We start from the raw sequence: 144,179 nt of genomic DNA, 5'->3' as shown, positions 1-144,179 counted from the left end.
AGATAGCTAGCCAGGCAGTTTTAGAGTAATGATTCCAAACATTTTTCAAATGAACTGACAATATGCCAACATTACATTTTAAGCTGCAATATGTAACTTTCTGGATGAAGACAAATTTCACAGAAATGTAAGCATTGAAAGCAAGTCTAAGAAGAGGTAGATCTGTTCTATATGCACTATTTCTATGCTTCCCGTTATTACATTTTGTTTTTGGATCTTTTACTTCCAGTTTTGTACACTAGCTTCAAACAGCTGAAAATACAATATTTCACAGTGATTTAGATGGTATAATGATTTTCTACACTATACTTGCATGTTTTGTCACATAAACTAAAATGAGAATTTAAGCAACTAGGAAATGGCAGGGTGATTTCTGCATAGTGTATCTTTAAATAATGCAGTCAATTCACAGCTGGCTGAAATCTGTTGATGTGATAGGATTTAGACAAGTTGTAAATGCAACAATTACTTATGTTGTATCATATAATAGAACTAACAGATTTCCAAGAAAACAAAAATGTTGACATTTATGGTCTGTTTACATATATTTTAGAGGCTATATGCAGAAAATGTATAAAAAACCCGTATAAACTGTATTTATAATTATATGACAAATTTTAGCTTGACAATAATTCTATTGCAACATTTGTTATGTATCACATGCCTACAGGATTATGCCTCTACTGCCATTCATTCTGATTAGACTGGATTTCTTCCTGACCTTCATGGCTGCCATTTTCACCTCCATTCTGGAACTTTGTGGGTTTATGACATACCGCTATAGTGATTTAATAGGATCTCTATGGTCCCTATACAGAACCTTACCACAATCACATCACATAATTTTCCCATGGGCAATTTCAAACCATTGTGGCAGAAATGTTTTCCTGTCTTTGTTACTGACCTCAAGTTCCCTTGGCTCTGCTAATATTTTTCATCTCAATTTGTTTTAAATGGCACACACTTGACTTGAGGCCAGGAAGATGATCGATTATAGATGCTGTTGAACAAGTACAATAACCAACCATGGATTCAGCCTTTTCTACTCAACCAAGAAAATAAGCTGTCATTATAAAAATGTAACTGGTTTGCCATAAAATTGCCTAGGCCTACATATGTTGAGTGAGTTTTATAATTATAAATGAAATTTGTTGTTTTGGTTTCAATCGAATTGTCAAGAATCAATATACATTTTTCTTTGTAATTTTCCTCGCGATGGGACTATGCGACCCAATCAATATTTCTGCATTGACACCAGGGTGAGAAAAATTCTAAGCTGCATAATGAAATTTACCCAAGCAACAAGAATACAAAGCCAGCATAAATGGTTCACTGTGGTATTTGAATAATTTTTCAGAGTTGTAATGAGGATTCAGGTCTGACCTTGTTCATCATCACCTTCAGTAGCATTATCAGTCTAAATGGTCATCATCATTAGGTCCTGTCCTCCGTTTGCTATTCTGGGTGATATAATTAAGCTGCTTACACATGCCAATGGTAAAAAGTCACTTGTTGCTTTAGTAAAAAAAAACATGAGTATTTGTTTCCATAAAATACAAAAGATTAAGATTCTCTTGGGAAATGTTGAAGAGGTCATGTTCAATTTTGTTTGGGGGGGATTATTTTCCACTAAGTGAATGTACTTTGGAGGAGAGGAATGTATCTGTGTTGCTAGAAACAGAGCAACACAGAGATAATTGCATTATAGAATGAAAAACATTAGAGAGAACGTTGAATTCAATTAATCCCAAAATGTTCCTCTTTGTCCAACAGCTGTGAGTGGGGCTGAAGTAGCATCGGGGAAAAGAGCCATCCTAGCTGGAAAGACCTTGAAGATATAGGTTAGTGGCAAAGCCCCCCAAAATTGTAGATACACCGAGGTATAACAAAACACAACAATGTTTTTTCAAATCTATGATATCTCTAATTTATTAAATGGATGGTTGTGTAAAAATATTTTACTGCAAAAGTGGTTAAAGTGATAGATATTGTGACACACCCTCTAAACTCATGGGCCACATAAACGTATGTTACCCAACATTGAAACTCTGAAATAACTAAAAACAAGTAGTCAGTTGTTTGCCAGACATACACAAACAATTAGTGTAAGAATATCTTAATTAACCTTGGAAATATAGACCTGTAAACATAGAAATCAAATAGGCAGAAATATCAACTATGAATATTTATGATGAATGTAACCTTTACTTTTGGTAGTTGAGGATTAGACAACTTTGTTCGCATTCAGTGCTGTATGGTCCTGCCTGACAAAAATACATAGTTACATGTTTTTTATTGTTATGGTTATTATAATTGTCTCCAAGGAAAAGAAGTGGGCTCAAACATTTAAATAAAAATTGTTAGTAACTGCCAGAAGGGAGGATTGATGGTGAATTAGGCTTATAAATGACAGTTTGGGAGATTCAGGATGGTATTGACATTACATTGGAGATTTGCAATTCCTATGACATGTGAAGGCACATTAAGTTGATGGCATTTCTTGTCTAAGAGTCTTAGGTTGTGTTTGTTCATTGTGGTGAACACCTGCCTTATGCGCTTGTCATTATGTGTGGTTGCATCCTCCCCATACACCATAATGTCACCAAGTCAACATACAGTATATTGCAGCTCCAGGGCTGACAGCCAGGATGGTGGACATGATTTTCTAGAAGAAGCAATGTGCCAGCACAACCCAAACAGATTAAGAGTGCACCGGAACATACCAATATGCATCACGAATGCACTGAGCCAGTGGAAGCTCATGTTAGATTTAGGCTGCCGTTTTGGATTAGCAATGAATCAAAGCTCACTTCTAAACGATAAGGAGGTGACTTAATAACCCAATCCTGGAGGCACAAGTTTTACCACAGTGGGGGCAAGTTGTAATGCTCGGGAGTGGGTGTTCGAGTCCAGGGTTGGATTCTCTTTCCTTTCATTGGAGCCTCAAAGTTGCCTCATTGATCCTCAAAGAGGCTTGTGTCTTAAAATACTTGGTGTTGCCATGCCAAGCACTCTGCTGCCATTTCTATATCCAGACAAAGGTGTTTGAGTGTAATTATGGTGGGCATATTGGATTCCCAACATAATTCAATTATAGGTCATAATTATTGATTATAGGTCATAAGTACAGTACACAAATCTGAATAATTGTCTCTCATTTAAAACATGTAGAGCGGTTATACAGGTGATTAAACCACAATTGAATGGTACTGTGGCAGCCATATTGGTTTGTGGACATCATTATGGACGCCCCCTAACGTAATTGCAAGAGTAGGGGCTGAACATATAAAATCCACAGAGGAACCTTTGACTGGAAAAAAGTTCAGTGTTCCATGTCTGAGTATAGCCACAACATAAAAATAAAATAAAAAACGTGTAACTGTTTGTTTTACTGGCAGGACCATCCAGCACTGAAAGAGAGCAAATTTGACATGGAAAGTTATCTATTAATCAGCTACTAAAAAGGTAGGCTTACATTCATCATAAATATCCTTAGATGATATTTCCGCCTATTGTATCTCTGTGTTTACATGTCTGTATTTCCTAGAATGTTGATGAAAAGACAATGGTTTTGTATAAAATTACACAGTGGACACTGATCCTTTCTTTAGACACTGGGCCGAGATAAGAGCATCACATGATGAACAGAACATATATTTCTAGATCATCATTTTCGCATTAATTAAGAAAGCTAAACATACAGTACCAGTCACAAGTTTGGACACACCATTCAAGGGTTTTCTTTATTTTTACAATTTTCTACAAAGTAGCGACCCTTTGCCTTGATGACAATTTTGCATACTCTCGTCATTCTCTCGGCCAGCTTCACCTGGAATGCTTTTCCAACAGTCTTGAAGGAGTTCCCACATATGCTGGGCACTTGTTGGCTGCTTTTCCTTCACTGCGGTCCAACTCATCACAAACCGTCTCAATTGGGTTGAGGTCAGGTGATTGTGGAGGCCAGATCATCTGATGCAGCACTCCATCACTTTCCTTATTGGTCAAATAGCCCTTATACAATCTGGAGGTGTGTTGGGTCATTGTCCTGTTGAAAACAAATTAAAGTCACCCACACCATTACACCTCCTCCTCCATGCTTCACGGTGGGAACCACACATGTGGAGGTCATCCATTCACCTACTCCGTGTCTCACAAAGAAATGGCGGTTGGAACCAACAAACTCAAATTTGGGCTCATCAGACCAAAGTACAGATTTCCACCGGTATAATGTCCATTGTTCGTGTTTCTTGGCCCAATGAAGTCTTTTCTTATTATTGGTATCCTTTAGTAGTGGTTTCTTTGCAGCAATTCGACCATGAAGGCCTGATTCACAGTCTCATCTGAACAGTTAATGTTGAGATGTGTCTGTTACTTGAACTCTGTGAAGCATTTATTTGGGTTGCAATTTCTGAGGTTGGTAACTCTAATGAACTTATCCTCTGGAGCAGAGGTAACTTTGGGTCTTCCTTTCCTCTGGCTGTCCTCATGAGAGCCAGTTTCATCATAACGCTTGATGGATTTTGCGACTGCACTTGAAGCAACTTTCAAAGTTCTTGAAATTTTCTGGATTGATTGACATTCATGTCTTAAAGTAATGATGGACTGTCATTTCTCTTTGCTTATTTGAGCTGTTCTTGCCATAATATGGACTTGGTCTTTCACCAAATAGGGCTATCTTCTGTATACAACCTCTACCTTGTGTGAGGACAGAAGCTGGGGACGAGAAGCAGCTACAGGGAGTGAACATTTAATGAATTACGGACATGAAACAGAATACGGACAGTGTCTGGACAAGGGCAACGGAAACAACAACAATAGGGAACACATGGGAACACATGGGGAAAGGCAATCAACAAATTAAAGGAGTCCAGGTGAGTTCAATGAAGCACCGCTGCGTGTGATGGTGACCAGTGATGAAGTGCAGGTGCGTATAATGATAGTGACATGTGTATGTAATGAAGGCAGTCTGGTACCTTTGAGTGCTGGAGAGGCAGAGCGGGAACAGGCTTGACACCTTGTCACAACACAACTGATTGTAACTGTTCCCCGCTGCTGCATTGTTTGTTTTCTGTCTTTGTGTTTCGCTGTTCCTGTCCTGTTGCATGTCCGTTCCTAATTAAATGTCAACTCCCCTTACCTGCTTCTATTCTCCAGCGTTATTCCTTACAAGGAAAGAAATTCCATAAATAAACTTTTAACAAGGTACACCTGTGAATTGAAATGCATTCCAGGTTACTACCTCATGAAGCTGGTTGAGAGACTGCCAAGAGTGTGCAAAGCTGTCATCAAGAGAAGGGTGGCTACTTTGAAGAATCTCACATGTAAAATATATTTAGATTTGTTTAACACTTTCTTCATTACCACATGATTCCATATGTACTATTTCATAGTTTTGATGTCTTCACTATTATTCTACAATGTAAAAATAGTAAAAATAAAGAAAAACCCTGCAATGAGTTGCTGTGTCCAAAGTTTTGACTGGTACTGTATATATGTGTTTCTGTTTGTTGAGACTATAAGACCATTCCCATTTCAAGCTTATCTTTATTTAAAATAAAAAGTATTTCAGAATATTTAGGCAAATTAGCTGGCGAACTCCTTTATGCTGCTTTGTTGTATACCCCTCAGCTCTGCCATCTGTCCCTACCATAGCCAGATAATATATGAATCATTGGTTAGTATAACAGAGTCTGTTTGCCCACTCGCTGGTTCCCTCATGCGTCCACAAACTGTTACTGCAAGTATTCAATACTGTGGCCCTAAGAGGCAAACTAACTTTCAAAATAATAGGCTGTGAAGTTTTGTAAAAGGCTTCAAAGCTTGGTAAAAGCCTGCGAAATTTCGTAAAAGGCCACAAAATATTTTGTCCAGAGAAATATTTTGGCCTGCGAAGTTTGTTAAAAAGCTGCAAAATATATCAAGGCTTGTAAACTTTGGTGTAAGGCTGCAAAATATTTCGATTTTCCTGCAAAATATTTCCAAAGACCTGTGAAATTCCGTAATGACATAATAAGCACAACATAAACATGTTACAAAGCATTTACAACCGTATGTCATGCTTTGTAAAGGGTTCATAAATGTGACATAACTGTGTGACATAATCACCATGTAAAATGTGACATAACCCACTAGGTTGAATATGATATAAACATGTGCTTTATAAAGAGTGACATGTTGTGTTGAAGGATGGTATGCGCTCTTAAATTATGTCATGTTAGTCACATTACACCAAATCTCGTTCCCAGACACTTCTGCCCAAATATGTGGAAGGTCTGGTGGATAAATGCATCAAACTTGGCCTTCATTAGCGAGGGTTAGGTTTAAAATCACCTTTTGACTCTTAAGTAGTAACGATGACAAATACTTTACTCAGTAAGGTCACTCCTATACAATTCTATGCTCACTCCCACTAAGGCCAACTTTGAATGGTTGATATCCCAGGCTTATATGTGCTGTGTGTCCAATAGGCTGGAGACGACATTACACCAAGGAACACTCACAGTTGAAGTCAGAAGTTTACATACACCTTAGCCAAATACATTTAATATCAATTTTTCACAATTCCTGACATTTAATCCTAATAAAAATTCCCTGTCTTAGGTCAGTTAGGATCACCACTTTATTTTAAGAATGTGAAATGTCAGAATAATAGCAGAGAGAATGATTTATTTCAGCTTTTATTTCTTTCATCACATTCCCAGTGGGTCAGAAGATAACATGCACTCAATTAGTATTTAACAGCATTGCCTTTAAATTGTTTAACCTGGGTCAATTGTTTCGGATAGCCTTCCTCAAGCTTCCCACAATAAATTGGGTGAATTTTGGCCCATTCCTCCTGACAGAGCTGGTGTAACTGAGTCAGGTTTGTAGGCCTTCTTGCTCGCACACGCTTTTTCAGTTCTGCCCACACATTTTCTATAGGATTGAGGTCAGGGCTTTGTGATGCCATTCTAATACCTTGACTTTGTTGTCCTTAAACCATTTTGCCACAACTTTGGAAGTATGCTTGGGGTCATTGTCCATTTGGAAGAACCATTTGCGACCAAGCTTTAACTGCCTGACTGATGTCTTGAGATGTTGTTTCAATATATCCACATAATTTTCTTTCCTAATGATGTCATCTATTTTGTGATGTGCACCAGTCCCTCCTGCACCAAAGCACCCCCGCAACATGATGCTGCCACCCCGGTTGGGGGTGCTTCAAGGTTGGGATGGTGTTTCATCAGACCAGAGGACATTTCTCCAAAAATCACGATCTTTGTCGCCATGTGCAGTTGCAAACCGTAGTCTGGCTTTTTTATGGCGGTTTTGGAGCAGTGGCTTCTTCCTTGCTGAGCAGCCTTTCAGGTTATGTTGATATACGACTCGTTTTACTGTGGCTATAGATACTTTTGTACCTGTTGTTTCCTCCAGCATCTTCACAAGGTCCTTTGCTGTTGTTCTGGGATTGATTTGCACTTTTCGACACCAAAGTACGTTCATCTCTAGGAGACAGAACGCGTCTCCTTCCTGAGCGGTATGACGGCTGCGTGGTTCCATGGTGTTTATACTTGCGTACTATTGTTTGTACAGATGAATGTGGTACCTTCAGGCGTTTGGATATTGCTCCCAAGGATGAACCAGACTTGTGGAGGTCTACAATTGTTTTTCTGAGGTGTTGGCTGATTTCTTTTGATTTTCCCATTATGTAAAGCAAAGAGGCACTGATTTTGAAGGTAAGCCTTGAAATACATCCACAGGTACACCTCCAATTGACTCCAATTGACTTAAATGATGTCATTTAATCAGAAGCTTCTAAAGCCATGACATCATTTTCTGGAATTGTACAAGCTGTTTAAAGGCACAGTCAACATAGTGTATGTAAACTGCCCACTGGAATTCTGATACAGTGAATTATAAGGGACATAATCTGTCTGTAAACAATTGTTGGAAAAATGACTTTTGTCATGCACAAAGTAGATGTCATGACCGACTTCCCCAAAATATAGTTTGTTAACAAGAAATTTGTGAAGTGGTTGAAAAACCTTTTTTAATGACTCCAACCTAAGCGTATGTAAACTTCCGACTTCAACTGTACCTTGATGAAAACCCCCAACGTAAAGACAAGGAAAGTGTATTTTCTTCTGGAGCCAAGTTACATGTTCTTCAGTACACAAACATGCACACAACAAAAACGAGCCATGCCGCAAGGTTCTGGGCACAATCAGGTTGTTGACACATTCACCAACTCCCCCGGTGGAAGATCAGCCATCAAATGTTGGCACAATTGTAACAGGTTGTAATTAAGTCTTGCTCTCCAGCATGGAAAAAGAAGAGGAATACCTGGTGCGGCAGTCTCAGGTTGGACTATTTCAAAACATCTTGGTTCTGACACACACACACAAGCTTTGCAGGTCAGCAACCAATTTAAATACCTCTCACACCCGACAGTAACCTGTGGATCATGAGAGAACCTTCATAAATCAGCAGAATATTAATAACCTATTTATTGTCACTTGGTGTAGTGTCCTGTAATCCTTAGTTTGAAGTGAGACACCTTTGGTCATTCATTACACATCCATAAAGACTCTATATCGCATGACTCTGTACTTAATTTAAAGTCAGACCCCTTTGGTTCTTTATAACACATACATAAATGCCTTGTATCATATGACATTACACTTAGTATAAAGTCAGACCCATTTAGTCACTTTAACACATAAATGCCTTAAGGTATATATTATGACGCTGTACTTATTATACAGTCAGACACCTTTGGTCATTCGTAACACATACATAAAGGCTTAAAGATGTAAACAAATGAATGAGCACTTAGGCAATTATCAGTCACTGGCCTTTGAAATATTGGTGTTTTGCTTGTGCAAACACCAAAATGTTCACCCAGGTGCAGTAGACAAACAAAAAGCATGTTACTGAATAATGATAGTCCAAAGAGAATGATTCAGTCCTAGTGATTGAGGGCAGAGGGCAAAACCAAATCTAGGTCAGACCCATTTCAGACAAATCCTGTCATATAGCTTCTGTGAGCCAACCATGAGGGAGATCATCGATGAGGATGAAAATGTGACTTCGTATCCTCTGAGCAGCTCATGCTAGAGAGGGTTTATGAAACACTGCCATCTGTCCTGCCTTCAATTTGCAGTGTGTCTAAACAGGGAGGTCTGAGGCTGGCCTGGGCTAAGCTAAATCACTCACAGGATCATCTGTCTTGTTATGTCATGAGAATGAGAACTTGTGCCGATGACCCCCTCTTCTTCAATGACGTATATTCCCCAGGGTCAAACACTCTCTGCAGTCTGGGTTTAAATCAGGTCCCCTCACTCTGTCTCTCTCTCTCTCTGCTGTCCCTTTCCCTCTCTCTGTGATGCTTGTGTTAGGTCTGTATAGCCCAAACGTCCCATTGTTTTCATGTTAGGGACATGGTTTTACAATATATTCTATTTGTCATTTATATATATAGTATATGGGTTTTCCTTGTGATTTCTGTATCAGATCCGTACAGATTAGGGTAAGAACTTGCAGATAGTTCATTTGTTAGGACTTTGTTGAAAGCTGTCTATCAATATGTAGGGCAACTACAGAAAGCTGAATGTATAAAATGTGCTCATGAGTACTACTGGGCATTAAATACGATCACACTCAAGCAGATGCTCACAAGTCCTCAACTGGCAGCTTCATTAAATAGTACCCACAAAACACCAGTCTCAACGTCAACAGTGAAGAGGCGAATCCGGGATGCTGGCCTTCTAGGCAGAGTTCCTATGTCCAGTGCCTGTGTTATTTTGCCCATCTTAATATTTTTTTTTATTGGCCAGTCTTAGATATGGCTTTTTCTTTGCAACTTTGTCTAGAAGGCCTGCATTCCGGAGTCTCCTCTTCACTATTGACGTTGAGACTGGTGTTTTGCGGGTACTATTTAATGAAGCTTCCAGTTTAATGAAGCTGTCACTCTAATGTACTTGTCCTCTTGCTCAGTTGTGCACCAGGGCCTCCCACTCCTCTTTCTATTCTGCTTAGAGACCATTTGTGCTGTTCTGTGAAGGGATTAGTACACAGCATTGTTTGAGATCTTCAGTTTCTTGGCAATTTCTCACATGTGATAGCCTTCATTTCTCAGAACAAGAATAGTGTTTCAGAAGAAAGTTCTTTGTTTCTGGCCATTTTGAGCCTGCAATCAAACCCACAAATGCTGATGCTCCAGATACTCAACTAGTCTAAAGAAGGCCAGGTTTATTGCTTCTTTAATCAGCACGACAGTTCTCAGCTGTGCTAACATAATTGCAATAGGGTTTTCTAATGATCACTTCGCTTTTTAAAATGATAAACTTGGATTAGCTAACACAACGTGCCATTGGAACACAGGAGTGATGTTTGCTGATAATGGGCCTCTGTACGCCTATGTAGACATTCCATAAAAAATCTGCTGTTTCCAGCTACAATAGTCATTTACAACATTAACAATGTCTACACTGTATTTCTGATCAATTTTATGTTATTTAAATTGACAAAAACGTGTGCTTTTCTTTCAAAAACAAGGACATTTCAAGTGATCCCAGACTTTTGAATGGTAGTGTATATTAGGACCTTGACATTAGTCAGATGCACTCGATACTGTAGGTATGGTATACATCGTCCAACGAAATGCTTACTTGCAGGCTCCTTCTTGAAAATGCAACAATAATAACAAATACAGTTTTTTTCGATTGCTAAACGACAGTGGACACAACTGGAGTCACATGTGCAAAACTCTAACTACAGTCTGCACAGCAGCAGTTCATGTGTACCAAACTCTAGTTCATTTTTCATTGCTTGAACACAGTTTTCAAAACTCTACACACTTATCCCATGACTTTAACCACAACCTGCACAACACTGTGGATTTACAGCACTTTGTTCAAATGCTAACACACTGCTGTCAAAACTGTGAACCACACATTCAAAACGGAATAGATTTCAGCCTTGTGCCTTTCAAACACTGCTGATTGCAATTTCAGCTGAAAGGCTAAGCAGGTGTCTTGTTTTAGACTTGTTAGTGAACACACACACATATTACAGTATATATAGGTAGAGCTCAGAAAGACTCATTTTGGAAATGGAACAAGGAAGATGGGTTCGTGGAGGGAGAAGGGTGGCAGGGAGAGGGCGGATGCGTGGAGGAAGACAAAGAAGACAAAGAGCTGTTATTTCAGATGAAATAAGGGCTACACTTATAGACCATGTCGTGAACCATGGTCTCTCATTGAGAGAGGCAGGGTTGAGGGTGCAACCCAATCTGCAAAGATCCACAGTGGCATCTGTAATGCGAATTTTCCATCATACAAACAGGTGAGAGTTACATCCTTACAGTAAATGAAAACTTTACAGGAATCTATTTTGTATTGCAATTATAGAATATTTACACAGATATATATTACAGTAAGTTTGACTGTAAAATATATTTTTACAGCAGGGCCCAAAGGCTGCCCCCAACAGGGGGAAGAGGAAAAATATTTTCAGCTGTGCAGGAAAATGCTATTGTTGACATGGTTGTTGTCAACAATGCAATAAAACTGCGGGAGATTCAAGATAGAGTGCTGGCTGATAATGATATATTTGAAAATGTTAATTCTGTCAGCACAACAACTATTGCTCGAGTCCTAAAGAAACACAATGAAACAGTTATACACTGTACCGTTCGAGAGAAACAGTGAACGGGTAAAAGAGCAAAGATACCAAAATGTCCAGGTAAGACGTCCGAGGTTATGTACACAGCTATACAAAATATTTACAGTAAAAAAAAACACTAGCATTTCTACAGTAAAACTGTGCACTTACTGTTTTTCAGAGAGTAATGGAGGTGGAAGCACTGGAAAGACCACATTCATTTGTATTTATCGATGAAGCTGGATTTAACCTTTCCAAAACACGGCGCAGAGGAAGGAATGTTATAGGTCAAAGGGCCACTGTGGAGGTTCCAGGCCAAAGGGGGGGAAATATCACCAGGGGTGATGCAATGGCCAGTGATGGTTTGCTTCTCAACACACCACTCATTGGCCCATACAACACAGAAAGGCTTATAGCTTTCCTAGAACAGCTCTATACTCAGCTAGTGCCAGCAGAACAGGGGGAGCCAGTAAGAAACGCCCAAGTTTTTGTCATAGTTTGCGATAAAGTTGCTTTTCACCACTCTGCAGCTGTCACAGATTGGTTTGCAGCACATCACAGATTTATGGTTTTGTACCTGCCTGCATATTCACCCTTCCTCAACCCAATAGAGGAGTTTTTCTCTGCCTGGAGGTGGAAAGTGTTTGGTCACCACCCACATGACCAAATGTCTCTTTTGGAAGCCATGCATGCCCGGATGTGAGGACACGAGTCCAGAGGAATGCCAGGGATGGATAAGGCAGTCCAGAAGGTTCTTCCCCAAATGCATGGCAAGAGAAAACATTAGATGTGATGTTGAAGAAAACCTGTGGCCTGATGCTAGAGAGAGGCAGGATTAGCCCCTCAATTATTTGTTCGAATTACAGTATGTACTTTTAGTTTCTACCTTTTTTTCTCATTTCTGTAATTCCGTAAATTACTACAGACTATTGAAGCAAACTGCTAATTTTAATTTACCTTAAAGAATTGTTATGTTCTAAAAATAAAAATAAAAATCATGTGAAAGAATGTCACTCTTTTCTTTGAAGTAAATATTACTTTGCATGAAGTCACTGAAATTGTTCAAACTGTAAAGATGAAAAGTTTGTATTTTCTGTATTGGTGTTTGATGCTAGTGTTTTTACTCTCAGTGTGTTCTGAGTGACAGTGTGTGTTATCTCAGTGAGGGTTGTGCATAGTGTTTGGCTGCACTGAGCGTGTTTTGAGCCATGTGTTAAGAGTTGTGTTGCTTGGAATGAGTTTTGCAGGTGATGTAAACTGTTTAGCTCAGGTGACTGTTGGTAGTGCAGACTGTAGTTAGAGTTTTGCACATGTGACTCCAGTTGTGCCCACTGTCGTTTAGCAATAAAAAAAAACTGTAATAAAAGATAATACGAACATAAAGTAAATGGCTCAGTTGAATAAATATTACAGCATAAGTATAATACAGGAAGAGACAATTTATAGTCCAATATTTACAAGTGTATTAGGGAAGGGGGAATGGGGGGCAGTGTATAAACTGAGCAGTATAATGAGAGTTTGGCTGCAGCAGTGATGTGTGTGTGCGTGTGCGTGTGCGTGTGCGTGTGCGTGTGCGTGTGTGTGTGTGTGTGTGTGTGTGTGTGTGTGTATGAATGAGTGTGTGTGTGTGTGTGTGTGTGTGTGTGTGTGTGTGTGTGTGTGTGTGTGTGTGTGTGTGTGTGTGTGTGTGTGTGTGTGTGTGTGTGTGTGTGTGTGTGTGTGAGTGCTTGTGTGCTAAGGTGCGGAGAATCAGAGCAGCTGGTCAGTCCAGTTCAGCTGTTCAGCAGTCTGATGGCTTGTAGATAGAAACGGTCTCTGAGCCTGTTGGTATCAGACCTCATATTCGATAACAGACAACAGCAGACAATATTTGTCTATGTATAATGTTATCAAGATAAGAATGAGCATTCCAGTATGACCTTGGTTATGGTTGCAATAGCACAAAAGACTGCAATCACCAACCAGATAATTATATTTAGGCCTTAAAGAACTGAGGCTAGGAGGGCATGACTTGTCCGTGTGAGTGATTTGGCCATGTTAACAGACCCCACAGACCCTTGGCTTCAGAGACAGTTGTTGTTTTTTGCTTCAGTGTTTGCCTGTTTGAGAGACACAGTGAAATAAGGACATAGCTTAGTCTGCAGATAGAACCCTCTGCAGTAATTGGAGGCTAATGATCCTTGATAAAGCACAAATCTAATTTCCTCACACCAAAAGCATTTAATAATATCCAGATCATTTTTTTCTTGTTGTACTCTATACAGCAAATGAATAAGAAACACAGGTTCTACACAAATTATCTGCACCTCCCCACAACAGAGAAGGCCCTGAGATGTATCCTAGTGTAGCTCATTGTATAGTGTATAGTCTCCACACTATACATTGTTGGGGATCCTGATACTCGGAATATGGCCATTTATCCATTCATAAAAGAGAACAAGAGAAGCTGCTGATGGGAGACACCAACACACAATGGACAGAGTGAGGGAAAGTGTGCATGTGTACATGCATTTGTGCGTGTATGCATGAGTGCATGTGTGCGAGAGAGAGAAAGACAGACAGAGAGAGAAAGAGAGAGAGAGATAAAGATGTTGACAGCAATATAAAACATTTCAAACTCACTAACGCAATATTAAATGGTTAGAGACATCCTGTTTTTAAATGGTAAAATCCATAGAGGTGGATAGAGGGCCCTTCTTAGCACCTGTGCTTTTATGGATTCTGTAAAAGCATGGGCAGCGCCATTGAGGGCTTTCTCCATTTTAAAGTAGTATATTTTTCTACTTCTGAGACGGTAAACAAACTGAAAAGGTGCATACTACCACCTGGAGTGTGTCTTCAGAACGGGATAAAGGCAATGTTGGTGATTTTCTGCCTTCTGCAGTCATGGAATATTTGCTCAGTATAATAATTGGCTGATCCCTCCTGATGACCTAGATTAAATTATGTGATATTTCCTTAACCTTAAAAGGAAATCCCACCCAGTTGACTTCTTCAAAATCGTGAATGTCCTTAATGGTGCAGTCCATGCTAAAACTGGCTTTGTGGTACTAAAGCTGTCAATCAAAGTCTATGGTATGATCAGGGAGTCTTTCATGTATGGATGACTATGAGGTGTACCAACACAGTGGTCGTGTTCCTGTCCAACTACATTGAAGACATTGCATTGCATCAACCAATGGTTGTGTGCTACATGGTTGACTAGGCAGCACTCGGGCAGATTGCAATATCACATGGTATGGTTAACTGATATGTTAACCACCTTTTCAGGCATTGTGAGTTCTGGCAGGAACGTCACCAGTCTTTACATGCCTCACTATAGTGGAGCATAACCCTGCGTTCATAACCAAGTGAGAAGTTGATATTTACCACATACAACTGGGAAAAATCCACTTGAGCGCCCCTCCAACTGGTAATTACTAGTGCAAAACTCATCTAACATCTCTGAGCTCTGACTTCTCCCACATGCTGACTTTTGATGTCACCTACTAAGTCAATTATCTCTGCAGTTAAATGGAACAAAACATTATTTATAAAAAGCAATCTATTGATATGGTTGTTGAACACTATAATTTGTTTGCGAGCACAATAGCTGTGTCACACCCTGACCTTAGAGATCCTTATTACTCTCGATGTTTGGTTAGGTCAGGGTGTGACTCGGGTGGGAAATTCTATGTCTTCTGTTTCTTTGTTTTTGGCCGAGTGTGGTTCCCGGTCAGAGGCAGCTGTCTATCGTTGTCTCTTATTGGAGATCATACTTAAGCAGCCCTTTTTCCCACCATTAGGTTGTGGGATCTTGTTTTGTGTTTAGTGTCTGAGCTTGACAGAACTGTGCGCTTTCGTTTTTTGACTTTGTTATTTTGTTTGGTGTCACCAATAAAGTTACGATGTACGTCTACCACGCTGCGCCTTGGTCTCCTTCTACCAACGAGAGTTGTAACAAGCTGTAATTTTAGTTTATGGTTGATGCATCTTATTTGTCATTAGCCAATCGGTGCATCCAACCAGTATTTACTTCGTAACAACTGGAAATGACCACCTTCCCAATTGGTTATGAGCACAGGATTAACATGTAATGGGAGGGGCCATTTAGATGTCCCCCACAATAGAGTACCACAGTATGAGTCATAATACCCATAAAACCTAGTGGTCAAAAGGGGAAATGGTTCAATCGTTTTTTCTACCATTAATTTTTCCCAAAGGGGATATTAGAAATGCTTAAAATAAGGGCTGTGTTTCGTGTAGCTTACCCTGGTGTGATGTTTTGAGAACTGTGTAAATCTCTCTAGGACAAGGTGATTTTTATCAATATCATTTGATTTCAAATTTTGTGACTGGTATTTTAAATTCTGATGGTGTTCGAGCATTTAACAAGAGAACTGTGGAGTTTGGTAAATGCACTTCAGTTTAGTGGGCTACATTGACTGAAACCTGTTTTTGAGAAGTGTTCAAGCAATTGAGAAACGTACTTACGTGAAAATAAACTATTACACTTTTTTTGAACTGCATAGTGCTTCTTATCATGAATTGAATTGCCTGTGTCATGTAGCCTTAGCCTTATTTGGGAGCTCCTCTTTGTTCCTGTTTAAACAAAGGGGTAAAGTAGTATCGGCTTGTTGTATTTCTTGTGACCACAGTCCAGTAGGTCAAACCACTATATTGACAATTTCTCTTCTGTGGCACTGAAGGTCTCTATTTCCCAATTACTCATTAACGGATTAATGGATTAATAGAATCAGTCAAAAATAATGGATAATATATGAAACTTTTCTTACATTGGGTGTGGCCCTTTGATATAGCATGGATGTTTACATGACCAGACTAAGTTGTATAGTCCACTGCAGCTTTAATGCAAATACACTTTTTTCTAAAATATTATTGCTAATATTATTTATTTCAAATCAAACTGACATAATTTAAGACCAGCTTCTGAAGTGCTGAGCTTTTGAGCCACACAAACATCCACTAGATGGCAACAAAATACGGTGAACTCAGAAATTGAATAAGTAGACATGCACAATGCCCTGGGCTATGGGAGCTTTTGGGCCAGAGCTAAGACACTCTTGTGCATAAAGTGGGCTAGCACCAACCTTAGCTGGCACTGCTCTGGAGCAGGGTTAGCACCAACTGTTCAGGTCTAGCTGGCACTGCTCTGGAGCAGGGTTAGCACCAACTGTTCAGGTCTAGCTGGCACTACTCTGGAGCAGGGTTAGCACCAACTGTTCAGGTCTACCTGGCACTGCTCTGGAGCAGGGTTAGCACCAACTGTTCAGGTCTAGCTGGCACTGCTCTGGAGCAGGGTTAGCACCAACCTTAGCTGGCACTGCTCTGGAGCAGGGTTAGCACCAACTGTTCAGGTCTAGCTGGCACTGCTCTGGAGCAGGGTTAGCACCAACCTTTCAGGGCTAGCCAATCAGTTGTTACCTAATTTGAATATTTACTCCAGAAAAGTTACTTGCTTATTAGCAAATGTTACGGAGTGGCGAAAAAGCCCACTGAACTAATTGTGTCAGCCCAGTGACAGTTTTTGCAGTAATTAAACAGAGCTCCTAGCATGAAAGGGAGAGCCTACATCAGTATGGTGAGCTCTGTGGCAGCTACGTAGTCTTTACTTTGGTTTCATTAGAGCTTCTTCTTAAGTAGTTTTCTGGGGTATCTGTACTTTACTTTACTATTTATATTTTTGGCAACTTTTACTTTTACGTCACTACATTCTTAAAGGAACTAATACATTTTCCCTGACACCCAAAAGTACTTGTTACATTTTGAATGCTTAGCAGGACAGAAAAGGGTCCAATTCACACAATTATCAACAAAACCTCCCTGGTCATCTCTGATACCTCTGATATGGCAGACTCACTAAACACAAATGCGTAATCCGTAACTTTAAAAAACAAGAAAATTGTGCCGTCTGGTTTCCTCAATATAAGGTATTTTAAATGATTCATACTGTTACTTTTGATACTTAAGTATATTTAAAACCAAATACTTTTGCACTTTTACTCAAATAGTAATTTACTGGGTGACTTTCACTTTTACTTGAGGCATTTTCTATTAAGGTATTTTTACTTTTACTCAAGTATGACAATTGGGTACTTTTTCCACCACTGCCTCTTCATCAGTCTCCTGGGTCTCAGCTGCTCTCATTAGAGGTTATTTGAGTACTTTGGTGGGCGCCTGAGACGCGCCCTATTTAAACACCTACAGTAACTGGCCATCTTAAATCACCAGTACAGTACTGCTATGGAGCCATGTAGGATAGAAGTTGCTATGATTTATAAGAATTGCAGGAAATATAAGGGAGACAATATGATAATCTTTTGATGCTGACAGTCATTTTCTATTGTAAGTCTGGGTAGTGTTGTCAAGGTGACCATGTCCAAAATGTAACACAATGACACACTTTTAACATGAATAATTTCACTCTATTGGCACAGGGTGTCTCAGAAGAACCCAGTTAATGAAGTTAATGAAGTTAATGAAGTATCAGAAGCTATTGTTTCATTTCCTTGATACTCAGAGCTGCACAGTCTATCCGCAGTGGGCTTTAAAGGCATGAGGTGCTTCCCATGGTCCAGTGGACTTTATAGGAGAAGCACAGACAACTCACACAGGCACTGAATCACATTCATTATTCATTGTGCTAAACCCAAAAAGTCATCTTCCAACAATCACGTCAAATCAGTGGAAGAAAACCTAAGTGCATGGAATGACAAAATAAAGTATCTGACACCTCAAAGGGTCATGGGTAAATGTCTGACCATCCCCCAAAATGGGAGCAAACAAAAAGTATATTCACTTAAAATGACATGGAAAGGTCAACCGTAACATCAATCGACTTTATAAACTTTTCCGCTACATTACTCTCCTTATTGTCCACCGAGGACATGAGTCTATGAAGCATTTCTGCAAAGCACAATGTCAATTAACCTTTAATTCAGGGTTAGCATTGGGCTGACCAGATACGGTATTCATACCCCTTGACTTTTCCCACATTCTGTTGTGTTACATTCTGAATTTAAAATGTATTAAATTGAGATGTTGTCACTGGCCTACACACAATACCCCATAATGTCAAAGTGTATGTTTTTTGACATTTTTACAAATGTATTAAAAATGAAAAAATGAAATGTCTCGAGTCTAAGTATTTAACCTCTTTTGTTATGGGAAGCCTAAATAGGATCAGGAGAAAAAATTGCTCAACAAGTCACATAAGTTGCATGGACTCACTGTGTGCAATAATAGTGTTTAACATGATTTTTGAATGACTACCTCATCTATGTACCCCACACATACAGTACAATTACAGTATCTGTGAGGTCCCTCAGTTGAGCAGTGAATTTCAAACAGATTCAACCACAAAGTCCAGGGAGGTTTTCCAATGCCTTGCAAAGAAGGGTACCTATTGGTAGATGGGTAAAACAAAAAAGAAGAAATGGAATATCCCTTTCAGCATGCTGAAGTTATTCATTGCACTTTGTATGGTGTATCAATACACCTAGTCACTACAAAGATACAAGAGTCCTTCCTAACTCAGTCGCCGGTAAGGAAGGAAACAGCTCAGGGATTTAACCATGAGGCCAATGGTGACTTTAAAACACCTCCAGAGTTTAATGGCTGTGATAGGAGAACTACAGATAGATAAACATATTCCAAAACAGGTATCCTGTTTGCAATAAGGCACTAAAGTAAAACTGCAAATCCAACACATCACTGAGTACCACTCTTGGTGATAGATGCATCATGTTATGGGTAAGCTTTTCATCGACAAGGACTAGTGAGTTTTTTAAATTCAAGTAAATGGAATAGAGCGAAGCACAGGCAAAATACTAGAGGAAAACTTGCTTGTCTGCTTTCCAACAGACATTGGGGAGACAAATTTACCTTTCAGCAAGACAATAGCCTAGAACACCTAAAAGGCCAAATATACACTGGAGTTGCTTACCAAGACAACATTAAAAGTTCTTGAGTGGCCTAGTTACAGTTTTGACTTTAAAATGGCTGTCGAGCAATGATCAACCACCAGCTTGACAGAGCTCAAAGAGTTACAAGTGCTTAAAGCTCTTATAGACTTACCCAGAAAGATTCACAATGGTGATTCTAACATGTATATACTTATGTAAATTAAATATTTCTGTATTTCATTTTCAATCATTTTCTAAACATGTTTTCACTTTGCCATTATGGAGTACTGTGTGTAGATGGGTGAGGAAAAATAAATAATTTAATACATTTTGAAATCAGGCTGCAACGCAACAAAATGTGGACTAATCCAAGAGGTATGAATAGTTACTGAAGGTACTGTATGGGACACTTTGGCTGAGTTTACACAGGCAGCCCAATTCTGATATTTTTTGACCAATCAGCTTTGATAAAGATTTGTGAAAAAAATCTGTGATTGGTCAAAAGACCAATAGCGGAGAAAGAAATATCAAAATTGGGGTCTTGTGTGGATCCGTTTTTAGAGCATGGCGCTTGCAATACCAGAGATGTGGGTTTGATTCCCACGGGGGACCAGTACAAACAAGTGTGACAATGTATGCACTCACTACTGTAATTTGCTGTGGGTAAGTGTCTGCTAAATGACTAAAATGTAATTGGTCTGCCAGTGTAAATGCAGGAAATGTTAAATGACTAATTAATCCCAAAACAAAGAGACTGGCATTTGATAAAAAGCTGCATGCAGATAATGTCCTTTTAAACTTCTCAACTAAATCGTTTTTTGAGATAAACCTTGGCTGAGGCATATGCCTAGTAATCATTAGATACAATGCATATGACATTGCTGAGTTAATTCACTGAAAGTTATATGTTTTCTTAGCTCAAACAATATAATGGTATGTGTCAATTAAGGCAGCCCCCCGCACCTCTCTAGTTCAGAGACATATTTCAGTTGAAGGCATTCAGTTGTACAACTGACTAGGTCTCCCCTTTTCCTTTTCCTTTTCCCTTTCTAGGCTGGAATTTTAAGCAGCCGACAGACTCAACGAATTACCAAACTTTATCCTCAATTTCATGCATAGTGAATACTAATTATGAATCTGGTTCATACAGTGATTGTCACAAAGTCAATTACTATTCAGGCCCAATTCCAGGGACAGAGGACAAAATGCCATAAGCTTTAATATTTTCAGGAGGCTGAAAAGATTCAGCATAGGCCAGCAGATCCTCAAAAAGTTCTACAGCTGCACCATTGAGAGCATATTGACTGGCTGCATCACCACTTGGTATGGCAACTGCATGGCATCCAAACACAAGGCGCTACAGAGGGTAGTGTGTACGTTCCAGTACATCACTGGGGCCGAGCTCCCTGCAATCCAGGACGTCTATACCAGGCGGTGTCAGAAGAAGGCCCTAAAAATTGTTAAGGACCAGTCACTCAAGTTATAGACTGTTCTCTCTGCTACCGCATGGCAAGCGGTACCGATGCACCAAGTTTGGAACCAACAGGACCCTGAACAGCTTCTACCCCCAAGCCATAAGACTGCTAAATAGCTCATCAATAGCTACCCAGACTACTTAACTATCTGCATTGATCATTTTTACACTTTTATTTTTGCACATATTTTTGGAACCCATACATGGCTAGATTGGTTTCAGTCCCACTGATGAGATTACTATGTCATTTCATGGCTCATTTAAATGCTTCTGGGTAAGATTGGACAATAAGATTGGGTAATGTCATCCACATACTGTAACTGTTTAAATGACTTATTCCACACATTCTCCTTTATTTGTTCTGGGGGAAAACCGCTTTGGAAACATTTCAGTCATACTGACATTAGTTTTAATAATTAATTACAACATAATAAAATGGCAGTGAACCCAAGTATTTTAAATTCTAGTTTTTAAGTTTGTATAGCATAATACTCTGTCAGATCAACATCAATTATATTTTAGTCTCTGAACGAGAGCCAGAATGTTGGCCTTGAGGTAGAGTTATAGTGTTGGCCAGTGTTCAGTATTCTCTATGCTGGATGGACTCCTGATGAGTCTCTGATAGGATTTCTGATAGAGAATGTGATTGGAATATAATGGGATGGACAGCAACCCACATCTCCTTGCAAACCAAGAACCAGCAGGAGGGTACAACACCCACCTCTCCTTGCAATGATACAGACATGACTCAGCTTCACTTGATGTTTAATGCAGTGCATATATTGATAGAGTAATGTTGACGCTTCAGTCAGAATATACACTGAGTGTACAAAACATTAGGAAAACCTACTCTTCCCATGACATAGACTGAACAGATGAATCCAGATGATAGCTATGATCACTTATTGTTGTTAAATCCACTTCAATCAGTGTAGATGAAGGAGAGGAGACAGGTTAAAGAAGACAATTGAGACATGGATTGTGTATTTGTGGCATTCAGAAGGTGAATGGACATGATATAAAATGTAAGTGCCTTTGAACAGGGTATGGTAGTAGGTGCCAGGCGCACCGGTTTGTGACAAGAACCGCAATGCTCAACAGTTTCCCATGTGTATGGGCCAGCATCCCTGTGGAACGCTTTTGACCATGCCCCGATGAATTGAGGGAAAAAGGGGGTGCAACTCAATATTAGGAATGTTTTGTACACTGTGTAAATGGTTGTCTAAATTGTTAAAGGACAACTCTGCCACTTTTCACATTTGAGTTGTTGTTTTGAAGTATTTAGTGATGTTTTTAGCACAATTGTATGATTTCATGTCTAGTGATGAAGTGATGAGCAAAATCGGAAAATTGCTTCTCTGTGACGTTTTCAAAGCAGGATCCCTGGGATGACGAATACAATCAATTATGGACAGTCATTTCCAGCGATCTATATAAACCGCCTGTAGTTTTCTGATCATATTGGAACTCCCTGCTATATGTTGCTCTGGTTGACTTTGTCAAATAACATCTGTAAATATTTTAAATAGACTCTCAAAAATCTATAGCATTATATACCTATAGAAATTCCCATGATTTCATTCAGCAAAACCATCCCACCATCCCTGACCGAAGTTGCAGTGCAGTCATCACTAGTTACCACAGCCACAAAGTCATTAATCCCATGTACTGGGTAGTGCTGCGGCTGGCCATATTAAATAGCTGTCGCCACACTACTCCCACCTTGTGTCCTTTTCGAGGCGCCGTAGATCACAGACAAGAGGATTGGAGTGATCCAATAGCTCACATAACCGTGGTTACATACGTTACCTTCGTTATGTAGCACTATATTGGATCACTTCAATATGGTATCACAACACCAGATTAATCGGTGAACTAGGCTTGGCCAGACAAGAGCAAAATCCCATAGGACTGAGCTAAGGGCAATCATGGTTGCTGTGTCTCTCCATCCCCCTCCAGGGAAGTGGAGGCAACACCCAACCTGGCCGTTCAGACTGGGTTGGCGGCAGTAACATTGACTCGATAGTACCTAGCAAAAGTGCTAGACGACGCCCGACTGGACGAGGCGCAAATTTAGTCAAGGGGAACTCCTCGGAGCAGGACCCATGATGTAGCTACTCCTCTAGTAAAATGCACCACCACAGCAAAGGCCGGGTGGCCAGCTGATTATGCTTTAGTAATAGTGTCCACAATCCAATGTGAGAATCTCTGTTTTGATAGGCTCTTCCCCAGAACTCTCTGACCATAACACACAAACAGCTGATCTGACTGTCGTAATGTCTTAGTCCGTATAACGTAGGTGTCTAGTTCACAGCACACTCGTAGCCATGGGATGTGCGTATGAGGACAAATGTAAGGGCCGGTTCACATGTCTGTCAGACAGGACCTTTGGCAAGAAAGAGGGGTTAGGCCGGAGGATAACACTCCCCTTGTCTGCACCCATTCGGAAACATTCAGCACTCACTGAAAGAGCATGAAGTTTAATAACCCTCTTAGCGGAAGTTATAGCCAACAGGAATTCCACCTTCATGGATAGGTACTGACAGCACCACATTAAGGTCCCAGTTTGGCACCAAACGGGACGTCGCTGGATGCAGACGTCGAACTCCCTACATAAACTTGGAGAGCAATGGCTGGCCACCCATGGGTCCCTCCGGGGCATCATCATGGCACGCCAAAAATGTGGCCAAATACACTCTCAAAGTAGATGCCTGCATCAAGCAGTGATTGTAAAAAGTTTATTTGATATGACATGTTGGTGGAGAAAGCCATGGAGTTCTGCAACATGTTCACCACATTGTCCTGAATGCCTCGACTTGTCCATTTACACATCTCAGGGGCAAATCCCAAAGCTGGAGGAGGCAGCAGAGAGAGCAGGTCGGGTCTCAGTGGCAGCTCGTGAATCGTCTGAAAGCTGCCGTCCTTTTTCGGAACTATGAAATACGTGGAGTAGAACCCAGTTAGCTGTTCTAGCGGCTTCACCTTCCTGATTGCATCCTTGCTAAGGAGCAAGGCTATCCCCAACTGGAAAGCCTCCTTCCTCACCCCATCTGCCACTGAGGTGACCCAGATGACCCTGTAGGATGGTGGTCGACATCGAAACTGGAGTTTGTATCCCCCCCAGGACAATGGCTAGTACCCAAGGAGACTCCACTTGCCTCTCCCAGTTTGCCCTTTGGACCTGGGAAAGACGGCAGAAGCCGAGCACCAGTAACTCAGGAGGACTGCAGGGGCCCATCGTTCTTGTAAGCGTGTTCACTACACCTGTTCTTGTGCTGTCCTTGTGCTGTCGGGGTGTAAAACGCCAGTTCCCGTTTCCCTGCTCCTGGTGTCTCTTCGGGGGAGGAGGGGGGCCAAAATGTTGCTGGAGAACCCTCAAAACATCCGGCCCTGTCTTTGGCCTCCTCCGAGGGGCGACGGTAGAGCGGGAAGTTGCCAAGAACTCCTGCAAAGTCTCTGTCTTTGCGCAGTTTTGTAGCCTGCTGTATGATGTTGTCAACCCTTGGTCCAAAGGTGGAACCTGGCGTGAAGGGGAGTGCCAAGAATGTTTTCTGAAATGGCAGTGGCAGTTTAGCCAAAGATTGTGGCATGAAGTCACCACTGAAGCCAAAGCATGTCATCCATCACCAGAGAGTGGTCTGCCCCCAAGGACTCTGCATCCATTAGGAGAGTCCACAGCCTGTTCTGGTTGTCGCAATGGAAGCACCCTCCAGTATTCACAGAAAGCCAAAGCAAACTTGGAGCAGATGGGAATAAGGAGCTGTTCAGATTTGTTTTTTTACAGCTTGATATCAATGGCGGCAGCCATTCTCGTTAAAAGCTCCTGTGTTGCTTCCGTCACTACTGGGGTTGCCTCTATAGCGGCGCTCCAAGCTACAGATGGTACTGTGGCCAAACAACTCTCCGTGTATGATCTAACCCAAGAGAGCTCATGCAGGCAGTGTGCATCCCCCGTAGGCAGGGGTACCCCACAATGAAACACCATAATAGTTATGTAGTTTCTCTGTGAAAGTGAAGCCAACAGTGTGGTGTGAACAGTCTGATCGTGGGGGGAGGGGCAGAGCACACAAACTCACACACTTTAGCTCAATTGTAGTTAATACGTGTGGGTCAGCTGTAACTCACGCCACGTTATAGTTGATTCTACTATACGTGGGGGTGTTGGCAGGATGTAAGGAGGGTGCTGAGTCCTGCAGTGGTCTGCTCTGGTTAAGCTAGCTACTGCATAGCTCATTCCCCGAGGAACACTCAAGAGTCTAGGCAAGATGGCTGCACCCTGTGAGAGATAAGCATGGTGTGCCTAGCAACACAACTAACTCTCCAGGGAGAACTGAAAGCCCGCTGGAGCGAAACATACACAGACTCCCGACCTTGCGGGGTTAGGCGTGGTCCCCGAGCCCGAAGGCTAACCATGTATAAAAGTACCATGTACATGAATAATTTATATGTAACAACATGTCTTGAACTTACAGAAGTCTGAGATTTCCCAGTTCTGAATTTCCAGTTATTTTGAACACGGCAGAAGTCATGCTGGATTGACAGCATTGCCATGTATTCAACCTTTTCTGGCCCATGGTGTTGCAAGTGAATGTTTATCATTTTAATCTTGGAAATGAGACCCTTAAACCCAGACTTGGACCACACACCCTCTCCACTGAATAGCAGGCTAGTGATTGCTTTGCAACTCTTGCAGTTAGTCATTGAGTCTTTCCAAATGACTCATTGTCGAATTTGCGATTTCCAACTATTTACAGTTGAAGTCGGAAGTTTACATACACCACAGCCAAATACATTTAAACTCCGTTTAATTTTAAGAATGTGAAATGTCAGAATAATATGAGCGTGATTTATTTCAGCTTGTATTTTTTTCATCACATTCCCTGTTGTTCAGAAGTTAAAATACACTCAATTAGTATTTGGTAGCATTGCCTTTAAATTGTTTAACTTGGGTCAAATGTTTCGGGTAGCCTTCCACAATAAGTTGGGTGAATTTTGGCCCATTCCTCCTGACAGAGCTGGTGTAACTGAGTCATGTTTGTTGTCCTTGCTCGCACACTCTTTTTCAGTTCTGCCCACACATTTTCTATGGGATTGAGGTCAGAGCTTTGTGATGGCCACTCCAATATCTTGACTTTGTTGTCCTTAAGCCATATTGCCACAACTTTAGAAGTAAGCTTGGGGTAATTGTCCATTTGGAAGATCCATTTGCGACCAAGCTTTAACTTCCTGACTGATGTCTTGAGATGTTGCTTCAATATATCCACATAATTTTCTTTCCTCATGTTGCCATCTATTTTGTGATGTGCACAAGTCCCTCCTGCAGCAAAGCACCCCCACAACATGATGCTGCCACCCCGTGCTTCACAGTAGCGATGGTCATTAGTTCTATTTTTGTTTCATCAGACCAGAGGACATTTCTCCAAATAGTATGATATTTGTCCACATGTGCAGTTGCAAACCGTAGTCTGGCTTTTTTTATGGCGGTTTTGGAGCAGTGTCTTCTTCCTTGCTGAGTAGCCTTTCAGGTTATGTCAATATAGGACTCGTTTTACTGTGGATATAGATACTTTTGTACCTGTTTCCACCAGCATCTTCAAAATGTATTTTGTTGTTGTTCTGGGATTGATTTGCACGTTTCACACCAAAGTACGAGTTTGAAGGTAGGCCTTGAAATACATCCACAGGTACACCTTCAAATTATGTCAATTAGCCTATCAGAAGCTGCTAAAGCCATGACACCATTTTCTGTAATTTTCAACTTAGTGTATGTAAACTTCTGACCCACTGGAAATGTGATACAGCGAATTATAAGTGAAATAATCTGCTTGTAAACAATTGTTGGAAAAGTTACTTGTGTCTTGCACACAGTAGATGTCCTAACCGACTTGCCAAAACTATAGTTTTTTCACAAGAAATTTGTGGAGTGTTTGAAAAACAAGTGTTAATGACTCCAACCTAAGTGTATGTAAACTTCGACTTCAACTGTATGTCCAATGGCCAATGAGCACCGATACGTTTTATCTATAATTTCTCTTCAAATGACAAGAATTGAAAATGATTTGGCAGTGATTGTCGACCTGATTCATGACGATGCTAGCTTGCTAGCTAAGATTTTAAAAGTATGACGTTGACATGATCAGTCAAATCAAAGCTATGGTAGATATAACGTGATTTCATGTCATTTTACCTGTAGCCAATGACCTTGAGCCTTCTTGGATGGGCACTTCTAATGTAAATCTATGGCAGCACCCAAGGGGATTGAATTTATCAAGCTCTCCCTATAGATGTTTCAGTGACTTAGTGTCCCCATGAGTGACAGAACAGTGAGACTATCACGGAGCAACTAGAGAACATTTCCAACCACTACACTCTGTATTTTCCTCTGGCTGCCCCACCACCACAGAAAGCACTGAGCTAGGCTAAAACAACTGCATTTTGGAGCTGCCTTACTCAAGAAAGCAAAAAAAAGACCATGTTTATATGCAGCTTTATTAACTAAATTATTTATTTTTTTACATTGTTTGCAAACTGATATGTGACAAGTATTAATGCCCAATTAACATATAAAATATACTGTGTGTATATATTATTTTATTTGCTAAACAAGTGGGGCTCAAAACAGGTGTCGCACTGCCCCACCTGCCCTGAATGACGGGTGGCCACTGCATAGGGTATGGGTGGCCTATTGGGGGCTTGGGTTTTAAGCATATGAAACGGAAAACAAGCAATTGTTACAGGAATATAACTTCTAAATGCAAGGTTCACCGGCATTCACCGAGGTTCTCTTCTCTCATTTCATGATGGGCATGGACACATCTAGCATACATCATGGAGGGGGTTTTACTCATGCCCAAAAAGGGAGCTACCGCATGCCTACAATAGAAAAAAAAGGTAACGTCAGCTTACTGTTATGCTCCCCTCAAATTTTTAATAAAGCTTTGATGGTTAAGATTCATTTCCAAGTGGTCTCAAGAGCCAAACCATTTATCGACGGTATTGACTACTAGATTGCATTGGGCAGGGAAAAAGAAAACAGCCTTTAAAATGCAAAGTATACAGTCACCAAAAGCACATCACTCTTGTTCCATGCACATATGGGCAGGGGCTGGATTGGCTGTGTTTATGCTGTCAAAATTCATGCCATAACCAACCACTTTACTGCTAAAACCAGCTTTTGGACTTAAATATCCATACCAGTGCTGCCTGAAATTAGCACTTAGGATCATGTTTTTAAGGACACCCCTCAAATTTCCACTCCTCCCGCCTGAGCGCAAAAGAGCTGATATAGAACAGGTAAATTACCAATCCTTTCGCAAAAGTTTGAAAATAGAAGAGTGTTAATGGAATAAAACATTTTTATGGAAGAAGCCTTTGACTGGCCTTCTTAGTTAGTACCAAATAGTTTACATCAGCAAGAGCAGGGCAGGCCAGAGCTCATGATTGGGATGGCCTATCAATTTCAGTATGTAATGCAGTGTAACCTAGTTTCATGTACACCATCCCAGAAGTGCAAAAACGAAGGAAAGAAGTACATTTTCTTCAAAATATAACTTTGCTCTGTGCTTTCCGGGCATGTTCTTTATATAGCCTAAGCCTATAGCCTATAGTATAGGCTATGGATCATTTGATTGAGCCCACACTAGGCACACTTGATATTGCGTGCCCAGCAGAGACATCAAGAGATTATTAAAAAATATATATTTAACCTTTTTTTTTAACAGGGAAGCCATTGAGACCTAGGTCTCTTTTACAAATGTGCCCTGTATAATACAACATAAATATAAATCTTTAAGTCCAGCCAACCTTTTGATACAGGATGCAGTGATGAGTATCAAAACTGTCACCTGTAACAAAACGAAGGGCACTATGGTAGATGGCATCCAAAGGTTTTAGAGTAGTAGCAGCTGCACTTTGATAAATAATATCACCATAGTTAAGAACAAATAAAAAAGGTTGACTGAATAATCTGCTTCCAACAAGTTACAGAAAGGCATGATCTGTATCAGTAGAAAAGGCCAACTTTAAATCTTAACTTCTTAACCAGCTTATCTATGTTTTTTAAATGTCAAATTGATATGGATCCCTCCTGAGTGGTGCAGCAATCTAAGGCAATGCATCGCACTACAGTCTGGGGTTCGATCCCAGCTGTGTCACAACTGGCTGTGACTGGGAGTTCTATAGGGCGCGCACAATTGGCCCAGTGTCGTTAGGGGAGGGTTTGCGGTCTAGCGGCTCCTTGTGGCTGGCCAGGTGCCTGCAAGCTGACTCAGTTGAACAGTGTTTCCTCCGACACATTGGTGTGGCTGGCTTCCGGGTTAAGCAAGCGGGTGTTAAGAATCAGCGTAGCTTGCCAGGTCATGTTTTGGAGGAGACATGATTCGTCCTTCACCTCTCCGGAGCCCGTTGGGGAGTTGCAGCGATGAGACAAGATCGCAATTGAAATTGGGGAGAAAAAGGGGGTAAAAAAATCCATATCAATCCAAAAGCCTAAGTATTTATATTCGGGAACACGTTCGATTGGAGAACCATCCAATGAGTGAACATGTAGTCCATTATAAGCAACTAACTCTCAAACACTAAGTAACATGACATTTCATCGATTAGAAATTATATGACCCTCCACTGGACTAAAATACTAAACCCTCCCCGTGGCTGAAATTGAAAAGGCATGACCTTAACCAATTTTCCACCAGATAACAATGATGCACATTTTGACCGCTCCCTTATTTCAGATGCAGCAGGTTTAGCTACTTAGCTAGCATTGCTAACGTTAGCGACAAAGACATTGGTTTAGCAAAAAAATTATAATAATTTGTCTGTAAATTTCATAATAAATGTTGTGTACTTCTAACAAGCTTACTTGTTTGCTGAGGAAGCTCAGCTGTCATTGTTGCAAACATAATTTCAGATGCAAAATTAGCAGTTTGGCTAGCTAGTATGCTAACTAGATACAGTACTTCAAAGAGAGTACAGTATGGTTTAGAAACTCTGTGGTAACTGTGTTATGGTTGAGCGCACAAGATGGCAGTCAGTGCAGAAAATGTGTTTTGGTAGCTGAAGGAATTATTGTATTTCCTTACCCAAATATGACCATTGGGTCATTTCTACGGCCATAAAACCCCATATGAATATGGTTTAGTTAGTTTTCCAAAGTAATTGATTACTTTCTGCAAGTTATTCACCTCTAAAACTAAGTTTGCGACAACACTAGAGAGCCAGATAAGCTTGCTAGCTCAAAAACTTGCTTGTCAAACGTACATGGAAACTTCCATGACCAGAACCAAAAGGAAAGAAATGGAGAGATCGTCAGATGGACAATTATCCACAAAAGATGGTATGGGTATTTTGAGAACTCCTCTTCAGAATGCAACTGTGGGGGTAAATACTGCAATGGGTGATGAAAATGTGGTGAGCACGGACAACAATGCTCACAACTTGCGCCCCTCCAGTCCCCAGCTCAAGCCGTTACCTTACGACCCCAACACTCCAGTCAAGCCCCATGGGAAAAAGATAAGAGGCCAAGAAGGTATGTCAAATCCTGAGATGCAAAACAATATTTTAATGCTTTTGACAGAAAAGATAGATGAAAGGGCAAATGGCTTGGAGGACATGGTTAGGGAGAATACAATGAAAACTGAGGCCATGAAAAAATCTGTTTAGTTTATCTTTGGAGAATTGAAAACCCTCAAACGTGACATGAAGAAAGTGGAAGTTATCTGCCAGGAAAATGAAAAAAACATGGCTGAACTTGAGCAAAAGGGGAATGAGGCGAAGAGATAACAGCGCAGGGGAAACCTGAGGCTCCATGGAATTCCAGAGCAGGCGGGTGAGGACATCAAATGCAGAGTTGTTGACATCTGTGGAGCTGTCGTTCCCGAATCAAAAGCCAAACTTCAGGAAAATGTAGACATCGTTCAATGTTTGGGAAGACTCAAGAATCAAGACAAGAGACCGAGGACAACCATCATCTGGTTCACCAACAGATATCAACGGGATCTTCTCTGGAGGCGAGCGAAAAACTGTGAATTCCTCATCAAGCAACATTTGAGGTTCACGGAGGGTCTGACCTCAGCAGACAAAGTGACGAGAGCGAAACTGTGGCCGATGGTGGCTGCAGCTCGAAAGGCAGGGAAAACTACATTTTTTTATCGGTGCAAGAGTGGTCATCGATAGGAAAGAAATGCGTCCAAATCAGAACATTTGAGAGAGCGCTAGGGTCTAACTCGGACAGAACTGTCAGGCCAAAAAACTGATTGCCAGGTGAAAAGCAGCCTTTTATTATAAAACAATGTACACAAACACTTGAATGAGAAAAGGCTGACCTGAGAACTGGTACGCTAAACACTAACTATAGGTGTCACGCCCTGGTCGTAGTATATTGTGTTTGTCTTTATTTATTTGGTCAGGCCGGGGTGTGACATGGGTTTATTGTGGTGTGTTTTGTCTTGGGGTGTTGTTGGGTGTGTGGCTTAGTGGGGGTATCTAGCATAGTCTATGGCTGTCTGGAGTGGTTCTCAGAGGCAGGTTTTTATCGTTGTCTCTGATTGGGAACCATATTTAGGCAGCCATATTCTTTGAGTATTTCGTGGGTGATAGTTCCTGTCTCTGTGTTTGTTGTTCACCAGATAGGCTGTATAGGTTTCCACGTTCCGTTGGTCGTTTTTGTATTGTTAGTTATTTCATGTTGAGTTCCCTTTCATTAAAGAACATGAATAACCACCACGCTGCATTTTGGTCCGCTTCTCCTTCGACAGACGAGAACCGTTACAATAGGTGAATAACTGCTTATTGTAAAGTCTACACGGTGTCTCCCCCTTGTGGGAGTAAGAATACTTTGGTAACATTATGATCAATATTTCTTAGTTTTTTTGTTGGAGAGGTTAATAATGGGATGGAAATCCTTTTGAATGACATTTTTAGGAAAAGCTTATTTTAGCACAACTAGGTTGTTGGTTAAAGTTTGTCTTTATCTCTTTGTTCAATTAATGTTAGGGGTATTCGTAATTTACTCACACGTAATGCTATTTTCCTGTATTGCAAACTGTTTAATGCAGACTTTTACTTTCTAAAAGAGACTTGCTTGTTCTTCCGATCTTTTTGGAAAAATCAATGGGGTAACGATATCTGGTTATCATATGGCAACAACCACTCTGCAGGTGTAGCAGAGGTGCATTTAAAGGGACTGTCATCAGTAGTAAGACTCACCACTCTGGACGTTGGTTAATTTTAACAGTGAATTTCAACAGTGAAATGTTTTTATTCGGGAATATTTATGCATCCAACTACAAACAAAACAACAGGATTGTAACAGTTTTTCTTTACTTGAAGGAGAGGCGGACCAAAACGCAGCGTGGTGGTTATTCATGTTTTAATTTATAAAGACACTATACATGAATAAACTAACAAAACAAGAAATGTGGGGGGAAAAAAACAGCCCTATCTGGTGCAAACATAGAGACAGGAACAATCACCCACAAACACACAGTGAAACACAGGCTACCTAAGTATGATTCTCAATCAGAGACAACTAATGACACCTGCCTCTGATTGAGAACCATACTAGGCCGAAACATAGAAATACCCATATCATAGAAAAACAAACACACAACTGCCCACCCCAACTCACGCCCTGACCATACTAAATAATGACAAAACAAAGGAAATAAAGGTCAGAATGTGACAAGGATATTATTTCAAGAATTTGAAGAAGAGATTAATAGAGTTATAGGTGTATTTCAGGATATCAAATTATCTTAGGTTGAGATTTTAATTCTGTATCTCATGTGATGATTGACAGATATCCCCCTCCTAACAGATCCAGCATTGTTAATCCTGAGTTTAATAACCTATGTCTTGGTCTTGGATTAGTCGATATTTGGAGATCTAAATATCCTGATAAAAAGGACTTCACTTTGAGTAACATGTCCAGACAGTCAAGAATTGATTTCTAATTCATTAGATAATTCTGTAGTAAAGGTATCAATTGAACAATCAATTCTTACTGATCATAAAGTAATATTTTTATCTTTAAATATTAATGGATCTGAAGTTAAACCAGATCGGAGTTATTGGAAACTCAATAGTAGACTGTTGGAAGATGATAATTTCAAGATGGATGCCAAAGATATTATACAAGACAATTGGAGGAAAGCCCAACTATTTATGTCTTATGGGAAATATTGGGAATTAATGAAGTATGAATTAAGACAAACTGCCATGAAGAGAGGTAAAGAAATAGCTGAACTTAAAATATTGAGGGAGGATAAACTTGTTATGAAAATACTATCTCTAATCTCTATGGAGGACCTTGATGAAGAAGGAAAGGGTCAGTTATTCTCTTTACAACTAGAAATGGACTGATTGTATGAAGAGAGAGTAAAATAGGCATTTGTAAGATCAAGTAGGAGATGGTTGGGGGAAGGTGAAAAAAATACAAAATACTTTTACATTTACATTTACATTTAAGTCATTTGGCAGACGCTCTTACAATTTAGAAAGAAAAAATTCTGAAATGACATCTATTCATAAGCTTAATATAGATGGCAAAGAAAATGAAACCCCCAAAGATATGGTAACCTTTATACCAGTAATGCCTGTCCTACTAGTATCATATATGCCTTTCTAGACTCTGTCAAAGACTTCCAAAAGTCTTGTGATGAAATTATTTCTATCAATGAAATAAAAAAAATGTATCAGCAAGTTAAAAGAGAACAAATCTCCAGGGAATGATGGCATTATCAGTGAATTCTGTAAATATTTTCAGGAGAATATTATTGAATTTATATTTCATGTTTTTAAGGAGGCAGTTGATTTAGGGGTCCTATCTGTTTCTATGACACAAGGCATCATTTATGTAATACCCAAACCAAACAAAGATTCTATGATGTTAGAAAATTGGAGACCAATCACATTAATGAACAATGATGGAAAGCTACTTGCATCCATCGTTACAGAAAGACTTAAAAAAGGTCTTGACCAAATCATTGATGATACCCAGTCTGGTTTTATGAAGGATAGACATACAGTGGGGCAAAAAAAGTATTTAGTCAGCCCCCAATTGTGCAAGTTCTCCCACTTAAAAAGATGAGAGAGGCCTGTAATTTTCATCACAGGTACACTTCAACTATGACAGACAGAATTCGACAAAAAATCCAGAAAATCACATTGTAGGATTTTAGTTTATACCTCTCTTGCCTTGGATGTTCCTCTGTCAATAACTAAAATGGTTGATACTAAATTATTTAACTTCGTATGGAGGAATAAACCTCATTATTTAAGACAAGCGGTAATATATTGCATCCAAGGTGAGGGAGGGTTGAATGCTCTGGATTTTAAAACCTCTAATATAATATTTAAGATTAAATGGATACAAAACTATTTAAGAAATAAGGATTGCCTTTGGAATATCATCCCTAATTTAATATTCCAACAGATTGGTGGTCTAGAATTCTTACTCAAATGCAACTTTGATATGGGTAAAATCCCTATTAAGCTTGCAAACTTTCATTAACAAGTACTTCTAACTTGGAACCTCAAGTACAAACACATTTTTCCCCCACATATGTATACAGTGCCTTGCGAAAGTATTCGGCCCCCTTGAACTTTGCGACCTTTTGCCACATTTCAGGCTTCAAACATAAAGATATAAAATTATATTTTTTGTGAAGAATCATCAACAAGTGGGACACAATCATGAAGTGGAACGACATTTATTGGATATTTCAAACTTTTTTAACAAATCAAAAACTGAAAAATTGGGCGTGCAAAATTATTCAGCCCCCTTACGTTAATACTTTGTAGCGCCACCTTTTGCTGCGATTACAGCTGTAAGTTGCTTGGGGTATGTCTCTATCAGTTTTGCACATCGAAAGACTGAAATTTTTTCCCATTCCTCCTTGCAAAACAGCTCGAGCTCAGTGAGGTTGGATGGAGAGCATTTGTGAACAGCACTTTTCAGTTCTTTCCACAGATTCTCGATTGGATTCAGGTCTGGACTTTGACTTTGCTTTATGTTTTGGATCATTGTCTTGTTGGAAGACAAATCTCCGTCCCAGTCTCAGAGGTCTTTTGCAGACTCCATCTGTCACGCCTTGGTCTTAGTATTGTGTGTTTTAGTTTATTAGTTAGTCAGACCAGGGTGTGACATGGGGTTATTATGTATTGTGTTTTCGTATTGGGGTTTGTAGTGTCTGGGATTGTAGCTGATTAGGGGTGTGTGTGTGTTAAATAGGTTGGCTGCCTGAGGCGGTTCTCAATCAGAGTCAGGTGATTCTCGTTGTCGCTGATTGGGAACCGTATTTAGGTAGCCTGGTTTTCGCTTTGTATTTCGTGGGTGATTGTTCCTGTCTCTGTGTAGTGTGCACCAGTCAGGCTGTAATTGGTTTCACGTTCTGTTTGTTATTTTTGTATTTATTAGTTATTCGTGTATAGTTCGTTCGTTTGTCTTCACTAAATAAACATGAGTAACTTACACGCTGCATTTCGGTCCGACTCTCTTTCAACAAAAGAAGAACGCCGTTACACCATCAGGTTTTCTTCCAGAATGGTCCTGTATTTGGCTCCATCCATCTTCCCATCAATTTTAACCATCTTCCCTGTCCCTGCTGAAGAGAAGCAGGCCAAAACCATGATGCTGCCACCACCATGTTTGACAGTGGGTATGGTGTGGTCAGGGTGATGAGCTGTGTTGCTTTTACGCCAAACATAACGTTTTGCATTGTTGCCAAAATGTTCAATTTTGGTTTCATCTGACCAGAGCACCTTCTTCCACATGTTTGGTGTGTCTCCCAGGTGGCTTGTGGCAAACTTTAAACGACACATTTTATGGATATCTTTAAGAAATGGCATTCTTCTTGCCACTCTTCTATAGAGGCTAGATTTGTGCAATATACGACTGATTGTTGTCCTATGGACAGAGTCTCCCACCTCAGCTGTAGATCTCTGCAGTTCATCCAGAGCGATCATGGGTCTCTTGACTGCATCTCTGATCAGTCTTCTCCTTGTATGAGCTGAAAGTTTAGAGGGACGGCCAGGTCTTGGTAGATTTGCAGTGGTCTGATACTCCTTCCATTTCAATATTACCTCTTGCACAGTGCTCCTTGGGATGTTTAAAGCTTGGGAAATCTTTTTGTATCCAAATCCGGGTTTAAACTTCTTCACAACAGTATCTCGGACCTGCCTGGTGTGTTCCTTGTTCTTCATGATGCTCTCTGCGCTTTTAACGGACCTCTGAGACTATCACAGTGCAGGTGCATTTATATGGAGACTTGATTACACACAGGTGGATTGTATTTATCATCATTAGTCATTTAGGTCAACATTGGATCATTCAGAGATCCTCACTGAACTTCTGGAGAGAGTTTGCTGCACTGAAAGTAAAGGGGCGGAATAATTTTGCACGCCCAATTTTTCAGTTTTTGATTTGTTAAAACAGTTTGAAATATCCAATAAATGTCGTTCCACTTCATTATTGTGTCCCAGTTGTTGTTGATTCTTCACAAAAAATACAGTTTTATATCTTTATGTTTGAAGCCTGAAATGTGGCAAAAGGTCGCAAAGTTCAAGGGGGCCGAATACTTTCGCAAGGCACTGTACAATCTGGAATAATGAAGACATAAAATTCAAAAGCAAGTCTTTATTTTTTCCAGAACTGGTTTGACAACAACATTATTTGGGTTAAACAATTATTGAATAATGATGGACAACTATTGTTATTAGATGAATAATGATGGACAACTATTGTTATTAGAGCTGTCCGTAAAGGTGGTATTCTTCTTTTATGAGAATATAACAATACTCCAAGTGCAACTGTTGAGGATTTTGTAGCCTCAATACAATTAGAAGGAATTTACATTGTAAACTATAAATGTAATAACATGTATATAAGAAAACTATGTCAATATGTTACTATTCCCTCTGCTGAAATGTACTAGAATGCAGCCCTAGGACAAGTGTACTGGAATGCAGCCCTAGGACAAGTGAACTGGAATGCAGCCCTAGGACAAGAGAACTGGAACAAAGTTTCGTTGTTATCTGGTAAATATTGTACATCTAGTAAGGTGTAAGAAGTATCATACAAACTCATTCATAGAATCTACCCTGTAAAGACCTTTATTATACACATATTTAAAAATAGCTATTGATAACAAATGTGTATTTTGTGGTTGTGACCCAGAAACTCTTGAACATTTATTTTGGGACTGTTCTTGTGTCAGAAGATTTTGGAGTGAGTTAGAATATTTTATTTTACAAGAAATTACTATTAATGTTAATCTGAGAGACTCTGATATTATGTTTTATTTTGATCCAGATTATATGGAACCTGATTTAACTTTCATTGTTAATTTGTTTATCTTTGATGGAATATTCTTTATGCATAAAATGACGTGGGAAGAAAACAAACCCTTTTCACATTATTTAAGATAGAATTTAAATACTATTTTGAAATGATCAGTAAATATAAAAACCAAAATGCAATACACACCAAAAAAGTATTTAACAAATTGAAAATGAATCTTGATACGTCTGTTAGGTTTATGTACTCTCGTTTGTATATTTCCGTTATTCTGTATTTGATGTGTTCATAATAAAAAATAATAATAAAACAAATAAATGTTTAAAAAACGGTGTTATGGTTAACATATCGAGTTAGAATCTAAGTCAGAATAATTATTGAGTGTATTGCAGTTAATTGGTTACAATTACATGAACATATATTCTGCATGAATAATTATAATATAGAATTATAATATATTTACAACCCAAACATAAAAATGCACTCATAAGATGAAACATGAAACATGAAACATGAAATGCACTCATCATTTATGAAATAAGACATATTTAGACTACGCTTTGTCTGGGCTTGATAGGCAGCTAGCTAAGCCAGAGAAAGGAGGTAGGAATCCCATTGGGCAATGCATGAGGAACATACCAACCAGTAGACTGTCGACCAACCATGTACACGTTGTCATGCTGCGTCATAAGGTTGCTATGCTAATCGTCACGCAATCTCTTCTCAAAGTCAGAGTATGATGTCATGTCTTTACAACTAGAATTAGAACAGACTTACACGGATCTGGCAAAGGGCGCCTTTGTAAGGTCAAGAGCCAAATGGATTGAAGAGGGGGGGGGGGGGGCTAGTTACTTTTTTGCACTTGAAAAGAGAAACTACAAAAGAAAATCTATTACTGCACTCAAAATTAACAATGTTTTATGCAAAGATCCCATTTCGATATCATCATTTGTAAAGGTTTTCATAAAAGGAATTGACAACTCTCAATTTCAGGAAGATGGTTGTGAAAGTTACATTTGCCACATTCAGAATTGTGTCCCTGTAATTGAGGATGATTTCCACTCAGTTTGAGATTCACCTGTGTCAATTGGAAAAATTAGAGAGCCTCTGAATTCAATGAAAAAAGGGAAATCACCTGGCCCTGATAGGCTGTCAGTTGAATTCTATAGACAGTTTTGGGAGTTACTCAAAGACCCGATTTTCAATATCTTTCAAGATTGCATTACAAAAGGGGAAATGGTCTCCACTATGAAACAGGGCCTTATTTCACTGATTCCGAAGCCTGATAATGACCCTTCTCTCATTGACAATTGGAGACCAATTACTTTATTAAATACTGATTAAAAATTGATTGCTCTGCTTTATGCCAAAAGATTAAAGAAAGGAATAGATACCATTATAAATGAGACTCAAACAGGATTTATGAAGGGCCGTCATATAAGCTCTAACATTCGTTTAGTCTTGGACCTTATAGATTATTCAGATGCAATTGACTCAGATGCGGTTGTCCTATTTCTGGACTTCTGTAAAGCCTTTGACACAATTGAACATGAATTTCTCTTTAGGTCTCTTAAACTTTTTGGATTTGGTGAACATTTAATAGTAATTTGCATGTTTTACAAAGATATAAATAGTTCTGTGCTACTAAACCTTAATACTTCCAAAATATTTAGTATCAACAGAAGTGCACGACAGGGATGCCCAATTACGCCATTTTTATTAATTTTGGTTGTGGAACTTATATCTCTAGATATTCTGAATTATGCAAATTTGTATTTTTAACAAAGAAATCAACATTTCCCAATTGGATGATGATACTACTCTCCTTACTTAAGAGACAAAGACCAGGTTGCACATGCCCTTAATGCTATAACTGCATTTTCTATTGCATCAGGATTAAAACTGAATGTTTCTAAATGTGAAATTTGATGTTTATTTGACTCTGATGATAAAGAAATTGAAAATATTCCTGTAAAGGACTGTGTTAAATATTTAGGAATACAAAAAACCACTTAGTCAGACAACATTTGAATTTCTCTCCTAAAATTAAGAGAACTAAACATATATTTAATAATTGGCTACAAAGAGATCTTTCTATACTTGGGAGAGTACTTCTGTCCAAGGCAGAGGGACTGCCTCGTTTTGTGTACCCCTCATTATCGTTATGTGTAAATCCAGCTACTTGTAAAGAGATCAATAAGACCTTTCTTGACTTCATCTGGAAAAATAAGTCTCACAAACTAAAAAAACTTCCCAGTTGTCTTGGCACCATGAGTCAAGAAACCTGCGTATTATCCTCAAAAGTAGGTAATGTTATGATTCCAAAGCTATACAATATTACAGAGAACAAGTTAGTTATCTCACATCTCTGAAAATATTGGGAATGTTGTACTGCTTGTTCACGAAATGTACGCTAATGTTGGGTTTTTGAGCTAGTTCCCAACTGACTCCCATTCACTATTTGAAGGAGTGATCTCCTTGTCCCATAATCACCCAGAATGCACCACACGGCCCATTGACAACGCATGAGCAACATTAATAATCGGTGTTAATGCGATCCCAATCGAGTTTCCCCATGTCTTGAAAAGTATCTCTGGCTAAGCTAAATGCAGGCTAACTATGCGGAGCATTGCATCATGGGAGACGAAATGCATCCTGGGAATCGTAGTATTCTGTAGATGAGGGCAATACAGAAGCTTCAAAATGACAAACAAGGAATCATGCAGTATGACTAATAAAAACAATAAAATCAATGTGCATCAAATCTTACAATAATGCATATATACTAACCGCATAAAGTGGCAGAATTGTCCTTTAAGATACTCAGGTAAATAAGAATCAGACACTGCTATTGATCCTAAATAAATTATATATTTTGAAAAACATCGCTATTGTCAATCTTCTGACATAGCTATACAGTTCTGTTACATTTGGGAGGGCTAAAACGACATCTCCAAACTCATTGCTAAATTTTAACATACACGTGGATTATCCAAGACAGAAAGATGGAATTTATGGTTGCTTTATGAACCATTGCTCCCAAATGTAAAGCAGCTAGACACAGCTATCATTGATGGGCTGGATGAACAATCTCCCATAGCCTGCCTTTTTTACAAAGTCATTTCTTCAAGTTACGTAACACCTACAGTAGCTATAACAATGGTGAAAGTTGAAGAATCAAGCTGAGGTATCCACCTACAAATGTGTGGGTCCCAACAAACTCCCAACAAACAAAAGGGTAGCATAGGTGAAAATAAGCCATTGTTATCTCATTGATTGTCAGGAAGGCAGCCTTTCATGCTACAATGTGTCCAAATTAAGGAGCTCTGACTGTAGCTCTGGGAAAGCAGGTTCTGTCTGGGTAATTAGACGTCAAGCTCTATTGCCTGTGTGGTGTTTGATGGGCTGAGGTCAACAGAGGTTACTGCAGATCATACATGATGTCATACATGTGTATGTCTGTGTCTGCAGATAATACAGAATGTCATACCTGTGTGTCTCCACAGATCATACTGTCACGCCCTGGTCGAAATATATTATGTTTATTCTTCATTTATTCGGTCAGGCCAGGGTGTGACATGGGTTATTGTGGTGTGATTTTGTCTTGGGGTTTTGTGGGATGTCTAGCGTAGTCTATGGCTGCCTGAGGCGGTTCTCAATCAGAATCAGGTGATTATCGTTGTCTCTGATTGGGAACCATATTTAGGCAGCCATATTCTTTGAGTGTTTCGTGGGTGATTGTTCCTGTCTCTGTGTTTAGTTTCACCAGACAGGCTGTATAGTTTTTTCACGTTTCCGTCTGTTGCTTTTGTTCATGTTCAGTTATTTCACGTCTAGTCTACTTTCATTCAATAAACATGAGTAACCATCACGCTGCATTTTGGTCCGCTCCTCCTTCAACAGAAGAAAGTCGTTACACATACAAAATTATGTTATACCCAGGGCTGGATTACCGAACGTGCATGCAGTGCTTTTGGGGGGGGGCCCCAGATGGCATATGAAAAAATTATCTCAGCCTCATGGCAAAATGCGAGCAAAAGCATGATAAAACGGTATGTGTGTAACTGTGTGTGTACACATTCAGTTGTTTATGTTTGCGTGTGTGCATATCTTTTTGATTAGTCTGTGAAGGCTCCCTCTGACAACCAGAGATATCACTGCTTGAGGTGGAGAGTGGTGAAGGTAGAGACAGAGATAGAAAGACCTAGAAACCAGGAGAAGCAGGGAGGGAGGGGGATAAAAGTGCCAGAGAGAGAGAGAGAGAGAGACAGGGTAGAGTGGAGCAGCCTGCCTCCCTAACTCTGCCAGCACCGACAGGCAGTGTTGCTGACTCTACTGGGGTCTGATCCAGACGGGTCTCTTCTTCCTCTGTCAGTTTCTTCTTCCTCCTTCCGCACAAAACATGGGATCTGTGAGCCCCAAGCCAGGGGTCTGAGCAGAGGGCTTCTCCAGCCGAGCCTGACATGAGGGGACGGAGATGCGCTCAGCCGGGCTGCCAACAGTGGGCTTCATGGAGCTCCAGCTGAAGGGGGGTGGTCCCCTGGTGGTCCCGGCGAATACCATCTACAGCACCGTCCAGCAGCAGGACTACTCTGCAGGCGTATGGCTCCGCAGGAAAGAGAAAAAACTGGAGCATGTAAGCTTTCAGATGTTTGTCTGATAAGTTACTGTACTTGTGAAATCTACAGAACAGCATTGTGGGTCTATCGTTATTTGTAAGTTGGTGTTGGTGTTAGGTATTTTTTATCTGGTTGTTTCTATAGTTGAGTGTTTTGGGTTAGCAATTCCCGTGCTTCTTTGTTGTATGTATTCACTGGCTGCTGCATGATCTTATCTGCTTTAGTCGCGACTGCACTGTCTGACATAAATTATACAGTTTGACTTTATTGCTGCAGACAGCTATTGCATTATTAATTGCTCTCCTTTAGAGTGTAGAAGTTGGGTTCAGACTGCACTGTATGTTACACTGTCCTTCTCTCAGCACAAGCTGCAGGTTAATGTTACATCTAGACTTGGTTTCTTCTATCGAAATCGCTCCTCTTTCACCACAGCTGCCAAACTAACCCTGATTCAGATGACCATCCTACTCATGCTTGATTATGGAGACGTAATTTATAGAACGGCAGGTAGGGGTGCTCTTGAGCAGCTAGATGTACTTTACCGTTCTGCCATCAGATTTGCCACCAATGCTCCTTATAGGAAACATCACTGCACTCTATACTCCTCTGTAAACGGGTCATCTCTGTATACCCATCGCAAGACCCACTGGTTGATGCTTATTTATAAAACCCTCTTAGGCCTCACTCCCCCCTATCTGAGATATCTACTGCAGCCCTCATCTTCCATATACAACACTCGTTCTGCCAGTCACATTCTGTTCAAGATCCCCAAAGCACACACATCCCTGGGCCGCGACTGGAACGAGCTGCAACGAACACTCAAAATGGTTTAATCTCAATTACTTAATTCAAAGACTCAATCATGGACACTCTTGCTGACAGTTGTGGCTGCTTTGCATGATGTATTCTTGTCTCTACCTTGCCCTTTGTGCTGTTGACTGTGCCCAGTAACATTTGTACCCTGTTTTGTGCTGCTACCATGTTGTGTTGTTGCCATGTTGTGTTGCTACCATGTGTTGTCATGTTGTATTGCTACCATGCTGTGTTGTCATGTGTTGCTGCCATGCTATGTTGTTGTCTTAGGTCTCTCTTTATGTAGTGTTGTGTTGTCTCTCTTGTCGTGATGGGTGTTTTGTCCTATATTTTTATTTAATGTATTTCTATTTTTAATTCCAGCCCCCAACCTCACAGGAGGCCTTTTGCCTTTTGGTAGGCCGTCATTGTAAATAAGAATTTGTTCTTAAATGACTTGCCTAGTTAAATAAAGGTTAAAAAAAACATTAAAATATTAAATACATGTGTTAATTCTCCCAGTGCTCAGTTGATGCTGTTAGCCTGAGCCTGATATAGAGGAGTGCTGGCATTGTTTAACGATTTGCTCCTCGTAGCCGTACTCTGAATCACAACTGATTTATCCATATGCTGTTTTAAGTGATGCTTCAATGTGCTCTTCTCATTGAAGGAAGTTAATATGAGTCAGACTTAGAGTAAAGCTTTGTTTTTTGGCTTTCTTCCAGTCAGTATCTTAAAAGTGGAGTAAAAGGCTTAAATTCATATTCATCAAGGCATCTATTCATATTCTATCAAGGCATCTACAAAAATGCAAATGTACATTTGGACACAGTCCAGTGGATTGTTCATCTAGTGCAGGGGTGCACAATTAGAATTCAAAGAGGTCCAGTGACTAACATTTTCTCCCCCCAAATGTCCAAACCATTAAAATGTCTAACGTACATATGTAGTTCATGTATATATATAGCTAATAAACAAAGTACTACATTTCAATAACATTTCAACAATATTTATTGCACATTTTCAATGCAAACACATTAAACATGAGGTAAAATAAATATGCAGACTAATCATAAATAAAAGTAGGCCTATCACAAATGTTCTCATTTCAAGAAAAACAAGGCCGCATCTTCACAAAAAAATAACAAAAGTGCCTGTTTCTGAAAAAAGTGCTATGATTTTTGAAGAAATAAGAAACCACAGGTTTAATATTTACATTTGCTACTCTTTCCCACTTCACTTCTCCATCTCTCTTCTTTAGTGAGAGAAATGGGCTGTTGCTTGCCCTGCCAGTAAGTCAGTGCCATTCTCATGCACATATGTAGGTGCTCATTGGTGAGTCTAGAACGGTACTTATTTTTAATGATGTTTATAGTGGAGAAAGAAGATTCACAGCTGTATGTGGAGCCAAACATGCTCAAGGTGTGCAGTGCTACTTTGGTTAGAAAGCCAGAAAGTGTCATGATCAGTTAGTTGAAAGTGCTCTCTTAGTGCAACATTTGCTTGCAGATCAATCAGTTCCATCTGTAGAGATCCAGCATGTGCCCACTTGAAGGTGTCATCAAATCACAAGCTGAATTGTTCTTACCCTATAGTTTCACATTGAGATCATTAAGGTGTGATGTATACCAAAAAAGCAACAATATCCATTTTGCAATTGTCTTGCAAAAAAAGTGAAAACTGGGTTGCCTTCAGACTCTTGAGCTGTTCTAAGAAAACTGTTATTACCTTTCGAATGGACCAAAAGCCTTCCAACACCCTGCCTTTACTGAGCCATCTTATGTTGTTGTGCACCAATAGGTCATTTGCATTTGCATCAACTTATTTCATCAATACTCTCAGCAGGCGATGTTGATGAGATGAAGATGCCCTGAGGAAGTTGATGAGTTTCATCATTGTATTCATCACTTCTGACAGATTGGCGCACAGGACAGACTGATGAGTGATGCAGTGGTAAGCTGTGAGATCAGGGTTGTCCTCTTTCAGCCATGACACAGCTCCTCTCTCTCTCTCTTCCTATCATGACAGGGAACCCATCTAAGGTGATAGACACCACTTATTGTAGATCTATCCCCCTCTTTCTCAGCATCTCCTTTAGGGCCATGTCTATGCCCTTTTCTCTTGTAGGTGTCTCGAGTGGTGTTACACCTAACAAGTCTTCACAGAATTTCTTCTTCTCTGTGTGGTAAAATCCAACATACACCAGAGAAGCTGGGCATGATCATTCACATCAGTAGATTCATCAACAACTAATGCTATGCATTGTGCACTCCAAATAGCTTCATCAAGCTGTGTTAATATGCATTGTTAACATTCACTTTGATTGGCTGAGTTTCTTGAAGTTATTTAAATAATGCACGTGATTGGACAACACACAGTAGTATGGGGCGCTGTCTGGGACCTTCCCAGCGCAGTATGTGTACATTGAAAAAAAGGGTTGCTTCATCAGTATTTAATTTAACAATTATTTATGAGAAATGTGTCGAGGTCCAGAGAGAACCTTCACTCGGTCCTTACCAGGACTGAGGTCCCGCCAATTGTGCACCTCTGATCTAGTGGCTAGACTGCAGCCAGCGTTTTGAACTGGAAATGTTGCGTTGACTATTTGATGTTTCAATGGGAGATGGCATTGTCTGAGTGATGTGGTAACACTTTACATTAAGTGGCCCCTATTACTATGTAAATAACACAGTAATACTATGTTAACATTGTAGTTACATAGGTTTTAATATGTAATCACATGGTAATAGGGTTGTTTTGCAGAATGAGTTAGTACACAATTGGAACAAGGGATGTGTAATTACAGTCCCTTGCTGAACTTTATACCACATGTAACTACACTGAACAGAAATAGAAACAAAACATGTAAATTGTTGGTCCCATGTTTCATGAGCTGAAATAAAAGATCCCAGAAATGTTCATTATGCACAAAAATCTTATTTCTCTCAAATTTTGCCCACAAATGTGTTTACATCCTTGTTAGTGAACATTTCTCATTTGCCAATATAATCCATCCACCTGACAGGTGTGGCATATCAAGAAGCTGATTAAACAGCATGATCGTTACACAGGTGCACTTTGTACTGGGGACAATAAAAGGCCACTCTAAAATGTGCAGTTTTGTCACACAACACAATGCCACAGAGCATGCAGTTGGCATGCTGACTGCAGGAATGTCTACCAGAGCTGTCGCAACGGAATTAAATGTTAATTTCGCTAACATAAGCCAACTCCAAGGTCGTTTTAGAGAATTTGGCAGTACGTTTAACCGGCATCACAACCACAGACCACGTGTATGGCGTTGTGTGGGCGAGCGGTTTTCTGATGTCAACGTTGTGAACTGAGTGCCCCATGGTGGTGGTGCGGTTATGGTATGGGCAGGCATAAACTAAGGACAACGAACACAATTGCATTATTTATTATCGATGGCAATTTGAATGCACAGAGATAACGTGATGTGATCCTGAGGCCCATTGTCGTTCCATTCATCCGCTGCCATCACCTCATGTTTCAGCATGATAATGCAGAGCTCCATGTCGCAAGAATCTGTGCATAATTCCAAGAAGCTGAGAATGTCCCAGTTCTTTCATGGCCTGCATACTCACCAGACATGTCACCCATTGAGCCTGTTTGGGATGCTCTGGATCGACATGTACGACAGCGTGTTCCAGTTTCCGCCAATATCCAGCAACTTCATACAGCCATTGAAGAGGAGTGGGACAACATTCCACAAGCCACAATCAACAGCGTGATCAACTATATACGAAGGAGATGTGTCATGCTGCATGAGGCAAATGGTGGTCACACCAGATACTAACTGATTTTCTGATCCCCTCCCCTACCTTTTTTTCCAAAGGTATCTGTGACCAACAGATGCATATCTGTATTCCCAGTCATGTGAAATCCATAGATTAGGGCCTAATTTATTTATTTCAATTGACTGATTTCCTTATATGAACTGAAAATCTTTGAAATTGTTGCATGTTACTTTTATATTTTAGTTCAGTGTGCTTATGTTATTACACATTTTCTTGTTCCACTATGTAACCGTTTTATAATTCCATGTTTGAAAGTCACCTGTGAATTACCATGTTAATAACTCAAACCATAATCTGATCTTGTTACATGTAGCAACAAGGTGTCACTACCATTGAATCCACATGTAATACCAGGGTTGATAAATAGACTAGGACCTGGTAACAACAATTGTAACAAGGCACATCCTGTCATTAACTACTGGTAATTTTCTATTTGTTTATTTCCATGTTATGACCTGGTTCAAAGGTGATACCAAATAAAGTATAATCTAAGAACAATGTAGTTGCATAGGATATACTTGTAATTATCATGTACCTAACCAGGAGCAAGTAACTTAATGTAAAGTGAACCCAGTAGGGTATAACCTTTATAATTATGATGTAACAACCTTTGCAGATAATATTCTAACCAGGGGAAATGAGACCGGAGAGCATTTTTCAGTTTTACTTTTCTTTAATGGATTTGACATAGACTCACAATCAAATTAAATTCCCTATTTCAGGTTCAAAGCAATAACTATTTTCGTTAGTAAAAACACAATTTCCCCATCATTCACTAATGTAGCTAGATAGATGGCTAGCTAGGCACTGGTAGCCTAATGTCAGCACCTTTTCCACATTTTAATAAATGTTACTAAATCACAAAACTCATGAAACATTTAGTGTCAATGTTATTTCACTATTTGAGACCTACATACCTTTTTTTGCACATTACAAACCTTTAAAAGCATGACAAATTAAGAGACTGAAATATCATATGGCTTCCATTTTGGCTGCAGAGGAGAGTGTGAGAGGTATGGATCAGTGATGTAATGGTAAAAAAGAATAGGTGGGTAAACTCTGATCGCCTCTCGTGATGAAAAAAGTTAAACTCCCTATACTTTCAATGCGTTTTCCCGCAAAAGCTACACTATTGGGCAAAACAAAGTGTGTTTACTTGCGTTTACCCTCCGCTACACCACAACTAGTAGTAATGTGCAGTTTGCAAACGATTCATTAATTTTGAACAAGCCTTTTTACTGACATGAGAATCATGATTCGTTTTTCTGAGTGGCTTGTTGATTTGTCATTTGTTTGTCATTTGTTTAACCTGTTGGCTGAGCAAATAATTCTACAGCAGAATTAATTCTCACTCCTCCGATGACTCTGGTGTCTAGCCAAAAGATTCCGACCCTACTGTTACGCTTGTTTACACTGAGCTGCACTGGGGTCGGAATGGATTCATGTTTAGATTAAGACACCGCAGAGCCGGCGCAAGATATGGGTCGGAAAACATTCTCAATGTGGGGATGGGGTGTGCCACTGTACATCAAGAATATTAAAATACGGCTAGTTTTTCAGGAAAACTGCCCTTTTCATTCTCATGCTAGCTAGCAGTAGCCACCACCGCCATTGTGGAATGGCACTTCGTGTTGAACAACAAAGGAGTGGATTGGCTGCACTTCAACAAGAAGTGCCATTCCATAATGGCTGCTGTGGTTACTGCTAGCTAGCTAGATGATGAAAATGGTAGCTTTACAGAAAAACAAATAGTCCTTCAGTCTTCCCGGTGTAACAGCTGGGATGGGATAATTCGGAGTACAAAGCAATTTCTTATACCTGGATTGAGATAAATTTGGTTAGAGCCTGTAAGGAAGCATTTCACTGTAACCTGTTGTATTCGGCGCACGTGACAAATAAACTTTGATTTGATTGGTTTTCCGCACCAATAACTTGCTTCGGTGCCAATAACGCCAATCAACGCGCCAATACCCGTCTCCCGTGGTGTCTTAATCTAACAATGATGGCATTCTTATTTTTTTTATTTTCTTCTTTTGAATGTGGAAACATCCACATTTCCATCTATTTACTAATAGTTAACAAAAAGGTTAACTGTTTTAAAAGTTTATGTAAATGATTATGTATAAGTGAGAGTTCACCAGGAAGTGATGTCACACTGACCTCTCACACTCTCCTCTGCAGCAAAAATGGAGGTCACGTGCTATTTTTATCCAGAATCCTTGGGACGTCCCTACCACCATTGAAGTTGACATTTTAAAAGGTAAGGGCAGGGGTTAGGGCATGGACGTCCCAAGGATCCTGGATACCATTTCCATCTCTTAATTTTTCCTGTTTAGGCCTATAAAGGTTTGTAATGTGCAAAAGTGCGATCTAAGTCTCAAAATTGTGAAATGTTTCATACGTTTTATGACTATTTTGTCATGTTTATTGATTTGTTAAATGTGTTGACATTGTGCCAGTGCTTAGCTAGCTAGCTTTACCACCACCCTGTTAGTAGGTTTTACTAACTATAATAGTTATGGCTTTGAGTCTGAAATGGGGAATTGAATTTGATCGGTGCCTTTGTCAAATCTCTTAAAGAAATTTCTCCTGGTTAACCTATTAGCCTAAGATTGTTACGTTGTAATTAAAATGTCACTTCACTTTACATTAAGTTACTTGCTCCTGGGTAAGTACGTTGTGAGTGCATGTATATCACATGTAACAACATTGTAATTATAGTTGGTTGTTAAATATTGCTACATTGAAAGTGCAATGTAACTTAAAAGGTTTAAACCTAATGTTCTCCTGTCTCCTAATTTCTCCGGTTTAGATGATAATTACAAGTATATACATTGTTCTTACATTACACTTGATTCGGTATAGCTTTTGAGCCAGGTCATAAACTAATTGAAAATGACTGGTAGTTAATGAAAGGATGTGCATTGCTACAATTGTTATTACCAGGTCCTAGCCTATTTATCAACCCTGGTATTCCAGTACATTCCATGGTAGTGGCACCTTGTAATTAACAAGGTCATATTTTAGTTTGAGTTATTAACATGGTAATTCACGGGTGGCTTTCAAATGTGTAATTACAAAAATGAGTTACATAGTGGAACAAGAGAATGTGTAACAGCATCAGTAGTTACACATGTGGAATAACCTTCAGCAAGTGAATGTGTAATTACGCATTCCTTGTTTAAATTGCGTAATAACTGATTTCGCAACAACCACTATTACCATGTAGTATGTAGTAAAATCTATGTAACTACTGTTAAGTTATTACTGTGTTAGATACATAGTTATAGGGGCAACTTACGTTACCAGTGATGCTTCAGCAACCCAGCTTTCTCTGCTCTGTCTGCATATCCAAAGAGGAGGAGAGGAAAGTCTGCAGCTGCAACCTCTTCAAACGTGCCTAACTCCACTCCTGGCTGCTCATCCTGTCACACCATGCAGTTAGCCAGCTCTTACACACCCCCCCCCCCACCCCCACCCCGCCCCCAGAAAGGAAGCTATTTCCTTCCTGAGTTTCACTATGTGAAATTTGTTGCAGCAATTTATTAAGTCTTAAAAAAGTCTGCAACTTCATTGAATTCGGAACAGGGCAATATGTGCACATTTTTTATTTCAACTTTATTTAACCAGGTAGGCTAGTTGAGAACAAGTTCCCCTTTACAACTGCGACCTGGCCAAGATAAAGCAAAGCAGTTTGACACATACAACAACACAGAGTTACCCATGGAATAAACTAACATAGTCAATAAGACAGTAGAAAAAAAAGGAAGTATATATACAGTGTGACTGTATGAATGACTGTATGAATGACTGTATGAAAACAAAACAAGACTTGCGATAATGTATTCTGTACCTTGCTTTCGTGAAACTTGAGTCTTGAAGAGAATAAAGTAATCAACACCATTCCACCATGAACAGTCACCCACCTTAAATCAACTGTGAATAGGGCATAATCTTTGTTTTGCTCTGAGAACTCAAACTCATAAACCGCGAGCGCAGAGAGGCCGAGGGAAATTGTTTGGAAGAGTCGTGCTGCGCCATGAAGCAGTAGAGGTATTATGCTTGCTGTTAAAAGCAGTGAAGATTGTAAATGGCATGGTGTTGAAGGTTTATACAAATATCCACTGTTGAAAACTAAATGTTACATTTACATTTACATTTAAGTCATTTAGCAGACGCTCTTATCCAGAGCGACTTACAAATTGGAGAGCGACTTACAAATTGTTAGTCTAAAAGAAATGTGAGATAATGTCTAGATGCTTTTTATAGAGGAGATCAACTTTATAACTTCCCTGTCTGGGCTGATGAGATAGTGGATTGCGCAGTCAAATGGAACAGAGTAAATAGTCATTTTAACGTCATAGATTTAGCCGGTGGTAACTTGTGAAATTGACACCGGGTAGAATGCGTTTTTGACCAATCAGCATTCCGGATTAGACCCACCCGTTGTAAATTGTGAGGTGTGATATGATAGGTTCAGCAGGGGTTCCCCACACAACTGATAAGGAAATGTAATTTAATAAATTATTAGAATATTACACTCCTGAAACCATAAATCTGAAACCCTGTGATGTGTATGAAATTGATTTCAATCATTAGACTATCATAATACATGTGTGTAACGACACAACAGTGGTAGGCTTGATTACCAACAACGACGAGACGGCCTACAGGGAGGAGGTGAGGGCCCTCGGAGTGTGGTGTCAGGAAAATAACCTCACACTCAACGTCAACAAAACTAAGGAGATGATTGTGGACTTCAGGAAACAGCAGAGGGAACACCCCCCCTATCCACATCGATGGAACAGTAGTGGAGAGAGTAGCAAGTTTTAAGTTCCTCGGCATACACATCACAGACAAACTGAATTGGTCCACTCACAGACAGCATCGTGAAGAAGGCGCAGCAGCTCCTCTTCAACCTCAGGAGGCTGAAAAAATTTGGCTTGTCACCAAAAGCACTCACAAACTTCTACAGACGCACAATCGAGAGCATCCTGGCGGGCTGTATCACCGCCTGGTACGGCAACTGCTCCGCCCTCAACCGTAAGGCTCTCCAGAGGGTAGTGAGGTCTGCACAACACATCACCGGGGGCAAACTACCTTTCCTCCAGGACACCTACACCACCCGATGTTACAGGAAGGCCATAAAGATCATCAAGGACATCAACCACCCGAGCCACTGCCTGTTCACCCCGCTATCATCCAGAAGGCGAGGTCAGTACAGGTGCATCAAAGCTGGGACCGAGAGACTGAAAAACAGCTTCTATCTCAAGGCCATCAGACTGTTAAACAGCCACCACTAACATTGAGTGGCTGCTGCCAACACACTGACACTGACTCAACTCCAGCCACTTTAATAATGGGAATTGATGGGAAATGATGTAAATATATCACTAGCCACTTTAAACAATGCATACGTATATACTGTACTCTATATCATCGACTGCATCCTTATGTAATACATGTATCACTAGCCACTTTAACTATGCCACTTTGTTTACATACTCATCTCATATGTATATACTGTACTCGATACCATCTACTGTATCTTGCCTGTGCTGCTCTGTACCATCACTCATTCATATATCCTTATGTACATATTCTTTATCCCCTTACACTGTGTATAAGACAGTAGTTTAGGAATTGTTAGTTAGATTACTTGTTGGTTATTACTGCATTGTCGGAACTAGAAGCACAAGCATTTCGCTACACTCACATTAACATCTGCTAACCATGTGTATGTGACAAATAAATTTGATTTGATTTAATTTGAATCATTAGATTATCATAATACATGTGTGTAAGTGTTAGTCAGTAGAATCATTCGATTATTATATTATAATACTGTGTGTGGTTTTAGTCAGTGGAATAATAATATATCCTGGAGTGTAGTTCTTAGTCAGAATCAACGTTTTGGGAACAATGTGTCTAGTATTTTGATAACAGACTGTCTGTCTGAGCCAGATTCGGGTCGACCTTGGCTGGGACACTGAGAACTTCCCAGTCCCAGGTCTCTCCCTATTTTAAGGGAGGGCAGGAAGACGCTATTCTCACGGACTCCCCTAATCTCTATTGGTGGGCAGATTTGATGGTTTGTGTGGAAGTATGTGTGTCACTATAAATTGAAGGTCTTTGTGCTATGCACGTCAGAACGTTCCGTGAATAAACATTTAACTTTGGTAGACTGGGCCTCTGTCTGTTTTCATTTCTATCAGTATCTTACAAATCCTGATATAACAGACTGAGAGTAATATAATTGAATTGGTTAATGAACAGGAGAACAGAATTCTCTTAACAACAACCCACGGGATACTGATAGAGAAGAGCATCGCCTTTCCTTCCAGTTGCTGCCACTGACTGGAACGAACTGCAAAAATCACTGAAGCTGGAGATTCCCATCTCCCTCACTAGCTTTAAGAACCATCTGTCAGAGCAGCTCACAGATCACTGCACCTGTTCATAGCCCATCTGTATACAGCCCATCTATCTACCTCATTCCTATACTGTATTTATTTATTTAGCTCCTTTTGCACCACAGTATCTCTACTTGCACATCCATCTTTTACACATCTATCATTCCAGTGTTTAATTGCTATATTGTAATTACTTCGCCACCATGGCCTATTTATTGCCTTAACTCCCTTATTTGACCTTATTTGCAATCACTGTATATAGACTTTGTTTTCTTTTTTTTCTACTGTATTATTGACTGTATGTTTTGTTTACTCCATGTGTAACTCTGTGTTGTTGTATGTGTCGAACTGCTATGCTTTATCTTGGCCAGGTCGCAGTTGCAAATGAGAAATTGTTCTCAACTAGCTTACCTGGTTAAATAAAGGTGAAATAAAATATAAAAAAATATCATGTCTGTCCCTCTGACATTTGCAACATTGTTTCAATATTCAAATTCGATATCCAACTGTCCCATAGCATAATTTTTATGGATATATACAAATACATTTAAATTAAAAAAAGGTCAAACGAAACAAAGTGCAGCTAGTTTGTAGTCTTTCCAGCTTCAGTTTGAAGTTATTTTGTTAGCTGTGTTGTTGTCTAGCTCCTCTGAACAACAGTGTCCTAACGAGAGATATTTTTATGCCAGGCGAAATCGTGCCTCATTAGCTCATTGTTATGGATGTGTTGTTATGTGTTAATAACATTTAGACTACGTTACCCAGCAGGCTATGTGGGAGGCGGATGATTGAAGAATGCCTTGCATGGCTAAACATGGAGTTCTATAGCTGAAGTATGTTCATTGAAAGTAGTTAAACCTACGCCCCAGTTTGTCATTATACAGTATAAGGAACAAACATAACATGGTGTCAGGTTGCATTGGAATCTGTTGACGAGCAAGTTGATGAGCAACATACTGAAGTCAGAGAAATTGACACTGTTCCTGTTCTCCATCATGGATAGGCATTATCCTCCTACTCCTATGCAGTTAACTCAACTACCCTGAAGTAGCAACAATGCCAACTACCTCCAGCAAAGCTGTAATCACCTGAAATCAGTCTTTGCAAGACATGGGGTTGCATCTGAACTGTACTCGGACAATGGCCCGCAGTTCTCAAGTTCCGAATTCCGATCGTTCACTAACGACTGGGGATTCCGACACAACATCTCCAGCCCCAACTACCCAAGGTCCAACGGCTTAGCAGAGAGTTCAGTCAAAATTGTCAAAGGTCGGATGAAAAAGGCACACGATGGAAAGGAGGATTTCCTAAAAAATCTGGTAATCTACCGCAGGGCAGCGCACCACTGCAGAAGGGACTTTCACCTGCACAATGTTGATGGGATGTCACATCAGAACCAACCTATCCATCCATGAGGACTTGCTAACACCCAGAGGTGCTCACAAAGTCAAACTTGCAAAGGAAAAGCAGAAAGACAAACAAAAACAGCGACACAACAAAAGTGCAAGACACTTACCTGAACTGAAACCTGGAGATCATGTACGACTCCGAGACATCACTACAGGAACCTGGATGCAGCAAGGGTGTGTGCAGAGAGAAGTTGCACCGCGATCCTATGAGATCCAAACGGAGCATGGATCACAACTGAGATGAAACAGAGTGGATCTAAGGCTGCAGCCATTCACTCAAGGGACTGAGGGTCATCAGGAGGATACTGCTGAAGCGTCAAATGCCTTTAGAAATGGACAATTCAGTCAGAACACCCTGACTGACAATGAACACTGTCCAACTGGTTCAGGAAGCACTTCAGCAGAATGACCAAAAAGGACTGTCAGAGCCCCTGAAAGGCTTATTGAGAATTGCAACAAAAAAAAGGGGGCAACTGGACTGAATGTTTGGTTTATGTGAAAAGAAATAGGTTCACAATAGAGTATTGATGGACAGACTATATTTAGTCTAAAAATATTTTATTTGATAAGAAAACATTTTTTGGGGGAAAGAAATGTGTGTTATTGAAAATTGCATGTTATGCAGGTTGAGTAAACAAATGTGATTTACACATGTGTAGTTACATAGAAAAGTAGTTTTATTTTAAAGGAAAGAAGATGTGTTGTTATGTGTTAATAACATTTAGGCTACGTTACGCAGCAGGCTATGCGGGAGGCGGATGATTGAAGAATGCCTTGCATGGGTAAACATGGAGTTTTATAGCTGAAGTATATGTTCATTAAAAATAGTTAAACCTACTCCCCAGTTTGTCATTATATAAGGAACAAACATAACAATGGATGTGTCCGAATAAATGTCACAAGAAAACAGCTTAAACAAATGCAGCCACTGTTGTTATTCTTTCTGCACTGTTTGGCGTGACTGTAAGTTAGCTGTAGTTGGCTAGCTAGCAAGCAATAATAAGAACGTTGCCAGCCAGTATGGCAATGCAACATTTAGAACGCATGACTGGGTCGCGTCCATAGATACAGAACAAAAAGACTGAACGACTGGGTTGCGCCTCTGGCAACCGAACAAATAGAACGAACAATCAGCCGGCTTTGCTAGCAACCCTAGATTTGTTTCAGGACTATATCTCCTGGAAGGTAGAAAGAGTATGAATAAATTAATCATAATAATGTTTTTAATTCAAATATGTCAATCATTATTTGAATATGTTGGTAACCCGTTGTATAACAGTGATAATGTGTTTGGAGGATATATCGGCACGTGAAAATATATCCTCCAAACACCGGCTTCGAGGGCATTATCACTTAATCATCATACAGTTGAAGTCGGAAGTTTACATACACTTGTTGGAGTCATTAAAACTTGTTTTTCAACCACTCAACAAATTTATTGTTAACAAACTATAGTTTTGTCAAGTTGGTTAGGACATCTACTTTGTGCATGACACAAGTAATTTTTCCAACAATAGTTTCAGACAGATTATTTAACTTATAACTCATTGTATCACAATTCCAGTGGGTCAGAGGTTTACAGACACTAAAATTGACTGTGTCTTTAAACAGCTTGGAAAATTCCAGAAAATTATGTTATGGCTTTAGAACCTTCTGATAGGCTAATTGACATCATTTGAGTCAATTGGAGGTGTACCTGTGGATATATTTCAAGGCCTACCTTCAAACTCAGTGCCTCTTTGCTTGACATAATGGGAAAATCAATAAAAATCAGCCAAGACCTCAGAAACATTTTTTTGACCTCCACAAGTCCTGTTCATCCTTGGGAGCAATTTCCAAATGCCTGAAGGTACCACATTCATCTATACAAACAATAGTACACAAGTATAAACACCATGGGACCACGCAGCCGTCATACTTCTCAGGAAGGAGATGCGTTCTGTCTCCTAGAGATGAACGTACTTTGGTGTGAAAAGTGCAAATCATTCCCAGAACAACAGTAAAGGACCTTGTGAAGATGCTGGAGGAAACAGGTACAAAAGTATCTACATTCAGAGTTAAACGAGTCCTATATTGACAACCTGAAAGGCCACTCAGCAAGGAAGAAGCCACTGCTCCAAAACCGCCATAAAAAAGACAGACTACGGTTTGCAACTGTACATGGGGACAGAGATTGTACTTTTTGTACTTTTTGTCCTCTGGTCTGATGAAACAAAAATAGAACTGTTTGGTCATAATGACCATCGTTATGTTTGGAGGAAAAGGGGGAGGCTTGCAAGCCGAAGAACACCATCCCAATCGTGAAGCACGGGGGTGGCAGCATCATGTTGTGGGGGTGCTTTCCTGCAGGAGGGACTGGTGCACTTCACAAAATAGATGGCATCACGACAAAAAAAAAATGATGTGGATATATTGAAGCAACATCTCAAGACATCAGTCAGGAAGTTAAAGCTTGGTCGCAAATGGGTCTTCCAAATGGACAATGACCCCAAGCATACTTCCAAAGTTGTGGCAAAATGGCTTAAGGACAACAAAGTCAAGGTATTGGAGTGGCCATCACAAAACCCTGACCTCAATCCTATTGAACATTTGTGGGCAGAACTGAAAAAGAATGTGCAAGCAAGGAGGCCTACAAACCTGACTCAGTTACACCAGCTCTGTCAGGAGGAATGGGCCAAAATTCACACAACTTATTGTGGGAAGCTTGTGGAAGGCTACCCAAAACATTTGACCCAAGATAAACAAGGCAAAGCTACCAAATACTAATTGAGTGTATGTAAACTTCTGACCCACTGGGAATTAGATGAAAGAAATAAAAATAAAAAAATCTCTCAATTATTATTCTGACATTTCACATTCTTAAAATAAAGTGGTGATCCAAACTGACCTAAAAAAGGGAATTTTTACAAGGATTAAATGTCAGGAATTGTGAAGAACTTTGTTTAAATGTATTTGGCTAAGGTGTATGTAAACTTCCGATTTCAACTGTATATCTATGGATATGAGGCAGGAATATAATCATTCAGATAAGTCAGATAGTGTTTTATGTTTAGCTTTTTTACCCCTTTTTTCTCCCCAATTGGTCGTTACAGTCTTGTCTCATCCCTGCAACTCCCATACAGACTTGGGAGAGGTGAAAGCCGTGCATCCTCCATAACACAACCCAGCCAAGCCGCACTGCTGCTTGACACAATGCCCACTTAAACTGGAAGCCAGCCACACCAATGTGCCGGAAGAAACACCTTACAACCATGTCAGCGTGCACTGCGCCCAGCTCGCCACAGGAGTCAGTGTTTGATATGTTGAATTACAGGAAGAGTAGCCTAGCTGTTGCAATTAGTAAAAGCTAATTGGGGCTCTAAATAAACAAATCAGTAGCCTAATATTGTTAGGCTAGCAACTAGCAGCTAGGCAAATCATCTCACTGGTGAGGCATAATGTAGTTCAATATGAGGCAGAGCTATATGCGAGACATCTGAAGATAGACTCATTGCCTTATTTAAAGTGCCTTTGAACTTTACAGTTTGAGTGTATTGATGCAAGAGAACCTTTTTACTGAGGCAAATGTCAGTCTCCCAACAGGGTGCAGGGTTTCTGGATAATGAAGTGTTTCTCTTTCTGGAGCGGTTTTCTTCTCAGGGAGAGATTGGAGAAGCCCTAGCTGTGACAGTGAAACTAATGGGATCAGCTGCCAGGTCTGGCTGGCTGCCTTCTCACCCATTTCCACAATGTCTGTTAGAGTTATAGAAAAGGGACAGTTCAGTCACCACTTTTTCTCTACTGATGCCACACGTTCAATCCCCCGATCGTCTGAGTGTTAGATTATAGTTGTATTAGTTGTATGTACAGAATACGCATGGTATACACCGTCCAACGAAATGTTTACCTGCAGGTTCCTTCTTGACAACAACAATTTTTGTAAGAATATATATCAGAATATGAAGAAAGCAAATGGCTCAGTAGAATAAGTTAGTTGTATAGTTATGACCTGAAATGACAAGAAACATTACATCAACTTGTACAGTTGCCAATTAAGCTTTAACTTTCAAACTTCGTCCTCTACCAAGGGCATGAGTCAAACTGCTGTTTAATCATCATGTCATCATCATAGTTTAATTCAAACATGTCATCCACAAATAGGGTTTATTTGATATTTTATGCACTGAGATTGTGCTTGCCTTACATCTGAGTTGACAGTGGCAAGACGAAATTCCAACTAAATGTACATGCAAATAAAACCATACGCCTGGGGAATATGCCAGAAGAGGGAGAACATGGAAATGAAAGAGAAAAGGATAACTAAGTTTTAGTTTAGCTTGGCCAGCATTGGTTTTGATATTATAGAACAAGAATAAACCAAACACTAGAGCCTTACTGTCCAGTATTTGTCAGTGCACATCGGTCACTATAACCACAGATACAGCAGAGGGTGGTATTGCCAAGTCTAAAAGATCTAAGGATCACAACGTTATGGCCTCATGAAAGGGATGCAGGTGGGTTTGTGATGTGCAGTGTGCAGAGCCTCACTTTACATGATGGCACCATAACAATGTGTGAGAATCTACATTGCTGATTTCTGCTTCTTAATTAGCTTCCCGTGGGAAGTTAAAAGCTTACTGTCTGTCAGTGAGAGAGGGCACTAACTGCATCAACACCATAGTGAAGCTTTCAATAGCACTACTGAGCACAGCTGTGAAGTCTTACACTCTGAGATATATGGAAATGGGAACGCATTCAAAATCAATGAATCTGTGGATCAGATATTCTGAAATGACTTCAAATTTGTTTATTTGTTGTTCCTATGCTGTCTTTCTTGGTGTCAGAATATATTATTCTGTATAGTGGTACATTGATTTTCTATATATCATGATGGCTTCTGATATAATGAAATATGGGTGTTTTATTTATATATAATACATTTGAACATAAGATCTGAGGCCCAGTTCATTACTGGCAGAGGTGGGTACTTGTACAGGATTTAAAGAGGTTTTGATAGAAGTGCGGGTGTAATGAATTATAATAATGGAATGTTTGTCACTGAGGCTCTAGATCAAATGTTTTCACACGCACCAACTCTTTATGTAATGACATAGAAGTACTAGGTAAGGGGAGGGTGTGAACAAATAATAAGAGCAGTGTTGTGTTAGGAACCACCTAAAGCGAGACCGATTCAAGACCAAGACCGGAGCGAATCGTGTCCGAGTCGAGACCATGACCGGAGCGAATCGTGTCCGAGTCGAGACCAAGACCGGAGCGAATCGTGTCCGAGTCGAGACCAATACCGGGGCGAATCGTGTCCGAGTCGAGACCAAGACCGGAGCGAATCGTGTCCGAGTCGAGACCAAGATCAGAGCGAATCGTGTCCGAGTCGAGACCAAGACCGGAGCGAATCGTGTCCGAGTCGAGACCAAGACCGGAGCGAATCGTGTCCGAGTCGAGACCAAGACCGGAGCGAATCGTGTCCGAGTCGAGACCAAGACCGGGGGACAAGACCGATTCAATAGTTCAAAATCTCCAGTACTTCTGTGTTTATATTTCAAAAGAATGTAATGGATACTTTAGACATTCAGAATGGTGAAGAAAATGCATGCTGAGGGTGGCAGCATAGCCTAGTGGTTAACATGTTGGACTACTAACCAAAAGGTTGCAAGATCAAAACCCTGAGCTGACAAGGTAGAAATCTGTCATTCTGCCCCTGAACAAGGCAGTTAACCCTTCTGTTCCTAGGCCGTCATTGAAAATAAGAATTTGTTCTTAACTGACTTGCCTAGTTAAATAAAGGTACATAAAAAACATTTAGCACAGAAAGTAACAGATTATCTGAAGTTGAAGTGCAACAATGTTTCACACACAAGTTATTTTCAAAGAGAGCATGCAATAAAAAAGCACAGTGACCTATTGGCCATTACAAGTCAATGTGAATGGTTGATTCCACTGTCACTCCAAAATGTTGACCTAATACAGTTGAATGGCAGATGCCTTCTATCAAGCTTCGGTTGGCCCAGCCAATGGGTGATTTAGCAATCTACAGTACATCTATCTCTCCAGAGATCACCAAAAAGAAAAGTCCATCCAAAAATGCTTAAACGATACTTAAAACATTTTTGAGGTCTGGCAAATATTGTGAGGGTGTAGTTGCATGTAATTCAATTGAGCAAAACAAATCCCCTCCCCATTGATACAAATCAGCATTATATACAGTGCATTCAGAAAGTATTCAGACCCCTTGACTTTTGCCACATTTTGTTATGTTAAAATGGATTAAATAAATAAAAATCATTGTGAATCTACACACAATACCTAAAAATGACAAAGCAAAAACAAGTTTTTAGAAAAACAGAAATACCTTATTTAAATAAGTATCAGACCCTTTGCTATGAGACTCGAAATTGAGCACAGGTGCATCCTGTTTCCGTTGATCATCCTTGAGATGATTCTACAACTTGATTGGAGTCTATCTGTGGTAAATTCAATTGATTGGACATGATTTAGGCACACACCTGTCTATATAAGGTCCAACAGTTGACAATGCATGTCAGAGCATAAACCAAGCCATGAGGTCGAAGGAATTGTCTGTAGAGCTCAGAGACAGGAATGTTTCGAGGCACAGATCTGGAGAAGGGTACCAAAACATGTCTGCAGCATTGAAGGTCCCCAAGAACACATAAGCCTACATCATTCTTAAATGGAAGAAGTTTGGAACCACCAAGACTCTTCCTAGTGCTGGCTGCCCAGCCAAACGGAGCAATCGGGGGAGAAGGGCCTTGGTCAGGGAGGCCTACACCTTTGGATTAATAAACATTGTATTGTATTGTATTGTATTGTATTGTATTGTGATAAGAGGGATTAGAACGTTGGACTAGTAACCGAAAGGTTGCAAAATCGAATCCCAGAGCTGACAAGGTACAAATCTGTTGTTCTGCCCCTGAACAAGGCAGTTAACCCACTGTTCCTAGGCCATCATTGAAAATAAGAATTTGTTCTGAACTGACTTGCCTAGTTAAATAAAGTTCAAATAAAACAACATTTCTATCAGAACTGGAGTTGGAGTCATTGAAACTCATTTTTCAATCCCTCCACAAATTTCTTGTTAACAAACTATAGTTTTGGGAAGTCGGTTAGGTTTTTCCAAAAATTGTTTACAGACAGATTATTTCACTTATAACTGACTGTATCACAATTCCAGTGGTTTCAATAATTCAAGAACATGATGTCATGGCTTTAGAAGCTTCTGATAGGCTAATTTACACAATTTGAGTCAATTGGAGGTGTATCTGTGGATTTCAAGGCCTACCTACAAACGCAGACCCTCTTTGCTTGACATCATGGGAAAATAAAAAGAAATCAGCCAAGGCCTCAGAAAAAAAATGTAGACCTCCACAAGTCTGGTTCATCCTTAGGAGCAATTTCCAAATGCCTGAGGGTACCATGTTCATCTGTACAAACAATAGTACACAAGTATAAACACCATGGGACCACACAGCCGTCCTACCGCTCAGGAAGGAGACGCATTCTGTCTCCTAGAGATGGACGTACTTTGGTGCGAAAAGTGCAAGGCACAAAGATCGTACTTTTTGGAGAAATGTCCTCTCATCTGATGAAACAAAAATAAAACTGTTTGGCCATAATGACCATCGTTATGTTTGGAGGAGAAGGGAGAGGCTTGCAAGCTGAAGAACACATCCTAACTGTGAAGCACAGGAGTGGTAGTATCATGTTGTGGGGGTGCTTTGCTGCAGGAGGAACTGGTGCACTTCGCAAAATAGATGGCATCACGAGGAAAGAAAATTATGTGGATATATTGAAGCCAGCTATCAAGACATCAGTCAGGAAGTTAAAGCTTGGTCGCAAATGGGTCTTCCAAATGGACAATGACCCCAAGCATACTTCCAAAGTTGTAGCAAAATGGCTTAAGGACAACAAAGTCAAGGTATTGGAGTGGCCATCACAAAGCCCTGACCTCAATCCTATTGAAAATGTGTAGACAGAACTGAAAAAGCGTGTGCGAGCAAGAATGCCTACAAACCTGATTCAGTTACACCAGCTCTGTCAGGAGGAATGGGCCAAAATTCACACAACTTATTGTGGGAAGCTTGTGGAAGGCTACCCAAAACGTTTGACCCAAGTTAAACAATTTAACGGCAATGCTACCAAATACTAATTGAGCATATGTAAACTTCTGACCCACTGGGAATGTGATGAAATAAATAAAAGCTGAAATAAATCATTCTCTCTACTATTATTCTGGCATTTCACATTCTTAAAATAAAGTGGTGATCCTAAGACAGGGAATTTTTTACTAGGATTAAATTGTGAAACTGAGTTTAAATGTATTTGGCTAAGGTGTATGTAAACTTCCGACTTCAACTGTATGTATTTTTGGAATGGTAAGGTGCATCACTATCATTAAATCAAAGCTACAGTAGGTTTCAAAATCTATTGAACAGCTATTTTGAATTAAACCAATTTTAAACCAATAGGAATAATAAACTATCCTCTTACCCAACTTCTATGATACTGTATGTCAGGTTAATATAGCAGTTAGTTATTCTTCACAGTAGGATGCATGAATTCTTCAAATGCATCCTACTACAATTGCTTTTTATTAATCTCATCTCAAATGTTAGGTCTGACCCGGTAAACAATCATAGGGTAACATGCTTCAGTTACAGTTCAGCCCCAACCCTCAAGACCAGATGTTCCCAAATCCCAGACACGCACAATAACGTTACCCTGTACACTTCTCTAAAGTCCATATCAGCCACATTAGCCTAATATCCCCAGTTAACTCAAATCCCCTCTGCTCTTTTGGTAAAGTGTTTTGCATTAAACTTCCATGCTTTACGAGATAGCTGTTGAAATCCTTTGAATTGACCATTTGCGAGATCAGTAGAGATCAGTGGTGGGCCATCAGGGCCAGCAAGGCCTTCTCTTCTGGTCTAAACATCATCAGAATATAATTTGTTTTTAAATATATTTTCCCACAAATATGTATTAAATTATTCCCCAGAGTAAGAGTTACACTCTTCATTTCATAGCGTTCCTCTTGGTTGCACTGCTTCCAGCCCCAGGTTGAGATTTGGAAGGCTGGTCTTTATGTTAGATATTTTATCCAATCATATTCAGCCATCATGTGTTGCCAGGGGTCTAAAATCTGCCCTCAGGCCTTCAGAATCAACATTGCGGGCGCTTGTAGCTTAAAGTGAATGAAAATTCAAATTTAGTGTCAACCAATCAGCTTTAGAGTTGGCTATTGTACGCCTGCTGGCTGGCTCCAGTGTTACACAGGAGCCAGCTAGCAGGCATAGTGCCTGCACATCTTTTGATTGGATTACCAATATTGAGAGGCAGGTCCTATATGGGCAGGTCTCAGAACTAGGAAACTGAAATTGATCAACAAATTAATTTGCGTACTACTAAGCTGTTTTTTCAACCCACAATGGCGGAAGGAGAAGATATCGATTTGGTCGAGGATATAATTATAACGCCATTCTCAAGACAAACTTTTCAAGAAAAGTTAGACATTGTCAGGAGAGGTAGACGCCGACGCTACAAAGCCGACGCTACAAAGACAGGCTCCGAAAAGCACTGCAAACTGTACTGCTGGGAATGCCTATTATTTGCAAGTGATCGATTTGGTGTTTGGAGCCACACTGGCTTTGCAAACCTGAGTTGTCTAACCAAGGCAGCAACGAGACACCAAAGTACGGCTGGGCACTTACAAACAATGGTGCTTTTGAAAACTTTTGGGGACACCCGAGTGGATCTACAGCTCAACGAACAAGCGCGCAGGGCAACGAAGCTGCACAATGAAAAGGTGTTGTACTCTTCCCCTGCAATTCTCTGAATAAAAATGTAAATTTCAAGGTGACGCAACGCCTGGTTATACTGCGTTTCTGTCTAAATGTATAGTGTCTAGAGCCATGGCATCATAATGATGGTAATAAGAGGTGGATTAATTTGGGTGGGACTGTGTAGGACTTCACTGAAGGCCCAGGCCCCAGAACCACGGCACGCTACTGGTAGAGATAGATGGATCTCAGCAATGCATCACACATGTCCCATTGTTTTATAATAGCATTATTAATCATAGTAAGTAAAGTAGCCTTGCACAAGACAGAAGAGCTCATAGGGCAAGAGCCTATTTCCTGTTTCTGTAGCATGAGGCAGCTTGATGTACAATATCACCCCTCTGGACAGGACAAATCAGGTCCCATTTTGATAGTTTGGTATGACTCAGCCAGGGATTGAATTCACAATCTTGCAATCTCAGGGCAGACACTCTAACCACAAGGCCACTGAGTTGGTCTATTATTAATCATAGCTTTCTGAAAATTGCATTTCTACTGCATGCTACAGTCTTCAGTATTGTTGAAGTTATCGTTACTATAATCAGCATTGTTGAAGTGAACAGAATCTTGTTCTCAGAAGCCTCCCGGGCATCTCCTGTTTGGCAAAGTCTAAATGGATAAGGGCACAAGGCGAGAACCAGATGCAGGAGGCAGATGGTTAGTGTCCAAGATGTTTATTAACAATCCAAAAGGGGTAGGGGTAAGAGAATATTCATGGACAGGCAAAAGGTCAAAACCAGTTCAGTGTTCCAGAGGTACAGAATGGCAGGCAGGCTCGAGGTCAGGACAGGCAAAATGGCCAGGCAGGCGGGAATGGAGTCCAGAAAATATCAGGGCGTGACAATGGATAGAGACAATAGTTGATGTTATTCTTTTGTTTGTCAGACATGAATATTGTTGGTTAATTTGGTTTGTATGCTGTATTGACAGTAAAAATAAAATAACATGCACTTGGAAATTATTTCATTCATAAAGCAATTGAATGACTGGATATATCTTTAAAGAGCTGCCGCTGGAAAACACCACCTTAAATCCTGACCGTATTATCACTTCACTGCAGGACCATTGCAACATTATTTATGCACTTTTCATTCCTTTTCTTCACAGATTCATTTGAGATCATGAGTAGGAACATAGGGAGGAGCTTAATTAAGGACAGGGAGTGGCCTTCCAGTGTATACGATTAATTGGGTCTGTCAGTTGTGTAGTGTTTCCGGCATGATGGTGTTGATGTGAGCCATGTTTCAAACAGATGACCATAGTCCCTGTACCCAAGAAAGCTAAACTAACCTGCCTAAAAGATTGCCGCCCCGTAGCACTCACGTCGGTAGCCATGAAGTGCTTTGAAAGGCTTGTCATACATTTACATTTACAAAATGACTTAAATGTAAATGTAAATGTATGACAAGCCTTTCAAAGCACTTCATGGCTACCGACGTGAGTGCTACGGGGCGGTAATCATTTAGGCAGGTTACCTTCGCTTTCTTGGGTACAGGGACTATGGTCATCTGTTTGAAACATGTAGGTATTACAGACGCAGTCAGGGAGAGGTTGAAAATGTCAGTGAAGACACTTGCCAGTTGGTCTGCGCATGCTTTGAGAACACGTTGTGATAATCTGTCTGGCCTTGCAGCTTTGTGAATGTTGACCTGTTTAAAGGTCTTGCTCATATCGGCTACAGAGAGCATGATCACACAGTCGTCCATAACAGCTGGTGCTCTCATGCATGCTTCAGTGTTGCTTGCGTCGAAGTGAGCATAATTCAATGCAAATCTAATTCAATTTTACAAAGTATATGCCAAGGGCAATTGCAACACATATCACTCGAGAAGTGGACCAAAGCGCAGCGTGGTAAAGGTTCATGATATTTTAATAGAACTGAACACTGAATAACAAAAACAACAAAGAGAACGAACAAAACCGAAACAGTTCTGTCTGTTGCAGACACAAAAACAGAAAACAATTACCCACAAAACCCAGATGGGAAAAGGCTACCTAAGTATGGTTCTCAATCAGAGACAATGATAGACAGCTGCCTCTGATTGAGAACCACACCCGGCCAAACACACAGAAATAGAAAACATAGAACACCAAAACATAGCATGCCCACACCAACTCAAGTCCTGACCTAACCAAAATAGAGACATAAAAATGATCTCTAAGGTCAGGGCGTGACATCCCAACCCCTCTAACCCCATTCCCATTATATATTTTCACATTCCTGACATATTGCATCAAATGCATTTTAAATCAACTGTGATAATTAGACGTCAGTGGAAATACAGTCAACAGTCATGGTTATTATTATTGAAAAAATCATCATCGTCAACATTTGTAACTGGAATTGATATTTCATGACATTACATTAATGTGAATCACCACTTTTAATTGTGTCATCCTGATTTGATAATTGATAGAGCTTTTTATGGTCTGCATCATATTTTCACTGGGTGTTTATAACTGTAGTCTCTGAAAGGTACTGTTTGTAAATAAGTGAGTGGGGAATGAGTGGGGAACATTTTTCAGTAGAGTGACTGAAGATCAAAACTTAATTTTCTTCTGCAATACAAGCTTTTTATCTCCTGAAGAGAAACTTTACTGAGTGGATGGATGAGTTTCCAGGAACAACTGCCATCTGGTGTTTTTTCCCCATGTGAACACATTCCGAGATAGTTAGCTGTCTTTATCTGTCAATTTGATCAAACAGCTGGCATCATTGTTCATGAATTCTTTGGTTTTCAAGCTGTTGTCTGTGATTTTGAACCATGCGTTGGAATGTCAATGGCTTTGTTTTTGCTTCATTACATACTCATAGAGGGCTATATTGTATTGTATGAGATATTGTAGTTCGAAGGCACGATGGTGCGGTAGTCTGCTTTTGTCTCTGCTAGCTGTCATCTGTGGGGAATATGCTTGTCAGGCCAGTCCCTTTACCCATCTCAAGTAGTATAACGCATGTCTTTATCCCCCCTCTCATTCCCAATGATCTGATTTATGGCTTTCCTGGCTTTGGGGCTGTGAAATGTTTATTGTTCCCCATTTGATCGTCAGTCAGCTGGGTGCTTCATTGTCCAGAACTGCACACATTACACTCACTGTCTAACACAGCACAACACAGGTGCACTCTGTAGATCAGATAGCACTGACCAATTAGAATAGAGATGTGTGAGATAGAACTGTACAGTCAGTAATAAATACTGTAAAGCACACTAAGGTTGAATAGCAGCGATAGATCCGATAGAACAGCAGCAAAGCACATCAGCAGTTAGCTAGATAGACATAGCAGACAGATGAGCAAAGACAAAGATGGATCCGATAATTCAGCTAGGGTGCTCTGATAGATCTAACGAAAATAACAAATCAGATCTGGCAGGTTAGAGAAGATGGACTATCATAGACAGATGGAGGGGTAAACACATAGCAATCCCAAAAGACTAGACAGAAAACAGATTAGACACCTATTTGACCAGATGCTCACAATGACACCCTCACAAATAATTTCCTTCTGTTTGGTGATGGAAGTCAATGGCAGATCTGCCTGTGTTATAGGAAAACAGTGTGATGAGACTGTCCTCTATTGGTGTCTGTTTGTTATGATAGTGCTGCAGGGAAGGTTGATGCTCTGATAGGATGTTCATGAGTCTACAAAACATTACATTTTGATCAAGGTTTCTTCACAGCGAAGACAGGATGATAATTTAAATCGGACTGTGGAAATACCATGAGTCATAATACAAAGTGTTTTTGTATATTTAACTAGGCAAGTCAGTTAAGAACAAATTCTTATTGTCAATGACGCCCTAGGAACAGTGGGCTAACTGCCTGTTCAGGGGCAGAATGACAGATGTGTACCTTGTCAGTTCTGGGATTTGAACTTCCAACCTTTCGGTTACTAGTCCAACACTCTAACCACAAACTTAGTGTGCCGCCCTGTATGTACTTTGCAATAGCCTAGTAATTGTTGCTTAAACAATTTTCAGTCAGTGCACAGTGTAGGGAGACTTGTGTTGCGATTCAGCTGCCCTCTCTCTTTCTAATGCTCTCTCTTGGCACACAAAGTAGAAACAGCATCTCATTCCCTGACTGCACAAACACACTGCAGTGCCACTATCACAATGGGAGACATTGTGTATATCTACTTAGAATTTTGACATATTAATCTAATTGATTAGTTTCAATAGATCATTAAGTTAATCCTGTGTCGTGTCTTTGGCATCATTAAAGGTGACAACTGTTATTTTATCAAATCAATTCTCTGTAATTATTATTACGTGATCAAACTAATCTTGTAAATTGAATTACCTAGGAATTCCGGGCACCACGGAAACTCTTCCGATTACACTGTTATAATTATCTGAATATAGCTCTTCAGATATTTTAATATCTGATCAATTCGTCTTCTATCAATTAATTATTCTTTACCTCAGGCCAGTCTCACCTGAACGTCGTAAATTGTTGCACGAACCCAGCCTCTACTATAAATCATCCATACACCAGTTGGCTTAATCATTTATTTACTAACTAACTACATAATCACAGAAATGCATAAACAAACAAACACTAGATATTGGTTACTAATAATGATAGAGAAGATTCCCTAGTGGGCTAAACCGATATGACGGCTTGGTGGACAAAGGGAAGGGGGTGTGGACTGAGAGAGAGCGGGAAAAACAAAATGGATTCATTACACAGTCTATAATCATATACATTGAAATGCTAATCATTCGCATATGAATGGCCGTTCATTTGAGAATAATTGCAAGTACATATTTACAGTGTATGTCATTGTTGTCTTGTCTGTTGGAATCACGGTCCATCTGCTGGAGAGTTCATCCGAGTCTTTCTCTCTCTCTTTCTGTTTCCCTGAAGATCTGCCTTTCATGGTTAGAATGAATACTTCAGAGTACCATTCAAAAACATTCTCATAGAATTAGATGGTTTGGTGGTATTCGCATCCCAGGGTTACATAATTTGTAGCTGCAGACTAGTAATTAGTATCTAAGATTTGCTCTTATTCTGTAGGGATCGATAGTCTCAGAGTTGAACCATCTACCGCCGTGTAGCCAATGCTCCGCTCCACGTGGTATGGTTCGGAATTCAATAACTATTCGCAATCACAGCTCACGCTGTGGGTTTGCTTAGTCTGAAAATGATTTTCTTGATAGGGGCTTTTATTCGTAACAGTAGAAGAGGGCAGTTCCATGACGCCTAATCATGTCTGTGCTCACGGGGTGGGCCAATGACTTAGTTAAACTTTAAAGGGAATACAATTCTCTGAAATTAAAGGTTTAACATCACATTACATCATTTCACAAATAGTTTCATCTTTACTCATTAATTTTATACAAGAATTAGATGCAAATACCATCATTGAGAAATGTACACATTCAGATATATAGTTATGTGTGTTTCCTGTCCTTCGTGAGCTCACCAAATGAAAAACACTCAACATAACTGTCCCTTAAGTGTCCACGGACCCTTCCCACATTCTCACAAGTGGACATATAGTTTCATTTTCCCATTTTGGGGATTTAGGAGTTCGGCCACGTGATATCCTTTGTTCACTCTGTGGTCTCTCTCTGCATGAAAAGGGGAAGAGAGTCTCCGCCAGGAATTTACGACCTGAGAAAACAGAACCTGGATGTAGGAGAGGGTCAGAGAGGCGGAAGCCACGAACTACACCCAGAAAGGGCCACATCATGACACCTGTAATATTAAAACCGATCGTTCTTTTGTCATCATTGTGGCTTTAAATCTTCATCTGTACAATACATTTCTGTGTAGGTTCTTAGCCTGTTGGTAAAAATGTTGATGTAATTCACACGAGATTTGAGGACATAGCTGACAGTTCGCCACTCCACGCCACCAATAGTGTTCATTATGTCTTTCCTTTGCTGTTGCCCACTTGTTAAGAATCTACACATTTGCATTGTATGTACAGTTGAAGTCGGAAGTTTACATATACCTTAGCCAAATATATTTAAACTCAGTTTTCACAATTCCTGACATTTAATCATTGAAAAAAATCCCTGTCTTAGGTCAATTAGCATCAGCTCCTGACAGAGCTGGTGTAACTGAGTCAGGTTTGTAGGCCTCCGTGCTCGCACACACTTTTTCCATTCTGCCCACACATTTTCTATAGGATTGAGGTCAGGGCTTTTTGATGGCCACTACAGTACCTTGACTTTGTTGTCCTTAAGCCATTTTGCCACAACTTTGGAAGTATGCTTGGGGTCATTGTCCATTTGGAAGACCCATTTGCGACCAAGCTTTAACTTCCTGACTGATGTCTTGAGATGTTGCTTCAATATATCCTCATCATTTTCTTTGTTCATGATTCCATCTATTTTGTGAAGTGCACCAGTCCCTCCTGCAGCAAAGCACCCCCACAACATGATGCTGCTTCACAGTTGGGATGGTGTTCTTCGGCTTGCAAGCGTTCCCCTTTTTCCTCCAAATATAACGATGGTCATTATGGCCAAGCAGTTCTATTTTTATTTCATCAGACCAGAGGACATTTCTCCAAAAGGTATGATCTTTGTCCCAATGTGCAGTTGCAAACAGTAGTCTGGCTTTTTTATGGCAGTTTTGGAGCAGTGGCTCCTTCCTTGCTGAGCGGCCTTTCAGGTTATGTCGATATAGGACTTGTTTAACTGTGACTGTAGATACCTTTGTACCTGTTTCCTCCAGCAACTTCACAAGGTCCTTTGCTGTTGTTCTGGGATTGATTTGCTCTTTTCGCACATTCATCTCTAGGAGACAGAATGCGTCTCCTTCCTGAGCGGTATAACGGCTGCGTGGTCCTATGGTGTTTATACTTGCATACTATTGTTTGTACAGATGAACGTGGTACCTTCAGGTATTTGGAAATGGCTCCCAAGGCTGAACCAGACTTGTGGAGGTCTACAAAAAAAAAATCTGAGTTCTTGGCTGATTTCTTTTGATTTTCCCATGATGTCAAGCAAAGAGGCACTGAGTTTGAAGGTAGGCCTTGAAATACATCCATAGGTATACCTTCAATTGACTCAAATCAGAAGCTTCTAAAGCCATGACATAATTTTCTTGAATTTTCCAAGCTGTTTAAAGGCACAGTTAGCTTAGTGTATGTAAACTTCTGACCCACTGGAATTGTGATACAGTCAATTATAAGTGAAATCATCTGTCTGTAAACAATTATTGTAGAAATTACTTGTGTCATCCACAAAGTAGATGTCCTAACCGACTTGCCAAAACTATAGTTGTTAACAAGAAATTTGTGGAGTGGTTTAAAAACTAGTTTTAATGACTCCAACCTATGTGTATGTAAACTTCCAACTTCAACTGTATAATTAAGCAATAAGTCCCGAGGTTGGTGTGGTATATGGCCAATATACCACGGCTGTTCTTGGGCACAACGCAAAGCAGAGTGGCTAGATATAGTCCTTTTCCAGGGTATATTAACCATGTACCACAAACCCCCGAGGTGCCTTATTGCTATTGTAAATTGGTTACCAATGTAATTAGAGCAGTAAATTAAATGTTTTGTCATACTCATGGTATACAGTCTGATATACCACGGCTGTCAGCCAATCAACATTCAGGGCTTGAGCCACACAGTTTATAATTGATAATACTCGCTGAGGATTTATAATTTGTCTGGTATAGACCTGTCGACGACAATTTCCTTTGGATCCATATGAGCTCCTTAATATTAATCATGCATATGCATGTATCAATTTATACAGTGTGTCAATGCCTGTGTCTGATTTTGTGTGAAAAGAACTGAGAAGCTACAGGGGGTGTTATTTTCACCAGTCTGCCACTGGCTGAGACTCTCACTCAGTATGGCTTGAACAGAGGGAGGGGAGGAGGGCTGGAGAGGATTTGTATTGGATGGAATAAAAGAGGGGGTGGATCATAAAGGGTAGGAGGGGTGAGGAGAATGGACCATCTCATCTATCTTTCCCACTCTCTCTCGATATCTGTGTTTCCATCTAAAGGGTGGAGAAGTGTGAGGAATAGAGGGATAGAAAGAGGGGAGATGGAGAATGGGAGAGAGAGGGAGGAAGTAGGAGAGGGAGAAATGGAGAGGGGGGAGATTGATAGCATCATGTCAGGACTCAGTAGCGTCCTGTTTTTCCACTCTACATTATACCTTTCATTTGGACGCTGTCCAGCAAACAGGAGTAGCAGCGTGTGAGGGGACAGCTCCCCCCTGTGGGAAACAGAGTGCGGCTCCTGCCCAGGACACACACACAAACTAAACACACACTCACACGTGTGCTGCGAAGAAAACGGTCGACACAGGGATGCACCATGAAGGTGAGCTCTACTCACCCAGAGTGACATATAGTTTGAGGGGAAGTCAACACTTTACTGTATGTCAGCAGCTACTGTACTGTTTCACTGGGCACGTTGCCAGCTGCCTTGTCATCTTTTAGCTCACATTCATGTGAGCTAAAAATTGGATTAGATTTGTGTCCGTTTACATGTGACAGTGTGTGGCTGTGTTGTAGCTCTTAATGAGACTTTGAAATTCAGAACAGGTGAATGTGTTTTTGTCCTGTGAACAATCTTGTTCGCTACGATCTTGATGCTACAGAATATACGATCTGCTTAGCAGAGATTGTTTGATTGATTGGTTTGATTGTTTCAAAAAGTAAAAAATGTATGTTTTGCTTGCCTTGAACTACTTCACATCCAGGTGGTTAATTGGCGGTCTGCCAGTGCACAATGTCTGTAGTAATTATATGAACCAGAGTGAGTGATGCTTTGTGTTGTTTGGGTGAATGTGCTGGTGTAGCAGATGGGGGATCTGTTGACCTCACTCCTCATCCTGAAGTGTCCCAACTTGCGCTGCCGAATAGCTAGCTTTTCGGTGGCGCGACTGGGAAAGACGCTTTGGGAGGGGGGACACGTGTGTTTGCGAGGCAGATGTCCTGCGTTCCAGCCTCATAAGAGCCGGATCAGGAGGAAGCGGCCCTCACTAAGCAAGTAGTGTGACGTCTTTACAATTGGTTGTAGTTGAAGACAAGGATGAAGACAATGAACATGGGTGAGGGATTTGGGCTCTTCGGTAGAGTGGGGCTGGGATGTACAGTACAGGGTTGAGGGGAAAGCAGAGAGTTGCTAGAGTTGCTGCTGGTTTGCTGTGGTGCTGGGTTATTTGCTTGAGGATGAAGACTAAAGAAAGTTTGTGTTGTGAAGGCATCTATAACTAAATTAATGACATAATGCCGTTATAACATGAAAGAGATTTAAAATGTTTATACAGTTAGTGAGTGAAAACTTTCATGAAGATTTGGAATTGCTGTTCATTCGCATATTTGGCAAATGTTTTTGTAATTTTGTGTGCTTCAAGTAATTTTTTAATCTGTCATATTGTTGTCACATTGCGGTTGACACCTCTGAGATGCTGAGGGTTGTGAGGCTGACAATGTTTGGCCAGGGATACAGGCAACCTCCTCTTTGGGGGTATCACAGCTCACTTAGCGGTTAGGGAAGTGTCCTTCGTATCGCCCGTCACTATTTCAGCCCTGCTGCACAAAACAAAGTCTGACAACTAAAGCAGGCAGCCAATATGACACTGACTGTCCTGCTATTCTACCGGTGTGTGGGGAGATGAGAGGAAGGGGGGATTTTCTCTAAGTTTCACTCACAGACAGGATCTCTATGCACAGAGCGTGCCAACATTCACACTCACTCACATTCATGCACACGTGTGTTCACACACACACACACACACACGCACACACACACACACACACACACACACACACACACACACACACACACACACACACACACACACACACACACACACACACACACACACATACATTGAGCTTGCAGAACTCATCCAGCAGAAAGCCCATAGGAGAGAGGAGACAAAAGCACTTGGAGTGGTACCCATGGAAACATAATCACTGTCTCCTCAGGTAACTCCATCTAATGCAACATAATCATCTAATGCAACAGAGTTGGTGGGATCATTTGAGGATAACATTGCTACTTATGGCTTACAGTCTCTAATGACGGTATGAGTAACATTGTATCTAAGAGAATTCTATCTTAGTCCCACACATTGACAGACCGTGTTCGTTTATGGCATGTTTGTTTCAGTGGTTGTTTTGTACGTGTGTGTGTGTGTGTGTGTGTGTGTGTGTGTGTGTGTGTGTGTGTGTGTGTGTGTGTGTGTGTGTGTGTGTGTGTGTGTGTGTGTGTGTGTGTGTGTGTGTGTGTGTGTGGGAAGCGTACTGACATTCTAATATCTTTCTCTCAGACCTCATGCTGTGAGACGGTTCCCTGGACAGAATTCTGTACCATTTGCTAAATCTTATTTCAGAAATAACACATACTGCCGACTGGTAAAATATGGAAGTGTAGCACATGGGGATGTGTGAAACTTACTCCTCAGCATCCTTACCCTTGCTCACTAAACGTGCAGTCCTTTACAGTGGTGCCGTGACCGGGATCTATAGTTGTACTCAGCTCAAATCTTGGGTTCATTGTTGACTAAATTTTAGGGGGGAATGTTGCACATGGGGATGTGTGAAACCAGATTATCCATTATATGGACCAGATACTCCATTGGCTGCTCTAACAATGAAAAGAAACATCTTCGAAAATGGATGGCAGTCGAGAGGAGGCAGGTGCGACCTTTCTAGCCAATGAGAGGGCAGATACGAGTGTGATAACGGGCACAACTCGGATATAATGGGGTTTTTTTCAAAGTTGCCGAGATGCCACGTGCGTCTAACCTGGGTACCAGTCTCTTAAACTAATCCACTCCCTGTACTCCATGTCATGTACCAAAGCAATGACAAGGAGTGGAATGTTAGCTTAGGAGACTGGTACTCAGACTAACATGCATCAACTCACATTGGACATGATTTGTAAAGGCACACACCTGTCTTTTTACAGACCCACAGTTGACAGTGCATGTCAGTGCAAAACCCAAGCCATGGTGTCGAATGAATTGTCCGTAGCGCACCGAGAGTAGCAGATCTGGGGAAGGGTACCAAAAAATTTCACCAACATTGAAGGTCCCCAAGAACACAATGGACTTCATCATTCTTAAATGGAAGAAGTTTGGAAACATCAAAACACTTCCTAGGACTGGCTGCCTTGCCAAACTGAGCAATCATGGGAGAAGGACCTTGGTCAGGGAGGTGACCAAGAACCCAATGGTCACTTTGACAGAGCTCCAGAGTTCCTCTATGGAGACGGGAGAACGTTCCAGAGCGCTCACGATCTCAGACTGGGTTGAAGGTTTACCTTCCAACAGGACAACGAACATAAGCACACAGCCAAGACAATGCAGGAGTGGCTTCGGGACAAGTCTCTGAATGTCATTGACTGGCCAAAGTCAAGGGGTTGGAATACTTTACGAATGCAATGTATATACACTTGTATTCTATTTAAGGAACTTTAATTGCGGGAAATAGTCTTTCATAGTTTAGGCAAAATCACAACGGCAACATAAGAGCCGCTTTTTAAAAAATCGTACTTTATTGATAATGTCAGTTCCCTAAAATAACACAGGGGAATAGTCCCTACTGTATCCCTCCACTTCCCAAGTGCATTAGGTCACACAGAGCTCTTGAGATCTTTTTCAGGATTGAATGAGCGGATGGATGAGCGGATGGGCTGACCACAGAACCGTCATGGTCAGGTCTCAGGAACTCTGAGGTCCCTGTGAGACTGTAATGACCCAGACAGTGCTGCAGGCTGCATCCTATAGAGGCTCCAGGAGGGAGGAACTGGGACAGCAACAGTGCTACCATTCCTTGCAGGTTCACTGATACTGCAGCATGGGGAGACACATCATTGATCATCCCCCTCCGAATTGGCCCTTAACTGGAGAAAACAAATGGTGCCCCTCCAAATAATGAGATCTAAGGAGTGTGTGTTCCTTTAAAAAAAACATGATTAGATACAAAGGGAAAGGGAAATGGTTTTGAATTGTTTTTGAGATGCTTGAAGTGATTCTTTTATAAAATATTCTACTTTCTCTCTATTTTTCTACCAACCCACATGAAAAAATATTACAGTTTACTACAGAATACTACAGTACTTACTATGGTGAACTGTGGTATACAGTAGAATACTATCCTACACACTGTAGTATCCCTCAATCATGTAGTACTTACTATAGAATGTTGTAGTACACTGTAGAATTCTACAGTAAATACTACAGTATTATCCACACAAAAACACTTCACCTAATACTACAGTAATGTCAGCAAAAACACACTTTTCTAACTATAGTAAATACTACAGTATTGCATTTGTATATACCATGTCCATTCCCCACAATATGTTAACTATATTTCTAATAAGGGTTACACAGAGAAAATCTGACCTCTCTGAAATGAAAATGGATGGCCCTCCCTTCAACAAAATATATTTTAACTAAACCCACCCTGAACGCTTGACTTTTTTTTTTACCCTCCCCTATACCCAAAATAATAATTAAAACATAAAGTGGATAGCAGACAACATGTCTACCATTTAGACTCACTTCTTCAACATACCAGAGCCTTAGACATGCAGTTTTAGAAACTGTTCTTCGTCCTGTAAGCATCACATGGCAACGCAGGAATAGCGCACAGGGCTGCTGGCCAGAAGGTTGTGGGTTCACAGACCTCCATGGACAAGTGGAGGAGTGGAAAGATCTACTTTATAGTGTAAGCATTGCATGAACCATCATATTTACAGGTCAGAGAAAAAAAAATGCTTTTATAAACATTTCATGCAATTCTACATGATTTTACATATTAGCAGAATCTTTTTGGTAACACTTTACTTGACACCCAGTGTCATAACATGGTCAACATGGTCATAACATGTCATACTATGTCATAACAGCTGGCATAACCTGTCATAACCTGTTATAATATGGTCATAACACTGTCATGACATATTTAGACCTGTTATTACATATATTGACATATATTGTTTTATGGCTGGTTATGACACCTTTCAAAAGAGTGTCAAAACCCACAAAACTTACCACGCAAAGGCAAAACATTCCATTACACCATAATCTACGTGTCAACAGTATTGTTATGTTACAGTTGAAGTCAGTTGAAGTCTTGCATACACTTTAGCAAAATACATTTAAACTCAGTTTTTCACAATTCCTGACATTTAGTAAAAATGCCCTGTCTTAGGTCAGTTAGGATCACCACTTTATTTTAAGAATGTGAAATGTCAGAATAATAGTAGAGAGAATGATGTATTTATTTCATCACATTCCCAGTGGGTCAGACGTTTACACAAACTCAATTAGTATTTGGTAGCATTGCCTTTAAATTGTTTAACTTGGGTCAAACGTTTCAGGTAGCCTTCCACAAGCTTCCCACAATAGGTTGAGTGAATTTTTGCCCATTCCTCCTGACAGAGCTGGTGTAACTGAGTCAGGTTTGTAGGCCTCCTTGCCTGCACACGCTTTTTCAGTTCTGTCCACAAATCTTCTATAGGATTAAGGTCAGGGCTTTGTGATGGCCACTCCAATACCTTGACGTTGTTGTCCTTAAGCTATTTTGCCACAAATTTGGAAGTATGCTTGGGGTCATTGTCCGTTTGGAAGACACATTTGCGACCAAGCTTTAACTTCCTGACTGATGTCTTGAGATGTTGCTTCAATATATCCACATAATTTTATTTTGTCATGATGCCATCTCTTTTGTGAAGTGCACCAGTCTCTCCTGCAGCAAGCACCCCCACAACATGATGCTGCCACCCCCATGCTTCACAGTTGGGATGGTGTTCTTCAGCTTGCAAGCCTCCCCCTTTTTCCTCCAAACATAACGATGGTCATTATGGCCAAACAGTTCTATTTTTGTTTCATCAGACCAAATCTTTGTCCATATGTGCAAACCATAGTCTGGCTTTTTTATGGTGGTTTTAGAGCAGTGGCTTCTTCCTTGCTGAGCGGCCTTTCAGGTTATGTCGATATAGGACTCGTTTTATTGTGGATATCGATACTTTTGTATTTGTTTTCTCCAGCAACTTCACAAGGTACTTTGCTGTTGTTCTGGGATTGATTTGCACTTTTCGCACCAAAGTACGTTCATCTCTAGGAGACAGAACGCGTCTAATTCCTGAGCGGTATGACGGCTGCGTGGTCCCATGGTGTTTATACTTGTTTACTATTGTTTGTACAGATGAACGTGGTACCTTCAGGCGTTTGGAAATTGCTCCCAAGGATGAACCAGATTTGTGGAGGTCTTCAATTTTTTCCTGAGGTCTTGGTTGATTTCTTTTGATGTTAAGCAAAGAGGAACTGAGTTTGAAGGTAGGCCGTGAAATACATCCACAGCCAAGACATCATTTTCTAGAATTTTCCAAGCTGTTTAAAGGCACAGTCAACTTAGTGTATGTAAACATCTGACCCACTGGAATTGTGATACACTGAATTATAAGTGAAGTCATCTGTCTGAAACAATTGTTGGAAAAATTACTTATGTCATGCACAAAGTAGATGTCCTAACCGACTTCCCAAAAATATAGTTTGTTAACAAGAAATTTGTGGAGTGGTTGAAAAACGAGTTTTAATGACTCCAACCTAAGTGTTTGTAAACTTCCGACTTCAACTGTATATATATGTTTTTTATTGACCATATTAAATTATCATTGTAATTGCACACACATTGATGTCAGACATGCACCTACCCCAATGCTCTTCTTTATGATGACTGATATCAGGGTATGTACATGATAGGCCTATCTAGCATTATGATGGTCATAATGCTTCTTGACAGTGTCATAAAGTGTATTTTCTTAGTCCAAGTGAAGTGACACAGAATGGTCATAATGCTTCATGACAGTGTCACAAAAGGTATTTTCTTCAAGTTATTTAAAATATGATGAAACAAATCTGACTTTAAATAGTTCATTACCACAACAAAAGATTTAAGAAAAAAACATTCAAATGAAAGGAAACTTCTTGTCAGGGAATAAACAAATTTGAATAAATGTTGGTTTTGACACTCTTATGTAGGTGTCATAACCAGCCGTAAAATAACGCAATATATGTCACGGCAGTTGTACATTTATGGGCCATGACAGTGTTATGACCATATTTTGACAGGTTATGACATATTATGACCGTGTTATAATTTGTTATGACACTGGGTGTCAAGTAAAGTGTAATAGTAATTTTTAGTAATTCCACACACATTTCTGAAATGACTAGCTAAGAATGGACAGAGAGATAAGCCTTTGTGTTCATCTTATCATATTTGTCCAATGCCAAGTTATTGTATCTTGTTTGCAACAAAACTCCCTATCTGCAAATAATTAAATCTGAGACTTCATTAGGAATCTGAGCATGGTAATTTCAAATGTTAGGCATTACCTTTTCACCTAACAATGCTGAAAACTGTACTGTTGGCTACTCTTCTTCCATGCCTTAACCCAACAAGAGAAGGTCACAAGTGTTTTCCTAAAAGCTGTCTGGGTTTAAACATCTTCTATTGTACAGAAAGTGAATAACTTAATCAATTGATATTGACAGAATTAGATTACTCCCCAAACAAAGTCAATTTTTTTGTCTCCTCGGCTATAGAAGGTTGTAGCTCAGCCTCTGAATATCAAAGAAACAAAACAATGATATTCCCATATGCATTGGAGTCACGTCTTTCCAGATATTTTACTGCTTGATTCTAGCATAAGGCATCGCGGACCAAAGTGCTGTTATAGATCACTTTATATAATCTCATACTTTTTATTTTCTTCAAAATCTTTTTTTGACATTTTCTTTAATTTTTAAAATTTATTTTACCTTTATTTAACTAGGCAAGTCAGTTCAGAACAAATTCTTATTTTTAATGATGGCCTAGGAACAGTGGGTTAACTGCCTTGTTCAGGGGCAGAATGACAGATTTTTACCTTGTCAGCTTGGGGATTCGATCTTGCAACCTTTCGGTTACTTTCAGTTAATAAAAGGTAGACCTATGGCATACCCTCTCATACTGTCACGGTCCTTATAAGGAGTGGACCAAGATGCAGCGTGGTATGTTTCCATCTTTTCATTTGAAAGAGAAACTCAAAGAACAAAAACAATCAAACAAAACGTGAAGCTCAAAGTAGTGCTCGCAGGCAACTATACCTAGATAAGATCCCACAAAGCACAATGGGGAAATGGCTGCCGAAATATGATCCCCAATCAGAGACAACGATAAACAGCTGCCTCTGATTGGGAACCATACTAGGCCAACATATATCGTTAATCACCTAGATAAACCACCCTAGTCACTGTCACGCCCCAACCAACATAGAGAATAAATCCAGAGCTTCCGGCGACGATCCCCGCACCAGAGCCGCCATGGAGGATGACGTATCTGCGAGTGGAGTGGGTACTTCACCCCGCACCGGAGCCGCCGACAACGGTAGATGCCCACCCAGACTCTCCCCACTCCACTCGCAGATACGTCATCCTCCATGGCGGCTCTGGTGCGGGGATCGTTGCCGGAAGCTCTGGACCGTGGATCCTCGCCGGAGGAACACATACCCCCTCAATTCGAGTCTTGATAGGCTATGTAAAGAGTGCATGGTGGGTGGAGGAATTGCCCAAAATATCTATCCTAATATTGTCTGTCTTTTTTCTTAATTAGGAAGAAATAGGCTCCAACACAAAGCCCTCTTGTTTATTAGTAATTATTAGTAATTATGTCTAATTAAAATGAAGTTGTTGAAATTAATTATGCCTGTGTGCTTCTCCAAACATGTACTTTGTAGCCTATAGGCTATGGATCATTTGATTGAGACCACACTAAATAGCCTATAAGCACACTTGATATTCGGCATCGATATATGTGACTGACCACCTTGATTCGGTCTTATGTGGAAACATTTGAAATTGTGTTTTTACATTGGATAAAAGTGGAGACTCTTGGAATGTTTTGGTACACCTACTGGAGAGTGCTTCTTTGTCTACACCCATTCAGCATCGTTCACACCTTCTTAAGCCTTAGCCCCATCCATCTCTTTCAGGATTCGCATGTGAGACCATGTGGTAAACACACCCTATATATAGACTACTCCATGGTTATTTTAAAAATTACAAAGTTCTCATAGATGAGGAAAATAATGAAACACAATTCTAGCCCGGTTATGAATTGTAACAATATAATAAAAAATATAGCTTTTCTATATATCTTCATATATAACTAATTGAACACACAAGCACTAATTCAACATAGTGAAGATAAAAACTCTGTAAACAGAAGGCTCAGTATGTGTGGATGGTGTGGTGTGTTTGTTTATGTTTGGGAAAGTGTGGCGTTGAGTGAGAAAGGAAATGGTTGCATATCCCAGAACCAATATATTGCTGTGAGCAGGGTTTGAGAGGGCTTTCAATGTTGTTCAGATGGTGGATATACTGTACTTTTATAATGAATTATACGTCTTATTTATTTATTTATTTATTTATTTTCCTATCATGGTGGAACAGTTTTAAAATAAATTATACGTTTCATTTATTTATTGTCCTATCATGTGGAACTACATTTTAAAAATAAATTATATCTAATTATTTATTTATGATCCTATTTTAATGGTACGGTCCACGACCCTATACCCTAGACACCCACCTGAATGACCCAGATACTAAGGAGAATTCCCTAACTATTTTATGTGCCTGCTGTAAGCGGTCTGTATGCAGCCAAAATGAGGTCAGAGACCAAGAGCAGCGCTGCCCCCTCAAGATTCTGAGCCTGCTTGGCAGGGTTGGTCCTGCAAAGCCAAAGCCCCCTAAAGGGAGAGCATACTACGCAAGGATATTCTCAAAGCTGCTAATAAGAACCTTGACGACCTTGTACCTAGCCGGTGGGGATTCCGGTGGGGTGCCCCCACCCAGACAGTGGCAGTGCTGGCAACACAAGCTGCAGTAACCCATGGGGAGGGGGTCACACTCGGACATTCAGAGAGGGGGTATATTATTGTGACCCTGGTGGCACAAAATCAAAGTCTGACTGCATGGAGATGCTTGGGAATATTGTGGGTGTTTCAGGTGTACATTTGACCTCCATCATTTGGATGTGACAATGGTTAATAAAATCTCTAATTTTCTGCCCATTTTTTGCGAGGTCTTGCAGGCCTTCTCATGCAGCTGCAACTGTAAGTGCAATTGTAAATGAAGACCTTTCTTGAGTTGGGCTCTGCGATGGTGCAATTGTTGAGAATGTGAGCTTATGGTTGTGTGGGGGGAAAGGGTGTGTGTGGGTGTATGTGTGTATCCCACAACTGTTGCGGAGGACTAAAAGATGTTAGGGACAATAGAGGATGATCCACAGCTATATATAATACAAATCGAGGTGAGGGCGATGGAAATGCATTTGGCAGTTGATCTACTTCAATTTGGTGAATGGCACTGTGTGCTCTTTACAAAGGATGGATCTCAGTCGGTTCAGGGCTATGGGATACAGGGGGTCGAGGGTGGTCTGCCGGGCATTGGGATGACAACCCAACTCGGGATGAGGAGGGCTTTTAGCAGGTGGAATAGTAGGGACCAATTGGAGGTTTACTTAGTAGCAATGCAAATATCATGGTAAAGCTATATAGACACTCAATCAAATTCAAATCAAATTTATTTATATAGCCCTTCGTACATCAGCTGATATCTCAAAGTGCTGTACAGAAACCCAGCCTAAAACCCCAAACAGCAAGCAATGCAGGTGTAGAAGCACGGTGGCTAGGAAAAACTCCCTAGAAAAGCCAAAACCTAGGAAGAAACCTAGAGAGGAACCAGGCTATGTGGGGTGGCCAGTCCTCTTCTGGCTGTGCCGGGTAGAGATTATAACAGAACATGGCCAAGATGTTCAAATGTTCATAAATGACCAGCATGGTCGAATAATAATAAGGCAGAACAGTTGAAACTGGAGCAGCAGCACGGCCAGGTGGACTGGGGACAGCAAGGAGTCATCATGTCAAGTAGTCCTGGGGCATGGTCCTAGGGCCGCGGTTCAGTTGAAACTGGAGCAGCAGCACGGCCAGGTGGACTGGGGACAGCAAGGAGTCATCATGTCAGGTAGTCCTGGGGCATGGTCCTAGGGCTCAGGTCCTCCGAGAGAGAGAAGGAGAGAATTAGAGAACGCACACTTAGATTCACACAGGACACCGAATTGGACAGGAGAAGTACTCCAGATATAACAAACTGACCCCAGCCCCCCGACACATAAACTACTGCAGCATAAATACTGAAGGCTGAGACAGGAGGGGTCAGGAGACACTGTGGCCCCACCCGAGGACACCCCCGGACAGGGCCAAACAGGAAGGATATAATCAATCATCATGTTACTTTTTAATGGTACATTTACAAACATATATTTTGATAAAAATAATTTAAAGTTGTGTCTCATTATGGTTAGTGGTGAAATAAGTATAGTCAGTTACAATTGTAATGGCCTAGCAGAACATAAGAAAAGACGATCAGTATTTACCTGGCTAAAAGAGAAGGAATATAATATCTATTGTTTACAGGAAACTCATTCAACAATTTAGATGAAGTTTTGTGGAAAAAATAACTGGGGGGGGAATACATTTCTCCCATGGGCAAAAAAAATCAAAAGGGGTGATGGTTTTAATTAACAATAATTTTGATCCAAATGTGCAAATTGGTCAAACAGATCCTCAAGGTAGATGCATTATTATAAATATGTTATTGGACAATAAACAGATATGGCTTATTAACCTATACGGTACAAATAATGATGATCCAAGCTTCTTTGAAAATATATATAAGTAATATAAGAATTTATCAACTCTACAAGCAACACTAGACTATTATTATGGTGGGAGATTTTAATACGTTCTTAAATACCTCCATGGACCGGAAAGGAAATCACACTACAAACTATCACCCCCAGGCACTTAAGGAAATCATGAATGTCATGGATATATTGGAATTACGAGATATATGGAGACTTAAATACCCTGACCTAGTGAGATATACATTGGCGGAGGCTTAATCAAGCTAGTCGTCTTGACTACTTTCTTATGCCATTCTCTCTGGCACCAAAAGTTTAAAAAGTGTTGATAGGGGACAGAATGCGGTCGGATCATCACATAATTGGCATATATATTACTCTTACAGAATTTCCACGTGGGCGATATTTTAAATTTAATCAAAGCCTACTAGATGATAAATTGTTTAGAACTAGGACAGAATCATTTATAACTGACTTTTTCAGACATAACATAGGTACTGTAGATCTCCGTATTGTATGGGACACTTTTAAGTGTGCCTTTAGAGGCCATGCAATTCAGTACTCATCTATAAAACAAAAGCAATTTTGATCAAAATAATCCATATTAACAAAGGATATTGAAGGACTAGCAGTACAGTTAGATAGCAATAAAAACGGTACCATAGAGGCACAGAATAAGTTAGAGGAAAAACAAAAAGAAATGGAGGAACTTATTCAAGAAAGATCCAGTGTAAGATCCAGTGTAATATATTATTTAAAAAATAAAGTGAACTGGACAGAATATGGGGGAAAATGCACAAATTATTTTTCAATCTTCAAAATAGAAATGCTATCATTTTTTTTTTTTTTTTTACTTGTTACAAATGGGATTCACCAAATTATATTTTGAAAGAGGAAGTAAAGTACTTTAAGAATATGTTTTCGTTTCAGGCTCCTCCATCTCCACTAACTGAAACTAATTGTATGGATTTTTTTCCTAATAATAATGTAAAATTATTATCTGTACAGAAAGACTCATGTGAAGGCCAAATTACAGAGGGGGAACTGCTTGATGTAATTGGGGCCTTTAAGGATGGGAAAACTCCAGGGCTGGATGGCATACCAGTGGAAGTATACAAAACTTTTTTGGGATATACTCAAAGGACCATTATTAGCATGTTTTAACCACTCCTATATAAATGGTAGATTATCAGGCATGCAACAAGAAGGTCTGATATCATTATTACTGAAACAGGACCCAAGTGGTATATATAAAGATCCAGTCCATTTAAAAAATTGGAGACGTCTTACACTTCAGTGTTGTTGTCACGCCCTGGCCATAGTTTACTTTGTATGTTTCTATGTTTTGATTGGTCAGGGTGTGATCTGAGTGGGCATTCTATTTTGGATGTCTTGTTTGTCTATTTCTGTGTTTGGCCTGATATGGTTCTCAATCAGGGGCAGGTGTTAGTCATTGTCTCTGATTGGGAACCATATTTAGGTAGCCTGGGTTTCACTGTGTGTTTGTGGGTGATTGTTCCTGTCTCTGTGTTTTGCACCAGATAGGGCTGTTTTCGGTTTTCGTACGTTTGTTATTTTGTTAGTTTAATCGTGTATAGTTTCCTAATTAAATAAAATGAATCACAACTACGCTGCATTTTGGTCCGCTCCTCCTTCCCACAACGAAAGCCATGACAGTTGTTATGCAAAAATCCTAGCAAAATACTTGGCGCATAGAATTAAAAAAGTATTGTCAGATATTATTCATACTAATCAGACAGGTTTTTTTACATGGATGATACATTGGAGATAATATAAGACAAGTACTGGAAACAATAGAATACTATGAAATATCGGGGGCACCAGGCCTGGTTTTCATAGCTGATTTTGAAAAGGCTTTTGATAAAGTACGACTGGAGTTTATATATAAATGCCTAGAATATTTCAATGTTGGGGAATCTCTTATAAAATGGGTTAAAGATATGTATAGTAGCCCTAAGTGTAAAATAGTAAATAATGGCTACATCTCTGAAAGTTTTAAACTATCCAGAGGAGTAAAACAAGGTTGTCCACTATTGGCATATCTATTTATTATTGCCATCGAAATGTTAGCTGTTAAGATTAGATCAAACAATAATATTAAGGGATTAGAAATCCGTGGCTTAAAAACTAAGGTGCCATTGTACGCTGATGATTCATGTTTTCTTTTAACACCACAATTTAGAGTCACTACACGGCCTCATAGAGGATGTCGATACTTTTGCTATCCTCTCTGGATTAAAACCAAATTATGATAAGTATTGGATCAGTAAAAAAATGCTAATTTTACATGACCATGTAGGTTACCAAATTAAATGGTTTGATGGAGATGTGGACATACTCGGTATACAAATCCCAAAAGAGTGACATGATCTCACTCCAATAAATGTTTATAGAAAGTTACCAGAAATAGATAAGATCTTGCTACCATGGAACGGAAAATACCTGTTTATTTGTTGAAAAATCACCCTGATTAACTCCTTAGTCATATCACAGTTTGCCTATTTGCATATGGTTTTGCCTACACCTAGTGACCTGACTTTTTAAATGATATGAACAAAAAATATTCCATTTTATTTGGAATGGCAAGCCAGATAAAATTAAAAGGGCTTATTTATATAACGAACATGAATTCGGAGGGCAAAAATGATTAAATATTAAAGCATTAGACCTCTCACTAAAGGCATCAGTCAAACAAAAGTTATACTTGGTAAATTGGTTCGAATGTCTCATCCTATGTTCAAGAAGGGCCTTTTTCCCTTTATTCAGATTACACCTGCTCACTTTCGGTTGTTTGAAAAGGAAATAATCTCCAAAATATCTTTATTTCTTAAACAACCCTTAGAAAGTTGGTCAGTTTAATCCACCTGAAAAGACAGAACAAATAATACAACAAATATTGTGGTTAAATTCAAATATACTAATGGATTAAAAAAAATGTATTTTTCGAATATTTTTTTAAAAAGGTATAATTTTAGTGAATGATATCATAAATAGGATTGGTGGAGTTATGTCACACATGCAGCTAACACAGACATATGGAAATGTCTGCTCTACCCAAAATTACAACCAATTAATTGCAGAATTACCACAAAAATGGAAGAGACAAGTAGAAGGGGAAAAAAGTAAGGAACTTCTCGGCCCTGTATTAAAGAATATAAATGGTTAAAGAAAAGTGTGATAAATAAAACATATACCAATTTCATTTAAGGACCAAGAAACTGACACCTGCCATATAAATTACAAAATAGTTGGGAGGAGATTTTCGATGTACCCATTCCTGTCACGTTCTGACCTTAGTTCTGTTGTTATGTCTTTGTTTTAGTATGGTCAGGGCGTGAGTTGGGTGGGTTGTCTATGTTCCTTTTTCTATGTTTTGGGATTTCTGTGTTTGGCCTGGTATGGTTCTCAATCAGAGTCAGCTGTCAATTGTTGTCCCTGATTAAGAGCCATACTTAGGTAGCCTGGTTTCACTTTTGAGTTGTTGTTTATTGTTTCCTGTGTCCATACCACACGGGACTGTTTCGATTTCCGTTTGTTCATTCACGTTGTTATTTTGTATTTTTGTAGTGTTCCGTTTTATATATTAAAATGGACACTTACCACTCTGCACATTGGTCCAACCTCTCTTACTCCTCATCAGAAGAAGAGGAGAAGAGTTACAATTCCATGGCACATAGTTAATGAATTGATTTGCAAAACTGTGGTGGATTTAAAACTTCTAATTTTTCAATTTAAATGACTATACAAAATACTTGCAACTAATAGAATGTTATATATATTATTTTGGTATTGTCCATATATAGCTCGTCTTTGGTCACAGGTCCAGGAATGGCTGGAGAATTGCTACATTTGCCTAGAACTGGGTGATTTGAAAAGCCATGGTCAATCAATCAATAATATAATTATTTTAGCAAAAATGTTTATTTTTAATTTACAATATGTAGAAGCTATGAGAATAGAAAGGTTCAATTATTTTGTGAAGCATCACAGCACAGTTGAAAAATATATGGCAAATAGAAATCCGAAATGGATGATGAGAGATAGATGGGACTAATAGGGTGGGACTAATAACAAGATAAACAATGTAAAACATACGGGATCTGTAAAATGTATATAGGTTCAGAACTTTGGTGAAATAGCACAGTTACAAATAGAAATGAAACTGGATGGACATCACAAATAGAGGAAGGACTAAGAACAAACAAGAGAGAGCTATTGTAAAGTAGACTGTCTGTAAAATGTGTATAAGATGTATAAATTGAAGGTAAAAGCCATTAGTTAGTTTACTCCAATTGGGGGAAGGGTGGTAGAGTTTGCAGGAAATAATAATAAAAAAGGTATATTCTTTAAAAAAGTATGTATGTCTATATAGGTATGTGTATGTATATATGTGTATATGTGTATATGTATATGTATGCATGCATGTATGGATATATATATTTAGCAAAGAAATATATGGGGATTTGGAAATTTTGCAGACAATTACATTGATGGAAGTAACATTCTTTCCACAATATTAAGCTGATCCACCCCTTTAAAAAAACACACAAAAAAACACACCCTATATCAAAAAAATGGTCCCAGAGCAAATGTTTATTTGTCACATGCACAGGGTACAGATTAAAGTGAACTGGTGACTTGCATAGTTCAATATCAAAAACAGAAAGTGTCCAGGTAAAATATAATTTATAAATATTTTAGAATTATTAGATGACTCTTAGCGACACACTTGTCTACATTGATGGGTCATGGGAAGGAAATGCTATAACCCCCCCCCCAGCCACATCAAGCTAAGTGGATGGGTCACTATTGTCTAGACACATGTTCATGAAAGACGCTGGCTGTAATCACCCCAGACACACCCGACTAATTTGATGGGTCATGTAATAATCCGGTCGAAGTGGAGTCTTTTGTTTAGACATTACACAGATCATACACGCAGGGGAGCAACATTCACTGGGGACGGGGATGGGGGGGGGCGGACATGTCCCCTCCACATTCTGAAATTGCATTTTTGTACCCCCCAGTTGTAAAATTGGAATGTGATACAAAACGAGGCAACGTTGTGCTTTTAGGACCATGCGGATGCCTGAGTGGTTGGATAGGCTGTTTGGAGTGTTTATCAGACTGGATAAAAAATATATATAAATAAATAAATATTATGTCTCCCCGACTTCTAAAACCAAAGTTGCGCCCCTGCATACATGTAGTGTTAGCTAGTGAGACAGCAAGCTAATGTTTGCTAGCTAACTAACAATACGCTTTAACTTGCATTAAAAACAACTTTCTGACAAAATGTGAAACTTATATCTGAAAATGTAGCTGGACTCTTACCTGCATACATGGATGAATGCTTCATGGCAGACTGGGACCATTTAACTTGTTTGTAGCTATGTCTTGTTTGGCCAGTGTTGTGTCAAGTCACTCCGTTTCACACTGACCGTGGCGTGTGCAGAAAGTAGCCCATCACTTTTTCCAACTGATCTGTCGATAGCGCCTGCTATATTCGGGGAATCAATGTTGTTGAGAAAACTAGCCAAACTTTTGTAGTTCTCGATGGCTAATGTTATATCTTTCAAAAATGGTGCGGTAGAAAGGACTGTCAACACATACTGAACAGCTCACGTTATAGACAGAAGTGTGCTACATGGCAGACCAATCCAAACTCATCTCCTGTCATGTTCAGCCCATCCATTATCTCAACCAATTACGGCTAGCGGGAGGGTTCTTGTCTTTTTCCATGGCTAGCCCAACTAGGCTCATAATTTAACAATTTTATTTGTATTTATGGATGGAATACAACATTTTTATTATGGCACATCAAATGGTCCAGAAGGCATTTCTGCCAAAAAACACATTTTGATCAAAACTAAATGTTTACATTCAAATGCCGCTCCTAGGAAGTAGCGACATACGCCAAGCTTCCTGAAACGAGTCACAACTAATTCTAAAACACTTAGAAATATTGGAATTTCATCAATTATAAATTACATGACCCTTCCCTGGACTAGAGTTAAATAATACTTAACCCTCTCCTTGACTGAAATTGAAAAAGCATGACCCTCCCCCATTTCCCTCCAGGTACCCATTCTGTAAATTTCAGTCGAGTGAGAAATCTGCATGCCAAGTATAGACCATACTGTTTTACGTACAGGTTATAGAAAAGGGTCTGAACTCTCTGTTCAGACCCAAGTCCTACCTACCTACAGGTTATTGAAAATGTTCTCTTAGAATCTATCCAGTAGGTTTCCTTCAATTCTATGCCAAGATAATAAAACACTATAGTAAATAGTACAGTAACAGTCCGCAAAAACACTGCAAAAAAACTACATTAATTGCTATAGTATATACTACAGTTATTTTACAACAGTATTTAATATACTAATTCCATAGTAAATATTACAGTGAATAACTACAGTAAAGTCCGCAAAACACTACAGTGAATACTATACTATTTATTCCATTGTATACTATAGTATTTTTTGATGTGGAAAACTGAATTTCTGATCATCTGGCAGAGTGTTTTACCCATCTGTTTCTCCATTACTGGAAAAAATATATATACATATTGCAGTCATTCACAATATTTCATGTCACATTTACAAACACACATGCACAAAGACATGCACGCACACGCACACACACACACACACACACACACACACACACACACACACACACACACACACACACACACACACACACACACACACACACACACACACACACACACACACACACACACACACACAAATAGACACAAACATAATCCATTTTACTAATGCAGGTAGGTTGTATCTGTCACACTGATTGCTTAATAGCAAAAGTATAACTTATGAACTGTTAAATGTCATCAGTGTTGCAGAATTCACACAACATTTCACTCAATACATTTTCATTAAACCAATGTCTAATTGCTTCAAGGTTTAGCATTGTAGGAGATAAATCAAGCAGTCCTAATCAGAATATATACTGTGTATGTGTATATATATAAATATATATATATATATATATACATACATGTATATACATCATATGCATACATATAATCTTAAAGATAACTAGTGTAACCCAATTTGATGTCAACACCAGCGGTGAGCTAGCTATCGCCAGTTTGTGTTGAGGTGGAGTATTCATGAGGAGTATTCTCAGGTAACAGTGTGTTCTACATCTACCCTGTCTCCTTCTCTGCCTCCCAGGCAGCTCATTAAGCTGGCGGAGACATGTCATATTAGTGTGGCCGCTGCTGTCCTGTCATTGTCGCAGCCTTGATGGCTGAGAGATGCATTGTCACGTCATCACACACTCAATCAGTTCTCCTGATGAAAAACAGCTATCTGAACTCTCACTACAAAGTGTTGGTGTTCTTTTTTCTTCTAGCAATGCTGCCTCATTTCCCAAAATATTTGTTTTGATGTAATACAATTATTATAATTCTGGGACCAGAATAATGTCCTTGTTCCTGTTATGAGATTGCTTTTTCTCTCTGAATTCTCCCCTGTTGGTAACTTCCAAATTGGTTGATGGTCTTCATCAATATACAGTGGGGCAAAAAAGTATTTAGTCAGCCACCAATTGTGCAAGTTCTCTCACTTAAAAAGATGAGAGAGACCTGTACTTTTCATCATAGGTACACTTCAACTATGACAGACAAAATTAGAAAAAAAATCTAGAAAATCACATTGTAGGATTTTTAATGAATTTATTTGCAAATTATGGTGGAAAATAAGTATTTGGTCACCTACAAACAAGCAAGATTTCTGGCTCTCACAGACCTGTAACTTCTTCTTTAAGAGGCTCCTCTGTCCTCCACTTGTTACCTGTATTAATGGCACCTGTTTGAACTTGTTATCAGTATAAAAACACCTGTCCACAACCTCAAACAGTCACACTCCAAACTCCACTATGGCCAAGACCAAAGAGCTGTCAAAGGACACCAGAAACAAAATTGTAGACCTGCACCAGGCTGGGAAGACTGAATCTGCAATAGGTAAGCAGCTTGGTTTGACGAAATCAACTGTGGGAGCAATTATTAGGAAATGGAAGACATACAAGACCACTGATAATCTCCCTCGATCTGGAGCTCCACGCAAGATCTCACCCCGTGGGGTCAAAATGATCACAAGAACGGTGAGCAAAAATCCCAGAACCACACGGGGGGACCTAGTGAATGACCTGCAGAGAGCTGGGACCAAAGTAACAAAGCCTACCATCAGTAACACACTATGCCGCCAGGGACTCAAATCCTGCAGTGCCAGACGTGTCACCCTGCTTAAGCAAGTACATGTCCAGGTCCGTCTGAAGTTTGCTAGAGAGCATTTGGATGATCCAGAAGAAGATTGGGAGAATGTCATATGGTCAGATGAAACCCAAATATAACATTTTGGTAAAAACTCAACTTGTCGTGTTTGGAGGACAAAGAATGCTGAGTTGCATCCAAAGAACACCATACCTACTGTGAAGCATGGGGGTGGAAACATCATGCTTTGGGGCTGTTTTTCTGCAAAGGGACCAGGACGACTGATCGGTGTAAAGGAAAGAACGAATGGGGCCATGTATCGTGAGATTTTGAGTGATAACCTCCTTCCATCAGCAAGGGCATTGAAGATGAAACGTGGCTGGGTCTTTCAGCATGACAATGATCCCAAACACACCGCCCGGGCAATGAAGGAGTGGCTTCGTAAGAAGCATTTCAAGGTCCTGGAGTAGCCTAGCCAGTCTCCAGATCTCAACCCCATAGAAAATCTTTGGAGGGAGTTGAAAGTCCGTGTTGCCCAGCAACAGCTCCAAAACATCACTGCTCTAGAGGAGATCTGCATGGAGGAATGGGCCAAAATAAATACCAGCAACAGTGTGTGAAAACCTTGCGAAGATTTACAGAAACCTTTGACCTCTGTCATTGCAAACAAAGGGTATATAACAAAGTATTGAGATAAACCTTTGTTATTGACCAAATACTTATTTTCCACCATACTTTGCAAATAAATACATAAAAAATCCTACAATGTGATTTTCTGGAGAAAGAAAATCTCATTTTGTCTGTCATAGTTGAAGTGTACCTATGATGAAAATTACAGGCCTCTCTCATCTTTTTAAGTGGGAGAACTTGCACAATTGGTGGCTGACTAAATACTTTTTTGCCCCACTGTATAATGTGCATGTTTGCGGTGGAGTTCTCCAGTGGTGTGGTCATATTTTATTTGCCCTATGCTGAGGCCTTCCTCATGAAACACAATGCTGCAATTATACACTGAACAAAAATATGAATGCAACAATTTCTAAGATTCTTTACAGTTCATATAAGGAAATTGAAATAAATACATTAGGCCCTAATCTATGGATTTCACATTACTGGGTCACAGATATATTAAAACAAGGTAGGGGCATGGATCAGAAAAGCAGTCAGTATCATTTCCTTCGCATAGAGTTGATCAGGCTGTTGATTGTGGCCCGTGGAATGCTGTCCCACTTCTCTTCAATGGCTGTGCGAAGTTGCTGGATATTGGCGGGAGCTGGAACACGCTGTCTCACACGTCGATCTAGAGCATCCGAAACGTGCTCAATGGGTTACATGTCTGGTGAGTATACAGGCCATGGGAGAACTGTGACATTTTCAGCTTCCAGGAATTGTGTACAGATCCTTGCGACATGGGGCCATGGATTATCATGCTGAAACATGAGGAGATGGCGGCGAAAGAATGGCACGACAATGGGCCTCAGGAACTCGTCACGGTATCGCTGTGCATTCAAATTGCCAACAATAAAATGGAATTGTGTTCGATGTCCGTAGCATATAACTGCCAATACCATAACCCCAATGCCACCATGGGGCACTCTGTTCACAACATTGACATGAGTAATCCGCTCGCCCACACAACGCCATACACATGGTCTGCCATTTGCCCCTTACAATTGATACCAGAATTCATCCATGAAGAGCACACTTCTCCAGTGTGCCAGTGGCCATCGAAGGTGAGTATTTGCCAACTGAGTTTGGTTACGACACCGAACTGCAGTCAGACCAATACCCTGGTGAAGACAATGAGCAGGGAGAGGAGCTTCCCTGAGACGGTTTCTGACAGTTTGTCCAAATTCTCTAGAGAAAAGTAACGTTCTTGCAGTCTGCATGACAATTGCACGCTCCCTCAGAACTTGAGACATCTATGGCATTGTGTTGTTTCCCGCGGCACAAGGTACACCTGTGTAATGATCATGCTGTTTAATCATATTCCTGATATGCCACACCTGTCAGGTGGTTGGATTATCTTGGCAGAGGAGAAATGCTCACAAACAGGGATGTAAACAAATTTGCGCACAACATTTGAGAGAAATAAGCTTTTTGTGCATATGGAACTTTTCTGGGATTTTTTATTTCAGTTCATGAAACATGGGACCAACACTTTATATGTTACGTATATATTTTTGTTCAGTATAGACTGTGATCATAATGTATCGAATGTAAAGCAAAGTATACTCATAAAAAAGAAAGATAATCCTCCTTTGATTAATAACAATACCTCCGGTTACACGATCTGCTGATTATGTTCTTTACAGACAAAAACCCTGCTTGAAACAAAGACCAAATAATTAAACCCCGTCATGTCCTGGAATCTCCCCTGAAGTCAAAACATTTGCTCATTGTTTTTACCTTGTCCTTAATGAATGAATTTTGCCTGTGGCTTGTCAAGAGATAAGCACACTTGTTCCTATTGGCAAAGCTTTAATGAAAGTTATTTATCTTGCAGAGTGTGTCGGAGTCTGGCTTTTAAGTATGCGGCTTAGAACAGTCCTGGTGGGAGTTTACACCCCCTCTAAACCAGACACAGATCACTCCTGGCAGTGCCATTATAAATCGTGCTGATTCCACAGTAAAGATGGTCCCTATGGAGAGAGGTTGATAGTGGATAGTGACCTGCCCATGGCAATATGATACTCTACAGATATGCAGAGAGGGCTGAGGCAGGAAGCAAGAAGCAACATTAGAAGAACTGGAGGAGTCTGCAAAAAATATACTATTCCTACTGTAAATGGAGAACAGTGGTAGCCTATTGCAGCTGCTAAAACTGATGTTTCTGCACCAGCATAAATTTGTTTGTTTTGCCTACCTTTGTATTTGACGTGTTCAAGGCTTTTCTATTCTGACAGGCAGCAGAGTCCTCTGACACAGATAGTATTTAAATGATCCCTTGTCTTGAGTAAAATGGCTGTTTTTCTGTCAGTGCAGCAGTTTAGGAATTCCCATCACAATTTTCCTATCATTATGGTGTTTGTTCTGCACCAGCTGTCCTCTGGTCATTAAAGTCCCAGGCTGATGCCTCACAGGAATGTGGGGAGGTTTTCTCCATTCTGGCATTAGTAGGTGTCTGGAGGCCTCAGCTCTCATGTCGCTCTAATGGAGGCTTAATTGACTTATTGATCAGGAGGGCCCTGGCTGTAATTAATGGGCTGAGCTGCCATGCAAGGCAGGGAGCGCTTCCCAGTCCTTCAGACTATAGTAGACGCAATCTTTACCAGCTACCACTCTGAGAGACAGAGGAGAGAGGGGCATAGTCACTAGAAGTAGAGGTGCTAATGGTGCTGCAGCACCCCCTGAAAAATATGAATAAAAAAAAATATGAATTTAATATATAGGCTGCATTCATTGTAGCTGGGGGTTTTAACAAGGCTAATCTGAAAACAAGACTCCCTAAATTCTATCAGCATATCGATTGTGCTACCAGGTCTGGTAAAACCCTGGATCATTGTTATTCTAACTTCCGCGACGCATATAAGGCCCTCCCCCGCCCTCCTTTTGGAAAAGCTGACCAAGACTCCATTTTGTATCCTTTGGTTGATGAGTCCAAATTTGAGATTTTTGGTTCCAACGGCCGTGTCTTTGTGAGATGCAGAGTAGGTGAACGGATTATCTCCCCATGTGTGGTTCTCACCGTGAAGTAGTGAGGAGGAGGTGTGATGGTGCTTTGCTGGTGACACAGTCAGTGATTTATTTAGAATTCAAGGCACACTTAACCCACATGGATACCACAGCATTATGCAGTCTTTTCAATGTAAAGTTTTATGACGTTTTCTTGTTTTTCAATCAATCAACCAACAAAACACATTCCACATTCACAGATGTGGAAAAAAAAAATATATATATATATAATAGTTCATTTGAAAAAATAAAAATACAATTTTAATGAAAGATTAAGAAAAATAAGTGTTTTTATTTTTATTTGACTTTATCTATTTATTTTCCTTGGTGCATATATCTATATATATATATATATATATATATATATATATATATATATATATATATATAAAACATACATATATACATACACACACACACACATAACCATACATACATACATACATACATACATACATACATACATACATACATACATACATACATACATACATACATACATACATGCATGCATACATACATACATACATACATACGCACACGTACTCAAATACCAAATTAAAATAAAAACACAAAAAAAACGTATATAACACTTGCAGCAGCACTATCAAGGTTCTTATCAGCTATTTCTAGCATTCGCTGAGACGGCGGGCCAATAATTCATTTTTAGGTTTTACAGTACCTTACACAACATGTATCTGCGCATTTCCCTAGTCACCCCCGTTCACTCTGTCCAGTTTGAAATATAGTTGAGTAGTGGAGACCAGAGTCTATCAAACTTGAGCTGTCTCTTGTGGAGGTCATAAGTGAGCTTTTCAAGAGGGAGAAAGTCAACAATCTGGTCAATCCACATTTTAAATGTAGGAGGGGTATTAGAGGCCTACAATAGAAGAATACATTTCTTAGCAAAGTATGTAATAGTCATAAGCAAATTTTCTCTGTCAGGATCAAGAACAAAGTCCTGCTGGGCATTAAGAAGGTAGATACACGGGGTCATATCAAACTACCTCTAGTATTTTCTGTGCTGCAGTATGTATAGATTGCCAGAATCTGGCAATCTATCTTCAGCTCCAAAATACATGCATATAGGTTCCACTTTCAGAGGTACATCTTTTACAGTTAGGAGACATATCTGTTTTCATTCTATGGAGTCTCAAAGGAGTAAAATAAAATTTGTACAAAAATTTGTGATTAGATTCTTTCATTTTTACATTGGTAGAGGAGCAGTATACCCTGTCGCAAACCTCCGCCCATAACTCATCACTGATAGTCAGACCAAGGTCCTTTTCCCAGATTATTTTCAAAGGAGTAAAGGAGGAGCCCCCTTTCTCAGAAAGAAGTCTGTAGATGTTAGATATTTTGCCTTTAATGGATTGTGCTGTGACAAGAAGGGTTTCAACTTCATTCAACTGAGTTCTAAACTTCCACTTGGAAGTAAATGAGGAAATTACATGTCTAATTTGAAGATATTTAAAAAAAAAAATTGGATGTTGGCACATCAAATTCACTGCAGAGCTCTTGAAAGGATTTCAGTGTAGTGATTTTCTGATGATATAGGTCTGAAAAGGTCTTGATTCCTAGAGTATGCCAAAGATTAAAGTTGGCATCCCTCGGGGCTTTTGGCAAGTCTGGGTTGCCTACTATAGGCGAGTGAGAACATATTTGGGAGGAAATGCCGAGGTATTTCTTACAGTCCCTCCACGCTAGTAGGGTGCTGTAAATCACAAAGGTTTTGGCTATGTTGCCCACTTCACTAAAGTTATTAATGAATATAATTGAGCAATTGGGCAATGAACCACAGGATTGGGCTTCTATCTGAATCCACGTTGACTCTTGTCTGTTTGTGATCCATGTTAGTATGTTGCGGATTTGGGCAGACCAGTAGTACAATTGAAGGGAGGGAAGGGCAAGACCACCCTTAGATTCAGGTTTCGATAGAGTGGAAAACTTGATCCTAGGTTTTTTATTGCCCCATATAAATTTGGTGATGCTTTGGTTAGTTGTTTTGAAGAAGGAAACTGGGAGATAGCATGGGAGCATCTGAAATAAGTAGTTCAGTCTAGGGAGGACGTTCATACGGATGACATTAATTCTTCCTACTAAGCTAATTGGGAGGGAGATCCAGGTTTGGAGATTGTTCTTGATTCGATCTAGGAGTGGAAGATCATTTTCCTTAAAAAGGCTATTCAGATCTGGTGTTATGAAGATCCCGAGGTATTGAAACCCCTGTGTTTTCCATTGGAAAGGACATAGTGTCTTCATAGAGCTGGTGAGTGTAATATTGAGAGGGCAGACAGTGGATTGGTTAAAATTGATCTTATAACCTGAAAACTTGCCATACTGAGCAATTGTGTCTAAAATGAGAGGGAGGGATTTCTCAGGGTTGGATATGTAGAGCAAGACATCATCCGCGTAAAGTGAAATCTTGTGCTGCAGGCCGCCTGCAGAAACACCCATAATACTTGGATTGCTCCTTATCAGCTCTGCCAGAGGCTCCGCCCCCAACAAGTAGAGCAGGGGGGACAGCGAGCATCCCTGTCTTTTGCCCCGTTCCAGAGGGAATCTGTCAGAGTTCAGTCCATTAGTAGTCACCATGGCATTTGGATGAGAGTATAGTGATTTGATCCATTTAATAACATTTGGGCCCATATTGAACTTTTCTAACACTGAAAACAGAAAGCTCCACTCCATCCTGTCAAACGCCTTCTCAGCATCCAGTGAAGCCAGCAGGACAGGGGTCTTCTGTGCGTTTACTTGATCAATAATATCAAAAAGACGGCGAATGTTATCAGAAGAGTATCTGTCTCTAATAAATCCAGTTTGGTCCGCTTTTATTATTTTGGGAAGAAGAGTGTTTAGTCTTTTGGCGAGCAATTTGGTAATTATTTTATAGTCGAAATCCAACAAGCTTATGGGCCAGAAGGACGAGCAGGATAGGGGGTCATTGTCCTTTTTTAGCAACACTGTAATGCGGGCTGTGTGCATTGAGTCTGGGAGAACTCCGTTTTTGCAAAAATCCTCCAGCATTGGCATGAAGATAGGGCGGAGCTGGGGCCAAAAAGCTTTGTAAAACTCTCTGGGGAATCCATCTGGGCCTGGGGACTTATTAGGTGGCATGGAGGTAATTGCCTCCAGGATCTCCTCAGGAGTGAAGGGGGAGTTGAGATCTTCTTGGCCGGTCTCTGATAGTTTAGGTAGCGAGATTCCCTCTAGGAAAGAGTGGAGTTCTGCCTTGGTGTGTTTTCTCTCAGAGGTGTATAGTTTGCAGTAAAAATCATGAAAAGTTAAATTTATATTTTTTGGGTTGTATGTGACCTCGTCCTCTGCTGTTCGGATAGCCATGATTGTACGCTCTGACTGCTCCTTTTTCAATTGGTAAGCAAGCAATCTACTGGGCCTATTTCTATACTCATGGTATTTCTGTTTAGTAAAGAAAACCTTTTTTTATCTCCCGAGTGGAGTCCAAATTCAGTTTGGCTTTGGCTGCTTTAAGATGACTCCAGGAGGTGCTGTCTGGGGATTGTTTATGTATTCTTTCACAGCATTCCAGCTCCCTCTCAAGATCTAGCCTGTGTGCTTCCATTGCTTTTTTCTTAGAGGAAGCATATGCGATTAGATGGCCTCTTAGTGTGGCTTTAGCAGCATCCCACATTGTGGCCGGAGAAACAGGAGACTCTTTGTTGTCTTGTGTGTAGTTGTCTATCCATGTAGTTACCAATGTATGGAACGCTTCGTTTGATAGCATGGAGGTGTTGAATTTCCAGCTCTTTGACCTCGGGATGTTTTTGCAGAGGTCAAAGCGGAGGTGGACAAAGGCGTGATCTGAAAGTGCTATGGGTCCGATTGTACATGTGGCTGAATTTATGAAACTCTTTGGGATAAAAATGTAATCTATACGGGAGTAGGTGTTATGGACATTAGAGTAGTATGTATAGTCTATAGATGAGCTATTAGTCTCTCTCCAGATATCTGTCAGTCCCATCTCTTTAGTAAGAGAGTTCAACATCTTTCAGATCTAGGATTTGTGGTGGGGACTTGAGATGATTTGTTGAGGGTTGGGTTAAGGGTACACGCCAAGGGAGACACAAGGGAGACACAAGGGAGACACAGTGCTCATTGAACAGGGTTATCATTTTTGACATGAAGGCAGGAGTATCTGTGTTAGGGGCGTATATGTTTAATATAGTAATTGGTTGACCATATAGTGACCCAGTTATCAAAATAAATCTCCCCTCCGGATCAGATATGTTTTTGTCAATTATGAATGGAACATTTTTATGGATAAGTCTGGCTGTGCCTCTACTCTTTGATTTGAAAGATGAGAAATACACCTGTCCCACCCAAGCTCTGTGGAGTTTGGCATGTTCAGCATCACAGAGGTGTGTCTCTTGTAATAGCGCGATGTCTGCTTTTTCCTTTTTTAGAGCACATAGTATCTTTTTCCGTTTTATTGCATGCCCTAGACCATGGCAGTTCCATGTCAATAGATTTAAGGTACTAGTCATCGTCATCGAACAGTAATCGAACTTTAGTGCAAGTCATCGCTGGGTAAAAGTGGATAGTGGTTACAGCTGCGTTCACATAAAAGGAAAATAAATGGTGTACATAAAATAATAATCTCTGAACAGCCCAGCCGAGTTCCCAAACAACTCAACACATCCCATTGGATCTATTATGTTTCCCTCTTCTTTTTCGCCCAGATTGAATAGAACACAATTATTCCTTCACCCCCTGTTTTCTCTTCCAGATGTCGATTTTCTTTTTAGCATATGCTATTGTTTCCATGGCATCTGTCAATAAGTTTTCCATGGATAGGATTCACCCCTAAGATCTCATTTAAGACTGTTGGAAAAGCATTTTTTTACCTTTATTTAACTAGGCAAGTCAGTTAAGAACAAATTCTTATTTTCAATGAATGACAGATTTGTACCTTGCCAGCTCGGGGATTTGAACTTGCAACCTTCCGGTTACTAGTCCAACGCTCTAACCACTAGGCTACCCTGCCACCCCATTCCAGGTGAAGCTGGTTGAGAGATTGCCAAGAGTGTGCAAAGCTGTCAGAGGCAAAAGCTGGCTACTTTGAAGAATCTAAAATATATTTTCAACGTAACACTGTTTTGGTTAGTACAAGATTCCTTATGTGTTATTTTATAGTTTTGATGACTACAATGTAGAAAATAGTAAAAATAAAGAAAAACCCTTGAATGAGTAGGAGTGTCCAAACTTTTGACTGGTACTGTAAATTAGATAGATACTGACCTAGACCATGTGGCAGGCTACATTTTTTCTGTAACATGTTAGTATTGAAATAGTAAATTACTTCTCATAATGCAGACTGGAGTAATGAAAGTTCTTGCAGGGATCAGTGCTAACCTTTAGGCCCAGTACCGATGGAATGAATTGATGGCAATCCCCCGCTGATTGGGTATGGGTGAATGTTGCAACAGTAATGCCTCTGCATAAATTGCCAACAGATTGAGACTTGGCTTGTCTCTTGTTCAAGTGGTGATATTACATTAGGAAAGAAACAGTGAGTTGGGTGTCTAGGATAAACTGTAAATTGAGTGACAACAATTATGCTAATGCTAACTGTTGGCAGATAAGCCTGATCACAGCCAATCTTACCATATGATGGTGTACCAGTGATTGTAGATTATATTATCAAATGTGTAGGCTTATAACGTGCATGCAGAAATGGAGGCTTACATGGCACTTTCAAGTATAGGATTTGTATAGTTTTTCTCCCTCCAAATCAGCCCTCTTCAACTAAGCTGTTACTATCATTTGTGTCAGAGCTGATTTGGCTACTTATCCTTGAAACCAAAATTCCACTTGATATTCCATCCCGCCACCTCCTTTCTGCTTGTCTTCATGACAGATGAGATCCAGGTTCCATTGATTGGTTCAGCTATGTGACTGGCTGTCAGATTGAAACTGAAATATCTGGCATTTCACCAGACATTCTGCGCACCAATACAGATCAAATCAAATCAAATTTATTTATATAGCCCTTCGTACATCAGCTGATATCTCAAAGTGCTGTACAGAAACCCAGCCTAAAACCCCAAACAGCAAGCAATGCAGGTGTAGAAGCACGGTGGTTAGGAAAAACTCCCTAGAAAGGCCAAAACCTAGGAAGAAACCTAGAGAGGAACCAGGCTATGTGGGGTGGCCAGTCCTCTTCTGGCTATGCCGGGTAGAGATTATAACAGAACATGGCCAAGATGTTCAAATGTTCATAAATGACCAGCATGGTCGAATAATAATAAGGCAGAACAGTTGAAACTGGAGCAGCAGCACGGCCAGGTGGACTGGGGACAGCAAGGAGTCATCATGTCAGGTAGTCCTGGGGCATGGTCCTAGGGCTCAGGTCCTCCGAGAGAGAGAATGAAAGAGAATTAGAGAGAGCATATGTGGGGTGGCCAGTCCTCTTCCGGCTGTGCCGGGTAGAGATTATAACAGAGCATGGCCAAGATGTTCAAATGTTCATAAATGACCAGCATGGTCGAATAATAATAAGGTAGAACAGTTGAAACTGGAGCAGCAGCACGGCCAGGTGGACTGGGGACAGCAAGGAGTCATCATGTCAGGTAGTCCTGGGGCATGGTCCTAGGGCTCAGGTCTTCCGAGAGAGAGAAGGAGAGAATTAGAGAACGCACACTTAGATTCACATAGGACACCGAATTGGACAGGAGAAGTACTCCAGATATAACAAACTGACCCCAGCCCCCTGACACATAAACTACTGCAGCATAAATACTGGAGGCTGAGACAGGAGGGGTCAGGAGACACTGTGGCCCCATCCGAGGACACCCCCGGACAGGGCTAAACAGGAAGGATATAACCCCACCCACTTTGCCAAAGCACAGCCCCCACACCACTACAGCTATCAATAAGCTGGCTGGACTTGTTTGCTAAGCTCTAAGCCCAACTCATTATCATTAATTCACAGTTCTGACTTTACAGGATCAAATATGTCAATAGAGTTACGGGCATTATGTTAATGTGAGGATCAGTTTGCAGTAGCCTATACAGAATGTAGGCTACATGAATATGATATTGCCATTTGCTTGTTCCTTAGTTGAATTTCCATGTCAATCTTGGTCCTGGGGTACCTGGGGCTCTACAACATTTCTGAAGTTGCACTGTTGTGTCGCACTTTTGTGTCATGGTGTCACACATTCCTCTGTGAGGCTTTTAACCAGCCTTTGGACAAAACCAAACCAGTATAACAAATTATTAATTCTAAACCAAAACAACTTGAGCATCTCTGCACTTCTAGATGGAAATATCAGGGCCATGGAAAAATGGTACCATTTGCACTGTAGGTATCTTGTCTGGGCCATCAGCCAACATGAATACAGTCTGTCCTTCACTCTGGAAATGGAAAAGGAGTGAGCGTGTCCAGCAAAAGACCATATATCCCAGAGTGCCGAGCCTTGATGTGCTGAGTATGTGCAGAGACTCATCCGGCTGACAGGACACACTGTCCTGACTCACTGGCTCAGGGGACCTACACACTGCCATTTAAAGAGGAGGCACAGTACTGTAGTGAACAACACTGTGTGATGGGCATAGCGGTAGAAAAACAGTGAGTAAGAAGACAGGAGCCAGGAGACTGAGGAACTGTTTGGACTAGGTGGTGCATTTGCCAGCACTTTGTTGCAGGTGTCAGAGATATGCACACCGAAGACATAGTGCAACATCAGGTGATGAGAGATCTTTTATATATATATATATATATATATATACTGTATATTGTGGTCTGGGGAATAGTTCAATGACACAAATGTTGTAAATCATTGTGCTTGTAAATAAGTATGTTATATAATTATTAATTATTGAAAATGGTTTCAATAATTTATTTTAGGTATGCTTTTGTTTGTTCTGGTGGCTGCAGCAGTTCTATGGACTTAACTGAATCAATGTAAAAGTCCTTGAACTCCATTTTAGGGGCAATCCTAATCTATCAATTCAATACCGTGATTACAGATTGTTTGCTTAAGTTTGATCAATTTCACTGTGAATTAGTGTACCAATAAATTGATCCCACTTGAATGTTTGATAAATGAGGCTGATTTAAATTGGGTCGATTACTGCCTATATTGTTGATGTACACTCAACCTTAGCAAAACTGTTACAGACCTCAGCATATACCATGTTTCAGTATATTAGGAAGTTGTTTTGATCTTTCAAATGATGCCCCTAGGGTATGATCTCTTGTGTTTTGCTTTGAAACAACATGTATGTACTGCATGTTGGTACATTACATAACATGTAAACAAGAACATATATGAAGATTTTCCTGTAGGCTCACCCAACGGAGGGCCCTCCCTCTGTTCTTGGTACAACATAATTTAATATCCACTGGATAATGTAATTACTCTTCTTAATGTAATAACTTTTAAGTAGTATATCAAATAAAGCCATATATTGCAATATCCATTGTTTGATAGATATACAGTACACCTCACTATTTCTTACTGTAGCTATATTTCTACCTTACGTGAAGTTAAGATACTCTAATTCCCTTTCCTTAGCTGTTGTGCATCATACCACCAGCTACCATCATACCACCAGTAACTTATTCCACTTCTCTTTGTTTTAGTTACACCTTTGGAGAGGTGCAAGATCTGAAGATGTCACTGTTAATGTTGGGTAGAGAAGCCATTTGTACTTGATAAGCTTGAAAAAAGTGATATCCTTTAAACATTATTCAGGAAGCGGATTTAGCACCAACCTTCAGAGACATAAAGAAACTCAGAGGTATTGATTTATAATTCAAGAAGAGCATCTCTAAGATTGCACATACAGCGCCATCAATCAGATATCTTTCTTTAAAAAATCTGGTACTCCAAAGAACTTTCTTATCAAATCAATCTAACTGATTACACTGTTTTGTTGTGTCTTAACTGTATTTTACACGTTCTCCACACTACTGTAAGTCCCCTGTGTGTAAAGTGTCTATATGTAAAAGGTAAACACAGTTCTTACACCAATATGCATTAAGTGTCTGTTGTTTAATGTTTAATGTGTCAAACAATTAAATCAAAGTTTATTCGTCACGTGCGCTGAATACAACAGGTGTAGACCTTACAGTGAAATGCTTACTTACAGGCTCTAACCAGTAGTGCAAAAAAGGTATGAGGTGAACAATAGGTAAGTAAGGAAATAAAACAACAGTAAAAAGACAGGCTATATACAGTAGCAAGGCTATAAAAGTAGCAAGGCTACATACAGACACCGGTTAGTCAAGCTGATTGAGGTAGTATGTACATGTAGATATGGTTAAAGTGGCTATGCATATATGATGAACAGAGAGTAGCAGTAGTGTAAAAGAGGGGTTGGCAGGTAATGGGTGGTGGGACACAATGCAGATAGTCTGGTTAGCCAATGTGCGGGAGCACTGGTTGGTCGGCCCAATTATTCCAAATGAATTCCAATTCTTTCATCCTGGTGCGTTTGTCAGTGTTCATCATGAGTCTCAGCACCCACATTCTACCAGTCTACCAAAGGCATCATCAGGGCCCTTTTTCCGAAAAGCATCTTAAGGCTTAAGGCTAAGTTCATTGTTAGATAGGAGCAGCGTTGGGCCTCCTAATTGGTGCAGCGATCTCAGGCACTGCATCGCATTGGCTAGCTGTGCCACTAGAGATTCTGGATTCGAGTGCAGGCTCTGTCGCAGCCGGCCACGCCCGGGAGACCCATGGGGCGGCGCACAATTGGCCCAACGTCGTCTGGGTTAGGGCAGGGTTTGGTCGGCAGAGATGTCCTTGTCCCATCGCACACTATAGCGCACATCCAGTGGCGGGCCGGGCACAGTACACGCTGACACGGTCATCAGGTGTACGGTGTGTCCTCCGACACATTGGTGGGGTTGGCTTCCGGGTTAAGTAGGCATTGTGTCAAGAAGCAGTGCGGCTTGGTTGGGTTCTGTTTCGGAGGACACACTCCTCTCGACCTGCGCCTCTACTGAGTCCGTACAGGAGTTTCAGCGATGAGACAAGACTGTAACAATCAATTGGATACCACGAAGTTGGGGAGAAAAAGGGGTAAGAAATACAAAAAAAATAATTAAAGATAGGAGCAGCGTTAAATCGGAGCTGTTTCCCAAAACTATCATTATAAACACGTGTAATCTAACACCTGCCTCAGACCACTCGTAGAACAGCTAATTGCATCGTTAGACTCATTTTTTGCCCTCCCACGTCATTTTAAACACAGAAGATCTTCGCTAAACGTAGAATCACATGGTTTATAGTATCTGTGTCACTCACTGCTGAACTTCAGAACAAAGTTGACTACAGACCCAAAGCTGCCAGTGTCTTTGCAATTGATAAAAACGAGTGACATTGCTATAAAAATACGCTTAAAACGAAAACCAAGAAAGACTGCATTTAAATATTAACTACAGAACGACTGATATGTTTTTTTATAGCCGATACCAGTTTTTAGAGGTGAAGGTGGTCGATGGCTGATATTTTAGGCCAAAAATCAATACCATGAAATGTTCAGTCATACAGCATTCTAACTACAGTTACACTACAGTGTGCTGCAGTTACACTGCACTCTGACTGCAATCTTTTTTCGCAAAGGAATCGCATTGGCAATGTATCTCCATGCAGCATTTTTATCATGGAGGACCTGGTAGCAATCGGTGCTTTGGTCGAACACAGCAGGGAACCCCAAAAAATATATTCATAAAAACAGTAGTGCACTGGGCCTTTACTAATCCTGTATTAGCAGACCTACAGTATTTAGACTTCTGTAGCGCAGGAAACATTTTTTGGTGTGCCAAATCTGTGACTTTAGTGTGTTTTTATTGGGTAAGCAATAGAATAATCCGCCTCAATATTTGCAGCCATAGTGGGCTTATCTCTCTAGGAGTCGATCCGTCATCAGTATTGTACAATAATTATAATGTTAAGGAAAGATTTTGAATGGAGAAAGTTGATCCGAGAGCAGTTACTCCCTATCTTTCGATCCTATCAGTATCAACGTATGCTCCAATGACGCAATTATCTCTGCAGGGTGTTTTGGGAAACGCATGTGACATATTCATCCATTGTTTGAAAGATGCATCTTTAAAATACTTGTCAGCCTAAATTCCATCGCTATCGGCAAACCGGGCCCTGTTCTTTAACAAGTACCAAGCTCGTAGATGTCAAGAAGTGCTGTAGGCCTCGACTTTCCCTACTAAATTAGAATGGAAGATCCTCTCACAAGAATACAGATGGGAAATTGAGTGTAGCATATAGTTATACTCTGCTTCTTGCTTGTCTGTACAACATGCCAAGTTCCATAAGAAATCCTCCTCTTCGATTAGATGTTCCTCAGAAAAAGATAAATCATTGCATTTTTTTAATGGGAAAGTAAGGTGTGTTTACAAAGAAGTCACGATTGAACAACCTGACATTAGCAAAAGCCCAGAGTAATATTTCCAATCTAAGTCAGTTGTCATTGCTTTTCCTGTTTTACATTTTTGAGCACTTATGTTCAACACAAGTGTACAACTACTTTTTCTTACACAGTTTAATATTCATATAATGTAATTTCCCCTGCCATTTCTGTTACAAGTTGTATCTCTGGATGTGCATGTGTTTGGCTTCTAGGTGTTCTGAAGGTGAGGCTGGTGAGCGATGACAGTTCTTCTGGTACAGGCACTGTGGTAGACCAACCTTGTGGGTGGGTAGAGGTTAAAACTGAGTGCTTAGAGATCTCTGGGACTTGATGAAGGAATGTTGTAGGTTACTGAACCCGTACAGAAGAGGTGTGCAGCCATCTGTTAATCACTGCTGAGAGCCAAGTATGAATTAAAGCATGTATTTCTGCTTTTTAGTTATTTCAATTATCTTGTTATAAATATGACCGACCCAAGGGAAGCACATTTAGATTGTAGCTTCTATGAAACCAACCATAAATCCCTGATTGTCAGGCCCTGTCAGTGTCGATCAGTACAGCTCAACACTTGAAGTATATGCTGAAAGAAAGACAAATATGGTTTGTTGTGGGCACAAGCTGTATAGCTGTATACATGCTAAAGTGTTAAGGGACAGCATTTTCCAATTCTTGTACTGTATGTAGGCTGAAGTAAATGGCTGAAGTCAACAGGCAAACACTCCAGCTGTTTATCTATTCTGGAATCACATTTTCAGCGAGTACAAATGAAATGGAAAATGAAGTTGCATCTCTGGTCACAGCAGTGGTTTACAGATACTTGGCTTGCCTCAAAACAATCTCTGGTCACAGCAGTGGTTTACAGATACTTGGCTTGCCTCGAAACAATCTCTGGTCACAGCAGTGGTTTACAGATACTTGGCTCGCCTCAAAACACATGCCTTTTGCTTGTGTACATACAGTAAGACACAACATTGACTATGGGTGTCTCAGAAAATAAGTTGTGACTTGTCTAGACATTTACATTACCTTTTTCAATATTACAGTAATCTAAATAGTTAAAATGCTCTAAATGACTGATACCACAGAACCATGACTACCATGGTAAAATAGTTTTAATTCACCTTACATAACATTCTGAAAGCGTGTTGACTGTAATGGCAGTGAATACACACAAGTTGGGAAAATAACTATTATGGGCCAACTTCCCACTGCATCCTTCACCTCTAACATTTTCGCCTAATGTTTTAATCCTTGATGAAGAAACACCCTCTATTCAGCACACATCTACAGTATACCTCAGGTCCCTGAATGTGAATGCACATCCAGGTCGACCTTCCCTTCAATTGGGTGTGTGACTGATGGGCACCCTGCCAGCTGACATGTACCAGTCAGCCTTTTCACAGGGACTATAACTTTGAAGCTTTTAAAGCACTTTGAGCAGGCTTGGGGCTTCACTCAAAGTCAGTCCAGCCTCTTAGTAGTGAGGGTGAGACCCAATGAGGTGTCTAATGTCTTTGTCGAAGATGTGGTCTGTTGCCTCAATCAATCAAATATATTTTATAGAGCCCTTTTTATATCAGCAGTTGTCAAAAAGGGCTTGACAGATACCCAACCTAAAACCCCAAAGAGCACACAATGCAGAGACAGAAGCACAGTGGCTAGAAGAAACTCCCCTAGAAGGCATGAACCAAGTAGAAATGTATTGTGTTCCGGTTCCTATAGCCAATTCGATACTTGTTTCATTAGGAGTAGACTTTTATGCTCAGAGATTGGAGTCCCTATATAATCCTCTATACTTATATTCATATTACTGGATATTGCTGTGTGATACTTGGTAGTCATAAGGTGGGCAGTGCTGTTTGTACTCAGTGTTCTCGTTGGTGGTGATTACTGTTTCTTTCTCAGTCTTACCAAAGTGGGCGTTATTGGTTAACAGGATGTTCACCGAGGAGGGCACGGCTGTTTTTCAGCAAGGGAGAAAGATTTTGGTAATTGAGGGTCTATTGACTCTGGCCCCTTTCCAGAGGCAGATATCTGGCAGAGTCTCAAGTGCACATACTATATGACCCCTCCCAGCAACACAAACATAATTCACATATGTCCTAATGTGCCCACAGAGGTCCTATATGATCATGTTAGAGAAATGTATATGTACCTACAACTATAACTGTTTTTTTGTTGTATGACATCAAGTTCTTTTCAGTACTGAACTTGGTGGTGCTACCCAGTTAATGGCCCTTTGTGTTCAAGGGTAAATATGGTTGGTTCCCTTTACAGCAGTTAGAGATGGGGACACATTTGATATTGTTTTATTTACAGGCTTGATGTTTTGGAGTAATTAGGTCATGGTTGTAAATCAATGGCAAAATAAACAATGTTTTGGTTGGAGTTATGATTTACCTCTGTACAAAGTGCATTGGGTATACTTTTAATCGATACGGATAACATGAGAATATACTGTACATGAAGGAATATTTCAATGGATATTATGTGATGTTATGATTTACTTTATCTACCCTCCAAGGACACCCAAGTATGTAAAAACAGAACAAACAAAACCCTAGAAATAAAATATACTATAAACTGACCAGGTCACTGAGGAAACTATAACCTGGGGTTTTTGGAATATAAAGTGTCACTAGATGATACAATATATGGCTATCCAATACTTTCTCATTATAAGTTAGCCCCCCTCGGCTATAGCCTATATCAGGGCTCTCCAACCCTGTTCCTGGAGAGCTACTATGCTGTAGGTTTTCACTCCAACCCTAATCTAGCTCATGTTATTCTAATAAATAGCTGGGTTATAAACTGAATCAGGTTAGTTACAACTAGGGTTGGAGTGAAAACCTACAGGAGGGTAGCTCTCTGGGAACACGGTTGGAGAGTCTTGGCCTACAGTATATAATAAGCAAACACACACAGAACAGGCTCCGGAGGAGATGGCTGTCGTTTTTCGGGCTCCTAACCAATTGTGCTATTGTGTGTGGTTTTTCGTGTAACTTATTTTGTACATAATGTTTCTGCCACCGGCTCTCAGGACCTAAAATAGCTTCTGAATATCAGAACAGCGATTACTCTCCTCATACTGGGCAATGATTGTTTTCTTAATGACAAGTCGGACGCAAAGAATTTACTTCAGACACTGGAAAAGGCCAAAATCTCTGTCCTTCGCATGAAGAAGAGACGGAGATATAGGGGACGTAGGTCGGGATGCCTTATAAGAATCCAACGGAGAGTGGGTAATCCGCCTCTACAATCCGCACTATTAGACAACGTGCGATTATTGGATAATAAACTGGATGAGCTCCGATCAAGACTATCCTACTAACAGGAAATTTAAAAACTGTAATCTTATGTTTCACCGAGACGTGGCTGAACGACGACATGGATAACATACAGCTGGCTGGGTTTTCCGTGCATCGGCAAGATAGAACAGCTGCCTCCGATAAGACAAGGGGTGGTGGTCTGTGTCAATTTGTCAATAACAGCTGGTGCCGAAATCTAATATTAAGGCAGTCTCAAGATTTTGCTCGCCTGAGGTAGAGTATCTCATGATAAGCTGTAGACCACACTGTTTACCAAGAGAGTTGTCTTCAATATTTTTCATAAGGGTTTTCCGTGCATCGGCAAGATAGAACAGCTGCCTCCGATAAGACAAGGGGTGGTGGTCTGTGTCAATTTGTCAATAACAGCTGGTGCCGAAATCTAATATTAAGGCAGTCTCAAGATTTTGCTCGCCTGAGGTAGAGTATCTCATGATAAGCTGTAGACCACACTGTTTACCAAGAGAGTTGTCTTCAATATTTTTCATAAGCTGTCCATATACCACCACAAACCAATGCTGGCACTAAGACCCAACTCAGCGAGCTGTATAAAACCATAAGCAAACAAGAAAATGCTCATCCAGAGGCGGTGCAGGGAAACTTAAATCCATTTTACCTCATTTCTACCAGCATTTTAAATGTGCAACCAGAGGGAAAAAAACTCTAGACCACCTTTACTCGACACACAGAGACGCGTGCAAAGCTCTCCCTCCCCCTCCATTTGGCAAATCTGACCTTAATTCTATCCTCATGATTCCTGCTTACAAGCAAAAACTAAAGCAGGAAGTACCAGTAACTCGCTCCATACGGAAGTGGTCAGATGACACAGATGCTAAGCTACAGGCCTGTTTTTCGTGATACTTTCGATGACACCACATCAAATAAAATAACATTGTATTGATCACATACATGTGTTTAGCAGACGCTGTTGTGGGTGTTGCGAAATTATTGTGTTTCTAGCTCCAACAGTGCAGTAATATCTAACAATTAATATCACAACAATACACACAATACACACAAATCTAAAGTATAGGAATGGAATTAACAATATATAACAATCGGTCACTGGCTTCATCAATAAGTGCATTGATAATGTCATCCCTACAGTGACCATACGTACATAACCCTACCAGAAGCCATGGATTACATGCAACATCTGCACTGAGCTAAAGGGTAGAGCTGCCACTTTCAAGGAATCCCGTTATGCCCTCCAACGAACCATCAAACTTGGCAAAGCGTCAATTTAGGACTAAGATTGAATCCTACCACACCGGCTCCGACACTCGTCGGATGTGACAGGGCTATTACGGACTAGAAAGGGAAGCACAGTCGCAAGCTTCCCGGTGACACAAGCCTACCAGATGAGCTAAATGACTTCTATGCGTGCTTCGAGGCAAGCAACACTGAAGCATACATATGAGAGCACCAGCTGTTCCATGACAACTGTGTGATCACGCTCTCCATAGCCGATGTGAGTAAGACCTTTTAAACAGGTCAACATCCTCAAGGCCGCAAGCCCAGACGGATTACCAGGACGTGTACTCAAAGCATGCGCTGACCAACTGTCAAGTGTCTTCACTGACATTTTCAACCTGTACCTGACCAAGTCTGTAATACCAACATGTTTTCGCAGACCACCATAGTCCCTGTGCCAAAGAACACCAAGGTAATCTTCCTAAATGACTACTGACCCGTAGCACTCACATTTGTAGCCATGAAGTAATTTGAAGGGCTGATCATGTCTAACATCAACAGCATTATCCCAGAAACCCTATACCCACTCCAATTTGCATACCGCCGCAACAGATCCACACTGCCCTTTTCCACCTGGACAAAAGGAACCCCTACATGAGAATGCTATTCATTGACTACATCTCAGTGTTCAACACCACAGTGCCCTTAAAGCTCATCACTAAGCTAAGGACTGGAACTAAAAACCTCCCTCTGCAACTGGATCCTGGACTTCCTGATGGGTCACCCCCAGGTGGTAATGGTAAGTTAAAACACATCTACCACACTGATCCTCAACACGGTGGCCCCTCAGGGGTGTGTGCTCAGTCCCTTCCTGCGCTCCCTGTTCACCCATAACTGCATGGCCAAACACGACTCCAACACCATCATTAAGTTTGCAGACGACACAACAGTGGTAGGCCTGATCACCGACAACGATGAGACAGTTCATAGGGAGGAGGTCAGAGACCTAGCAGTGTGGTGGCAGGATAACAAGCTCTCCCTCAACGTGATCAAGACAAAGGAGATGATCGTGGATTACAGGAAAGGAGGAACGAGCACACCCCCATTCTCATTGACGGGGCTGTAGTGGAGAAGGTTGAGAACTTCAAATTCCTTGGTGTCCACATCACCAACAAACTATCATGGTCCAAACACCCCAAGACAGTCATGAAGAGGGCACGACAATGCCTATTCCCCTCAGGAGACTGAAGAGATTCTGCATGGGTCCTCAGATCCTAAAAAAGTTCTACAGATGCACCATCGAGAGCATCCTGACTGGTTGCATCTCCGCCTGGTATGGCAACTACTCTGCCACCAACCGCAAGGCTCTACCGAGGGAAACGTGTACAGCCTAGTACATCACTGGGGCTAATCTTCCTGACATCCAGGACTTCTATACCAGGCGGTGTCAGAGGAACGCCCTAAACATTCCCAAAGACTCCAGCCACCCTAGTCATAGACTGTTCTCACTGCTACCGCACAGCAAGCGGTACCGGAGTGGCAAGTCTAGGTCCAAAAGGCATCTTAACAGATTCTACCCCCTAGCCATAAGACTTCTGAGCATCTAATAAAATGGCTACCCCCAACCCCTCCCAACCCCCTCACCATTTGTACGCTGCTGTTACTCTGTTTATTATCTATGCAGTCACTTTACCACTACCTACATGTACATATTACTTCAATTACCTTGACTAACCGGTACCCCCTGTATATATCCTCATTACTGTTATTTTATTGTTGCTCTTTAATTTGTTATTTTTACATTTTCTTCTTATTTTCTTTTTTATAGTTTATTTTAGTAAAACCACATTATTGATTAAGGGCTTTTAAGTAAGCATTTCACTGTAAGGCCTACACCTATTTTGGGTTCCCGGCCGGTCTAAGGCACTGCATCTCAGTGCTAGAGTCGTCCCTACAGACCCAGGTTCGAATCCAGACTGTATCACATCCAGCCATGATCGGGAGTCCCATAGGGCGGCGCACAATTAGCCCAGCATTGTCCGGGTTAGGGTTTGGCCGTCGTTGTAAATTTTGAATTTGTTCTTAATGGACTTGCCTTGTTAAATAAAGATTAAATTAAATAAAAACCTGTTGTATTCGGCGCATGTGACAAACAAAATGTGATTTGATCTTGATTTGATAAACACCCTTTAGTGGGTGGGTTGATAACGGTCTCTGTAATGTTTATGTAATAACTTGGTAATTAACTATTAAATGAATTACAGCAACCACATTCGTTTGCTGATTGTTATGTTTGAGTGGATCAGTTGCTAAATGCATGGTCTGTCACCATAAGTGTGTTTTCAAGTTTTCTTTATGCCCCATGGCATTGAAGCTTATGATAAACTTGATAGATCAGTAAAGGCCATTTGAAATTCTGAGCAACCACATGTAAGTAGCCTAAGCAGCAATTATAATTCATGTATAAATTATGTTAATTAGTTCAACGTCAGCATATCTTTCTATGGGCACATGTTGTTCATCAGCTTGTGCCCTTTGAGGATCATAATTAGCAGAGTAAATATAGCTCAGCACTCTCACATCATCAGGGGTGGCAGGGTAGCCTAGTGTTTAGAAACTAGTTTAGAAACTAGTAAATTGAAGGTTGCAAGTTCAAATTCCCGAGCTGACAAGGTACAAATCTGTTGTTCTGCCCCTGAACAGGCAGTTAACCCACTGTTCCTAGGCCGTCATTGAAAATAATAATTTGTTCTGAACTGACTTGCCTAGTAAAATAAAATATGTTGCACAGAGGAGCTGAAACATGTTAAGAGTAACATTTTTATTTTACCTTTATTTAACTAGCCAAGTCAGTTAAGAACAAATTCCTATTTGTACCTTGTCAGCTCGGGGGTTTGAACTTGCAACCTTCAGGTTACGAGCCCAACGCTCTAACCACTAGGATACCCTGCCGCCCCAATGACACTGAACCTGCCATCTAAGCATAATTAGTAACATGGGTGCACTATTAGCATACATAATATTGTTCACACAGTTTCCACTGGCATATTTACTTTAATAAAAATGCATTTGACTACATTAGACCTCAAGACCGTGTTATTGATATACCCACAATTATTTTATTAGATGCTCTGTCTGAGAGAGACTAATAAATACAGTGTTGTAATGATATACTGTATACAATGCAAATGTTCTGCCATTACAATCCCTTTTTCAGGCTTAGCCAAGGTCCAAGTGTCCCATGTGATTTGGACAAGCCCCGAGCAGTACTTTCTCATAAATGATTGATTTAGGGCAAAATCAACCTGTTTTCAGTACATCACCACCAGCCCTGCCCTCCCTGTAACTACTTTGTTCTCCCTTTTCCCATCATTATCCTTCCAACCAAGGGTCACCTTTTCACCATATGGATCCAGGATGCAGCCTAAATATGTCAAGTTAGTGGCTATAAATACCAGGTTGGAATTAAAAGGCCTCTTCAGTGGGTTCCCTGTTGGCTTCTCTTCTCCATATGGTAGAGCCATATGGTGGAGCATGAACATGTGGCCATGCACAGTATGTACATGTTTGTGTAAAATTCCCCTGGTAACACGCTGCTATCATTTATGATTTGCTGTGTGGTGCAATACATCAGGCTGTGTGAGTGCAAGGTTGGGGCACTTTGACCATCTCTAGGCAAAATAAAAATAAACAGTCAATGTGTTTCTTCTCTTTTGCAGTCTCAGCAGAAATGCATCGTAATCTTCGCTTTGGTGTGCTGTTTCGCTGTCCTGGTGGCCTTGATCTTCTCGGCGGTGGATGTCTGGGGAGAGGATGAAGACGGTATAACAGAAGAGAACTGTAACAAGAACTGCAGGTGAGATATCTTCCAGCCATGACAATCTCTCAATTTCAAGATTATATTAATCTGCCTCTCTCTATACACTATAATAACACTGTCAATCAAGTATGTTATTTCAGCTGGATACATAAATACACTATACATACAAAAGTATGTGGACACCTCTTCAAATGAGTCGATTTGGCTGTTTCAGCCACACCCGTTGCTGACAGGTGTATAAAATTGAGCACACAGCCATGCAATCTCCAAAGACAAACATTGGCAGTAGAATGGCATTATTGAAGAGCTCCGTAAATTTCAACGTGGCACTGTCATAGGATGCCACCTTTCCAACAAGTCATTTGGTCAAATTTCTGCCCTGCTAAAGCTGCCCCAGTCAACTGGAAGTGCTGCAATGGTGAATTGGAAACGTCTAGAAGTAACAACGGCTCAGCCGTGAAGTGGTAGCCCACACAAGCTCACACAACGGGACCGCCGAGGGCTGAAGCGCGTAGCATGTAAAAATCATCTGTCCTCAGTTCCAAGACTTACTATCGAGTTCCAAACTGCCTCTGAAAGCAAAGTCAACACAAGAACTGTTCTTTGGCAGTTTCATGAAATGGGTTTCCATGGCCGAGCAGCCACACACAAGCCTAAGATCACTATGCGCAATGCCAAGCGTCGGCTGGAGTGGTTTAAAGCTCGCCGCCATTGGACTCTGAAGCAGTGGAAACGCGTTCTCTTGAGTGATTAATCACACTTCACCATCTGGCAGTCCGTTGGACAAATCTGGATTTGACAGATGCCAGGAGAACACTTCCTGCCCCAATGCATAGTGCTAACTTTAAAGTTTGGAGGAAGAGGAATAATGGTATGGGGCTGTTTTTCATTGTTCAGGCTAGGCCACTTAGTTCCAGTGAAGAGAAATCTTTGATTCAGCTGGACAATGCCCCTGTGCACAAAGCGAGGTCCATACAGAAATGGTTTGTCAAGATCGGTGTGGAAGAACTTGACTGGTCTGCAGAGAGCCCTGACCTCAACTCCATTGAACACCTTTGGGATCAATTGGAACGCCGACTGTGTGCCAGGCCTAATCGCTCAAAATTAGCGCCAAACCTCATTAATGTTCTTGTGGCTGAATGGAAGCAAGTCCCCGCAGCAATGTTCCAACATTTAGTGGAAAGCCTTCCCAGAAGCTTAGAGGCTGTTATAGCAACAAAGGGGGGACCAGCTCCAAAGTAATGACCATGATTTGGAATGAGATGTTCGACGAGCAGGTTTCCACATACCTTTTGTCATGTAGTGTACACTGTTCCATTTGAATGCATTCCATTGCTAGCCCATCAACATGATACCAGCAATCAGGCTTGTGTGTATTTCAGCCAGACAAAAGAGTATAGGGAATGAATCCTCCAATTTCATGGTGCATGTAGCCATGTCTTCCTCTGCAGATTCATTTGAGGCAGGCAGGCAGGCACATGGTTGGTTATTACTCAATTGGACTCTACTCTCTGTTCCATTAGTAAATCATCTGCCTGTGTGCACTGGCTCAGGTTGCTTGTTACCAGAATCTCTCTCCCTCTCCAGACATTTATCTGCACCCTCAAGAGCAATCTGTCCGACATCTCTCTCCTCAATGAGGGTAGAAAATGTAATTCCAACTTCTAAAGTTGAAATTGATTTTTGTTACTCTGTGGGGCCCCTGGGACTTTGAGACAAGAGAGAGAGGCATTTGTTCACACATCACCAAAAATATACATTTATTGTCCTGGCATCATCAAAGGGCCAGGGTGGGTACAGTCATTTCTCACCACTTAGTCAAATAGAAATGCTCCTCCTGCGCTGATGCGTCTTCGCAGTGTGCCTAAATCCCTACACCACAGTGTTTGTTTCTGTTATGCAGATTTCCTTTAATCAGGATACTCTTTAGAGTGGGAAGAATCATGCTTGGTAAGCAAATACGCACTTCTGAAACGAGATGGCATTCTATTGGACTGCATCGATGACAGGGCACATCTGAAAGCATTGTATGAGGAATCATTTATCTTGAGCCATGGATTTGATTGTTTGAGGAATAGGAGAATCCACCGTGCTCATTCAGTTAGAGTGGACCTAGCTTAGTCCGCTAAGTCAGTCAGGTGTAGATAAAATCAATGACTTCTATCTCAGAATCCGGCATATGTAATATTTTATGTCTCATAGGCCAACAGGCCTCACAGACCTTTGTGAGGCAGGGATCAAAGGCCATGTTTACATCAGCCACAATAACAGAATATTTTATCAAATGAAAATCTTGTGTGCAGATCAGAAAGCATAAACTACTGTGCTGCGTCAGACATTTTCACGGCTCAGGCTGCAGTGTGTCAGAGAGAAGCTCAGAATGATCAACACACTGTAGTGTTGCTTTCGTCCTTATGACTCTTTGCAAGCTGTCAGTATTTGGAGCCACTGTTGATCTTGGCTACATCTCCATGCTGTCAACTTGGGCTAATTTAGGATGTCTTGCATTGCCTGATCCCATTGGCTCCAGTCTTAGCATCAATTGCCTGGGATTGTGAATGGCATGATGTTTAGAATGATTGGGGTTCTCTTAAAGATTAAATGTAGCTATGCCATGGTAGAGCTTAGTGAACGTAATGTACTGTAAGCAGTATGAGGGCTGATAGCATCTCTCTTGATCATTTTCTCTTGTAAGAGTTACTTTTGCATGTGCTGATGTACTTTCCATACTTTTCAGACATATACTGTTTAAGCTCTTTTATTTCCCGATACCAGAAAATATGGCTTGAATGAGTAATGTCTAACTGTCAATGTCACGCCCTGGTCGAAATATATTGTGTTTGTCTGTATTTATTTGGTCAGGCCGGGGTGTGACATGGGTTTATTGTGGCGTGTTTTTGTCTTGGGGGTGTCTAGCATAGTCTATGGCTGCCTGAGGCGGTTCTCAATCAGAGGCAGGTGATTATCGTTGTCTCTGATTGGGAACCATATTTAGGCAGCCATAATCTGAGTGTTTCGTGGGTGATTGTTCCTGTCTCTGTGTTTGTTGTCACCAGATAGGCTGTATAGGTTTTCACGGTCCGTTTGTTGTTTTGTATTGTTCGTTCGTTCTTCGTCATTAAACATGTATCAAAGATACCACGCTGCATTTTGGTCCGACTCTCCTTCACCAGACGAGAACCGTTACAGTCAACCTATACCCAATTGTCAAACTGTGCACACTGCAATACAAGGTCAAACCATATCAAACCATTCATGCCTAACATCAACTAATGCATTATAATGATGATATTCTTCCTTACCACTTTAGGTTCATCTAAATATTTCTTTGATGACAACATTATAGATAGCCACTAAGATGTGATCCTATTGTGCATTCCTCTATATGTCTAATTGCTGGTATTGAATGTTGGTTGACGAGGTACATATTGATCCAAGGCCGTGTAGTGGCAGGCTTGAAACCAAATACTGTAGTTTCCGGATGGTGATGGATCTAGAAAATCCTTACACTGGTATTATTTTACTGGAAGACCTTTGATGAGAATATCTCTATGAAATCCACTGCCCCTGATACTGCAGTTGGAATACTATACTGTTGTGGGACCTTTATTGTGATAACATAATGTGTTTGAATCTTATTTAAAAATGTTATTCTGGCTGTTGGGAGAGGAGCAAAGGTTCATGGGCAATGTTCCCTATAAGCTGCGTGGGTGCATAGCTCCCCAGGACTGCCGCGCAGAAGACACATCAACCCGCGCTGCGAAGTACAGTTGAACTTTACTCAACTTTCTAGTTTTCCCCTTTAGTTAAAACACTATCAATGTTTCCCTATACTGTGGGAGTTGTGATCGAATCAACACAATATTAGTCACTTTCAATGCAACATCCCGAAACAAAACAAATTATGCTAGATTTAGTATGCAAAACTAACTATGCGCGAGATTTTATTGTAGGCAGAGTGTATTGGAGTAGGATTCAATTGCACTGACAGGCAAGACTCAGGCCCATACTCTACACAGACCGGTGTGGCATAACCAATCAGAGCTGCAGTAGACCTACAGTATATGCAAATAGACCCTTGCCATATATGGATCTGTGCCATTAACTTTGAACTGGACTATGTTTATGACATGAGTGGCTGCGAGTAGATGCACTAGTTTTGAGATCAAAGCGAGAGCTGCATGTAGCCACATGAGCACATTTTTTCATATTATTTTCTAGTAGGTGAGTTATTAGCCCAGTTATAGCTAATTTCTAGTCATCAATGGGGGAGTGGTTGCTTGTTACAAGAGCACAAAACGTGTGTATTTCTAGACATATTTGAAAAGCAAGTCAGGTAAAGAGCTTTTTTTTCTTAAATGGGCAGTGTTGTATTTTGAGACGGTCTTGAATAAGCTAAGTAGCCAATAGGCAGAGGGTAACACAAGTTGTTTGATTCTCTGTAGTAAAGGTGTGCAGTGGTGTAAAGTAATTAAGTAAAAATACTTCAATGTGCTACTTAAGTCGTTTTTGGGGGTATCTGAACTTTACTATTTATATTTTTACTTTGCTACATTCCTAAAGAAAATAATGTAATTTTTACCCCATACATTTTCCCTGACACCCAAAAGTACTCTTTACATTTTGACAGGAAAATGGTCCAATTCACACACTTATCAAGAAAACTTCCCTAGTCGTCTCTACTGCCTCTGATCTGGAGGACTCACTAAACACAAATGCTTTGTTTGTAAATTATGTCTGAGTGTGCCCCTTGCTATCCGTAAAAAAAATTGGTTCCATCTGCTTTGCTTAATATAAGGAATTAGAACTGGTTTATACTTTTTCTTAAGTACATTTTAGAAATTCCATTTAAGTATATTTAAAACCAAATATTGTTTTACTTTTACTCAAGTAGTATTTTACTGGGTGACTTTCACTTTTACTTGAGTCATTTTCTATTAAGGTATCTTTACTTATACTCAAGTATGACAATTGAGTACCTTTTCCACCACTGATGGTAATAATAATACATGGTATTTTGTAAAGTGGTTTCTTGTATCAAACAACACATGTTTAGTCACCTCCTTGTCTGAAGGACAAGTGGATAAACAGGTTCATGTCAAGTCTTGCATGTTTTTTCCAAAAGTTTAATTGAATGTAGATCTACATTGAACACCACACATTGGCTACTACTGTAGGCTGAATGATAGAAAAAGCTATTTCCATGTTAAAATCTTATGAGATGTATTTTCTCCATTGTTTTTGGTGGTAAGCCACTCTGATAGGCCTACATTAGGATCAAATAGCCACAGTAGCCTACTCAGCCACTGATATAACTGTAACTTAAATCATGTACAGCTTCAGTTTTCACAGTAAATGTGCACCAGAAGTTCCACCGAATTTTCACAATGTTCAAGTTTGCGCTCAGCTGACCTGGCATTTGCACAGTGCCCTAAAATATTTGAGGGAACATTGTACATGGATAACGAATACTTGAGTTTGGAGTGAAAGAAGCCATGCTCTTGCTCATGTTATAATTTTGTCCCGTATAAGTTGTGTAGTACTCTGACATTAAACATCAAGTCTAACACCGAAGTCGCAGTAGTCTGGCTAACACCTCACTTTGAAAGTCTGGAATGGCTCTTCGATGTTGTCAGCATAATGCATAGATAATTAAGGGGTCTGTGCTGGTTGGCCCTCCTGTGTTTTTCTCACTCAAACACCCACACACACAGCTACAGTACACAGCCCCAGACTACTGCCCCCTTCCATACAATGGTTGGATTTTCAAATCCAAACAAGGAGAGAACTCTACCCCTGAGGATTTTTTTCTACATTTGAGAGAACCAATCAAACCCATTGCACAATTTCTAAGGGAATATTGCATTAACAAACAGCCTCCTTTCCAGACCAGTGTATCACAACTCGCAGTTCTCCCTGTGAGTCACCTGAGTCACGTCAGCCAGGCTAAAGTCGCAGTGTCCCTAGTTTACATTGTCATCGGCCTTACAGATTAGTGGTAGCTGGTGATTCATTCAAGAAGAATGAGAGCTTACGAACTCCATGCTGGAGTGTGGATTTTAATTAAATAGCTATCTAGCTCAGTGAGTATTGCCATGAGTACTATGGACAATGCTTTATGCACTCAATGCTTTTTCCAATTGGTAGTTAGTCTTGTCCCATCGCTTCAACTCCCTTATGGACTCAGAAGAGGCAAAGGTTGAGAGCCATCCATTCTCCAAAACACAACCCTGCCAAGCCACACTGCTCGCTTAACCCAGAAGCCAGCCCCGCCAATGTATAGGAGGAAACACATACAACTGGCGACCGTATGCTTGCACCCAGCCCTCCACAGGAGTTGTTAGAGCACAATGGGACAAGGACATCCCGGCCGGCCAAACCCTCCCCTAACCCGGACAACGCTGGCTGCGACACAGCCCTGGATTGAACCTGGGTCTGCAGTGATGCCTCAACTACTGAAATGCAGTGCCTTAGACCACTGCATCACCCGGGAGGCCTGCACTCAATACTTTTAACATTGGTCAGACTGACTACCTAAAACAACTTGGGACCGGTATAATTAAAAAAAAAAAAATATATATATATATATATATATATATATATATAGTACAATTTCAATTGGGATTTTTCTTCAGCTCTTCACAAGGTATTTATGCTAGCTAGCCAGCTCTACTAGCTTGTTAGCTGGTTAGTTAGCTTAGGCAAAGACAGTATGAAGTAGGCAGAAACTGCTTCTCCGATAGAAATCGCTATTTGGCTAGCTAAGCTCATGCGCAGAAATGTCCTCGGGTCTAACGGTTATCTCGTGCCTAACTCAACCACTGAGGTTTTTTTTTTTTTACATTTGAGAGAACCAATCAAACCCATTGCACTGTTTCTGAGAGAATATTACATATTGCATCGTCTTGAAAGGGAAAGATGCACACCCCTAGTAAGTTAGTGTAGCCAGCTATCTAAACTTTAAGTAATCATGGTCAGCAGTAGTGAAAAGTAACTTACCAACTTGATGCACTCACCCATGTAGTAGACAAACTTCAGTCAGAAGTAGCCTTTCTGACACACACCAACTTAAATAGAAACACTAATGTTCATTCCCTTGAGCACCCCTCTAGATCTGCCTCATACAGGACAACTCCCCTGTGTGAGCGTGCCAGGGCTGATCGCTGTGGGACGTGCCACCACAGGAGGTTGGTTGCACCTTAATTGGGGAGGACGGGCTCGTGGTAATGGCTGGAGCGGAATAGGTGGAATGGTATCAAATACATCAAATACATAGTTTGATGCCATTCCATTCGCTATGCTCCAGCCATTCTTACGAGTCGTTCTCCCCTCAGCAGCCTCCACTAGAAGCTACAGCCATCGCCACCAAGAGGTTTACCCAGTCGACAAGTTCTACCCGAAAAGACGACCGCCATCACCTAGCCCGTACGACAGCCATGGCGGGCGTTTCCCCAGCTGCAGCACATATGACAGGCAAAGTCACAGAGGAGAGCAAACTTCGAAACACCACTCTCCAACACCATCGTGTACACGCCATGCACACACACTTTATAGAGACAAAGGTACAGGTAAACAAACTGTAGCTGGAGATGACAGCTGATCTTCAACTGCTTGTCCTGTGGCCAAACAATGAAAAAGCGAACAATGTCAAATGCTACTGTGCAGATCCAAACAGTCATGCTGTCCCCCACTGGACTTTGGGCAGTCCATATTACCGGGGCACAGGCTGGTTACATTGTCTGACAATTTCAGAGACTTTGGTGTGAAGTACACAAATACAAATTGTTACGGATACCAGTATCCTGTGTGTGTGTTTTCTCTCCTTCTCCCCTCACAGGTGAAAATCATCACTCCCCAATCAGTCAACAATCAATCATCAATCAGAAGACACACCTCCTCCTGTTTCCTACCCAATCACAGTTCCTTTCCCTTGGTTTAAAAACCCTGTCAGTTGTTTGCTTGAGAGCTCAATCTCTCTGTAAATGCTATGTCTGTAGGTCTCTGTGGTTCACTCTCTCGTTGTGTATTAACCTCTCTTGTTTGAGCACCTCCATAGCACTTTGTCATCACCTGTGAGTATTGTTTTGGTTATGGTGTTTGATTGCTGGTGGGAAAAGGGGAAACCAAGACAAGTCGCCCATGGGCATACACTACCCGTAGGTAGACTTTGTTAAATACACTAGTTAGAACTGGGCGGACCACCCACTATATTTTTGGTTAGTTAGCTGTTGTTAAAGTAGGCTAGTCTAGCTTAGTTTTTTTTTTTTATACTTATTGTTTCTTTCCTTGGGTCCAGCTCAGCCCCTTTTCCTGCTCCCCCCATTACCGTGTGTTTTTCAAATAAACCTTGAGTTTGACGGTAGATTTCAGTTGTCCTGGTTATTTTGTTCTCACTTTTACTTTGTCACAATTATAATTTGCATGAGTTTTATGTTACGGGTCTCATTACCATCCCCCCTAGACTGTTGGGCCAAAAGGGATTCGTAACACAAATATACTGAAAGACAAAGCAAGCACTTATGTTCTCTGTTGTAACGTGACTACAGAAATGAAGCTACATTGTTCACAAATTTACATTTTTCTACATTGCTGTCCTGAAACATGAATGTTTCTTTTCCTATGGTAAGAGTACTGTGGGACCTTTATTGTGACAGCATAATGTGTGGGAATCTTATTTTGAAATGTTATTCTGGCTCTTGGAAGAGGAGCAAAAGTTCATGGGTAATTCTTCCATGGAAGAAGGGACCACACTCTTGCCTAGTTTTTAAAACATTTACATCATTTAGCAGACTCTTATCCAGAGTGACTTCCAGTATTTATTTTTTGGGGGAGTGCATACTGCTCCCCTGTGGGAATCAAACCCACAACCCTGGCGTTGCAAGCGGCATGCTCTACCAACTGAGCCACATGGGATCTTGTCATGTATAAATTGTGTAGCACTCCAACATTAAACATTGAGTCTAACGCTGAAGTCTCAGTGTCCCTGGTAAACATTCTTATCACGGACCTTACACTATGTTTATATACTTCATACATGACATTATACATGTAAGTCCCCACAAAAATATTATTTTCAAGTCATATAGTGGATAATGAATCAAGGGGCATGAGCACAGTTTGTCAAACTTGTATTTTTGGCTACTGAGTACCAGTGCAATCGGTCTCATAGACAGTCGGTTTATGCACCCAGTGCCCTATAAATTAATGATCTGTTAATTTTTTTTCTGGCACACCTTCAGTCGGTAGCATCCAAGACACACTACCTTGGTCATGTACTATACAGTAACCAGACAGTCTCAAAGTTCTGCCAGCATCTGGAGTGTGAATGAATGAATTGTCTAAGCCACAGCAGTATTATAACTCAACGAAACCCCAGGGTCAGGCCCAGGCTGTGAAATTCTTACTTTTTATTTGGGGAATTTATCACCAAATATTTATCCCCTGTATTTGAGTTATTTCTCAGCAATATATCAGACACTTATTGCTTTACAATAATGCATAATGTTTTTTTATGACTTTTATAACATTGGCATATCTAGTCATTCATCATGCAGTTCCTTCAGAAATTATTCAAAGCCCTTGACTTTTTCCACATTTTGTTGTGTTAAAGCCTGAATTAAAAATGGATTCAATTGTGTGTAACTGGCCTAAACACAATACCCCATAATGTCAAAGTGTAATTCTGTTTATTTTTATTTTGAAATGTATTAAGACATTTCAGCTTTTCATTTTTGAGTCAATAAATAGTCAACCCCTTTGTTATATCAAGTATAAGTTCAGGAGTAAACATGTGCTTAAAAAGTACAATATATTGTATAGACTCACACTGTGTGCAATAATAATGTTTAACATGATTTTTGAATGACTAATCTCTGTACCCTACACATAGTTATCTGTAAGGTCACTCAGTTGAGCAGTGAATTTCAAACACAGATTCAACTACAAAGACCAGGGATGTTTTCCAATGCCTCGCAAAGAGCACTTATTGGTGGATGGGTAAAAAATAAGAAAGCAGACATTGAATATTCCCTTGAGCATGGTGAAGTTATTAATTACACTTTGGATGGTGTCAATACACCCAATACACCCAGTCACTACAACTACAAAGGTACAGGTGTCCTTCCTAACTCAGTTGCCGGAGAGGAAGGAAACCACTCAGGGATTTCACCATGAGGCCAGAGTTTAATTGCAGTGGTAAGAGGGAACTGAGGATGGATCAACATTGTAGTTACTCCACAATACTAACCTAAATGACAGTGAAAAGAAGGAAGCCTGTACATAATACAAATATTCCAAAACATGCATCCTGTTTACAATAAGGCACTAAAGGAAAAACTGTAAAAAATGTGGCAAAGAAATTAACATTGTCCTGAAATCAAAGTGTTATGTTTGGGGTAAATCTAACACATTACTGAATACCATTCTTCATAATTTCAAGCATGGTGGTGGCTGCATCATGTTATGGGTATGCTTGTCATCGGCAAGAACTAGGGATTGTTTAGGATAAAAAGAAATGGAATGGAGCTAAGCACAGGCAAAATCCTAGAGGACAACCTTATTTGCTGCTTTCCAATAAACACAGGGAGACAAATTCACCTTTCAGCAGGACATTGACCTAAAACACAAGGTCAAATATACACGAGTTGCTTACCAAGATGACATTGAATGTCCCTGTGTGGCCTAGTTATAGTGTTGACTTAAATGAGATTGAAAATCTATGGGAAGACATGAAAATGGCTGTCTAGCAATGATCAACAACCAATTTGTCAGAGCTTGAAGAATTTTTTAAATAATGTTCTGGGAAAATCTTAGTGACTTTCCCAGAAAGACTTAAACCTGTAACAGCCAAAGGTGATCATAAGATGTATTCACTCATTTACAATGTGAATACTTACGTAAATGAGATTTCTGTATTTCTAAAAACATGCTTTCACTCTGTCATTATGAGGTATTGTCTGTAAATGGGTGAGAAAATCAATTTAATCCATTTTGATTTTACACTGTAACACAATGTGCTATAAGTCAAGCGTTATGAATACTTTCTGAAGGCACTGTAAATGGGTAACATTCACAGAGCCTTGGATGTTGCTATCAAAATAGCTTCTACCATTTCACATGGCAGTCTGCTCCAGCAAAATGTTTTTTAGACATTATTTACCAAAGTATTCAGACACTTTGCGATGAGACTCTAAATTGAGCTTAGGTGCATCCTGTTTCCATTGTTCATCCTTGATGTTTCTACAACTTCATTGGAGTCCATCTGTGGTAACTTCAATTGATTGGACATGATTTGGCAAGGCACATGCCTGTCTAAGGTCCCACAGTTGACAGTGCATATCAGAGCAAAAACCCAAGCCATGAGGTCGAAGGAATTATCCGTAGTGTTCCGAGACAGGATTGTGTCGAGGCACAGATCTGGGAAAGGGTACCGGAAACTTTCTGCAGCATTGAAGGTCCCCAAGAACACAGTGGCCTCTATTATTCTTAAATGGAAGCAGTTTGGCACCACCAAGACTCTTCCTAGAGCTGGCCGCCCAGCCAAACTGAGCAATCGGGGCAGAAGGGCCTTGCTCAAGGAGGTGACCAAGAACCCGATGGACACTCTGACAGAGTTCCAATGTGGAGATGGGAGAGCCTTCCAGAAGGACAACCATCTCTGCAGCACTCCACCAATCAGGCCTTTATGTTAGAGTGGCCAGATGGAAGCAACTCCTCAGTAAAAGGCACATGACAGCCCACTTTCTGTTTGCCAAAAGGAACCTAAAGGACTCTGACCATGAGAAACAAGATTCTCTGGTCTGATGAAACCAAGATTGAACTCTTTGGCCTGAATGCCAAGCGTCATGTCTGGAAACCTGGCACTATCCCTACGATGAAGCATGGTGGTGGCAGCAACTCAACAAATACAGGTGTGCCAAACATGTAGCGTCATACCTAAGAAGACTCAAGGCTGTAATCACTGCCAAAGGTGCTTCAAAGTACTGAGTAAAGGGTCTGAATACTTATGTAAATGTAGTTTTTAAGTTTTATTTTTTATGATTTTGCAACCATTTCTAAAAAAAGCAGTTTTTGTTTGTCAGTATGGGGTCTCCATTTTAGAATAAGGCTGTAACATAAAATGTGGAAAAAGTCAATGGGTCTGAATACTTTCCGGATGCACTGTAAGTGAATTATGGATCCTCCACCTGCAGTCCAAATAACACACATGGCTGCACATTGGGATTTCACATGAGTGTGGGGTAATTTGCACTTACTGTGAATAAATCAATGGACTGCCTTAGTGCAGAAACAAATGTTCTTCTTATTCTCATTTTACACAAACCTGCTTGCTGTCTACAGGCATATTGAATCCCCATGCATGATTTTCTGAGGGAAATGGGTTGTGTTAATTGTTTTTATTAAGATTACGTGTTACCCTTACCTGGTTTTCCATTTCCCTGCTTTTTTCATTATGAGATGATTATTATGAGCTATCTGTCCTATTTGGTGTGGTGCCCCTTTCGTATTTCTAATTCTAATGGTAAATAATGCATGGAGTGATAATGCATGGAGTGATAATGCATGCTATTTTCAGTGTTTGTTTATTGCATGTTATTGCATTTGGCAATACATGTTTTAGAGATTGAAAGCGAGTAGAATAATCTACAATACTTTGTTGATCCTGACCTAAATCAATCCAAGTTCATTTCACATACATTTATTTGACTGCCATGCTCTTTGGGATATGTAGTGCTTTCATTATGGAACATTTGAACAGCTTATCCTTATTTTACCATATTCCTCATCTTTCTCCAACATCGTGACCTGAATAAAGTGGTTAGTCAGTAAGTTAATGTTTCTGTCTCATCACCTGTCAGTTTGGTTTTGCAGCACTGACAATATTCCATCGGCTTGCTGAATCAACCTGGGCCAGGAAATGAATTGTTGTCTGTGTTCACCATTCGCTGCTTTATATGATTTATTGTGTTTCCCTCCAATATTGAACCAATTCCCAGCATGAAGAATGCGTGCTCAGCATTGGATCGGTATGAATCAATGACCTGGCAAGATAACGCAGGAGCCATTCAGGCTTGATATAGCATGCAGTGTGTCTAAAGTACTCAGCCTGACACATTAAATCCAATATGTTTACCTGCCGGGCTAGAATGGGGTTTTAAACATTAAGGACAGCAGGGAACAATTCTCTGTTACCCAAATGGCAAGATACCTGGACTGAACTTTCTTGGAAAATGTGGCACATTCTTGGAAGATTGTGTTAAATTCGCTATGAGCAATTAGTTATGATGTTTTTGTGGCATAGCACACAGTTTGACGTGCATTGTGCTGCCAATGCATATTAAAATAGATACTTTGGTGTCGGTTAGGACTGTGTTGCGTGTTTGTCAGGTTTCCTTTTTCACTAAGGCCTGGATAAATTACTGGAGACACAATAGAAACAAGTACATAAAGTGTTTCTGAACTGTATCGGTGGTGTAAAGAAAAAACTATGACCTGGGTTCAAATTCTTTACAATACTTTAACTGTAATTAATTGAGCTTGACTGGTGCAATGGAACTAATGGAATAATGCCAAAACTGCAAACCCTGCCCATCCAAGCAAACTGAATCTACTGCTTGAAGTATTTCAAAGAAAACAAGTACTATTTCAACCCAGGCTTGATGACTGACTATTGGTCTTTGGACTTCGCTGGCTGGGTATAGAAATCTTTTTGCCATTGTCTCATTTCCATTACATTTATGATACTAAAATTCATTTTACTTGAAAGCATATGGGGAGAATGATGCCCTTGAAAATGTATTAAATTTCATTATGAGCTCAGCCATTGTGTTCTTGTTAGAAGGCAGTTCAGCCACTCTTCTATTCACCCCTAAAATCTATCTCGGTGATAATGCCCAGACGGATGGTGTTCTCAATCTAAAACAGTGCAGGAGGTAATCATAGGTGAAAGTCAATGAATATGACCTAATTTTACAACATCCCAAGGCAGCTGCACAAGTTACAGGTGATTCTGTGGCTAATACAGATGGACATAATTGGCTCTTGAAGACTCAAACTACACATCAATGTGCTGTAAATTAATCTGTTAGAACATTTTGGGGGCTTATTTAATGAAACTTCTCTGGCTTTCAGGTCTTTTTCATTACAAACCTGAAAAAGTCATTTGTTTTTATTACATGGGATGATTTTCACTCTTTTACAATCACAGGGTAGTGCTTGTGGAGAATATTCCAGAAGACGTCACCTTCTCTGAGAATAGTACGGCCCACCTTACCCTTTCTGCCGGGCTGCATAGCCTACTGGACCTGGCCGTGGCTGGTCGTTCTGTGGAGATTGTGTCACCACAATGGAACCTGAACTCCTCTGACAATAAATCAAGCTTCCTACCATCTTCTAGGCAGGTAAGCACAACAACCAACCAGGTAGCCCCCCAGGCCAAGTGAGGCATTAGCAGTGGTGGATTGGACATCTGGCAATTCTGGCAAGTGCCAGATGTCCGGACCATGTTTTTCTTGGGTAAGCTGGTCAAAATTGAAAATAAATATGTTCATATAAACAGTATAAAAATAAAACAATGAAAAATGGGACATGGCAGCACATGGGCCTGTTGAGTAAAAAAATAAGGATTTTTGCACAATTTCTCTGTTATCCTAATCTATAATGAGCCTTTGGCTGAACAGTTGGCTGAGGTCACGCAAACGCACATTCAAAGTCAAACGAGTTACCAGCAAAAATACCCACTTCGACCCCGTCATCAGTTAGACAGCCAAGATCATGGACCGTAGAAAACGGAAAGGGTGCCTATAAATGTAGAAAGAGCACATTCTACATTGTAATTTCACTAAAAAAAAAATCATATTTTTGGGCCATCTAAAACCATGATTTGGTCAAACATGAATCCTGTAATGAAAGTGTCTGCCCTGCCCCTGTGCCTGTGCCCTCTCTGGGGTCTGCTGCTGTTCATGGGTTGCATGTTTCGTCACAATATTGTTTTGAACGATCGTTTTGGACTGATGCCCAACTGAGCATGGGCGTCAGGATGAATACATGGCTACTAGCAGTGGGTATTATATTTATCTATTATATTTGTATTTAGTTAGAGATCTAGTTAATGTGTTGAACCACATTTTATTTGCATATGATATTAGTTAGTGCACATAAAGATGTATGTAATTCATCTCTATTAAACCTGAAAAAAATCATATTTTCACATTAAAATATAGCAACTATAGTCTAATTGTCAATTGTCTTGCCATTCACTGGTACGTGGGTTATCACACCGAGCCATAATGCTTACTTTACGTTGCAGTTTTACTAATAGTCTTTTTCTTGTCAGCAAAACCAGATGCTCATAACTGTTGACCGAGAATACAAATTACATATTTCCCGTTATTCCACCTGCTTTGACTTGCTTTCTATGATAAGCCAGTGAAAATCTCCCTTTAAAACCTTCATATTCTGTTAACTAATACCCAAATAATGTTGTTGACTCATCCTATACTTGTATTTGTGGTCAATGCATACATTGGAGAGAAAAAACAAAAAAATATCCGCACCTCAATCTTTTATCTCAAACAGACCGTTTCAAAAATGCTAGTTGTATGATGTCATCCTCCTGAGGGGGATGAACTGGCCAATCAGCAGTCTAGAGGGGGATGAGCTGGTCAATCAGCAGTGTACACGTGTGAATATTTATAATGACCGGTATACGCCCACACCATTCTGTTGTTTGGGGAACGCAGCACCATTCCAACACAGAAAAGCTGATTTTTATCATGCTTAATTAAAAATATTTGAAAAAAAATTGCTCATAATTGTAAATAAGTAGAGGCCCTATTTCATAGAAATCTGGAAACACTGGGCAGTTACTTTAAGCCCAGTGCATTTGCCCACTGAAGTCGGTTACGACTCCGAACTGCAGTCAAGTCAAGATTCTGGTGAGGACGATGGGCACGCACATGAGCTTCCCTGAGGCAGTTTCTGACCGTTTGTGCTGAAATTCTTCAGTTGTGCAAACCCACAGTTTCATCAGCTGTCCGGGTGCCTGGTCTCAGACAATCCCGCAAGTGTAGAAGCCGGATATGGAGGTCCTGTGCTGGCGTAGTTACATGTGGTCTGCAGTTGTGAGGACGGTTGGACTTACTGCCAAATTCTCTGAAATGACTTTGGAGGCAGTTCATGGTAGAGAAATGAACATTCAATTCTCTGTCAACAGCTCTGCTGGACATTCCTGCAGTCAGCATGTCAATTGCATGCTCCCTGTGGTATTGTGATGTGCGACGAAACTACATTTTAGAGTGGCCTTTTATTGTCCCCAGCACACGGTTAACCTGTGTAATGATCATGCATTTTAATCAGCTTCTTGATATGCCACACCTGTCAGGTGAATGGATTATCTGGGCAAAGGAGAAATGCTCACGAACCGGGATGTTAACAAATTTGTGCACAAAATTGTAGAGAAATAAGCTTTATGTGCGTACAGAACATTTCTGGGATCTTTAATTTTAGCTCATGAAACAACACTTTACATTTTTTTTTAAATTGCTCGCCTTGGCAGTTTGACCCGAAAAGGTGCCTCCAGGCTATGCAAAACAAATCGCTTTAGCCTGCAGCAATTGTTTCCTGTGCTCCACTGAAATGAAACCCCAGTTTAAAAATGGACAGGGGACCGGAAAGTGTAACATGTTATTTCAGAGCATGGCTATGCTTTATGCTACCTGAATGTGTATACTCATGTGTAGGGGTATATCCCTGAATGTGTATACTCATGTGTAGGGGCATATCCCTGAATGTGTATACTCATGTGTAGGGGCGTATCCCTGAATGTGTATACTCATGTGTAGGGGCGTATCCCTGAATGTGTATACTCATGTGTAGGGGCGTATCCCTGAATGTGTATACTCATGTGTAGGGGCGTATCCCTGAATGTGTATACTCATGTGTAGGGGCGTATCCCTGAATGTGTATACTCATGTGTAGGGGCGTATCCCTGAATGTGTATACTCATGTGTAGGGGCGTATCCCTGAATGTGTATACTCATGTGTAGGGGCGTATCCCTGAATGTGTATACTCATGTGTAGGGGCGTATCCCTGAATGTGTATACTCATGTGTAGGGGCGTATCCCTGAATGTGTATACTCATGTGTAGGGGCGTATCCCTGAATGTGTATACTCATGTGTAGGGGCGTATCCCTGAATGTGTATACTCATGTGTAGGGGCGTATCCCTGAATGTGTATACTCATGTGTAGGGGCGTATCCCTGAATGTGTATACTCATGTGTAGGGGCGTATCCCTGAATGTGTATACTCATGTGTAGGGGCGTATCCCTGAATGTGTATACTCATGTGTAGGGGCGTATCCCTGAATGTGTATACTCATGTGTAGGGGCGTATCCCTGAATGTGTATACTCATGTGTAGGGGCGTATCCCTGAATGTGTATACTCATGTGTAGGGGCGTATCCCTGAATGTGTATACTCATGTGTAGGGGCGTATCCCTGAATGTGTATACTCATGTGTAGGGGCGTATCCCTGAATGTGTATACTCATGTGTAGGGGCGTATCCCTGAATGTGTATACTCATGTGTAGGGGCGTATCCCTGAATGTGTATACTCATGTGTAGGGGCGTATCCCTGAATGTGTATACTCATGTGTAGGGGCGTATCCCTGAATGTGTATACTCATGTGTAGGGGCGTATCCCTGAATGTGTATACTCATGTGTAGGGGCGTATCCCTGAATGTGTATACTCATGTGTAGGGGCGTATCTCTGAATGTGTATACTCATGTGTAGTGGTGTATCCATGAATGACGATTCGGAGAATTGGACACTGCCCGTATGTAATTTTCCCACCATGTTAGGAATTTTCTAAACATCCCTTATAAAACACATCCAGTGCACACCGGAATGTGATGACCTACGGTGATGCTATTGATTGTGTTCTTGCTTACAGGGTCAGGCTTTGCTGCAAAGACTGCAGGGGCTGAAGAAGAAGGGAATCAATTTGAAGATAGCTAGTGGAATGATCGACTCTGTAGAGCTCAAGAGCCTCTCTCGTCTGAGTGAGTCATGTTGTAACCCACATCAACAGAGTTACAGCTACATTTACTTTCCATATACAGTACCAGTCAAAAGTTTGGACAAACCAACTCATTCCAGGATTTTTCTTTTTGACTATTTTCTTAATTCTTTGAGCCAATCAGTTGTGTTGTGACAAGGTAGGGGTAGTATACCGACGATAGCCCTATTTGGTAAGAGACCAAGTCCATATTATGGCAAGAACAGCTCAAATAAGCAAATAAAAACGACAGTCCATCATTACTTTAAGACATTAAGGTCAGTCAATCTGAAAAATGTCAAGAACTTTTAAAGTTTCTTCAAGTGCAGTCCCAAAAACCATCAAGCGCTGATGATGAAACTTGCTCTCATGAGGCCCGCCACAGGAAAGGATGACCCAGAGTTACCTCTGCTGCAGAGGATAAGTTCATTAGAGTTACCAACCTCAGAAAGTGCAGCCCAAATAAATGCTCCAGGCTGTGTAAAGGCTTTTCGACCAAGAAGGAGAGTGATGGAGTGCTGCATCAGATGACCTGGCCTCCACAATCACCCGACCTCAACTCAATTGAGATGGTTTTGGATGAGTTTGACCGCAGAATGAAGGAAAAGCATTCAACACGTGCTCAGTATATGTGGGAACTCCTTCAAGACTGTTGGAAAAGCATTCCATGTGAAGCTGGTTGAGGGAATCACAAGACTGTGCAAAGCTGTTATCAAGGCAAAGAGTGGCTATTTTGAAGAATATCAAATATATTTTGATTTGTTTTACACTTTTTTGGTTACTACATGACTCAAATGTGTTATTTCATAGTTTTGATGTCTTCACTATTATTCTACAATGTAGAAAATAGTCCAAATAAAGAAAAACCCTTGAATCAGTAGGTGTGTCCAAACTTTTAACTTGTACTGTATATTGCCACTTTTTATAGAAAATAATGTGTATATCATTACTATTGATAGTGGAAATTACTTTTATTGCAGCGCATTCATATAGTCTTGCCACTTACCTCGAGGAGGGATGTTACAGCATGGCTCCCATCTTACACACAATACTAACATACATCAAATGTTGAGATTTCTATCTCCGTCATTTTCTGTGTCTTATCCCACCTGTGTAGGTGAGGTGCACTACATTAACATGACTGCCCTGACCAAAGGCTTCCTGCACTCTTCTTTCTGGGTGGTGGACAGGAAGCACATCTACATCGGCAGTGCCACCATGGACTGGCGATCACTGTCCACGGTATCTTAGTATATTCTCTACATTATTTCACCTAGTGTACCTGTATATTTCTGTAACATTTTTACCCAATTCAATGAGACCACCTATGAGTACACCTCATCTTGACTATGTTCCAACCCTTGATTACGTAAACCCTTTTACCAACCAATTGTGTACACTGTTTGATTGTTAGTTCTGATATTTGACAGGTATGTTGAGGCCACTGTGTACAGCCATCTTCTCTGGTGATTTGTCCCATGACTCAGCAATAAATATTTATTCAAACACTGCTATTTACCCTAGGAGAACAGCATACATTAATTGGCTCAGGTTGCACAAGCATACCGAATAGGACACAAATGCAACCTTATAGTTGGCAGGAAACTGAATTAATTGAGTAGGGACAAAAAGGAAATGTGGACATTCTTTCATGTGCTGCTCAAAGCTGGAAAAGTACAACGGTTCATTAAAGTGTGACCCCATTCACTGTACCTAGCCTGTCTATCTTTAGCACTTCTCTGAAATAAACCCTTGCTTGAAAAGGGCATCACTTGAAAAACCCAGTTGTGAGAGGGGATAGGAGAGACCTGGTGATTGGAAGTGCCTGGAGGACTATTTGCCTTGTCCAGGGCCAGAAGAGGGTAGGAGAGGATGGGAGGGGTCAGGGCTGAAGGGGCTAGAAGCACTGAGCTGTGGAGGGGAGACAAGAACAAGGGAGAAGGGTAAATTGAAGTGTGGGGAGTAGAAGATGGAAGGAGAAGACAGAGTGGGAATGGAAGTAAAGGGGGAAGGGAGAAGAAGAGGAGATGGGTGGAGAAAGGGTCAAGTTGGGTGTGGGTGAAGCTCCTGGGGGCACGTGCTAACATCTTACAACATCTGTGTTGCTTTGTTGTCTCTTAGATGAAAGAACTGGGGATCATCATCTACAACTGTAGTTGTCTGGCACTAGACCTGCACAGGGTATTCAACCTCTACTGGCAGCTGCAGTATAAGGACTTTGTACCGTCCATCTGGTCCAAGAGGCTGAGTGCCCTGTGGAACAAAGATGAAAACCTCCCACTTCTCTTCAACAACACCAAGGCTGAGGTCTTTCTCTCTGTGAGTGACATTCTCACCCATGGCTTTATACTTAAGGCCAGGAGTTTGTCCTTACGATGTGGCCTTATAACAAGGGCCTTGAGTTTTTCCATGTCTGGTTACATAGTCAGGGGAAAACTCATGCCGTTACTAATGTATCAATGTTTTTTTTATCATTCTGAGAGACAAGCTCATCTTTATATTCAATTAATTAATACCGTTCTGAGATGAGGAATTCTGTGGGTTTTTTCTTGCTAGCAATAAGAAATTGCCAATATTTATGGGTACTATTTGCCTAGCAAAGACTTTTCTTGGCTCCAACCTTTTTATTAGTCCTGATATGATGTAAATATTTTCAACGTCCTCCCACAGTTGTAATAACTTTCAAGAGAGGTGACTGTTGAAAGCAATTTCTTATACAGCTCGCTATGACTAATCAGTTCATGTTTTATGTATGCTGATTGGATGAAAGATGGCATTGCTTCTAACAGAAAACATGTGGTTGGCTCGCTATAAATCAGGCTTGCCCATCCCTTCATGTCGATTAACATTTCTGAAATGCAGAGGACACGTCAATCATTGGCGCTATTGATAACAATCCATGTGAACCGTGATCGGTCATTGTTCTCATCACACACACCCACATTTTGCTTACACACAGAGAGTGGGGTGAGACATATCAAGAAATAAATAACATAGAGACAGGATCAGTTCTAGGGAGATACCAGTAGAGAGAAGGTAACGCTGCTGTTCGAATACTGATGACCTCTTTAGAAATCATAATTTTACTCTGAGAGAGGCTGTGACAAAGATATGCTCCAAGAGGTGTGGTGATGATGATGAAGACAATGACAATGATTGATTGCATCTACAGTATATAGCCCTGGCATTGACATGAGGACCTCAGTTCTTTACTCTCCACTGATTTTAAGTGTCTGTTATCATCTTGTGGCAGAGCTCTCCAGATGTCTTCTGCCCTAAAGACAGGACCAGAGACCTCGACGCCATATCCTATGTGATCCAAAAGGCCAAGAAGTTCATCTATATATCCATTACAGACTACCTGCCTCTCACTAACAGAGATTCTCACAGGTGAGCAAACTTTAATACTGACAGCACCTGATAATCTTATTGTTAGCATTGTATCACATGCCCATTTATACAACACAATGATAACTGATAGGATAAAACGGTGTAACTGTGTGTATAATTACCAGTCATTACCAAACAGACAAGTGTTTGTAACTCTTTGTTACCTGGACAGATACTGGTCAAGTATAGATGGGATGCTTCGGGAGGCCTTGATCCTGAGAAACATCAAAGTGCGTCTGTTAGTAAGCTGCTGGGAGCAGACACACCCCCTGACCTTTAACTTTGTGTGGTCCCTGAAGACCTTGTGTATGGAGCTCCCTAACTGTTCACTGGAGGCTGTGAGTGTGCACCTACAATACATTATTGGACACCACACACCTACATCCTCATTAACTGGATACAAACTGTATAACATCACTCATCATGCCTTTGTTTTCAGGCACGTCATACCTATATTATAATCTCTACTGTACCTGCAAACATTATGTGCTGTATATTGTGTAAATCATATTCATCACTACTGCTAAGCCAGCCCTTCTGTGTGTTTTGTGCAGAAGTTCTTCAGCACCAGGGAGCAGAGAGATGGCACGCTACAGGGAATCAACCATAACAGATTCATAGTGACAGACAGTGCTGTGTACATAGGCGAGTTTACTTCCATGAGTTTCAGATGACTAATATGTATTTTTCGAATGAACGAATGATTGATTTGTTTATTCAATTATTGGCCTGTCTCTGGTTGGTGGGTTGATTAGTTTGCTTGTGAGGTGGGCTGACTCTTTGGCTAGTACTTTTTAATCTATATTTCTGATTAATGCTTTGGCGGGTGTCTGTTGTCCCATAGGGAACTTTGACTGGGTGGGGAATGAGTTTATGTTCAACGCTGGAGCAGGCATGGTGATCAGTCAGGCAGAGGGGCTGAAGGAGAGGAACTCAACGTTGGTGGAACAGGTGAGGGCTGCGTTCCAGCGGGACTGGTATTCACGCCACACCATGAGCCTGCAGGCTAACAAGATCCCAGTCTGCAACAAGCACCAGCTCAACCAACTGGCACATCTCAAAATCACTCAACCAACAGAAAGCAGCAGGAGTCAGGAGAGTCCCAATGGCTCCTGCTGACTCCAAAGACATGTGGTGTGTTACAAGACTTTTATGCTTTAAGAGAAAAATAACTGTTTGAATGCTGAAATCGGATACAATTTACAACTTGTTTTTAGGTAATATTTGTTTTCTATCTCATCTTCTGTTTATTTCATCCTCTTTCATCCTCTAAGACATGGGCAGGGAACTGATGAAATAAATATATTTTCTATTGATTGCCAAACCTAAATATAGTTAATTGTTTAATCCATTTTACCAATAATGTCATAATTTATCACAGCCTTTAAAACCCTCTCTGACCAAAACACGGTTGGAGCAGCATGGACAGTAGTGTGGAGATACAGTATATCCTATACAAATCTATACTCCAAGGATGTTTACCTTGTGTCTTCAATATTCATTTTTAAAGTGCAGAATTCCTCCAGCCTCAACCAAATGAACAGGTGCCATTTGTCAGTTGGACAACAGCTGATCAAATGAAGCAAATGGGAAAATAACAGACAACTGCATGTCTTGATCTCATCTGACTCATAAGCTACTGACATCTTTCGGGTGTTTATTGTTGCAGAGTACAGACAATTATGCCCCATTGGCATCAATCTATTTTGGTATTGCATCTAAAATCCTGTTTTGGTCTCAACTAGACTGTATACTTGATTATGTTTAATATCACCATGCCAGGGGTTGATCTCGGAATCTTAATTAAATTTCCAGGATTATGATACAATTTTAAGATGGAAAAAAATGTTGCATATTCTATTCTGTATATTGTCTTTGTTGGAAACACTCAAAAGGGTAGAAATAGATATGTATTCAACTTTTAATAGAACTTTAGGCCTCTTGTGGTGTTTTAACATGATCAAGAAATTGATCTATTAGTGAATTTTTCTGTAAAATTTCTGTAAAAAGGTGTCTTGCTTTCTTGATTATATTGGAAAGTATTGAAAACCACCACTACAGAAACAAAACTTCCCTGGGCTTTACTTAGTTTGTAAATGGATATGCTACCATAGCACTGGTCATATGCTGTCATATGATAAACAGAGAAACAGCAACAGAGGTCGATAGCACACTAACATTATTATTATTGTTATTATTGGAAGGTGCTGAGCTGCCATTTTAAGGTCTAAGGTATTCATTTGGTCAAGTTACAAGACGAGATAATGATTTTACCTAATGGAATATTGGTAATTGATTCCCAAGTTCTTCATGGATAATTGGGTTTCTTTCTGGTATAACTCAGCTGGATAAAGGTGTCTAACCAGTGGTACAACTGTAGCTCTCTTTGAAAGCAGATGTTGACTTATTTACCAGATATTGAAAAAACAGTTGTTGGAGGAGATTTCAGTCAGTAAGATCAATATCATGAATTTTTAAAGACATCTAGACACCATTTCCAGTTTCCCCGAAGGACATGTTTTGAAATAAGACCGCATGCATTGCTTAACTTAACACTGACAGAGAAAATAACCACAGAATCTCATCACCCGCATGGTACAAGCTTTGCACCTGATCATAAAAGATGATCAACTACAGGAGTTGTTAACATCTTTTTATGATTATGTCACGCCAATGAATACATTCTGTATGTAATAGCCTATCTGTGGTGGTTGATGGGCATTATACTTATATTAATTGTAATGTCTTATATCTGTATTTTCATTGTCTTTTTACAGTAATATAATGGGAGAACACTTTCTCTATGGTTACAGACGGTTCTCTTTGCACATATTCTGTTTTCATTGGGGTTCTTTTATATCTGTACCTAATTCTGATACAGGAAAAAATATTAATAGTAGACTGAAAAAATAACAATGCACTTCCTGAAAATATTTTGTCAGTTTTAACCAGAACATAAATGTAGCATTAAGAAACATCTACGATGTATACTGCACTTGTGCCAGACAATGTTCTTAAAATAGTTTAATCTGAGAGTAAATATATGTACAACAATTTACCCTTTAACTATGTCCTCTTATCAAAAAGAGGGAGTTACAGGCATCTGACTTCTTTTGGTGCAACAGTCCAGAGTGGGCTATTTTGAATATTGTTTAAAGAGTACCTCAATATTGACTGTTTGGGGTGCTCTTTGTCACTTTTTTAAAACGTATTGCTGACAAATCTTCAGTCACTGTATTACTCTTGATGTAGCAACGCTGGGATTAACATTGACATATTTTTTCATTTAACAGACGCTCTTATCCAAAGCGACTTACATTTACTAACCTATACATCGAACCCATTAAGAACAGATCTCTCGCAAACCAAATTTGGGGTGAGTCCCAGATACAATCGATAAACTGCCCCTGACTAACTGTTGCCACCTAGAGTTAGTTTGAGGAAAGGTTATTTCTCTTACCTGCAAACAGGCACAAAAGATGTCTGAAATAATCAATTGTGGATTAGACATCCTACATTTGATTAGAATTGTCTCCTGTGTTGTTTTCTCAAGATGTTACATTAGATTGGTAAATCCACAGTAGGCCAACATGTCATAGGCTACTACTGACTGGTAAATCTGTTCATTAAAGGTATGATTGTAATATTAAAATGTTAATTGGAAGGATACCACTGTGGTCAAGGTGACCACATGGTTCATTCCAAAGCACATTGCATCACATCACAACATTGAAGATGTTAATTTGACTACTGTCTATTACAGTACAATTACTGCCCTCTGGAGGACAATATGTCCCACCAATTTATTATACATTGAGTGTACAAAATATTAAGAACTCCTTCCTAATATTGAGTTGCACACCTCGGCCCCATGAAGCGTTCCACAGGGATGCTGGGCCATGTTGACTCCAATGCTTCCCATAGTTATGTCAAGTTGGCTGGATGTCCTTTGGGTGGTGGACCATTCTTGATACACACGGGAAACTGTTACCAGCAGCGTAGCAGTTCTCGACACAAACCGGTGAGCCTGGCACCTACTACCATACCCCATTCAAAGGCACTTAAATATTTTAACTTGCCCATTCAGCCTCTGAATGGCACACATACACAATCCCTGTCTCAATTGTCTCAAGGTTTAAAAATCCTTCTTTAACCTGTATCCTCCCCTTCATCTACACCAATTGAAGTGGATTTAACAAGTGAAATCAATAAGGGATCATAGCTTTCACCTGTATTAACCTGGTCAGTCTGTCATGGAAAGAGTAAGTGTTCATAATATTTTGTCCAATCAGTGTACATTATGCTATCTCTGTTTTGCATCTATTTTGGCATACTCACTCCTTGTATGCCCTGCCTTTATGAACTGTATAGTACAATAGACAGAGCCTTCTTTTAAAATGATAGAATTTCAAAATACAAAGGGAATGTATATTTATTGTATAACCTTGTTGATGCCTGTATCTAATTGATACTTTTAATTTGTACTCTTAATAAAAAATGTTCTGACATTGTATTGTGGTTTTATTCAGAGCCTGTACATGTCACTGTCCAGTCCAACCTCAGTGACTATCCATTTCAGATTACTTGTGATTTAAACTGTGGGGGTTTAACCTATGAACTAATTAACCCTATCTCAAGAGTGGGGATGGTGAGGGCTCTCAATCCTGAAACTAGGCTAAGTATACTGACTCAATCACCCTATTCAGGCATAGTGGGAGCTCAGTAGCCTTGTAATTAGCAGACTGATTACCACCAGAGAGGAAGAGGCAAAGTGAGAGGCTCCACTTCCGTCAAAATCTGCCTACACAGAACAAGTGGGCACGGAGGTCTATGAGAGAGTGCCGGATTTGGTCAACTAAAATTTGTATTGCTAATTTGCTGAGTGAGGGTTATTTGATCGAACAGAAGTTTCGAAACGTTTAGGTTGTTACAAATATACTAATATAAGTGGATGCATGTTAGTCTGAGTACCAGTCTCTTAAGCTAACATTCCACTCCTTATCATTACTTTGGCACATGACATGGAGTACAGGGAGTGGATTAGATTAAGAGACTGGTATCCAGGTTAGACGCACGTGGCATCTCGACAACTATTATTTTCATTTTTTCAAGAAAAACTATTTTATATAACAGTTGTTGATTCACACGCATATCTGGCCTCTCATTGGCTAGAATGTTCCCACCTGTTCCCACCTAATCTCACCTCCTCCCACCTGCCTTTTCCACCTTTGCAACAACGTCTCCCATTGTTAGGGTGGACTATCTCATCCATTATATAGAGTATGGTCAGGTTCCCCTGCTCAGACGTTGCATACATCAACCAATGGTTGCGTGCCACGTTATTGACTGACATATTACTATTGCCGTGTTCACATGCAAGTTGGAACTAGGAAACTCTGAAATGTCAGACTTGCTAACTGGTTGTAGTTATACACATGCCACGTTCAACCAGTTGGCAAGTCGGACATTTACGAGTTTCCTAGTTCTGACTAGCACACAAACGCAGCATATAACATGATGTGGCTGGCTGATACTTAAAATACCTATCCAGGTGTTGTAAGATCTGGCATGCGTCAGCAATGCCTGGGCAGAGGAACGCACCCTATCTCTGTTAGAGCTACACTGATATCAATGTAAGTTCAGTGAGCTCAGGCGGCTTGCGAGGCTAGGGGCACTCCCTCTGCTCAGGTGAAGCGACGTCATGCAACAACCAATGGGCGAACTGTGCCGGGTTCATGTTGGGTTCATAGCTGAATAAAGTGTCCCAGCGCCCCCAAAAAATTACGCCTTGGACTGAAGTAGAGTCACCGGGTGCGTTCCTTTTCTTAGACCTTGCTGACACCTGACAGATCTTTGCCTGGATAGGTATTTTAAGTATCAGCTAACCCCGTTACAGCAATTTTTCAGTTGATGACGTGGCACGCAACCATTGGTTGTTGCATCACCTCGGCTTATTAGCTGTGGAACGTGCCCACCGCCTGCATTGGCGAAATGGCAGGGATTTGAGCATTGCTGTAGTTTGTCCAAAGATGGTAAATAAATGAAGAGAGTTCACTCAGGCCGATTACCATTTAAAAAAGGTCAGTTCTGGTCTGCTTAACACGGAGATTCTCTCATAGACACCAATGCAATAGCAGCGGGGTCTGGTCTGCTTAATTCATTGACTGTAATGTAACCAGAAAAAATGGAGTGGGGTGTCTCGCTTCCCCTTCAGTTTCTGGTTGGTCGCCACCACCTAAAAGGCTCTGTATGGTCAGTCCAATGTTTGCAGTAGCCCTACAGCATTTATTGTGATATGGCCTCTGCAGAAGTCAGGGCATTCCAACTTCTTGCTTTTCACGGAGCAGAGCAGAGCTGTTGTGAAGGAAGTTGTCAAGGAAGTGAGTTTCTGTTTATAAAGGACCTACCACCGTTAACCATCAAATCAAATCAAATTGCATGTCATATGCGCCGAACACATCAGGTGTAGACCATACCGTGAAATACTTATTTACAAGCCCTTAACCAACAACGCAGTTAAGAAAAATAAGAGTTAAGAAAAATATCTACTAAATACTAAAGTAAACTACAGTAAAAAATCAAAGAGCAACAATAAAATAACAATAACGAGGCTATATATAGTGGGTATTGGTACTGAGTAAATGTGCGGAGGTACAGGTTAGTTGAGGTAATTGAGGCAATATGTACATGTAGGTAGGGGTAAAGTGACTATGCATTGATAATAAACAGCGAGTAGCAGCAGTGTAAAAAAAAAGTGTGGGGGGAGTCAATGCAAATATTCCGGGTAGCCATTTGATTAGCTGTTCAGCAGTCTTATGGTTAGGGGGTAGAAGCTGTTAAGAAGCCTTTTGCACCTAGATTTGGTGCTCCGGTACCACCTGCTGTGCGGTGGTAGAGAGAACATTCTATGACTAGGGTGGCTGGAGTCTTTGGCAATTTTTAGGTCCTTCCTCTGACACCGCCTGGTATAGAGGTCCTGGATGGCAGGAAGCTGTCCCAAGTGATGTACTGGGCCGTACGCACTACCCTTTGTAGCGCCTTGCGGTTGGAGGCTGAGCAGTTGCCATACCAGGCGGTGATGCAACCAGTCAGGATGCTCTCGATGGTGCAGAACTTTTTGAGGATCTGAGGAACCATGCCAAATC

At 40.4% G+C, this 144,179-nt stretch overlaps 1 protein-coding gene across 1 annotated transcript; it reads left to right on the top strand.

Annotated features, from left to right (window-relative positions):
* The first annotated feature begins 41,587 nt into the window (after positions 1–41,587).
* Positions 41,588–141,545, top strand: LOC135512262 (inactive phospholipase D5-like). Its single transcript, XM_064934106.1, has 10 exons — positions 41,588–41,951; positions 115,486–115,622; positions 129,793–129,985; positions 133,540–133,648; positions 134,762–134,886; positions 135,766–135,963; positions 136,898–137,034; positions 137,207–137,372; positions 137,589–137,679; positions 137,879–141,545. Exons 1-10 carry the CDS (start codon positions 41,793–41,795, stop codon positions 138,151–138,153), a joined length of 1,590 nt encoding a protein of 529 aa, XP_064790178.1. The 5' UTR covers positions 41,588–41,792; the 3' UTR covers positions 138,154–141,545.
* Positions 141,546–144,179: the final 2,634 nt, after the last annotated feature.

This window comes from Oncorhynchus masou, chromosome 24, assembly GCF_036934945.1.
Source record: "Oncorhynchus masou masou isolate Uvic2021 chromosome 24, UVic_Omas_1.1, whole genome shotgun sequence".
In the NCBI taxonomy this organism is placed as follows: Eukaryota; Metazoa; Chordata; class Actinopteri; order Salmoniformes; family Salmonidae; genus Oncorhynchus; species Oncorhynchus masou.
Note: the sequence above shows the minus strand (reverse complement) of the source record. Positions and strands in the feature narration are given on the sequence as shown.

Bases quoted from the DNA above. Each gene is read 5' to 3' on its own strand.
- LOC135512262 (XM_064934106.1), top strand. From the start codon at position 41,793: ATGCGCTCAGCCGGGCTGCCAACAGTGGGCTTCATGGAGCTCCAGCTG. The intron at 129,986-133,539 runs GTAAGCACAACA...TCTTGCTTACAG, and splicing joins TCCTACCATCTTCTAGGCAG to GGTCAGGCTTTGCTGCAAAG. The intron at 134,887-135,765 runs GTATCTTAGTAT...GTTGTCTCTTAG, and splicing joins ACTGGCGATCACTGTCCACG to ATGAAAGAACTGGGGATCAT.